The sequence below is a fragment of the Rhinolophus hipposideros genome (assembly GCF_964194185.1).
Source record: "Rhinolophus hipposideros genome assembly, chromosome: 21".
Lineage (NCBI taxonomy): Eukaryota > Metazoa > Chordata > Mammalia > Chiroptera > Rhinolophidae > Rhinolophus > Rhinolophus hipposideros.
The window spans coordinates 18,628,104-18,731,447 of record NC_138067.1 but is presented as its reverse complement, the minus strand read 5'-3'; the positions used below and the strand labels follow the sequence as shown (position 1 = coordinate 18,731,447).

The following is a 103,344-nucleotide window of genomic DNA, read 5'->3' as shown; positions in this document are numbered from 1 at the left end:
GACCTACCATTAGTTGCCTGAGATGAAGGCAAATTTTGTTAATTTATATAGAGGCTAAACAGTATAATTCTATAATCTTTTACTTACCCTCTTTCAAAGGACAATTCTAGTAATGTATCTTTTGTTAGTCTTATGCCAAAGGGAGTTGCAAACTTACGAAGTTGTTTCCTATGGTGATCAAAAAATGGAGCTATAAAAACCTTCCATTTTGTACAACCCCTCAGAATGCCCTTCTAGTTATTAGATAGGATGCTGCCTGATTCATGAATCACTTAATAAAGCCAATTAGATCAGAAAAGATGGAGAAAAGAAAGACTAAATGACAAAGGTGAAAGTTGAGACCTATTAAAATCATTTGTTTATGTGTTTTTGGCAATAGTGAAAAATGAAATTACAAAAAAGGGGGCACTATCATGGTAAAAAGGCACTTTTCTATAAAACATTTAATCTAGGTATAAAACATTAATTTAAAATTTTTCCTGAAAGTAGAGTAAAAAATAGAATTTTATTAATAAATGAAGCTAGAATGGCATGAAAATAAATGGGGGTTAAAGCAGTAATTAAGAGCCCTAGGACAATTCACAAATGATACTGTAGGTATTACTTTGATATTTACTACACTATGAACATTATCACCACAATTCAGCTCTAGTGACACAAATAAGCAAAGAACAAACCTCTTTTAATACGTTGTGAGATTCTACTAAACCACCTCCTAGGGCATATGCTCTGAGTTATTTTTCTAATAAAGCTGCTGAACTACAGAATCTCTCTTTCATGAAGTCCCTCCATATAACCAAAGATACGCAGATACAACATGGCTGCCTTGGTTAGAGATGACGCCTGGAAGCTGAGTAAAGCCAACAGGTCTCATGCAAATTTCAATTAATTGAAAAAATAAACTAGGAAACAGATATTAGAAGAGAAATGTTCACCACAAAGATGAAAAATTCTCAAATCACTCCTAGTGAATATTTATAAACTGCTGAATTTGAGACTTTGATTATTAAAGCATTTAATTCTATTCTTTAATTACTGATGCATCTAAACAGATTTCACTTTTCCAAAACAAGTGTCTATAATGGCTTAATCAAAAGGAATTATTACCTTAGTTCTAGAGGGACTCAGGTATAACTTCTTTCTCATTTCCTTGGACATTGTTTTTTCTAGGCAGATTAACTGAGTTTCTGATAGGCAAGAAATGCACTACAATGAAATTTCCAGCTATAGCATATACAATATTACAAAAACACAAAAGGAAAGGAGGAAAGAAAGAAGGAAGGTCCCTCATTACCACTGCTTCAATAACAAAGCCCTTTAAAAAGCTGTTCTATGGAGACAGGTGAAAACAGATTTGCACTGGCTAAATAACAACATGATACTCTAATTACAAAGGTAACATGACAAAGCTCAGAAGCAAAATATGACTCCTAAGTATCTTCTCTCATGTTGGTATGGATATATAATGGAATGACAATAAAGAATAAAACACATACACACATTCACACAGACACAGAGATAAGCTCCAAGCATTGTGAGTTGCTAAAAGTAAGAACAATTGAATGTAACAATATAAAGGAATAAAACATGTGGTTCATAATTTATTTAGGTCCTTCTGCCATAAATAAATTCAATAAATTGTGTTTCCGATGCCTTTGCCGGTTCAAGGAGTCTCTCCTATATGTAGCTATTAACTTGTAACAGTAACCTGGAAACTGCATTGTTAGCACAAGTATCAACCACTGATCACTGAGCTAACTCTTCAATAAGACGACAAATACATTTTTTAACCAAATTGTATATTCAGAATGCTGTACTTAACATTGACCTTTAGGGGTAAGAAACATTTAACAATGTTAAAAAGAAAACCAAAACATCATTACTGAGTAAGAATATGGTAGCATAGCACAGCCCTTGGGTAAATAACCACAAAATTTATGAAAATAAAAATTAAGTTTTCTGCCTCCATCCAATCAAACCATTACAGTTCAGGTGTATGTTCTGTTCTAAACTTAGATATAAAACAGAAAATTGGTCCCTGGTGACTTGGCATTGGCAATCCGCATTTTACAGTGATAAACCTCTTGCTAAACAACAGAAGTCAGCACACAGCCAGTCTTCTTGCCACCACTTCATCCACAGAGCAGTGTTAACATTCTAATTAGAACTCGGTGAATAAGACTGCCCAAGTCTTCCGTATAATCTCTTAAGAAAAAATTCAGAAAACTCAGAAATAAACTTACAGTATTTTATGTCTACTTATTTTTAGGCTTGCTGGGTAAGCTTTCGGACATTGGTCAACGCTCTGAATTTTACACTTTCAAACTGAAGCACTGGATTGTGTGGCTGGTCTTTCTCACAACCTGAACTATACTGGGTAATTTTTCCCAATGGGGTGGGGAGAGGAGAGATATACTGAAGAAAATGCTTTCAGTTCGGAGAATTTATAAAGTAGCTCTGGATATTACAAGATGGGGAAAATGTTATTAAAATTACAAACATGGTTTTCTTTTAGTGTCTTTATAAATAAAAGGCATAGAATACAGAAAGCCAATTAATAATAACAATAACAACAATAATAAAATATTAAATACATAGTGAGCAAAGACTGAATGGCTCATTCTTGTGAAACACCATTTGACACAACTGCCTAGATGGGTTTCCTTGCTCTAACATTTTGCTGAGTGAAAGATCCAGCAAACACACAGTAAGCTGCCTTTAGCCCACTAATAACATCAAGGAACTGCCTGATGGAATGGCCACAGATGAACAGGTCATTTGTTTCAAAAGATACTTAAATACTCAATAAAGACATAACAAACCCCCCCCTCACTGTTATCAGATGCCACGTTGTGGTAGAACATCAGACAAACTCACAAATTTACCACAAAAATGTGTGGCAAAAAAAGAATAGTTTATATATATGTATATATATAAATTTCTATATTTATGCCAATGTACTCACTCAGTACAAATAGCAAAATAGTATACCATTTCCTAAATACAAAATATAGCTTTCCAAAAAAATGAAACACACATTAGATATAAACCATCCAAAACTTGAACGATTGAAAACTGTATTCAAAATTAAATGACCCATAGTAGGTCTCTTTCTGAAAAGTTCCCTTCATATCGGCAAGAAGCCTGTACTACTGAAAACGTAATTCAATGCCTCTCAATCAGAGAGAGAAAGAAAGAAAGGTTGGGGATAGAGGGAAAGGTTGGGGATGGAGGGAAGAATATATGAGAACTAACAAGTCAGAAGAAGAGGACATTCAAAGAATCAAGGAAGATCATCCCGAAAAGGGGGGAAATCTGGCTGTATAAACAAAATCAACACCACAATTCCACTAAGTTCAACTAAATGTATAGGATAGAAAGAATAAAAATAAAAAACAAACAGAAAAGTAGCCTTTAACAAACAATTAACAGGCTATTTTTTGTACATTTAAAAAATAAATGAAACGGACAAGAATACCAAAACCTCTTATCTACATATAGAAGCCACACATAATTTGGCTTTAAACTGTATTAACAGCTTTCTACATGCCAAAAGGAAAATAAGACATAAGCATGTGTCCAGACAACAGGTTGTAGTGAGAAGCAGGCATCCCATGGGTGGTGAGAACACCCAAAACTGTATAACTAATGCTACAACTGCAAGTTCTGGAGTGTGTTATTTTGCTCTCTATAGATGTAACACAAGTTAATTCTTCATTTTAAGTCAATGATATGACCCTGTAAAGCCTAAGGCTTGTGGGAACCATCAGATAAGTGACCACGTCAAACTGTAAAGCACTGAGGTGACAAGTGAATTACAATCACTGCAGCTCAGGGAGAAGTGATGTTTCAAGAAATTTTACTTCGCCTTTTTTTAAAAATTAAAATATACAGTTTCCTATTGGAGGGAAAATTTTGAAGACTTCAGAACAGCACCGTTCATGGGGGGGGAAATGCATTGTTTCTTGTTTCTCAGGAATCAGCTCCCTCGTTCCCGAAAGGGTACACCCCCAACCTGTGCTGCGGGAGTTGTTGGGTTAGCCCAGATCAAAGTGGCCTTTTCCTTTAAGTTGCTACAGGGTCACAAAGCTAGGAGTATATTATCAATTATCTAAAATAAAGTGAAAAAAGAGGGGAAGAAAAATGTAGGTGAATATAAAAAGGGAACACTGACCCAAGACTGGGTTAAGAAGAAAACAGACTCAAATTACTGTCAGTTTAAACTACTATAGGAGGATATCAGAGCATAATTTACCATATATTATCCCCTTCATTTTTTATAAAGCAAGATAATTCTTTTTCTATGCACAGTTATGGCTAAACCCCTTAACAGAAAAAAGAGAATTAACAATTCTCTGAAAAATAAAATCAATAGCATTCCAGCTGTTCCCAGTTTGTGTGTTGTCTCCCTTTGAGATAAAAAAAGAAGCCTCGTATCTGTGTAGAGCTCTTAATACAGTTTACTTGTCAGAATGCAACCCTTTCAGGTTTTCCAAAAAAACAAAAAAGATTCCTTCGCTTTGGCCAGTAGCTGTGCTTTTAAGTTGAAAAAAATCACAGCCTTAATTATTATTTTCCTTTTTCAAAAGCTGTTACTTGACTAAAACAATGCAGGAAAGAAAATAATGAACAAAAGTAAACATGACAGTATGAATTATTTTCTAATAGCAATAATAACTGAGCAGTCCAGCTTTTAAATTTAACTGTACTTTTAAAGAAATGGAGCCTAGGAAAATAGCGAATTAATTCTGTCAGCTGGCAACGCAAATTGAGTCTCAGTCATCACTGTTATTAGGAATATAAACAATGAAGATGGTAACAATGGTGGCTGATCACCGCAACAGGCAGCATAGGTGTGCTCTTTTGCAGTCAGAGTAAAATCTACCCATTTACTCAATCACAGTTTTTCAGTTTGTTTTGTTTTTAAAGTAACAGTTCAATAATCCTCATGGAATCACAAGATCTCAGGACATCTTGGAATCAGGATTGTCTTCATGGAATTTCTAAAAAAAGAAAACGTTTAATATAACTCACTGCGGGGGAAAGCACTTACAGAGCTCCTGTTACCCTGAATGATCCCAAAATATATTTTAGTACTATAAATGTTACTTTATCATATTTATACTTCCACAGAGTTTTGTGACTCAATATTTATTTCCTGAAATGAAACAATTATATCCAATATACAATATATACATCAGATTTTCTCATTCCAACGCAAAGAAATTCAAAGCCAGAAGGAATGCCCAGTGTTAACAATACGACTATAAGCTATCACTCATTAATTTATTCAGATTTAAAAAATACCGCCTTGTGAGAAAGCCACATTTTAAAATATTAGAGTCTAAACGTATGATTACTTAACCTAAATCTGCTAAGAATATCAAAATTGATGCTTTTCAATAAGAAAGAAGCCAAAATGCAATACTTACATATCCAGTTAAAAGGAGCCAGTCAAGTTGTTCCCTTGGTTTTGCAATGAAACAAGCAAATCAATCTTTTCAATGTTCTGGTTGGTATTGATAGATGATGCCAGTGGAGAATTCTCTGGCATTTGCTGAGAAAGAAGTGTTGTCACAGATGACTGGCCCTCGTTTTGTGGTTGGCCTTGCTGACTTATGGCCATCAACTGATCTGGTAATGCAGCTGGTCCAGAGGTTAAAAGCTGATTACAGTCTGCAGAGACATTTAAAATAGAGAAGCTACCTGATTAGTTACTTTCTGTTAAGATTTGAAGATATTTATTAGTTGCTGGGAGAAAGTCATTACTGTGTTCACTCAGTATAGAACTAAAAGTGACACACCTGATAGCACCCCTCTCCCTCCCCAACCAAAAAGTTTTCACCAAACAATACTGATATTTATCTTTGGTTTTCTATAAGCTGTATAAAAATACAACTTTGCCTAGTTATCATTATAAGTCCTATATCATTTCCTTGGTATACAAAACATTAAAGATGAGTTTCTACCTCCTTGGAAACTACTTAACTGGCTAACGTATTTTCTGTCATTCTTTCTTCATTTTCCTTTTAAGTTTATAGAGCTTAAAGTGGCAAACACATACATTTACATACACTACCACATTAAATCCTCCCAATATCCTTGTCAAGTCTGTAGTTTTACCACCATTTCAGATGTGGCGACTGAGGCTCATGATGGTCAGAAAACACGTCTAAGACCTCTCAGGCTATACGTGGTATAGTTGGGACTTGAACTCAGTTCTAATTACAATCTTTATTCTTAAAACCACAGTGTTTTGTTTCCTTCTAATAATAATAATAATCTGACCATTTCAACCAATTAACATTGAAGAAATGAGAAATCAGAAAGAGTTTCTTACTATTCTGAATGCCAAATAAGAACATTCCTGAAGTCTGCTGAGATGCGCCAGGAGAATTCTGTAGTTGGCTCATGGTGCCTCCTGTAGTGTTGTGAAATAAAGTGGCCTGTGACTGAGGTGAAGATGTGGCTCCTTGGATTCCAGGAATGTTGTTCTGAGGAGAGTAAAGAGGAGACTGCTGCATGTCTTGTTGGTTTATACTGGTCTGCAATGCAGACATGGATGCTGGAGAGAGGAAGAGAGTTACTTGCTGCTCTTGAGAACTGGGTGACCCTTGGACCAGCTGGATCTGAGGAGAGCTATGGAACAAGGAGGTCTGTGGTGATTCGGACTGGGTAGGACCCGTGGGCTGGTTCTGAAATTGCATGGCCTGCTGCTCTTGATTCATGGGGGCCATGTTGTTTTGTTGGTGAAAGATTGACTGGTTCTGTTGCTCCTGATTAGCCATCGGATTCTGACTTGGGTTGAACATCATGTTTGGTGGTGGTTGCTTCTGAGACGCCATTGTAGCCATGGTGTTCTGATTGCTGAATAAAATGCTCTGCTGCTGCTGTTGCTGCTGCTGCTGCTGCTGCTGCTGCTGCTGCTGCTCCTGAGACGGAGAGCTACTCTGGATGGCAACTATTGAGTGCTGTGACTGGAAGATTGTTCCTTGCTGGTTCTGAGGCATTGGATTAGGAGGAAGGGAGCCCAGGGACACCTGAGGCTGAAACAGACCTTGCTGGGAGGGTTGTGCCTGTTCTTGGGAAAGTATAGGGGTCTGCATGTGTGATATTGGAGGCTGCTGCTGGAAAGCAGCTTGCTGCTCAGTGTTTGACGTTGACTGAAGTGGAGAAATTGAATTTTGAGCTGCAAAAAATGACATCTGTTCTTCTTGGGCCACTGTGTTAGTTTGAAGATTATTCATTGGACTCTGGGAAAGAAATATGTTGGCTGACGGCTGGTCTTGAGGAACAGAAGAGCCCTGTAGCACAGCCATGGTACTTTGAGAGTGAAACATTGGAGCCTGCATTTGTTCAGTGGAGGATGTAGAAGTCTGGCTGTGGACAATAGGACTTGGACTATGAAAAATAGAACCTTGAGTTTCCTGGGAAAGGTTCTGAGCATCAGCAATAGGATTTTGAGGATGAAAAAGTTGAGCCTGTGAATGAGAAGACTGCTGCAAGAAATTCCCAGATTGGAGTGACATCATCTCATTACCTTGCTGGAATAAACCATTACCTTGTTGCTGGCTGCCACTGCTTTGAACATTCATCATACTTTTTGTTGATGAAAAAAGGTTAACTTGAGGTTGACTGTCTCCACTATGTTGCATTTGGACCATGGTCTGAAAGACACTGTTCTGAATCTGTTTTGCTTGTGCTCCGGTTTCTTCTCCATCTCCTGAACTCGATGTCTGAAACATGGGAGTGCCAGGGGTTGCAACCTGCTGTGTGGTGGTTGTAGTAGTTTCATTCCCCGAAACTGCAGGAGGAGAAGAAAACAATTCACACTGCATTTGCATGTCCTCACTGGTAGATAATGCACTCATCATATGAGGGGTCTGCTGGTACACCGGAGACTGCTGCAGGTTTCCATTTGCTGAAGCAGAGGAAGGAAATAACTCGGACTGAATCTGGGCAGCTGCCTGGCACATACTCTGCTGCATCTCCATCACCATTGCAGCGGATGATTCCATCACTTGCTGTTGCTGCTGCTGCTGCTGTTGATTAGACAATGTGTTTTCGGTCTGTGGGTGAACACTTTCAGCTCTTCCACCTATTAAATTATCTGGTCTGGTATGAACTGCTGGCTCTGTTGAGGAAAACATTCCAGGGTTTACACTATTTTGAATTTGACTGACTTGTTGGAAAATGTCTGCACTAAGCTGTTCTTGAACATTCTCATTACCATCTGGAGTAGAAAATAAAACTGAAGATAACTGTTGCTGTGCCTCTAAAACTTGTTGGACCAAGTCAACATTTCCACTGCTGCCACTAGCAGAACTGCCCGTAAAACTTCCTGCTTGCAACTGCTGAATGGTATTCTGTAGCTGACTCACACTATTTGGTGACGGGAAAATATTTGATGAAATCTGCTGCTGTAAAGTCTGTGCTTGTTCTTGCAGTGGTGACTGCTGCTGCTGCTGCTGCTGCGACGCCTCAGTCAGGTGTGACAAATTAACCACTGTCCCATCTGACTGTAACACCTCTCTAGATGGAGTGTCTCTTGTTTGAAACTGTGTAGCCTGCTGCAGTAGTGCATCACTGTTGGGCAGCTGGCTAGAAGCAGAAACTGCTGGAAAGGTGCCAGGCTGTGAAATGTCCTGTGTCTGGATGGTTGTCAGGCTCTCTGGGTTGTATGCCTTGGGCTGAATCTGCTGCTGCTTTTCATTTTCCGAAGGTAAGTGGGAAGATGACGACGACGAAAAAGACCCATTTCCTGCTATGTTAGAGATATTTTCTAACGTTTGTTGAGTTGATCCAACTGTCTTTGTAGTCTAAAAAATAAAAATTCCCAAATAATATGTATATACAAACATTATCAGCTCACATGATACTTCAAAAATTATTATTCTAAAAACATATGCACATGCAGGACCAATTTCCCACTCTTTATTATTATCTAAAAAACAGGTATAAGATTACTATGACTCTCAGCGATAGTATGCCTGATTGTCAACAGGGTATTTTAAAAGTATTATAAGCGAAGATAGTCAAACAAAGAAGTAAAAGAATAATCAGCTATTGATATGCATAGGACAGTGAAAACACATTAATTCTGTGGTTAAAGAAGTAATAGAAAGTTAAAAAAAATTTCCATTTTGTGGATTACATTTTGTGGGTAACATAAGGGGAAAACAAGTGAAAAAGGGAAAGGAAGTTACAGGACAAGAGTGGGGCAAAAAAAAAATAATAAAAATGCCTCTAATTTTGAAAATGCCAAACCAACACTTTCATTAAAACCATACATCCCACAGGGTCTAGCTAACATATGAATTCTTCCCTTGTCAAAAACATACATTGAAAGTCACTTTGCAGGCTATTATATTGGAGTATAAAAGCATTTACTATGAGAAGCACAATTTATTAATGCTTCCAAAGAGAAACAAATGTGAAATAGGAAAAGTAAAAAGCATGAACATGAGGTGAAGAAATCAAACCACCCAAAATACAGCAATTTTTATATTTAGGTTAAGATGTGGGGCACTAGTCAATGCAGCTTACCTTAAAAATAGGGGAAGATCTTTTTTCTGCTGTTACTTCCATTGGAGTAACATCTTCACTCTTTATCATACTGCTTGATATGAGTGGAGTGATCAGAGCATTAGGAAGAATATTTACCTTATCTAAGTTACATCCAGTAGTTTTCATTGCTGTATACACACACAAAAACAGAAAGAAAAGTTTAAAATCATCAACTATTTTATTCTGTGTGTTGACTATACGTCATGATTTAAATGTCTGTTTTTCGATGCTATGATGGTAGCATGAGATACAAAACTGGTGTAACAAAATATGCCCTCCCTTTTTTGAAGTAGTGTTGGCTTGAGGACTCCTGGTATGACCCTGAGACAGTGGATTAAATATCAATAAGCTTAAGCAGTTCTATTATCATGCTATGCCCTCCAGGACCCTTCTCAGGTGCTTTGAATTACACTTCTCAACACAAACAGGATACATTATAGGATACAACTTAGAAATCTCCAGGTTAAAGCTACTCAGTTACAACTGTTAAACTCTCCTTTTAGCATATGGAAGCCTGGAAGCATAAAGTCAAAACTTTTTAAAGGCCATAAGATTATCTGAACACTTCTCTCAACAAACTCAAGCTTCTCATTAGAAAATGCCACAAGTAACCAAATAAATTTTACTTTCCTAAATTAATGTCTTAGAAAACTGAGAATTTATCCAACTGACACATGAACACATTTCTCTTCTAGACAGAACTTAAAATTTTTTTTCTTTTCAAAACAAATCTTTAAGGACTAATTTAGTTTAAATTAAATTTCCAAATCAAAACCAGTGTTTTTCACTTCCTTCCACTCCCATTTTCAGTGGTTAGAGATTTACACCAAGGAGAAGCAATATATAGCAGATAAGGTATGTTCTATTACTTCATTATATCTATTTTTCCCCCTTGATTCTTTTGCTTTCTTCTTTTTTGTGTATGTGAGTCTGCCACTGGCACTTAGTGGAATCTGTGGATATCATTGATGACAGTCTACTGAATTGAACACATACCCAAATTCTGATCTAAAAGTTTACCACTACTTTGAGACCCTGTGGAGAGAAATACAGACCTTCCAGAAGGCACAGCTGTTAAATTTCTTAATTTGATATCGAGAAGAAATCATGGCTACAAAGAGGAATTTTAAATGGTATGTGATATATGAGAACTGCTACCTTTGTAAATGTTTTGATTTAAAAATATTTGAAACTTTCTAGTCTTACTTCAACTTGTCTCACAACCAATTGACAGAAACATTTCTGGTGGAAATTGATTATATTGAGGGAGTGGAAAGTGCTCATTTAACTTTGGATATTCTATGCTTTAATCCTCTTGAGAAATGGATCATTTATTCATGAGTTCTCTGGACCTACTTTCACCTAGATTCTACCAGTACCAATATAATTCAACTCACAGTATAATTTTTACTGAGAGAAAACCAGATGATGCACAGGGAAAGCATTTAAAAATATTTGAGGCCCATATCACAGGACAATTTGAAAGACCATTAGTGTTGTCTTATGTTGATCCTGTAATGTTCAATTGCTAGTCTTGCTTTTGAGTTCTATTAGAATGTGAGCTCCATGAAGGCAGATTTTGTTGTTGCCTGATGCATAGTAGGTCATCAGTGAATTTTTATTGAATGAATGAATGACTCTACCTTTATCGTAGTCAATTTAGTTTGCTGTGGAGTGGTTAATCATACAGTGCAGTGTTGCATATTTTCATTAATAGTATTTCTGGTCTAAAAATTTTCAATATCTAAAGGCATGTTTATATTACAGTTCAATTAGAAACTGCATATCAATATTCACTGACAAATTAATGCATCACCTATAGTTACTGCTTAGTAGATCTATATATAATTTTCTCCAAAATTTATTTAGAGAAAAATTCTGAAAAATGAGGATAGAATAAGTTGAGCAAGAGTCTTTTATTCCTTCTAAGGAGACCACTGACAAATAGGTATGTCTACTGGCACAGATAAACAAGAAAAGGACATGTTGTCTAATGCCCATGCAAAGATACAAGTCTCTCTATGGCCATTGACAATTTAGTTTTTTGAGCCCTATTCTGGTTTACTTGCTATCCTAGACCTGCATGAAGCCCAGCTGGAATCCTGCTGGTGCTGCCTATAGGGGTAGAAGGTGCTTCCCGGGGCTGCCTGGTGTTGTTAGGTGGAGTGAGGGATGCTGGACCTGCAGGAGGGAAAGCGTTTCTCCTGGTATGTTCTCTGGTCTCCTGGTACTAATGGGCAGCTGGAGGGGCATGTGTGCTGCTGCCTGGTCTGGGCTGGAGGAGGATGGGTTGGTCCCCTGGTTTTTGCTGTTGCCATTCCTGCAGACAGACTGACCTGCTGCTGCTGGCATATGTGAGGCCCTCCTGAGTCCCACTGTTGGCAGATCGGGCCCACTGCTACTTGGCAGGTGTGGGTGGGGGATGGGTTACCCCCCAAAATCTGCTAGCGAGTCAACTGCTGTTACTACATATGAGTCATCCCACTTAGTCTCTGCAGGGCTTTCCCTTTCCTGTCTTTCTTGACAAAGAAAGCAGGCTTTTCATATTTATTTATTGATTTATTTTTTGCCTATCCCTGTTGCCAGTTCTGAGTTGCAGACCTCTCTGGTGTCCAAATCAGCTAAATAAGAGATAAAAAGAAAACCCAAGAAACTCACTTCATGCCATTCCCTAGCTAGTCCACTTTCTTCTCTATACACTTCAAGGTCCTTTTACGATTGTTGAATTATTTCCAAAGTAGATTTAGAAGGGAAAAACAGGGAAAAGCGAGTCTACACTACTTTGTCCCAGAACCCACAACTGTATCTTAATGGACCTGTAAACAATAATAATGGCTTGATAGATGTCACCCTATCTTTTCTTCCTACGTTTTCACTAGGTTTTTATTGAGCCCTTACAAAGTTCCAGGTACTGTTCTATGTTCTGAGGATTCAATGATGAATAAAACAGAGAAAGTCCTACTACCTGGAAATGTTCTACTTTTAGTGAAGGAGAAAAAAAATATAAACAAGTAAAATACAAACAACCTAGGGGTCAGGGGAGAACTTTTAAGCCAATTCAGAAAATCCAGACTATAAATAAGACAGACACATTTAACTATCCCAATGTCACTTTGAATTAGAATATTGGTATTGATATTTTATGCCAAACAACTTTTAAACAGTATTCTCTTCCATCCATATCAAATAACAACTTTTGAACTTTAGGATAATCTTTACTAAAAGTCTGTTGTCAGCAAGCAGCATTTAGGTCAGGTACAAATAAGTATGGTTAACATATGAATTAAGATTTATAAGGAAGGAGATAATGCAGTGACAAAATACAAGGTTTTAAGGGAAATATAAGTTGCAACCTCTGTCAGTTACTACTAGCTGTGTGACCCTGAGCAAATCATTTCACTTCTCTAAACTTTGGTTTAGAATCTCACCTGTAAAATGAGATTGAACTAGATTATCTCTATGGTTCCTCCACGCTCCTAAATATTTCCATAGTTGTAACCAGTTAGAGAAAAGTATACGCTCTCAATTATTTTTCACACTCATCCAAGTAACACTCCTTACAAAGGTGAAACTGAGAGAATGCACATCAATTATTTTATCCCTGGATCCTAAACCTGTGTCACAGTCTGAGCGATCTATCTGGTGTTTACACTCACATCTACCTAGAAAACTTTCTGGGAATATTCCCAAGAAAATGTTAACAATACTTTATCTTTCAGTTAATTTGTATTACTTTTGCATTAGGGATACACACCACACACACACACACACACACACACACACACACACACACACACCACACACACACTTGGGTAAAATTGAAAATGAATCATGATGTTTTGGCACTAGACTTAATATCTCACTGAGTAGTTGTGCAGCTACTCTCCTTAACTCTATCTGAGGAATTAGAAACTTACTTCAGAGAGAAAGCTTTCAATATCTGACAATATCATATTTGGGTATCAAGTTCTAAGTATTATTGTATTAGATTGGTGCAAAAGTAACTGCGGTTAAAAATTATTGCAAAAATCTCAATTACTTTTGCACCAACCTAATACTTGATGGCTATTTATAAGAATGTTATTTGGAGGATTATTGCTATAACACAAATTTAAAAGTCATTTATGTTGCTGTCTTCATCATTAAAGTATACCTAATTAAATCTCCCAGATGGTATCTTGGTATTATACTAAAGCTCTGACTTCAGGGAATCATAAAAATAAGCCATTTGTCAAGGAAAATCCCTGACTCTGAAAGCTATTTTTTTAATTGATCAGAAATCTCCAATTCATGATATTGTGTTTATAAAAACATGAAAATTTTAAATAAGACAGTTGAGTATTCAATTTAATAGCTTCTTAAAATTATTTTTATCATGATTTCAGTTGACAAAATTGTCAAAATAAGGAGGTCTGAATTTTGAAAAAATAATACGTGTTTGTTTCTTATCCATTTTTTAGCCTTGTAAGATTTTGGTCAAATGACTAAATAATTTTTTTATTAAAAATTAAACATAGTATTTAAAACCTTTCAACCTTCAATTCATAATCTTGTGTGAAAATTTTCACATTGGATTAGATTAGTGTTCTACTAGCTCCATACTCTGAAAGAAACATCAGGAATTTTTGTAGAAAAGCACTGATACTTCAAATGTTCATGAGTTTCTTTAATAATTAATTACAATATTATTTATGTAGTAAATATGGTTTGAATTATTTTTGCTTAGATGTGTTACTTTATACACTGAAGCTTAACCTATCCTTTTAAAAATTCTAGCTAATTGACCTTGGGCAAATTATTTAGCCCCTTTGGAATCTTGGTTTCCTCATCTCATTTCATATTCCTCATGAAATGAGAATAAGTTATCTACTTTATAGAGTTTGGAAATGAGAGAATGCCAGTAAACAGTGCGGCATATTGACTAGCACTGAATATATTATCGATGTACTTTAGCTATGGTTATCCATAGCACAGATTTGTTTCCTGTAGTTAAATCAGATAATCCTGGCAGTTTACTTACCAGTGCATAATTTCTCACTAATATACTCTGGTAGGTGTTTGTGGTCAGAAATGATGATGGCAAGTAATACTGAACACATTATATATGTGAATGCTAAATTTTACTACTGACAATAGAAAAAAAATCACTGTATTTAATAAAATGTATTAAGCATATTTTGCTCTTTATGAAGATAAGTATTTTCAATTTTTAAATTTAATTTGATTTAACTCACATGAATTTCATGGCAGAAAAATACAAGTAAAACCTAGATTATAGGAATAATTCAATGGCCATTAGGTAATGACACTTTCATACATAATGGCACAAAAGCATCATCGAGTATCATAACTATTAGAAATCTGCTAAGAAAAGAATCTACCACATTATAACATCTGAAGATATCTTCATTATCTCTTGGTATCAGCAGGGGAGTAAATAAAGGTATCAGAAGAAAGAACAATAACAAAAGAAACTAAAGCAACATTTTCAAATGCCTATAGTTCATATTCTGGTCTCTTCAGTCTCAATGTCAAGTAGCAATCAATCTTATTGGTAGCAAAGAGATTTACGAACTCTATTTTTAACATACATTATTGTACTTTATATACACTTTTGAGATGTTTAATATTGGGGAACGAAAAACAAAACAAAAATCTCCTCCATTCCAATATATGTTTTTAAACCGTTGTTTATATGGTGAACGAAGGAAAATACCAAGTTGGGAAACAAGTCTCTGCATTCAGTAGAGTTAAACAAAGATTTACTTTACAATATAGAAGATACCTCGTTAAGTGTTCCAAGCACATAAAAGAAAACAAAATAGTAAGGTTTGCTAGAGAAAATACACAGGATCACTTATTTATAATTTTTGAGAAGAATCAATTTGGTACCTTTCATGGCCTCTTCAAAAGAGCAAGGTCTTGCTGGACTAGATATTTCCTTCTTTACATTTACATTCAAAGCACCAGCTATTGCTATTAAAAAAAGAAAAGATTAATGTATTTATTTAAACTTATTCATCTTAACAGATGTGTATTTTAAAATTCATTAATTGGACTATTTTCTCACAAGGTACCATTAAATTATTTGTTTAGCAGAAATTCTAGGTTGAAATGAGTTTTTATAATCACTAGTCTATGCTCTAAAATTCACCAATCTCCAACTGGGCTGAAGCATATGCTCACTTATCAAAACAAACGAACAACAGAAAAAAACAACAGCAACTTTAAAAAAATCGTTCTTATAACAGTACACACATTGATATCTGATGAGTGATATAGGAGAGTGATGAGACTTTTTAAATTTATCAAATATACTGTGTAACACTAGCATGAAAAAATTCACCACTCACATAAATGATTTATTCAAAAATACAAATTCAGAAACATTAATTATTAATGTAGCTAATTTAGAAAAACTGATAAACATACAGAATCTATAGCATTATGGCTATGCTTTTTGTAAAATGTTGGGAGAAAGACTTTGTTATCATTAATGGAGAATTGCTGGACCATTATATCTAGTCATTATCAACTACATCTACTATGACCACTTTAAATTTAATGGGCCTAAGAACAGAGATCAGTTCTGAATGATAAAGTTAAATAAATTTCAAATAATAGGTTCTTTCTTAAAATGACTATATAATAATTTTATTTAAATAGATTTCTATTTTTCAATGTATTTATTTTATATTCCTTAACTTATTCAAAATGGGAATTGAGTTAGCCTATTGTCAATTCCTTACTCTTGACATGACAATGTAAAAGAATAGTTACAGACTACAGAGATAGTTAATTGTGAATAAAGAGATAAAATATATACACCTCCTAAGAATGAAGTTAAATAATTTATCTTAGCATGCTGCACAGGAGGTCCAACAAATGATACACAGGCAATTGAACAGAAAAGGAATCCACAGGCAATTTTTAAGTGTAACATTAATTCTAACAATCACAGATTTAAAAATAGAAACTAATCTTGAAAAAAAATTTAATTTCTAATTTTAAATCAAGTTTTAGTCATTTTATTTTAGAGCAACAAAAAATATGAGTATTATATCCCCCATTTCTTAATAAGACTCACCACTGCAGAGTCACTGCAAAAAATACCTAATGTGATTTCTTTCTGTGTGTTAATAGACCAAAGTGAAAAAAAAATCAAAGGTGCTTTAATGGTTAAGCAAAGCTTCAGTGACTAAGTGGCAATGAAACAAAGGTTTTATGACTCTGCAAAGTATTCAAGTGCCGGACAGCGCACATGCAATGTATTTTTGGCAGTATAGACCCAGAGGGCTTTAAAAGGGCTTATGACTTGCAGAGTTTGCAGACCCAGTTTATGTTCACGTGAGTCCTGCCCCGATTCTACTTTTAGACCATGTACCAAGTACCCAAGATCCCAAAATTTTCTGCACAACTATTCTAGACTATGTGTGCAGTCTTAGGCTTATAGGGTGGACAGAATTTGGAAGCACTGGCTGGGGCATCAAGGCCCTCCAGGTGTTGAAAGGAGCCAGGAGTAAGAAAAGGAGGTGGCTATATGGGGATCACCTTTCCTCATGTTGCCATATTCCAGCTTGAAACTCTAAGCAGTCTGAAAATCCTAAATTCAAGTCTGGTCTTCCAGGTAGTTATGAAGGTATCTCGGTCAAATTGGGAGGATAGAATATATTTTTAGTGGTTTGTTTGTTTTATATATAAATTTTAAGTATTTAGATAAATGGTGTAACAGTTGCCATTTCTACTCTGACTTACAAATATTAGGGTTGGCCTAGTTTTAGCTGTTACAATTGTACATCATTGAATATTTAAATGTTTAACCACAGTCCCCAGGTGAATCACAATAGCAATTAGTTTATTGTAATGAGAAAGTGCAAATTTTCTATAACCAAGGTTTCCTGAAACCATATTCTTTCTCATGTACACCTGAAAAGATGATCACATTCTATAAAATACAAAAAAGTGAAAACTATGATAAATTCTTTATAGCTATATCATAAAGGCAAAAACTGAACATTAGATCTTATTACAAAGTTTGCATGCAATGTATTTATTCAATTAAGAGTTTCTGAGAGCGATTGCTAAGGTATCTGTGATATACAAAATATGAGGGGGGAAGCTTGAAAGAATAAACATGTTAATAATTGCCTAAATGTGGCCAAACTTAGTTAATTAGTATAGGCTTTAAAGTAGAAGACTTAAAATCTGTTTTATTTGGCAATCTAACAAAGGGAAACTTCTAACAATCAGCACTTATTACTAAGAATTGAGGATTTTTTTTTTTTAAGAAATGAGGATTCTTAATGCTGAAGCTAAGCACTTTCAAAGTCCTGAAGTTCTTTACAACTAATCAATAAAAACAAATAACAACAAATCCTCAGTGTTTTCAGGATAGCAAAAAGTTTAAGGCTTTTCCCTGACATACACGTACACTTTCCTCTTCCCTTCCCACACAAATGATACAGAAGCTCATTAGAAAATAAGTTCTTTTGTATTAATTACACCGTCTTTCTCACAATTTTCCCACACAAGCAAAATCTTCCTCATGCAAAATATTAAACATCAATTATTTAATAACCAACAGTTACTAAAATGCTTTAACTACCATTAGTTTTAAATCAAACTTTCTTGGCTTTTTGAGGGGCCTTCCTAGAAAGGAAACAAAATATTTGGTCTTTGAGTATAATCTAATTTTCTCTTTCCTATTTTTATTGAAGCCAGTGTATTATTTCTAAACTTGGCCTTTTTCTGTCCGAAATTTCTACTTGTGATCTTCTATTCTGAAACAAATACTAAGAGAATTTAATCAGTGCTATACTGTCACAAGCTGGTAGAAAATAACCAATGTTGTGAAATTCAGACACGATTTTTTAAAAAAACGAAACATACATTAAGTGATAGAAAGTAATTTATCAATACCAGTTATAATTGTCATAGCTATTATTTCCATCACTTTTTTCACTTTGTACCTCACTGAATCCTGAACTATTTGGGAATAGCTTATAGACACAGAATCAATAAACTTACAGATATGGAAGAACTGTTAATTCTGAAGTATACCTGACACTAGAATGAACTGAACCAATGCTAAGCACGGCAGAAACCAAGCCTAGGTCAATGGAACATACGAAGTTTCCTTTTCTAAAATGTTCTCCCAACTTCTGCCAGGAAAAAGCTTCTCTTCTTCAGGCGCTAAATGAATGCAGGCAAACAACTCATAATATACTTTTTACCCAGAGACTTAAACTTGTAATATTTCAATTGCTCTTACTGCTCTGGTTTCTAAAGCATTTATTTAACCTAAATGCTTAAACTTACATTTAAAATATTTATCCACCAGCAGTCTTTGATAGATTTAACCACAGAAATTAGAAAATGTTACAGGCATATAACTCTGTGATTTTATCACATCACTCGAGCTTATCTCTCGTCTCTCCTAAAATGTATCCTATAAACCTGCCAAATTAAACTATTAGAAGTTTCCCAAAGTTGTCACTTTCACTAAGGGGTAGTGAAGTAAGAGGTACTCAATGAATGGTAATTCTTATTAAAGAGTAACCTGTATGATAACCCTAGAAAGTCTGACTTCAGAGCATTCCTAGCTTTTCTTTTATTATTAGAGCATAAGGCAAAAATGATTCCCTTAAACTTAAGAGAGCAAAAGCAGCATTTGGTGTCCATCTTAGGAAATAATTCCATCTCCAAAAAATACTAGTATCAATTCATCTTAGTATACAACTTTTGTTTTGTTCGGTTCATCTTCATACCCTTCCAAAGTCCTAGAAATTAATTATGCATTTTAATTTAGAATTTTTAATTTTGACATACCTGGGTCTGGAGTGTAAGTGAATGGCTGAACATCATGAGATCTTCCAGCATTGGTCACTACATATATTCCCACTGATACTGGCAAAGTTATATGCTGGTCATGATATGGGGGAACCTTCACAATAAGATGATTCTAATATGAAGAAAATTACAAGTCACAAAAGAAGCAATATTTAAATTGAAATTTTGAAATAAAAATTATAATTAAGTACATTTCATGTTAGCTATAATTTTAAAAGTCTGACTAGAAAAATAAATGTAATTTAAAGTTCAAGTTCACAGGCATCAGGACATTAATCTTAAAACTGCTTTTAAGGTAAAATCCAAATGTTTTACAATGGCTTACAAGGCTCCGGCCCTGTCAACTTTATTTCATTCCCATTCTCCCCAGCTTATTACACTCTAGCCAAACTGACCTTCTCAATCCATTCTTTTAACACACTAAAATCATTTTTACCTCAGAGCCTTTACAACTTACTGTTCTCTCTCACTGGAATATTCTTCCTTCACCTCTTCAAAGGGCTAGTTCCTTACCCATCTTCAGATCTTATTCAAATTATTACCTCCTTAGAGAAGCTTTCTCTGACCATCCTATTTAAAGTAGCACCCTCCCTGACCTGATCACATGATTTTGTTTATTTATAAAATATCAATTATCACCACCTGAAATTACTGTAATTATTTGCTTATGTTTTGTCTCTCTCCAACCTCAAGAATTTAAGTTCCACGAGAACTAGAATGTTTTGTTCTTCATTCTATCTCCACTTATACAAAATACAGGTAAATACATTTGTTGAATAAAAGAATAAATATTGAGAATAAAAATGTCCACCACGCACAATATCAGTCACCATATGTTTTGTACAACCTTAATTGAGATGTACTCGACAACGCAGTTCACTGCTTCCTAATCACTTTAATTCTCATTTAGGCAAATAAGGTTCAGTTTACCGAAACCCTAGGTCAGTCAGTTATTTTCTGTCAGAATAGTGGCAGAAGCCACCGTTCTTCCCTAGGACATTACAGTAATGGGAAGGAACATCAAAGGATAGTGATTACACTTCTGTACTGAGGCTATGATATGCAGGAGGCCAATGCTGACAGGTGAGGGAGAAGAGAGTCTGATGACATTTTTTATTTAGTTAAGACTATAGTTGGTTGATTCAGTTGAACAGAACATGTGACAAATAAGTCCGAGGTCAAGGTTTCAATTTCTGAATACTTAATTCATTTCTAAGCCATCTTAAAACACTCTCTGAAACAGTCACATTATAAATAAAAAATAGCTTCTGATTTATGACATTAACAGAATGTTAGCCATCCCCCCCACCCCCTCCCCCAAAATCACACTTTTAAGCTAAGTGGAAAAACACACATACATATGTGTATATCCACAGGGGGTAAAAATCTGAGAGCACATACTCAATTGCACATGAGGTTATCAAAAAATGTACCTGCACTAATCCAACTTCTAAGAAACAGAGTTTTAAAAACTTGTCTACCCTCATTTTCACTCTTTTGTTTAAACAAAGCAGTCCTACCTATAGTTTAAAAAGATGGTTGAATGGATGGACATGTGAAGTATCCTCCTAGTCTCCTAATAATTTGGCAAAATTATAATTGACATTATTCTTTTCAATAAAAACTTGTTTCTGATAATTAATGACAGAATTAGTATCTAAAAGTCACATTCATATTTAAGCAAATCTAATTTAAAATCTTTTAAAAACCAAATGATACTTTTTCTTATTAGTTTCAGGTGCACAAAACAATGTAATAGTTAGACATTTATCATTTATATCCCTCACACAGTGACAACCTCCGTCCCCTCATCCACTATCCCTCTGACATTGCACACAGCCGTTACATTTCCACTGTCTCTATTCCTAATGCTGTACTCTGCTTCTTGTAAATATATATAAAATTGTAGTTGACATTGATTATTGTTCAGCTTCAGGTGTACAGTGCAGTGATCAGGCACAAATGATATTATTTTGATATGAACTCTTTATACTTCCTTAGTCTGAATCTATAAATTCTATAAGTGCTTTGAATTAAAAACGAGGTAAATTGTGCATAGTGATAGAAAGTTGTTTTTAAATACTACTCTCACAAATTAAGAGCAGTTGACTACCACAAATTAAGAGCAGTTGACTACCACTGAGCTAGGAGTACAATACCGACAAAACATGCAAAGGGTTGGGAGGCCTTTGGAGCAGTACATTGTTCTCTGGGGTAAAAGGAGAAGAAAATTTGAATTTTAAATTCTTAGAAAAATCGTTTTTGATTCAAAATAACGATTTTCTTTGTCCCAGGAAATGCTCCTTTTCAGAACTTATAAGCAATGGTGCTAGATATTTTTCACTCTAAGAGATAATTTATCATTCCTAAAGAAAACCAGTTTTAAAACACCTAACTTCTAAACTCTTAAGCCTTTGTTTAGTCTAGTTGTTCACACAGATTCTGTGGATCTTTATGGCATTTCTTTCAAGACTTTCTTTCCATATTTATACTGAAATTCCACCTTCTTCAAAACTTCTCTATATATTTTTATACTCTAAAAAATTCAATAGAAAAAACCCAGAATACAAAGGTTGTGAAACAATAATCTATACAATTTTCTATTTTTGATACACTAATGCCTGTTTCACGTTTTGCAAAACAAGTTATTCTTAAATCCAATTGTATTCCTCTTCCTAGTTTCTAATGTTTTCAGCTTCTAGATCCTTTTTGAAATCACCTCCACATTTCAAACTGCTAAACTCTTTCAAAACTAACGTATTTTGTATATATAGTAAATATATACTTACATATAGATATCTTAAAATATATATTTAATAGGCAATTAAGATAAAGTCTTATAGAACTTTATCTCTGGTTGTAAAATGGGAGTAGATATAATGGCCATGTGCTTATCACATCTGGTATACATGAGAATGAAACATATTATGGCCTTGACTAGAAGGGGCAAATATTTAAACAAAGAAGTGTTTTCCTAGATTTCATTAATCTCAATTTTTACATAATAGAAAAAGTTTAATACCTAATGATTTGATTTTGGGCTTGCAAATGAATAGCTATCACAATTATTAATAATTTCAATTTGCAAAGTTATCTTTAAATGGTCTTTTCTACTATACCATCTTTGGGCATTTTTTAAGATTGTAGAGGCCCTTTCAATTTTTCTGCATAGGCCTGATATTTCTTTATTGACGACACAACAAGTTTCATTTCTTTTAACAGATTTTCTGATCACCCTTCCCTCTAAATGTTTAATTTTTGGGTTTTTTTCTTTCTTTCTTTCTTTAATATAATCTCTAGGATCAATTCTTTGTATCTCAGGTCTGATTCCACTCTAAAATATTTCCCAGAAAGCCCTTTAGGAGAAAAAAACCAGAAAATTCTCTCTGAAAAAGATAAAATTTTAAAACAAACAGAACCACAGAATGAATGAAAGATCACATTATAATTTAGTTTGTTTACTACTTGCTTGCAAAAACCCCAGGACCTCTAGATATAGCTACCAAATAAGGACATAATTCCTTTCCATTCCACCATGTCTTATTTTTATGGTAATTCTTCTAAGGAAGAAAGGAAGGCAGGGAGAGAGGCTCGAAGGAAAGGGAAAAAAGAATAAGAAAGGGGAAGGAAGAAGGAGCAGGAAACAATAAAGATTTCTTAATATTAAGTTCTTATGAAACAGCAAGATTATTTGTTGGGGCTATTTTATTATTATTTTGTATTATTTATAAGGCAAGTCTCTCAGTCTCTAGAACTAGTTTTCTTACCTCTAAAACTGCATCATAGGATAAAGTAAGGAAGAACAATGTAATAGAATATTACTAGCAAAGGAGTTTACATCAATCTATCCAACTCATCAAAAAAAAAGAAAGAAATGCAACATGTTCATGACACACAAAAATATTACAGGTGAGATCAGGTGCATTCAGGGTGGTATGGCCGTAGACTACACAAAAGTATTAAATGGATGAATTAAACTTCAGTCAGGCCCAGAACTATAGTCCTAGTTGAAATTAGGGTTTGAAATGTCCTCAAAAGGAAGAACAAGGGACCTCAGATCCCAGTCCTCTTTTTCTTTAATGTGAATAAAATGAACTAAGTTTTTCATGAGTATCTATTAAGTATTTAATATTATGAAGAACACAAAAGAGTCACAATAAATTGCCGTGACTCTAGGAGTCCTCCAGAGGAAGCCACTGTTGGTTCATGGGGAGTGGAAATGGTTTGAGCAACAAGTTATATAATTATAAAATGTCAGAGTTAGAAGGAACCTCAAATAATCTAGCAAAAGAGCTTATTTTACGGATTAGAAAACTAGGGCACAAAAGTAACTTGTCTTATTTAGAGGTAACAAATTATTAGTGACAAAGTAGGTACTAGAACTTGGTTAAGACCAGTCTGGCAGAGTGCCAATGATATATGTGACAAAGGAATGACTGTTGAGGTCCCACTATTGCTTTTGGACTTCATGTAGGAGAATAAGGCCAGAGGAAAACTTTCTACATAGCATGTGTCTAGTATATAGAAAGCTCCACTTTACATAATACTATGTAGTAAAGAATTAATTTCACCCAAAGTAAAGTCTAGCCATTGCCCTTGGCTACTAGGAGGTCCCTAGTAGATCTCTAGGCCCCATGTAATGCCCTATTTGACAGGAGTATTTTTATTTGTTTGATAGCTTTGGCCACTGGCAGTCTAATAATGAGATTTATGAAGGGGGCTTTGGAACATGTCATCTGACCTCTGGTGGAACTAGAGACTAAAGGTTAGCTGCATAGGCAGTATGTGATCAAACCTGAATAAAAACTCTGGACACCAATGGCTCAGGAGAGCTTCCGATTGGAAATACTCTGCATATTGTCAAATAGAGATGTGCTAAGAGGGAAAGGCATCCCTGAGGACGACAATTTCACCATCAGAACCCTTCCAGAGAGACTTTAATCTATGCATCTCTCCCTTCGGCTGGTTCTGATTTATGTCCTTTTGCTATAAGAAAACTAAAATAGTTAAACGTAGGACTTTCCTGAATTCTGTAAATTGTTCTAGCAAATATGAAGGGGGAGTGGGATCCCTTGAATTTGAAGCCAACTGTTCAAAAGTGAGAGTGGCCAGGAGGTCCCTGAACTTGTGCCTGGTATTTGAAATGAGGGCTGTCTTAGGAAGCACTATGCCCTTAGCTTTGAGTTCAGCAATATACTGATATAATATATTGGATACATGTTTTAAATTTTTATTAGGTTTTTCTAAAAACACAAAGGAATAAAAAATAAATTAAAAAAACACAAAGGAATTACAAACTTTTTTGATAAATTGGCTATTGATTCTCTAATTTTTACCTTTTCTATCTCTCTGCTTGCTTTCATGATCCCTTTTCTATTCCTACCAGCATTTTATGCTAAATTTTAGGCTTTGGGTATTTTACACATTAGTTTGTTCTTGCTTCTCTGTTCTCTATTATCTACACTTATACATACTACTATTGTGCATGTCTTCTATCCGATTTGCCCGTAAGTTTGTACAGGTACTTCTCTTCTGCTAGTTTTAACATCTATGAGTTTGGTCCTATTTGTTTTACACATTAATTCTTAAGTCAATTGTTTATTTTTGTTTCCAAGCTTTTTACTTGTTATATGAAAAACAACATATGGTGATGTCCTACAAATACACAGTCTTTAATATGAAGGTAACAAATTGTGCTTATAAATACAAAGAAGTAACTAACAAACAAAACACTGGCACATAGCAGGTACTCAATAGGTTTCTCTTTAATTAAATAGTAGGTTAAGATAATTCAAATCCCCAGAGCAAATAAATATTAGGAAAGAAATGCTTCATTTATTAACAATGATAATTTGCCACTGCTCCTAAACTTTTTAAAAGAGAATTGTAACTTTTAGTACCAGTGGAATAATTCTATTTCAGTTAAAGAAACTCAAGAAAGAAACTTTAAATTGTTTACATCAATCCCATGTAAAGAAGAAATTTAATCTGCTGACTCAGGAAAATTTCAGAATAAAATTGAATTTCTCAGAGAGTAAACAAACTATAAAAAGGCTTAAATTATACCTGATGAAATAATTCCATGTCGATTTCAGCTTCTGATTTCCAAGAGTTTTCATCTGATTGAAATAAAAACAGTGACTTACTGAATTTTTTTACTTTGTAGCTGTAACTATATCTTTATAACAAAGTGAAACATGCAACAATCTCTTTACCAGTATTATGCCTACTTACCAGAAACATTTTCTTGGAAAATCACTTTGGTTCCTTTCAGAAAGTTCTTGCCAATTAAAAATACTTCTTCCTCTCCTTTCACTGAGCAGCTATGCAAGCTTTTCTTTAATATTTCTGGCACTCCTGCTGGTTGAGCTGTGGGTATACATAAGCATTCCATAAAAAGAACGTCCAACACTTATTTCTTATCTAAAATCAATTACCCAGTTCTATAAGTTGTCTCTGAATTTGATTTCCTTTAGTCTACAACTTAACTTTTACCCTATCAGAGAAAAGAAAAAAACCCCAAAAAAGTCCGTATTAATTTTTAATAACTCTTGTAAGATTTTATAGGAATAGATTAATGTCTAAAACAAGGTTTTATTATGTCAGCTTTGCTTTCTGATTACATAAATTTAACGTTTTAAAATATGAACTTGATCATGTTTTTGCCTTAATAATACTTTTCAAAACTTTAATTGAAAAACATGCTTGTCCCACAATCCTAAGCTTAAAAATATCAGTTAAGTTATGCCATTACAAGACTTCTTGGGCAATGAAGGCCTCTGGTGGTATTGGGGCTTAAGAATGCAGACCAAGGACTCACACACAGGACCCACCCCAAAAGAACACCTGAACACAGACTGAATCCAATTCAGACTAATTCTTTCTACCAGGGGATCTCCCTGAAGTGGAATACCCTGAGGTTAAAAAATAAAATGCACTTGATTTTCAACTAGAAAGACTAACCACCACTAAAATTAACAAAGAGGTTGACAAGTACCGAAGAGCCAGATCTAATGAATAAGCTGTAATCACCCTACCAACTTCATGCTAGGATTTCCTTAAGAAAATTTAATAGGTATTGCTTAGCAAAACAGGTTCCTAGTCAAAGTAAATTAGGGAAATACTGGTTAAGCAAAGTTAGGTGAACAAAAAGATTTCTCTAGGCATTTTATATTTTGATGTACATTAAACATCCAAGAAATGGGTATAGTATAGTTTCCGCAATGTTTGACTCCAGAAACATTCTTTCTTATTGATACCTAATGACCAGTTTTCCACAAGAATACTTTCTAGGATATTAGTATATGCAAATAACTATTAATACATTTTAAAATACTCAAAGAAACCTATTCCCTTCAAGGTTAAGTACTTTGACACAGATTACACTATTTCTTGTTCTAATAAACAATAAATATAAAATATACACTGCAAAGGTAAACTTAAATATGGCTTATAACACATCAACTTCTAAATTAATGAGATATTCCACTAAACTTTAGAAGAAGGTTAAGTTTTTTCTCTTTAGACACTTAAATATTTAATAGTTAATTTTATCTTTACAAGAAAGTAATGAGGGACACTGTTTTCGTCCAAATATTCACTGACCCTCTTTCCCTAAGCCCTTCCTTGGGAAAAAGCTGTAATTCTCGCTCACTTGCATCAAGAGTAGCACATGTGACTTGCCCAGATGAAGAGTGGGAACTACAGTAATGTGCCAGTTCCTAGTAAAAGTTTTAAGAGCCTCACATGGTTCCATCTTCTCCTTTTTCCTCCACTACAAAAATGGTAATATCTCAGATAAGGACAGCTTCTTTAGCCTGGATCCCAGAGTGAAGAGAATGCACCTACTTCCAAACCGTGAGGGAGAAGTAAAATAGTCATTTTAAGCCACTGAAATTTTTTTGTTGTTGCTGTTTGTTACAACATCATCTATTCTCACTTATTGATACAAATATGTAAGTATTCTATTCTTCTTAAATATTTCAATGGCAAATATTTTCAGCAATGTGTGAAAATTTAAAAAATTGTGAATATATCAAATATGTGGTGATGGAAGGAGAACTGACTCTGGGTGGTGAACACACAATGGGATTTATAGATGATGTAATACAGAATTGTACACCTGAAATTATGTAATTTCATTAACAATTGTCACCCCAATAAATAAATTTTTAAAAAAAATTGTTAATATATATACACCGTCTAGAACCCACAGGGTTAATGTATGAACAGAATGGAAATAGTTAATGGTCATACAATGGCAATTATATATACCCTTTTTACATGGAAAAATTAACAACTAATTTATAATTTTTTGGAGTAACTTTGGAACTAAATATTTGCTTTTAAAGGATATTAAAAATATGGTAAATATTTTTATTAGAAAACAGTAAGAGGTACAAAATTATATGAATATATTGTATTAACAAAAATGGAAAGTCTATAACCTTTCCCCCCATTTTCAAATACTATGTGGAAATTCCACTTCACTGATGATTATCAAAACTTTTTTTCCTATCTCATTTTTTCCTTTTATGTATTAAAGGCATAAGATGGCCAAATAAGGCCTCTTTGAAGGTACAATGTGCATTTATCTTCTATATATTTGTATTTACATTACACAAAGAACTGTTTGTTACTGTTCAATATAATTTAACCTTACACTGTTGACTTTAAAAGGTTTTTCTTTTAAAAAAGTTTAATGGTTACCTAACAAGACAGACTTCATCCTAAAGAGAACTAAAATCAGGATTATTTAAGCATTAAATGTTTATCTCTAAGTAATCAGTAAGCTGACTCTTGAAAGTGATCACACTGCTTAAAAACTGTAACAAAAAAAGCCACCTTTCTTGTATTATAAAAACAATGCACTTTTTAGATGCTTGCAAATCGTGGTCTCAAAAACAAAGCTGAAAAAAATTAATGAATACTGAATACTGCAAAATAACAAAACAACCATTTCAATCTGTTAAAAGAATTAGTAAAGCTTTTTAATAATGCCTGTGAAGAGAAGGAAAGTTTACACAATGTTTTTTTACTAAAGTTGTGGGATAGACAGAAATAAGGGAAGTAGAAACTTACTAAATTCAGTCAGATTTAATACAATAAACATTATAAGATAAAATCTAACATATTATTGAAAAAAGCTATGATTTGCTGCATTAAGAAAAATTACAGGAAAGTGAATATTTAAAAAGTCTGAAAATTGATATGCTTAATTTGATATAACTAAATAATATAAATAATATATCAAAACAGGAAACATATATATCTTTATTGTCTGGTGAAATCTAAAGATGTCAAGGATGTAAAAGAGGATGATTCTTTCATCCCCTTAAAAACAAACAAAAAGACAGACAATGGATCTAGTGGCCATTGTTAAACCAAGAAGCAGGACTTTTTTCAAGGTCACAAGGCAAAACATGAATTCTGGCATTAGGCCTTCTTTCCATTGAGTGTCTCTAGATGGACTATCAAATATCTGTTTCCTCTCCTCCTTTCCACCTCTATCACCTTTTGGCCCCTCTTCCTTTTCTACCTCACTCTCATCTTCCTGTTTCTTTTTGCCTACCATTCCAATTTTAACCCTTCTTACTAACCTATTTCCATTTCACCTCTCCTTCTACTCCAACTGTTCAAATCTGCCATAAATTCTTTTTATTTTATTTATGGGCATAAATACAAATCAGAAACCTATAATGGAACATTCTTATTTTTAATTTTTTAAGCAAAAAGACTTTGGGGGTGCTTTGTCTCACTGTGTATCCTTTATCTATTTACTTTTCCTCTCCCCTTATACATCCCACTCCAAAGCCTAAATTCAAACTTCAGACTCCCTAAAGTGTTCAGGATAAAATTCAAATTCTTTAGCTCAACACACAGTCTCTTTAAGAAAGAGATCTTGCGTAGCTCTACTAGCCTCAAATCTTACCACTTCTTCATTAATAACATTTTGTTTCAATCACATCAAACTTTTTAATTCCTTTAAAAGATGCATACTCTTTCATGGAGTATATTTATACATTGTTCCCTCTACCCAGAATGACCTTCATCTAAAACCCATTCTGCTTGGTTTACTTCTGTTTTTAAGATACAACACAAATTTTACCATCTCCCAGCAGTCTGGATTAGATGCTCTTTTCTCTGAGTACGTTTCCACTGTATCCTACTCACGCATCTACTACAGCTTTTACATCATTTCATAATAGGGAGTTTATTTGTCTGTTTTTCCCGTAGTGGGCTAGATTTGTAAGTTCCTTACACTACCATGTCTTTATCTCCAGAGTTGGGCACATCGTAACTATCCACTAACTATGAAGCTTTCCCAAAACATTCCTAAGACCCACCTTTGGAGATTCTGCTTCAGTGGCAATGTTGTCATGCGGGGCGGCCTGCAGGGCCTCTGTTCCCGCTCCCCACATGAGAACACAGGATATGGCTAGGCCAAAAAGGAACACCCACGGAGCCATAGATAGGGGAGTCATACCACTATATTCTCGCTGGCTGTCTAGTGAGACACATGCTACTAGTAGTAGCCACATGATCCAGTCCGCCCTTCACTTCTCTGCCTGCCAACCAACCAACCAATCAACACAGCCCCACAGTTACATCAGCAGCCAATTGGCCAACTGGTTACAGCCGATGGCCAACCAATCACAGCCGATGGTCATTCACTACCCGAGCCAGCACCTGCCCACTTGAGGCGGAGCCTGGAAATTGCTCTCTGGGACTCTGTTCCCACAGGTCTTTTTCTTTTTTTTTAAAATGCACTACAAGAGTCCTTAACAGTCAGCCAGGATTGAGAAGCACCGCATTTATACTGAATAAATGACTGACTGAATGGCAATGAGACACTATTTTGTTAGAATATAGTACTGTTTCTATGAACTAAATTGTAGCCTCAATAAGCACAACTGTTTAAAAAACAACAACAAAAAAAACCACCATCTGAACAATTTTATGGCCTGCCAAAATTTGCTGACTCATCCCACGAATTGAAAAATTTTAGTAATATTATCACATTTTTGTTTAAAAATAGGTCAAATAAAATGGTTGAGGAACAGAGATAAGATGACCAAATTGAAAAAAGAAAAATGATATTAATACAGAGTAGAAATATAGAAAAATGGTGTTTTTTTAAACTGCACTTTGAGTCATAAGATGGATTTCATTTCTCTGAAAACATATGTCCACATAAAAACTGTACACAAATGTTCATAGCAACATTACTCACAGCAACTAGAAGGCGAAAAAAATACAAATGCCCATCAACAAATGAATGGATACACAAAATGTGGTACATCCAAAAAATGGAGAATCATTCAGCCGTACAAAGAAATTAAGTGCTGATACATGATATAATATTGATGGATCTTGAAAACATTATGCCATGTGAAAGCCAGAAAAAAAGGCCACATATTGCATGATTTCATTTATGTGAAATGTCCAGAATAGGCAAATCCATAAAGACAAAGTAGAATAGTGGTTGCCAAGGACGGGGTGACAGGAGAATGGAGAGTAACTGCTGATAGGTACAGGGCTTCTTTATGAGATAGTGATAGAAATGTTCTAAAATTAGATAATGGTGATCGTAGCACAACTTTGTGAATATAATAAAAACCACTTAATTTTACACTTTAAAAGGCTGTATATGGTATGCAAATTATATCTCAGTAAACTATTATAAAAGAAAAAAGAAACTTCGGGGGCAGGCCCAGTGGCTCAGCCGGTTGGAGCTCCGTGCTCCTAACTCCGAAGGCTACCGGTTTGATTCCCACATGGGCCAGTGGGCTCTCAACCACAAGGGTGCCAGTTCAACTCCTCGAGTCCTGCAAGGGATGGTGGGCTCCGCTCCCTGCAACTAAGATTGAACACGGCACCTTGAGCTGAGCTGCCGCTGAGATCCTGGATGGCTCAGTTGGTTGGAGTGCGTCCTCTCAACCACAGGTTGCCGGTATAACTCCCACAAGGGATGGTGGGCTGTGCCCCCTGCAACTAGCAATGGCAACCGGACCTGGAGCTGGGCTGCGCCCTCCACAACTAAGACTGAAAGGACAACAACTTGACTTGGAAAAAAGTCCTGGAAGTACACACTGTTCCCCGATAAAGTCCTGTTCCCCTTCCCCAATAAAATCTTTAAAAAAAAAAAAAAAAAAAGACAGAAAAAAGAAACTTCAATGGGACAGCAAGCATGAACTTGATTGTATGTAAATTTAAAATAATCAGTTAAATGCCTATATGCCAATACTGTGCCAAAAAATTATAAACTATACAATTTAAGAAGTATATCTACTTTTACAGTTGATCAAAATAAAAATCCTTCCTATATTCTGTAGTAGGTATCAGCTCAAAACAATGTACAAACAAAATCAGGTATCTCTTTCATCTGCCATATCCTACCTTGAACAAACAAGATTTCTTTCCTCTCCTGTTTTATAAAAAGTGAAACTAATTTCTAATCTATTAACATCACAGAGTTGTTCTCAGGATCAAATGGGACAAGCAGTATAATTATAGTGGGAAACTGCATTCAGAGCGATGCTCATTAGAAGGGAGGAATGATGTAACTGAGGAGTTAGAAGCGAGGCCTGGGCAAGATCATCCGTCTTCCTTCTGCCCTCTTCTGTGCCTGCCTGCACAAAGCACAGACTGCTCGCTGCCAGTTGGTAAGAAGTCTACGTTGTTGAGGGCGGCTCTGACTGGGTGGATAGATGTATGAAGAAGCCAGTCTTTTTTCTAACAGTTTTATCAGTAGTAAAGTTGGTATTTTCATCTCAATTTCTCTAATTCCTATGTGTCTGACTCCAATTACAGGAGGAACTTTTAACTTTAACTCAACATTAACTTAAGACCTCAACATACATGAAAGTACTTTATAAACCATGAAGTACAATATAGAGATATGGTATTACTATGAAAATATGTAAGTTAATACCTTTTCCTAGTCTAACATTCAAGCAAAAATCATTAAAATGTAATAAAACATTTTTAGTATTTCATTTTGTTGCTAGTTAAACAATAAAGCAAGATTGTCTGACCAACCTCTGGGTAGTACATTTAATGAAAACGTATGAAGATCAAATAAAATTACATTTTGAACGATGACATTCACTATATAGCATGATAGATTTTTTAAAAAACCACATCATTAACCCAGTAGGTAGAGTGTGCAGATCAAGAGGCTTAGACTCTTGCCTAAATGATGAAATCTAACTGATATTCATAGAAATTACTATTAGAAATATTTTAAGCTGTTTATACTGTTTTGAGAGAAAAATTAGTCTGCATGAAATTCTATGGAAATAGCAACATTAATAAGAAATATGAAAGCTCTTTATCATATAAATTTATTGCAAATTTATTATTATTCTAGCACTTTCTCGTCTTAAAAGAGGGTTGGGAAATATACTGTAAAGGTACCCCTTTCTTTTAAAGAAAGTATTGCCCATGTTTACCAAATCCAGTTTCTCTAAGCAGATAGCAAGGTAAGTGCCAAATAGTCAACTAAAGAAATAAAAATACATATCCTACACCTCCATAATAAATGACATCTACAAGAGGAAATAGAAGGGGTAATATAGGTATTCAAGTAAAATCACCTAATATAAATTAGATATACTTTCTAAATTCATAAAAATTGAAATACACAACATAAATCTCCTAGGTAGAGGAAACAGTTCTCTAACATAATTTCATACTGTAACGATAGTCCGAACCATTCAGAAGCTATGGCTACAAAGAAATGAACTGTTCAACCTTGGTTTTTCAGCACTGTGATTTAAGTGATCATGGTGGCAATACAGCACAGTGGCTAAAAGCAGAGGCTTTGAATCTTGGTCTTACTATTTACTAGTTATATGACCTTGAAGAGGTTATTTAATCTAAGTTTCAGTTCCATTGACTGTAGAATGAAATCCATTTATGTGATATAATGTCATGTTAAGTGATATAATGGGGTTAAGTGATATAATGCTTATAAAGTAGTTAACAAAATCCAGGGCATATAGACAGAGTTCAAAACATGGTAACTTTTTTAGCTATATATGTCATCAATTGAATGCTGCTGCTTCTTAGGGCTATCATATCTACCCCAGATACAGCCTCCCAAGGAGAGAAACTTTTTTGCAATATGGACATATATTATCATTAACGGTGATAAATTAACAAACAGTAGTAATAGTTACAGATGAAAAACTTCAGAAAATCATGTTTTCTATCTCTTTTATATTGTCTAGCACTTTTAGCCAGATATATTTAAACTTTAACAATACTTTAATGAAATAAGAAGAAATAAATGAACAAACTAATAAAAGCACGAGAAAATAAAGTTGGCAACTATTTTCCAGTCCCCGCTAAAGCAGTATGATCTGAATTATCTAGCATCTCCTAGCTCTGGCCTTCAGAGTGTAGCCATGGTCGTGCGCAAAGTATTAGATCATGTAAAAGAAAAACTGCATATGCAAGAAAAACTGCATATGCCCTGCTAAAATCAGAACACCTCCTAATAATGTTCAAGTTGTGACATACTATAAATTATAGTAAATTCAAAACTGTAGCACGCCAATTAGAAAAGCTTTAGAACTCAACAAATTATCTATAGATTATTTATTCTGTCCCTATCTGAATATGATAGAATGAATATGAAACCTATGATCTTTAAAAGCAGCCTACTTATAACTGAACATTATCCAGAAATAGCCCAAGGAAATACTAGTATCAAAACAAATTTTTCATAATAATGAAAAACAGAGAAATCCACTTGAGCTCTCTTGAGATCAGAAAGATATTTCAGTACTTTCTTTTTTAAATTAGGGTGTTTGCTAAGCTAAATTATGTCTATAATAATTTCTGAGATTAATTAAAAGGGAAAAATAAGATTTATAACAGAAAAATAATTTGACAAAACCAAGGTACAATTAAATAACAATGGCTCTGTAACTGTCCTAGGGATAGCAAGGTCATAATACCCATAACAACCCAACAGGAAATTCAGCGGAATGGAATGGATCTATTCTGCTCTTTTGAATTCAGTTATAAATTACAAGTAAGCAATTTTGAAGAAAATTACACTTGATGAAAATCTTAAGTGATATATAAAGGTAAAATTTTCTTATGTGTAATTTGTAATAATACTCATTAAAGGGAAACCAGAATATATGGTAAGGTGCATCCAACAACATGGTTGAATTTAAACACACACATCATTTACTTTCTATGCCAAGGTTATCATAAAAAACAATTCCATTTCCCATTTCCCTATACTATACTATATAATTTGTGATCAGAAATCCAACTGCTGTATATTTACAAAGGTCTGCTTACCACAGTTTCTTTTTTTAAAGTAAGTTGACATAAAATATTATATTAGTTTTATGTGTACAACATAGTGATTTGACATTTATATACTTTACAATATGCTCACCACAATAAGTAGTAACTATCTATTACCATACAAAGTTATTATGATATTATTGGCTACATTCCCTATGCTGTACTGTACATTATATCCCCGTGACTTACTCATTTTATAACTAGAAATTTGAACCTTATATCTTCACCTTTTCACTCATCTCCCTACTACCCTCCGCTCTGGCAACCATCATTTTGTTCTCTGTATCTATGAATCTTTTTCTGTTTTTTGGTTTGTTTGTTTTAGATTCCACATATAAGTAAAATCATACAGTATTTTGTTTTTCTTTCTGTGACTTACAGCATAATACCCTCTAGGTCCATCCATGTTGTCGTAAAAGGCAACATTTCATTGTTTTTTATTGCTGAGTAATATGTCATTGTACATACATACATTTTCTTTATCTATTCATCTGTTGATAGAAACCCAGGTTGCTTCCATGTCTTGGCTTTTGTAAATAATGCTGCAATGAACGTAGTGATGCATGTATCTTTTACCTTACTGTTTCTTATTTTCACAACACAAAACAGAGTTAGGATCACAGCAATTACACAATGAAGATGCTGGGAAAATCCTTTAGCTTTGCAATTTACTTCTGGTAAACTTTTTATATCAATATAGGACAACAGAAAACTACAAAATGCTCCACATCTTTTGAATTTTATTCAAAATTACCCACCTTTAGTTTAGTCTAGAAAATCTGACTATAGCTTTTAAATGTTTCAAATTTTGCATGATCACAAGCAAAATGTGAAACATCTGAAATTTAAAGATGTCTGAAAGATTATTACAAAATGAAAAAAACTTCATATATTTAATATCTCCATATATTCTTACTTACTACATAAAATTGGAGAAGAGGGTGTTTGCAGTGTCAAAGTGGAGCCATCTTTCCTTGCGATGTTAACTCGAAAAACCAATCTGGCACGAGTGCTTTTTTTCTTGGAACCAGCAATTCCTATTCTGGCTTCAACATCAGCATTCCTCAATTTCAATATCCCTACGCAGTCCACCCTAAAGCAGAAAAAATACATAAACTGATGTTTTCTGTTTACACAGAATACAATATTCTTAAACAAGTTTCTTTTTAAAAAAATTTTGCTTATTAATTTTTGAATATGTAACATAATCATAAGGTTTCAAATTCAAAAGATATATACAATGGTAAATTCTGAAACTTCATTAATTTCTAATGAAATTAATTTATAATCTTGTCAACTTTTCATTTATAATGGAAAACGAGTAAAACAAGTAAACACTATTCCAACATCTAAAAAAGTGTTTTTGAAAATAAATAAATTTAACCTTTCTTTTGGCAGTTAATTCAGATATAAAAATTGAGGAAATGGGTTTTACTTTTAAAAGTGTTAGTACCATCCCTAAAAGAATGGAATATTGTAGCCATTAAAACGTATGCTATAAAATAATATTTAATGTTATGGGAAAATGCTCATGATAAGTGAAAAGCAGGTTATGAAACAGTGGGTACAGTATTATCTCAATTTTATCAGAAAAAAAGATGGAAAGATAAATATCAAAATAGTGGTTACTTCTGGGAAGTTGGCTTTTGGAGGTATGTTTTAGCTTTTTATTATTTTTACTTATTACTTTTTAATATTCTACATTGTCAAGTTACAATGAATAAGTACTATTTTTATAATCAATTATTCCCTTTCTTCTACTATATACATTTTTTTATAATTTTCAAAATTAAAAAAATAAATCTTTACTGAATATTTTTCAAAATTTTCTTTTCCAATTAACCTCTTACTAAGCAGTCAAAATGATTTTCAAAAGGAAACTGAAAACCAAATAGAGAAAAATCTTTAGCTATATAATAAAAATAATTACAACAGGTCTACTCCATATCAATATATTTGCTGTTGTGATGGTTCAACTTTAGGATGAAAGGTCCTTAACAAAAGGGTTAAGGACAAAAATTTTCCCATTTAAATCGTTAATACTTCTTTTATTTTTCAGGCATTGAAAATGTAAAAGATGAAAAATTTACATTCCCAGACACAGTTTTTTGTATTGTAGGAAAATAAAAACAGAAGGTGAATTTAAACTAGCAATATGCTTTTTCACATCAAGATGGGTCAAGGCATTATGAATGTCTGTGTTAAACAGTTTTTAATACACACACTAAGAAAACAGATTTTAGGAGAGCAAATCAAATTGACTGTAATCTTTATTTTTAATATTAATATTATTAATCCCAACAAAGAAGTCTACATTATTTTCTGAAAAGCCAGCATTCCACCAGGCTTTTATTTCCCGGCCTTTCACCATAGGAATTCTCTAGCAAAGGGCAGAGTTAATTTTAACCCGTTACCATTCTGTAATAATCTAGTTTTTTTTGTAATGTTTAAAAATTTTAATAAAATACTCAACATCTTCTTTTAGACATAAGAAACTAAATTTTTTTTCCTGTCTACAAAATCTGTAATACATAATGAAAAAATTTTTACTAAGTACTTACGCTAGTGTCATGTTGTTGCTCGGATCAAGGCCAACTTCTATAACAGTAGTGCCTTCAATGTCCACTTCTTTGCAGGGAGTTGTATTTCGCCCAGTTACCCTGCAGGCCTGATAAAATCCATGTGGTTTCACTCGACCAGAGTCGTTACCCACAAACACTTGCAACACTACTGGCTCATTATGGCCTTCCAGCTGGAGTGAGATAACATGGAGCACAAACACTAATTAGCCTTTCAAATAATCTAATGTAAAATCAAACATTTAATGTCAAGTCTTATATTCATAACTGGATTACAATAAATAATTTAAATCCTCAAGAAAAACAGATAAAATATTTTCATAAAGGAGAGTTGGCTAAGTTTCTGCAAAAAACTGTTAAGTTTAAAATCTGCAACAATTTTAATTACAAGTTTAGATGTTCAATGATAAATTATCATTCATAATTAATTTGCACAAACACATGAAAACGAATACACAGTACTTTCGATATTTATAAATCTACGGACTGTCAAAAAAGCATGTATAATACTCAGGATTAGTACCACTACTAATGGAAAATACACAAAACTGTGTTAGTGGCATCATCATCATCATTAAATGAGAGCACATATACTAAATTTTTACTCTTTTAAAGCTATGTGAGTAGGGAAATTGAGCTCATTTTCATAAGCTAGATACATACAAACAACATAATGAAACCCTGGGCCAAAACATGGTCTGAAAAATTGCTACAGGAACCAGGGTCTATATGGGTCATTACAGGTCTCTAGCAAGCCTTCATAAATTAAATTATAATTTGTATGCTAAACAATAAATAAATATTTAAAATGTCATTTGGGAACCAATGTTTCCAACGTTGCTTCTTGATAAGGTTTATAGTTAAACATTGAAGCTGCTAATACAGAATGCATAAAATCATAAAGTAACTTGTACAATGTATATCAAAATGCTTTAAAAAATTCATACATCTTTTCTATCTCAGTATGTCTGTATTTCTGTGAAATTATATCATAAGGAGGCAAAGAAGCAATCCACCCAAACTGTTAGTCAGCAGTACATCGAATAGTGTCTGGCATATAGAGGGGTGCAATATTTGATGAATGAATGAATGAACTTTTAAGGTCAGTCAATTCACTCCCTATCACAGGCCATTATCTAACAACACTTTTGATCAGATAAATACTTAGATAAAGCAAAACTTAAAGCCAGAACAATTAGGTTAACTTTAAAAAAAAGCGTAACTTAAATTTTTCACTTGCTTGTTACTTGTTTTGCGTTTCAGGGACTGAGGATAGGTTGGTATGGTGAGTAGTAGAGGGGTACAAATGATACTGTAAATGTGACTATTAACCAACCTTATAAATGGTCATGAGTAAGTTTCCTAATCTCAAATTTCTACCATCATTTCATTCAGGTAAAAAATGAAAGGCAGTCCAACTAAATATTGTTCAACTAACACATTTATACAACCTGTATTTAACAAGAATCTACTGTGTGACTAGCCAAAATTCTTCCCCGTTTGGTATTTTGTAAGGTGTTGGAACACTTGTTAAACATGCCCAACTAACTTTTGGTTTGTCTTCAAAGAGAAATATTCTTTGTAATAAGGTATACCCGGTGCTGAAATTTAAGCCCATTTTTTTCTTTTCTAAATTCTGAAAAGATGAAGATTCAGTTGATACCCTATTTCTTAAAAACTTAACTTACCTATCAACCAATTCTTTTCTGAGTTGAATAGTCCTGATTACACTAGACATCTCAAAAACCTTATTTTCTAAGTCCATAATAATTTCTACAATATTTCTTTGAATTCACTTTAAAATTTCTCCTTAAAGAGAAAGCTTGGTAAGAATCGAATATGGCTGCTACCGATGTCAAATAAAAGGGGAAGATTATTCATGACTTCCAGATACTTCTGTTATTAGATAGCATTCTCATCTCTCCTTTCATTGAAAATAAATTCAAATGGTATCAAAGTAAAAATATTTGGCTTATGGTTCAAACTTTTACTTTAATTTCTATTATACATACCTAGCAATTCTACCCTCCTATTTTAGGCAGCTTTTGCTGGTTAAAAACAAAATAACTAGTAACTAAAACTGGAAAAAAATCTTCATAATTGCTAAATAAAATAAGTACCTTTACTGTAGGAAAGCCTTGCTGTGTTCTATCCTTTACTGAGCCACGGCTACCCTCAGTGAGGTACCGAGCTCGATGTTGGGTTTCAGGTTGTACAACTATCTTCAGCTCCTTTCCCTCACTTTTAACAGGATACTGTCCACACAACATAGGGCTTTTCTTTACTCCAGATCCTTTTTGGTTTTCCAATGTTCTGAGAAGTCAAAGCACAACATGGAAAAAGCATCAAAAAGTGTTTTCCACAAAAGTCATCTAAGATAAAGGAAGAAACAGAATAGCAATAACATTAAAAACAACTGATTATCTTTCTGACAAAATAAAATACAACCTAAGGAAAGATATATAAAATGCATATGTGTTGAAGGAGGAAAGATTGAATAAACCAGGAATAACAGGAAAGAATACAGCTAATATCACTATAACCTTTCATGTTGTACTTCAGTCAAAACAAAATTTTAAAATTACATATATATGTGCATGTATGTGTAAGAGTGTTATATGAAGCTACATGATTAACTATCATTATTTCCAAATCAGACTTGCAAAGCAAAAGAAAAGTGGGAGTAGCAAGAAGAAACAAAAAAGCAAAAGGCCTTAAAAAAACAACCGCAGGTACATGTAGAATATTCTTTTGGATATCTTTCTCAGGATATCAAACTGAGAAAATTATAATAAAAAAATCAGTGATTCAAGTTTTATTGGGAATTAATTAGCTTTACTCTAAACAATCTTTCCCAGAAGTGTAACTTTTCAGAGCATCTTTATTTGTGATTAAATAATTAAAGCCCTTAACATACAAAAATTTTAAAATCTAGGCTTTACAGACAGGCAACCTAACATTTTTTTAAAATTGTGTTTCTAATGTTAATTTTGTTTATCATTCATTTTCTATATGGACTATACATTCAAAGAAAAATATTTCAAATGGTAGTTAGGACTTCAGGTCAACACATGTAACCTGAAGCACCACAAATATATGCTGAAAATAAATAGAAAACAATATTGTTAAAAAAGATTGAAATTATCCATGTACATTTTATAATAGAGTCAGAACCTAAAATGCTTTCTGTGTGACTGTCTCAGTCCTAAGTTTACACTCACATTGAAGGTACAGAAGCCAAAAGATAACTGTGGATAAAATCTCTTCTAAAAGCAAACAGTTTGAAGGAGAAATATTATGACTTCAAACAGAGAAGCAATGGGGGCTAGCAGCCTTAAAACTGGCTCGAATGTTTATCCCTCCAGCTCTAACCAAACTGTTGCTTCAATTATCAATAACAAAGAGAGGAAAGGTTGTACTCTCAATGGAACCAGGTACTGGAGTGAAACCATGGCTAAGAAAGGGAGAATGGAGGAAGGAAAGGATGCAAAGAAATGGAGTAAGACTCTAATTGTACAACTGAAATCCATCTAACTTTACTACAATTGTCACCCCTATAAAAAAGAAAAAGAAATGGAGTAAGATTGACTGGATAAGAAGGAGAGTTCTGAGGGCAAGTACAGTGCTCAATTATCTTCATAATTTCCTGAACCTTGAACAATTCCTGAAACATCAGGTCCTGAGAAAAATATTTGTTGATGAAAGCAAACAGGAAGGAAAAAAGGCCAAAAAAAAAAAAAAAGAAAGAAAGAGTGAAAAAGGAGCTTCTATAATAGCAAAATGAGAAAGACTGGATCTTAATTGGCCAAGAAATGCCATTCATGTCTGACATAATTAAGCCAAAGATTACCTGTGTAAGTCATTTAAAAGGCCCTGGATGAATAAATTCTATGAAAAAGTACCCAGTTGAAGCTGAAACAATGGGCAATAAATCCTATTTTTTTTTCATCATTCTGGGTAGAAATTCAAACATTTGCTCTGAATGCAATGTGCAGTCCCTTATACATGAAATTCTATAATGATATTGTTTACTCATTTTAAAATCAAAGCAAAAATATTCACTTACTGAAACTATGTAAAAACATCTCCCAAATGTGCATCGAAAGGGACTAAAAGAAAATACAGCAAAATGCTAATAGCAGTTGTACTAAGTAACTAGATTATGGGTTATTTATTTTCTTCTATTTTTCTACATTTTTCAAATGTTTGTAATTAATATCTACTAATTTTATAATAGAAAGGGGAACACTTTTGTTTGACATAAGGAAAATTTAACATATCAATTAATTTGGCAAGATATGGCTTTTATATTCACTTATGATTGCCAAGCTAACATTTATGAGAATAAATAGTTGACAATGAGTTTTATTATTTCAGTAAAACAAAATACTTCATTTGGGTGAACACTGTTGAGTGAGTTGACAAAGTATACATGTTATGGCTTAAAAAAGAATAGCACATGTAATTAAACAATTTCTGAAATGATACTTTAAAAAGCCCTTAAAACTATCTTTATTCTCTAGGTTTAAATGTAAAAAAAGAATACATACACATGTAGATCTCTAGACATGTAAAACAATTGAAAACATCAACTAATTCTTAGAAAAGTAGTCATTCAAATTATTAATTTCGAAGGCATGATGGCTTAAGAAAAAACAAGAAAGCAGCAGTTTAGTTGCATGGGATTTTACTTCTAAATGACGTCTAAAAAGAAAATCCGCTGTCTTGGCATATTCTACTCAGATCATGAAATGACACTGTAATTCCTTTGTGCTGCATATCCTGTTGTCTATGTCACAAAAATAATTTTTACTACAAAATGCCTAAAATAGGTTTCATATCCAGATGACATCATATCTTAATTTCTAGAACTATCTAGAAGAGACATAGGGTACTGATTCTCAACATTTAGTTGATGAATTTAAGAATGATATGGCTAGGAATATTTAAATACTGAGTAGTTTGTTTTTAATGGTTTGTTTTTCTAATAAACTCTTTTATATAATATTTTAATTATACAAAAATGCTATTTCCATCTTGAAGATCAATAAACTGCTGTACACATAATTTCTTAATAATTTAGCATTATATAAATTGTACGTTTATGGAACATTAGATCTAAGGCTTTATACCTTATCTCTTAAAACTTTTCTAAATATCTTTCATGTTTTTAACATCTTTCTTGTTGAAGAATCTAGGACATTAGCTTGAGATCCTCTTAATAATTGTCTCCAAAGGCCTATTTTTCTATATATTTACATATGGTTTTATCCTTCCCTTGATATAGTTTTTAGTAATTCAAAATTTAAACTTCTTCCATCATTTCCATATGCTAGAGTCAAATATTTTTCCATTACCTAAGAAGCTGGACATTTCTTCTGCTGCTTGATGAGTTTCTGTTCCATGAATTATTTCATGAGAGATTTTGTCTTGACAAATGTTATTATACTTTCCCTGGGTAACCTCAAATCATTTCTAAGATATATCTATCATACAAAAGCAGAAGCAGAAAAGATGTAGGTCAAGATATCTCTTCAACAGCAACTGCAAATCATGTGCGTTGACTAATTCTAAGTCAAAATTTTATTTATTCTTCATTTGAAACTTTAACATTTATTTCAGTATAAAAATAAAAATCTCTCTTCTGGAACTTAAAAAAATCTTTATCCATTGAAGCCCACATACCTGTATTTAATGATAGGTATACCTAAGCCTTTTGGATCTGTGCTACTGTGTTTCAGATCATTATTCTATAGGTAATAGTTCCACAAATATGTTCTTGACTCTGCTAGTAGCAACATGTTAGAAAAGGGTATATACCTTGTTTTCTTTTAATTTCCTAATTTGGACTTTCTAAAAATAAAAAACATTTAAATGTGCATTTTCATTTAACTGCATCACCCCAAAGGAGTTTTAAATAAGAGTAGAAAAGCAAGTAGTATAGAATAATTATTGTTTAAATGGTAGATATTACTTTTAAAACGTAGAGAGAATATTTAAGGACAAGTTTAATATACATTAAAAATATTCTCTATACTACTCAATTAGATTTTTAATTTAAAAGATATCAATGATGTCATCAAGTAGTAAAACAACTGAAAGCTTCTCTATCACCTTTTCACAACCTAAAATTGTAGATCCTGGGTCAACTAAAGGATCACACCCTTTTTCCCAAAAAAAGTAATCTCTCAAAATCCAGTAAGTTAAAAATTTTATCAAACTGTGTTGAATATACTCTAAGAAAATCAATTTAAAAGTCTAGCAATTAGATATTAAGGAATTAAAAAATTAAAAATAAGTCATAGTATAGCAGTGAATATTGTATTATAAGCTATAGAAATATATTTAGTGAGTGCTGTGAACTGGCAAAATGAATAAAAACTCAAACATGTACTATGATCCTGTTCTATCACCTTTCAAATACATACCCAGAATCACAGAAATAAAAATTAGTGATAGTTTTTTTTTAAATCCCAAATCGGCACAATGTATCAAAGAAAAAGCTTAACATGAATGTAAATGATGAGAAACAAACCATCAATTGGTTTTTTTCTTACTTTTATCAAATAAAAGAAAAATAAAGTATGAAATCCTCGCAAAAATGGAAATGAATTGGATCACATAGGGAGATAATGTGAAAGAGAACACAAACTAGCCCTTTGCGAATGTTTTGAGTTACATTACATGCTATTTATTTCTATGAGTAAAAATATTCTTAAAAATCCTTTTAAAATATAAATCCATTTGAAATGTAAAAGTTATTTCAAAACAGATTATTTTCATTTTCTACTACTTAATCATACCCCTACTAAGATACCTTTGCTAAAAATCTATTGATATTTTATTTTTTCTCTAATGAAACTCGGTAATTTTAAGTTAAAATTCTCATGTATTTCAATGATAAAATTAGTATCTTTGGGTTATATGCAAACTTGAGCTGAACAGTGGGGAATGATTTTATTTTTTTTTGGTTTGTTTTGCATAATGGTGATAGAACTTAAAAAAATGTGAATACCAACCCATTTCCTGCTTTTGAGTTGCCTTTGTTGTCCGTGGTAAGCTGAGAAAGCACATAGTGAGGTGCTTTGGCACTGTCGGCATCAAATATATCCATATTAGATTCTTCACAATCTCGTCGTTTGACCCCCGGCCTCTGCTTTGGATTTCGTTTTCGTGATTTACGAGGTACCTCAGTGTTATCATTGTAGGAACTGGTGCTCATGTTACTGAAGTTGGAGGGGGAATCCTCCATCCACATACTGCAGCTCTGCTCAGATTCCAATCCACACCCCTCATCCTGGCAGGACATCCGACTGTTATCCAGCAAGTCCTCAGGTGGTGGTGAGATGTACAAGACTGTGTGCCTCTTCGGTGTTGATGGATGCTGCTGAACTGTGTTACTGGTTAACTGCTTTTCACTTACCCCTCTGTTACTTACCCCCAAGGCTGAGGAGCAGCTCTCCACTTGCATAGCCTTGCTGTCGGTGACTGAGGTAGAATAAATGGTAGGGCTGGAAGAGGTGGTAAAGGAGCTGCAAGCACCGCCCATGGAGGAAGAGGAGGGAGCTGAAGAAGCATCTGCAGTGTACAATTTAAGAGTAAATACACTATACATGTTTTCACCTACGCTGGCTAGCAGTCCCATTGAAAATGTGATTTGTGAACTGATTGTTTTTCCCCAAAATGAATAGTTGGAATTTGGTTAAGTTTTAGAATATAAATGCTTCAAGCAATACAAGGCCTAAGAAATGCATTTTTTAAAAATGCCCAAATAGCATTATTTTACTTGTATTATAATCGATAGATTTTTTAAAAATCTAATTTAATGTTTTAAGCTGTAAAGCAAGAATAAAGCTTTTATTGCCTCAGCTGGATGTTCTGCTGAATTTTAATCATTTAAAATAATAAAGAAAACCCCAATATAAAATATATGCTTGTGGTCCACATTCAATGCCAATTAAATAATTCATTATAGAATTTGAAAAGTGGGACTGTGCTTAGCCACAAAATATTAAAATAAGTTTCTAACCTATGAAGCAGAGAACTACAGGTCATTTTTAATGCAGACACTCCCTGCTTCAGAGGCAAATCCTGGAATAAAAATATGAGAAAATAAATGAGAAAAGAGCTGCTGATTATTCCAGATATCAATTATAAAATGAGAAATAAATAGAAAAAATATATAATCAACTGAATTGGAGGCAAAATGGAACTGGTACCGTCACTATGATTGTTGTAAAATCTAGAAGAATAAAAGTGAAAAAGGTTTGATTTGGAACATGCTGAGCTGCAGAAGACAAGCAAGTTAATCATTGAGGGTCTCCAGAAGTTGGAAGTGGCAGTTCAAAACCATGATCTCTAAAATAAACAAATCCATCCTAAATGGCAGAATGAAAAGCAGAGTAGGGACTGATTATTGGATGGATATCTCTTATAAAATACTTGATTACACACTAATCAATTGGTTACCACTGTCCATTTCCTCTCTTTAAAGGACCTGCTTGATTTTAAACTATTAAAGGAATTTCCTAATATGAGTAACAGTATATTTTATTGTCTGGATTGTAACAAAAGTTCAGCAGGAAGTATCTCTGGAGAGCACCAGAATTAGTTACTATAAAAAGGTATTTTATAAAACCATTTATCTATTATGCTTAGCCAAAAACGATTTAAATAGATCTTTTCAAAATGTGTGGCAACTAGCAGAACAGCTCATTGAAAAATACTACTACTTTAAATCCTTAACAGCATAACCTCAGAGGCACACTAATTATTAATGTTAAGGCTGGAAGCTGTCAGTCCTAAAATTTTAAAATACAATTTTATCTTGTATAGGACATGGAAAGGTTTATAATCACACACAAAAAAAATAAAAATAGGTAACATGACAGACAACTATGATGTTTAAATCTAAAATTAATTTTTCTCTATAGCCAAGAGTGCCACTGTTTTAAAGTGGTGTGATGAAACTTAAAACTGTGACGTGCAGTTATTGGAATTGTAACATTCATATCAATTATAATATAAAGACTGAAATGCAGGAATGCCAATGTTTAGGTAATCAAAAGCCAAGTGCCAAAGATCTATTTTTAAAGTGAAAACACGTACCAAAACACTTAAATCAGTTGAAAGAACTAAATTCACTCATAATTTTTCATTACTTTCAAGGCTAAAGAGCATAGTAATTAATATTAGCATCAATAATGTGATCTACATAATGCCACATGGAAAGATTTTCCCCAACTACCATAAGTCAAAGAACCTAGAGCAATTAGATGATACCAGTTCCATTTTCCAGTTTGTATCCTTGTCAAATTCAGTAGCTGAAATTGGAAAATTCAGTCACTTTAAACTGCATTCCAATTTAAAGAAAAATTTATCAATTTTGTATCATGCATTAATGCAATGTCTTCTTAGTAAATAAATATTTTAAAAGATTTGTAAAAACTAGAAAATCTAGATGCTAATGTCAGTGACAGTTTAGGAGCTGATTTGTAGCCACTTTGGGTTTAAATAAGTTTTTTCCTTGTTTTCTGAAAAATACAATAGAATTCATTTTAGAAAAATAGAAAAGGTGTTATGTCTAATATTCCTCCATCTGTTCCAACTATTGGCAAAAATGAAACCCAATTTTTCTGTGTGTATGAGCCTATAGTCTTCATTTTCAAAGAAATACAAGTATGCAGCATGCAATCTTTGCAGTGGAACACACAAAGCATGCAGCATGAATGCTGTGAACTTGTATTTCTATAAACACCTTTCCCCTACCCACCGCTTTTGAATCTAAGTACCATGCACATGAGAATGCAGAATATGAACATCTCAGGGATCCCTGTCCTTGACAGATGGAAAACACAGGCGGAATAGGAACCCAAAAGCAAGTTATGTGCTGTTTCTTAATTTAATATGCAAGCTATAACCTAGCATTGCTCTTTGATATATATATATATATATATATATATATATATATATATAAATTTATCTTGCAAATCTTATCAAAACAATCATGGTTATAAAACCCAATTGATAAAATCATATATAAATGTCTGTTCTGGGACAGGTATGCCAAACTGTGATCTCATACCCTACGTAAATTGAAATATTCTATACATTTTCTTTGGACAGCTAACACACAATTTTTATATTTTACCTGCAGTTTCCTGGATATAGTTATTAAATAAAAAAGTTCATTAGTAAAAAAATATGAAACTGAAAACATAAGTTCTGTCAGACGACAGCAGTAAGCATCCTCTATTTAAAAAACAGTATTACTTTTTAAAGCCTAGATACTAAATTGAAAAGACTGTACTCATTTTAAGACTGTAACAAATGAGACAATTTTTTTAAACTATAAAACTCTTACCATAGTATCATTGTTGCTCTGATGATGATAATATGTAATATTATAAAATCTTTCACATGAAGATGTTATATTCTGGTTAGCAAGACATCACCTAAGTGTATTAATAATGTTGAGGTGGTGAAGTGGAGGGTAAGAACTAGGAGCCCTTTGAGAGCATGGACAGTATCTTTTACATCTTAGACTATCCCCAACACCTAACATAGTGCCTTATGTGTCATTTGTTATTAAATTCATTCATGGGAAGCCATATTTGATATGTGTGCTCAGTTACATTAAAGTTAAATTGGCAAATAAATGTACCAATGTGTTCATAATGGACACGACACATCAGGTTTTTTAAAAAAGGATTTACTCCTCAAAGTACTTAGACTATATGATACTCTAATAGTACCACTTGATAATGGAGAAAGGTTCAGAAGAAGCTGAAGAGTTTAGAGGTAATTACATGCTGTTTCTACAGAGCGTGCTAATAACTTTCTTGAAACTATATATAAGCTAAATGACCTACTTATATATTAACCCATAAATTTACAAGAATAAAAACTCCTTAATATTATCTATTAAAAAATAAATTCACAAAAATAATATAAAATACATTTTAGATTTCTAAACACTAATTTTTCATTTCTAAGCATTCCCAGAAAGCACTAAAGAACAATCCTGGAAATACTGTAAATGTACTTAAAATATCTACAAAGACCTTTCCGCTGTATCATTAAATATAAATACAAAGACCTTTCCACTGTATCATTAAATATCACGAAAGAACTTAACTGACCTTCTATAGAACTAAAATACTAATGCAGTCCTGCCTCATCTATACATTCTTTTTCATTTATAAGTTCTTACAAAGAAAATATGCTATCTACCTATCCCTACTTTTTTTTTGTTTTCAGTCTCCATTTTTATCTATTAGGAATGCAGAGATTATGTTTAATTGCTGGATTTTAAAATTACAAAAACTCCAACATAAAAATGTTTTAGTAACGTTCTACTTTCTCATTGATCAGAACAGTCATGTGTTTCTATAACTTTTTAATCTTATTTCTTTAAATCCCTTACCAATCCCTCATAATGATGTTTTTCTTTAATTTTTTCTTAAATTTATTCTCACCTAAATAACGTGAATAAATTTTTATTGAGTTTTTTTCCTTTTATGAAAGTTATCTTTAAATCTAGAAGAATTTTATTCTTCCGCAGTATTTTCTGTGACCACAGAGAACACAGCAAACCAAAGGGAAAACAGACTATTTTTACAACTTACTAATGTAAATTTATAATCTCAAAAGAATAGATTACTTCTAAAATTTATAAGTAAAGGGAAGCATTACATCTAGAGTGTTCTAATAATTCTATTATTAGCAGTAGTCAATTACTAGACCAAATGCTAGTAATGATAGTGAACTTAAATTAGATATACGGATTCTTTTTTTAAGAATTAATGAAATCACTAAGGTTTACTATGAATATTCAAAGTAGTCAGGATAAAAAGAACAGCAGATATCTACGTGGATAACCCAGAATTTGTAATAACCCACTATTAACTTGATTAAAAAGATGAAAATGGATTTTTAAATGGTACCACATATAGAAACCCCTAGATTTTATATACTCCTTGCTTAAACTATATTTTAAAATTAATAATTATTAGTTCTAGACTTGTGAACTAGAAATTATTTTAATTACCATATCATTTTAGTGCTTAAAATACCATAAAAAGGAGATACTTTATATGGAACTAACTAAACTTTTTTTAGAAAGCTTTGAAATTAGAAACATTCTTTCAAGTTCTCAGAAGAAACAAGTATCTTTCACTGATTTAAAATGTATGACAGAAATTACATTTATTTAAGCTTCCAAGGTAAAAATGTTTTCCCTAGCATTTAAATAAGCACATATATTTATAACTTTTCAATATCAGTGTAAAATCAGTTGAGTTTCCTAAGAAAGCCATTAAAACAAAAGTCATAAAATTTTGCAAGTGTGATAAGTGAACCAATAGTGGAACGGAGAAGGAGTAAACTATTGACTGCTCAGAAAATAATCATAAAAACAACACAGGATGTTTGGAAACAATTTTCCGGTCTAAAACACTGTTTAACCTTAGTTATTCTTTTTAAGTATTTCATTTTTTCTTACCGGTAACAACGACTTCAGATCTAAACATCTTGTCTGATAAAAGTCACCAGATACAAGGATATATTTTCAGATCAAAGAAGAAAGATATTGAGAGAAAAAAATTATAAGGCCAACATTCATGTTGCCAAGGGATTGAAAAATCTGGAACACACAAAGTGGCTGCAAACCTGCTTTGTCAACACCTTACATGCCAACCTTCGTTTTCTACTTTTCTTTTTCTTCTTATAGTATTAATGTAAAGTTTAAAACTTTACAAAAAGTTTTAATTTCAATCAGTATCAATCCACTATTTAGAAACAAAAAAAAGAAAGGAAGGAAGGAAGAAAGAAAGAAAGAAAAAAGACTTATGAAGAAGTCTGAAAACCGACCTATACCCTGGGTGAGATTGGATGGGTTAAGTGTCTCTGGCACTATTTGTCTTCACTATTGACAGACACTGTCACACAACCCACCACACGATGCCTGTCTCTGAGTGGCGAAGCTAGAATGCAAGTTAAGTGTATTAATAGAAAAAACAACTAGCATCCCAGCATATAAAATAAGCAATCCAGATTACTTTACCAAAAAAAGAAAACAAAAACAAAAAACCCAAAAACAAAAAACAAAAATTGAAGGGTCAATCATTAAATTTATATGTCTAAAACAGTTTCAATTTCCCATTTGTACTTTTCCCACCCAACTTAAGTTTACATGCTACAATAAGCAATGTTTTAAAACAAACTTTAAAAAATTAAATTATTAACATCCAAATAAATGCAAGTGGGGAAATCCATTATCCAAAATTTTTGTTAACTCATATTCACCAATCTCTTCTCCTGTTTACCAATGCAATCTAATCCATAAGCCAGAACAGGTGTTTTCAGTCGGTACCCTTACCCAAATTCTCTTTAAGAGTGGAAAAAGATGTCTCTGACCAACACACTCAAGCAGTAAGAAATATTTATATTTAGCAGCAAAAGAATCTTTTTATTTTTCAGGCCAACTTCTATATACTTCCTCATCCCCCCCAAAAAGAAGTTACCAATTTACACTTTTAAATTAGATATACTACTGTGAATAAAATGTGTGAACCTAGAGGCTCTATTTTAAAAAATAATTAGCACTATAGCTAAAGCTGAAAAGTTTGTTACTGAATTATTGGAGACCATCTTTTTCTTTCCAGTCTATCAAACTGCCAGTCAGGGTTCTAATATTATACAATAATTACACTCCTCTTTTTAATCTGAATTCTAAATTAACTATTTTTACCTTGTCAAAGTACCATTAACGTATTCACAGCATATTTATTAAAGAATGTTTCCTGAAAAATGCTTACAAAGTTTTAAGAGTCCTGACACTTAGAGCAATGTTTTAAATGTCTTTTGTCCTATTTAACTCAAAAGTATCTAAGCATGATGTAAAATGTGTACAAGGCACACATTATATAACTTGGTTTTTAAATCCTTTCCTATTGGAAGAGAAAGATACTTTCTATTATCTAGTGATTTAGCATCAATGGACAACACTGGCTGAAAAAGACTAAAGCCCAGAAAGAATCCTCTATCTCAAATAATTTAAACACAAAAGAAAATAATTACACTAGCTGATAACTGCATTTATTACACTGTCAAAGACCAAAGGAAGTACAGGGGACAATTTGTATACTACTTGAAAGGTAATATTACAATAAAACAAAACAGAGATTATCACTATATTAGCTTAAATAAGAACTGGAGAGGAAAAGTTCTGAGGGATACTATTTGAAGGTCACATCAATGCTTTATCATATAATCCATTTAAAAAATTGTTTAGAGTAAGTAATAAAGGTATTCCTACCAACTCTAGTCCGTCTTCACATTTCTTATTTTTATACAGGTAACCAAAAAAGGAAAATAGTATCGATATTTTTTTCAATCATTTAATATTTATTTTATTTTTTTAGTTTGAGGTGCACAAAACAATGTAATAGTTAGACATTTATCATTTAGTATTAAAATTTTCTATTTTAATCAGGTTTTGCACCTGGATCTGGATTAGATTCAACTGTAGACAATATAAATTGCCTAGGCAAAAAACAGAAGATAAGTCATACATTTCTCAAAAAACAAGTTTTGATAACTCATCATGCATCTTTATTATTTCAGTAAAAAGAAAAGTGGGATGAGAATTCTAGGAAAAACTCTTAAGCAGTCAACTTTACAGAATCATCCCTTTAGGAACTATCTTTTCTACGGCTCATCATCCTCTGACAAAGTTCTTTTTATATGCAAGGGTTCCTACTGAGAGAGTATCAACTCTAAAGAATTAAGTCAGAAAGTAAATCACATGGCCCATGTGTGAGGCTGTATCTTGACTGATATGCAAAACTTCAAAATAAAGTCAAAAATAAACTGGGTGTGAACTGAAAGAGATAAGCAAAACAAGGTTTAGAAAAACTTACTTGTATAAAAATAAGATCTATTTTTAAAAATCTTACCAACAAAGAAAGGAGAAACACGTGGGAGGGAGATCAATGTTTATTGAATGATCACTAATTGTCAGGTAATGTTAAGTATTTTACATATTTATCTTCATAGTAACTTTAAGATAAAGTTGGTGTAATTGTCTCGTTACAGAGGTGATATTATTAGAAATTTATTTAACTTCCACAAGACTCCATCTACCTGATAGAAATGATATAACAGATTCAAATTAGGTCTTTATGATGTAAAGCCCATGCTTATTTTGTTATATTTCATATGTGGGAAAAATAAATAGAAATAAACCCATAATATGTGTGTATGTGTGTGCGTTTGATCTAGAGTGTCACTGTATGGGCCTGGCATGTTAAGGTGTTTTCTCATTCATTTTCTGATTTAGTTTAATTGACAGTAATACCTTGTGAAGGAGTGACATGAGAAGAATGAATTTTACCCCAGTGGGTTAAATAAATACTGCCAATAAATACATACTTATATTTATGGATGAAAAGTTAATGTACCCTTACTTACGCCAAAAATAATTCATCAAGTACCTAATATATGCAACATTTTTGTTACTTTTTAAGAGCATAGCTCATTAGGCATTTTGACTTATTTTAATCAACTGCCACCTGGTGTTTTTTAAATTATGAAATAATTTAAAAAGCTAAACACCCATGTACCCTCTGCTTATATTTAGCAAATGCTTACATTCTACTACGCATGATTTTATTTTTAAGAGAAAAAAAATGTCACAAAAACAAGTGAAGTCTTTTGTTGTATCCTTCCCTAATCCATTCCCCTCATTCTTGCCTCTGCTGGAGTGTTATTTATACAACTTTATTAATGTTATTTATACAACTAACTGTAATAAAGCAATCAGTTATGGCATCACATGTGCTTATAATATTATCAATCTTATCAGTGATACAAAAAGTCCACTTCCATGAAATCAGTAATGCAAAATTGTACAAAACACATAAAAACAGAAATTGCCTCAATTTTCCATATGTATTTGGCCTATGAATGGTTGAGAATCTGTGAACAGTTTTAAAATGCTATTCTAGACTCAGATAATATAAAAATATGCTTATTCTATCAGAAACTGAATAAATCTCAATCTTTATAAAAGTTATTGCTAAAAATTATTGAGAACAATAAAAAGGGAAACATAAGGAATAAATCAATAATAGGCCATGTGTACTTTTGGTCAACGATAATTCATAATATGGATAGTCTCCTAAATTGGTAGTTGTTTCTAAATTAACTGTTATGACCCAAGTTTGCTTATGCTTTTCATTCAAAAAATACAGACATTAGCATAAATCTATACATACATACATATCTATATGTACAGTGGATGTATTTAGGTTTACTATGTAGTATCAGTAAAAAGACAGAATGAGGAGTAGAGTTTTTAAACCTACTTGCAACACGTTTGTAACTAAGATCGGACTTCCTTCTGAAAAGTAGTCCAGTTTTCTACGAAAAGTAGGAATGGCCATATGGAATAACCAACATCAACTCATATTTTAGCTCACAACATCAATGCATAGGTTACACAGGTGAATTATGTTTCCTGTGAATGGGCTTTGGGTTTACCGTAATCTTAGGAACAGTATACTAACTACATAAATGGCCAAAATTCTGAAATATGTTAATCTAGTAACCCAGGAGAGGAATCAAGGCAAATTTACTCCCCAAATTTAGTCAACTCAAGAAAATCCAAATTACACAACTGTAAGTACTTTCTGACACTAGTAAATGTGTTATAATAAATTCAATGCACTATGTAATTCTGTTGCTGTGAATCAGTTCTATTGAAAATTAATATTCTTCTAGAAATCATATTTCCATTTTGCAGATCCTAAAACTTGCAGAGGAGGAATATGGCTTTTTCAGTTCAATATCCTATGACTGCCTTCTAGGATATTGTTTCCCTAATTGAAGTGACAGCACACAATGCTAACGAAATTCCCTAAAGAACAAGGGCAAGGAGAAAAGAACTTAGACCCCAGTAGGAAAGAAGAGCGGGATGCTGTGCTTGGAAGGACTGAGATATGATGATATGCAAATTGCCTAGCACAATTCCTATCACACAGTAGGAATTCAAAAATGACAAATTATATTTTCTTCAACTCAATTTTTGTTGTGATGGATGGTTTAGAAATTCCTGAAATTTTAATTTAGGTGATTAAGATGTCTGAAATAAATGAAAGCATAGCTGTTCTTTGATTATAGAACATTAAGTTAGTTCTTTAGTGTGTTCTCCTATAGTATAAATAGCACTCAATTAAGTTCATTCAGTATAGAAAATACCTTTTGATATTTGAGATTTATTAGTTGTTGTGGCATAGAATTCAAAGTACTGTTTATTAAATCTCTTCTAACGGAAATGTTTATTATATGGATCACTTCATAAAGAGTTGTTAATTTAAATTATAGCCTTAAAAACCTCCAGTCATCAAACTAGTGGAGATATTCAACAGAGATTTCTAATGTACATGCTGAATGAGTGTATATACCTATGTTAAAAACTGCTATAAAGTATTAGTGTACTGAGAATATATTACTTCTAAAAAGAGTACTAATGTGTAATTACTGAAAGTAAAATAACAAATTTTATGAAAACAAAAGAATTACTACCTAGTTATTCTTAAGATTCTCTCACTGAATTACAAAATGTATGGTTTGATTAACTCACTGTTTACTCAAAAAATTGAAATAAAAACTTTAAAGAAACTTGAAATAGTCACCTTAGCAAAATCATATTTTGATATAAACTAATAAAACATAATGTCATATATCAAAATGAAGACAAATAGAGGCTAGAATAGAATAAGAAAATAATTTGATTTCTTAAAATGATTAAAAGCTTATTGTCCACTTCTGTCAAAGACTTCCTATTTTTAATAAATTAAGTCAATCTAAGGATAAAACATATAAACATATAAGTAGATTTGAAAATGTATTTAATTGGTAAGTAAACTGTATTGCAATAAAGCTGTTATTTAAAGAAAACACCTGCCATTCTCCTTTCAGAAACCCCAAATTCTAATGTAACTTTTATTTCTCCTAACTACTTACATTTTAGTTCTTTATTACCTATACTATAGGAATCACACACACAAAAAAGAATCCTTTCACAATTTGCATTTCTTCTTGATCAACTCCTTATTTTGCCAAAAAATACCTTGAGTTCATTTGGATAACTTTTTTGCACTGGGAAAACAGCTCCTGTCTTAATGACTGAGAACCTACAACAGTACTGTTCAGAAAGTCTGTATTCCTAAAACTTTTCTTCACTCACACACTGAACTTCAAACTCTTAATTACCTTTCCAGTGGGACAAAAACAGAGGTCTTTAAAAAACGGGGGAGGAGTACAAATTTCAGAGTGGTGATTCTCAACTACACTTCCCAGGTTTTGACACTTGACCCCATGGAGAGGGGACGAGGTACGTAGACATAAGTCCTCTTTCCTCCACTCTCAAGCTGGGACTTACCGGATAAAAAGATGTTACTGATGGGAGTATGTAAAAGTGTAAATAGTGTAGAGGCAGAAAAAGATTTGAGAGACACTCTTCTACCCAATATTCTGGATTGTGGATTAGCAGCATCACGTTTATTCATTCTCCCGGTAATTTGTAAGGGAAAATATCTAGGTTGGTGAATCTGAGAAACATATTTTTAATAATTAAATAATAAAAAATGTACATGAATACCTACATGCCCAGCCTCTAAATTTTAAAACTTAAATTGATTTAGAACTTGTGAAACACAAACCTTTATGGCAGAACTAGAAGTCTGTTCCCACCAGGCCCTCATACCTGATAGCAGCCAATCCGGCTCCTTCAAAACTCTGAAGAATTAACTACATTAAGAGTCATCATTTTTATGCATTTCATACTTAAACAGCAAATGCTATAGATGAAAAAAAAAAACTCACAGAAGTCTAAATTAATGTTCCTTTCCTTAGACATCTAGTCTTTTTTCTGGGAAACATTGAATAACTGGTAATTTACTTTAAATCTCTCTCTCTGACAGTTATGAAGGATGAAGGATATTAATATGTCAAATAAAAAGCAACTCTCATGATATATACTAACTGATCTCTCTACAATTATAATGTAATTTAATCTCTCACCTATAATGTTATATGACAAAGATTCTATTCTACCAATGAGACATTAGAATCCCAGAATAAGACTATGTTGGTTACTAAAAGTAAATTTATGTCTAAAAAAATTACAGATGACTTGGTTTGAGATCACAGAAATTTTCTGTGTGTGAATATAAGAAAACTGTCAAGGTTACCTCCTTGCTCTCTTCACCATCATTACAAAGTCAACAACTTCTCAATCTTGTAAGAATTTATAACTTTAGAATATTTCCTGGGTTAATTATCTTATTTCCATGATTTTTCAACTAACAGCTTTCAATCTAATTTATCTGGAAAGGATTTTCTCAAATATATGAAGGGAGGGAGGGAGGGAGAGAGGATCAACATTCCATGAGTGACCCAAATCAAAGAACTTTTCAATATTTATATATAAAAACTTCTAAAATTCAATTAGGTATTATTTAAAAGGAAGTTTTGTTCTTTTCCCAAACCTAGCTAACACTTTTTCAGCTTTTAAAAGGAACTGGATCTACTGTCAACAGATGTTAAAAAGCACAGAAGAAACAGACTTTTAGTTCTATACAGATTCAAGATGTCTTTAAAAAACAATCTCAAAAGATACAAAAGAAATCAGTTAGTCAATTTCTACCTGTGGATTTAAAGTGAAACATTTCATTAGAAAATCTTTTTTTTTCCCATATTTTGTTGTCTGATACAAATTTTAAACTAGATTAAAAATTTAAATTCCAGGAAAACTATTCAGGGACATTTTAGAACCCAGTGGATATAAAGTGAAACCAGGTCATCTTACCAATTTTATTACTAAAAAGTTCACAATTAAATCCACAGAATCTGTTAGAAAATGTCTGGCAACACATGAACAGTGAGCAGGGCTGATAAGTTTCTTTGCCATGTTTTGTTTTCCTGCCGCCAACTAGGAAGGCAGCAAACACTGCAATATACACAGCTCAGGGGAAAGATTGGTACACAAGGTTAATGGTACATAGATTAACACATACAAGAAAAATATCCCAAGTTCTAACATAGTACCAATATCCTCATTTAAATAACAACTTTCTGTCTCATTGTTTTTTATGAAGTGAAAAGAATTTACTGAAAACTGTGCTTGGATGGACTTCAAGTACCATTTGCAAAGAGGTACTGTATTAGACAAGAAACCTCTAGTTAGTCAGACAGGTAAAACTGTAGAATATATATATGTACATATATATATATGGTTTTTTTCCCTTTTTTTAAACCAAATACACATAGCAGTCTATAAACCCAACTAAAAGAAGAACACAGTTGGGCAATCAAATATTTTTGAAAGCATTCTTATTAATTTATCACTAATCAAGACTTTTTTCTGTTAGCTTTTCTGTCAATCTTTTATTCTAATTAAATCAAAATTTGAACCAGTTTTATATAATTATAATTATATATTTATAAAGTGCATGATTTGAGAGCTGAGTAAAAGTAAAAGACAAATTTCAAACATTAGTTTTCATACTGTTTCACTGATATAAAAATGTCTATATAAATATCACATTCAAATCTTTCATTACTTTCAACTGAATGAAAAATAAGTATAGTCACATGTTTTTCAATGTAGGGAAAAAGTTATAGTAACATGCTACAAACAGAAAAGAGACTTGAGTGCTTGAGTCTTTTTTCAGAGTATACAAAGAAAATATTTTTTTCCTTTTTTTAAAGCATATTAAAAAAATAATTGTTAAATGTAATTTAATAGATATAATTTTCTATCCATAGCTTGGTATTTAACCTTCCTATGTGCAGTCAACAAAAGAGCTTTAATTTCACTCTCATGGTTAAAGACAAGGTCCATTCTAGGAGATGGCAGTAATAGAAGTGCCAAAGTGAAATTTTAATAAATAATAATTATATCAATAAAATTACATTGAAAAATTTTAATTTTAAAAGTATATATTTTAAAACCTCTTAAAACAAAGCCTCAAATCACACTCTTTTTGATATGGACTTTGCCAGCACTGTTCATGTTGGCCAGATAATAACTCTAGTTATCTTTAATAAAGTAAAATGATATGCATACCAGCAGCAACTACAGCTGGAGGAGGCGAGCCTGCCTCACCACCACTTGTCTGACTCATTGATGCTACAGATGTTTCTCTAGATGGAGGTAACTGTAACTCCTTTGGGAGAAGATCATAGACAGATTCTACGGAGGGAAAGGAGAAAAAATTTTGAAAAGAGCGTAAGTCAATAACCTAATATATGAGCATGAATATGTCTTTTCATTCACAAGAACTGTATTACACACACACACACACACACACACACACACACAAATACTCCATGTAATTAATGTAAAAAATTATTAGAAAATTTTTATCATATAATATTATTGAACAGAAGAATACATTTTCTATTAGTTCTGCCCCATGTTTTCTTCTTGGCTTTATTTATCCCTTATGCTTAAGATGGTCTCCAGAAAAAGTTACTAAATTTTAAAATTGGATAAAACTAGATAGAAGAATGTCAAACATTCCAAGATGTTCCAGTATCTCCCTTTGTAACAGTGATTGTAACTTATCATCTTTCACATATTGAGATAGCATATACTAGTATATATTAGCTTTAAATTGCCTTCTCTAATTAGACCACCAGTCTAGTCCTGCTCTGATATATACAGCACCTTTTAGTAAATATTTTAGTTTGTTCTCATAATTCATTTTTCCCTCCGAAAGCAGCTAAAAAAAAAAAATGTCATGGCTCAAGGAAATACTTCTTACTCTGAGAAATCTCCAACTCTAGAAAGGGATACTTTTAAATCAGAAAGCACTATTGCCTATCTTTGATTATGATTACTTGTTTCCCAGATTGAAGAATACTATATATCTTTTTAATGTATTTCATAATACTGTCCATAAAATTAAGTTTCTATCTACTGTTTAAAAAATTATGTTATTATCATATGGTCTTTGGACAGAAATAATTCTCAACATATCCTCTAAAGGTAGTAGAATCAACATTGGAAGAAACTTCAAAAGACCAGTTAGAATCATATGCTCATTTTCAAAAGAACCAAGGCACAGAGTTTAAGGGACTTGCCTCATATTGCAAGAAATACAACATTCCAACAATTAAAGAAGATTATTAATTATTTGCAGGAGTGATTAAAAAAAATGTAGGTAACCAGCCATATGCGATATTTTATCCTTGGTAACAAACAATACTTTTAGTTAACTGTTGATTACTAAATTCATAAATACTTTTATCCTCCCAGTTAATCATTAAAGCACATATCCTAACTTTGATGTGGATAGGGATAAGGAAGAATGTTGTGAAGGAAGGCTAAAATTAGAAGTTGTATTATTAAATGATCTTCATTCCTAGTAAAGAATCAACTTAAAAGTTTCTTTTGAAGAACGCTAACACTTGAAATTTTCATCTTCAAAGCATTTGGCAAATTGGACATCTGTCTCACTATCTAGTAAGCCTTGACTGAAAGTTTTCAGCCTGTTAAAATGTGCAGAGGTGGCAGGTTGGCTTAGTTGGTTAGAGCGTGGTGCTGATAACACCAAGGTTGCCAGTTTGATCCCCACATGGGCCACTGTGAGCTGCGCCCTCCTTAAAAAAAAAAAAAAAATGTTGCTAAAAGCCTTAAGAAATGACCTCCATCTTTCAAACAATACAGGGGGAAGATAGGGAGAACCTAATTAAAACAGAAATTCCATGGCATCAAATATTGATTTTAATACAATTATTATTCTCAAACCATGCTGAAAACAAGAATTCTTACACATAAAAGAGGAACACAGTTGAGTCCTTGTTTTTGTCCAAATAAAAAGAAAATTTGAAAATAAAAATTAGCTTAGATGAAAAGGGAAAGGATCTACCAAAATACATTTATGTCAAGGGAAAAACACTTATCCTACTAATATATCCCGCCCCATTACTAACAGCGTTTCATTGGTTGGGACTATTTCTCTATTTCTCTAATTATTAAAATTAATAAATCAAATCAAAACAAACCCTTGTGGATTGAAACATTCTCCATTTCCCTAAGAAGGGTATAGAGTTAAATCTACATTATATGTACAAAAGCATTGCTAATAAAAATACATTGGAAAGAAAAAAATACATGGGAAAGTAACTAAATACAGAACGTATCATATATCAGCCATCCCCATAGCCTGACCCTTAAAACAAATGAAATAACATGAAAGGTCAAGTGGAAGGTTTAAAAAGCATGGATTCATTTCTTCATCAAAAGTATTTTCTGTTTAACTGACTCAAGTGTTTGGAAACTGAAGAAGTCATTAGTTTTAACATATCTATCCAAAGGAAGCAGCAGTTAATATAGTCATTACCATCACAGGCTCTGATTTCAGACCAAACTGGGTTGGCTCTGCTACTTAAATAACCTCTCCAAGACTTTAAATTCTCATTTAAACTCTTTAACCCCATTATCGCAAAGATATTCCCTCTAAACTGTAACTGTATAACTCAACCACACATATATTCTAGCGTTACTCTTGTCTACTTCTCGTAAGACAGAAAAAGATTAAAAGAATATGTATTATGCTGTTAATACTATTGTCACTTAGTATTAAATTTAGTCCAAATTAAACACTTTCATAGTCTCCATTAGTGAAAAAGTCCTGAACAAGAGCATAGGTACTTTAAATCCATGAAAACGACAGTCCTAAATTAAGTGATAGCTACTGCATGTTAAGCTGCTATATCTATTTTTCTTGTTATTTGTTAAATCAGGTAGACAGATAAAGGAGGAATGAAATTCTAGGTTTATAAACATAGAATATGAAGAAAGAGAATGGAAAATCCATAATGGATTTCCTGAGGAGAGACTTCTTAGAAAACAAAAGTAAAATCACTTCTAGAATTTATTTTTAAAGGAGAATGGTTGCAAAGCTTCTTTTTGGGGTGGTAAAAATGTTCTAAAATTAGATTATGGTTACACAACTCTAAATATACTAACAACCACTGAGTATGTACACTTTAAATGGGCGAATTTTATGATACGTAAATTACACATCAGTAAAGCTGTTTTTAAAAAAGAGAGAGAGAAATAAAACAAGTACAAGCGAGCAATGCACAAGAGCAAGCTAGGTCTCTCAATGTTCCTAATAAACTTCATGGAAAAAAATCGCTCTTCATATAATGGCTGTTTGTGAAAAGTGAAATTATGAAGAAGGCCAAGCTGCCAACTAATCTAATTTGCTTTTTAAGGCTCTTCTAGAGGATCAGGAAAATGCTTCAAGCATAGTTATTCTAAATTTAGTAAAATGTCTGATGGAAATCATCCAAAGTTCTTATAAATAAGAAGAAATACAGACTTAATAAAATAGATGACTCTGAAAGACTGCACCCAAAATGTATGGGTTCAACGTGGAGAGAGGTGGTTAATAATCAACTTGAACAAAGATACTGAATTTGTGAAGGACAGGCTTAAATTAGAGGGACAGACTGTATGTCATACTCATCACAGATCATGAAAGGCTAGAATATTTGTCCAAATGAGTAAAGTGAAATTTAATAAGGACTAATGTAACAGCTGGTAAAAACTGCTCTTGTGCAATGTACTTAAAAGCCCTTACTCTCTTTTTAAAATTTAGTAATGATTTTACTTTTGTTTGGTAAGGAATTCTGTCATTGGTCTACCAGGATTGGGTGACTATTCGTGAACAGTGGGTTCACGGATGTCTTATATTTTTTCTATTAATGTTGCAAATAACTTGTGCAATAGTAATGTTTAATAAACTCACTTAATGGTTCATTATGAATTTTAGTTGACCAAAATCCAATATACCAGCTTAAGTATTCATGCAGTAGAATTAGGGCAGGTGGGCTACAATAAATAACTCTGTTAACATACATTATGAACATAAGCGTATGAAAAAAGAAATTAGGCAAAAAGGGGAACAAGCTCAGAAGAGCAAGAATTTGTCTAACCTTGGTGCAATAGTGCAGAGCAGAGCCTAGGACAACTAGGGGAAAGGAAGAAATGGAAGAATGAAATCATTTTCAGATATTGAAAGCAAACTAATGCTTCCCAATGTTGGGTGGGAAGGTGAACGGTGTAAAATGGGCTGACTGGCTTGTTTGCTTGGTCATCAGTAAACTCTAACTGATCCATTTATGTCACTGATTATTTCTGGGTCAATTTGGTCCTTTATTCTTCAACACTGACTACGAAGGGGAGAGAGTCTCACTACACTGCATCAAACTCAAAGTGGACAGAAATTCTACCCTGAGGGCACAAGGCAGTGAAAGAGAAAGGAAAAATTGGTAACTTAATAGTGTAGCTTTTTTTCTCCTTCTCATTTGGGAATTGTGTTCCCTAACTGCCGATCGCCCAAATCCCATTCTCTACTACTACCCTTTGCATGTTGCTCAGTTCCGGGAAACGATAAAAAGACTTGAAACCCCCATATTCCTTCCCTTTCCCCCAGAAGAACCCTGGGAGATAAAACAAAGAAAACAGCTAAGAAAAGCATGCTTTTCTTGTTCTCTCTCAGCAAAATAACAACATTAGTAATACAACTACAGCTACCATTCATTGAGCATTCGTCGGGGGAGGCACTGTGCAAAGCTCTTTATATACATATTCTGACATAATTTCACAACAATCCTGTGAGGTAGATTTTCCCAATAAAGAATTTGAGGCTTGTGTAATAGTGAAAAACGAAAAACATGATAAAACAAAAGAAGGGAGTGATAAATATAAGGTTTAGGACAGTGTTTTCCTTCGATGGGGAGTCAGAGAGAGGACAGAGAATATTTATTCAACCCATGGCCCTCGCTGTACGGCTAACAGCCAACATCACTGCCGGACACCTCCTAATTCACCTAATTGGCGGCGCCACTCTAGCTCTCCTAAGCATCAGCACAGCTACCGCCTTCGTTACATTCATTATTCTTATATGAAAGCAGAAATACATTAGACTGAACAGTGGGTTCATGGATGTTCTTAGCCTCACAGAGTAACTATAAGGCTTAAATAAAACAATCTGCTAAAAAGAACTCTGTAAATTATTTTTCCTTTTTGGAATTTTTATCCCCACCTCACCACTGTTGACCTGGTAGCTAGTACTCAACGTTCAACTGCTTTAGCGTCAGAAAGTAAAGACCAAAATTGTCAGAGAGCCCACGTACTTTATGACTCCTCGGAAAACTATCTCATTTACTTTCAGGTAACAGAAGTAAATAAAAGTTGTACACAATACTAGACTTAAGTGCATGTAGAAATGAACAATAAAAAAGGTGGGGGGAGCTCTGTAAATAAGATGTTTCTGTTCAATTGTCAAGCAAGCAGCTAAATGGAAATATCTGTGGTAAAAGGATGACACTTTGTGTTGGGAATACTTAAAAAATTTAACAGAAAGTGAACTAATGCTCAGTATGGATATTTGTTACTCAAATAATGAATGCTCCCTCACATCAGATGCAGATACTATAATACTGAAAAGTCCATTAAAAAATGTTTGTGTCTTGTTTTAAAAATAAGATTACTGTTTTGTTTTTTTGTTTTTTTACTTTAAATACTAAACCACTGTAGCACACAAAGAGTCTAAAAACTCTCAAAAAGTCCTTGCAAATGGTTTGGGAACTAATTGCGTTTCTCTTGCATCTCTCTATTAACTATCTCAGTAAGCTGGTGAATCCCGATGCTATGGTTTCACATCAGACATTCAAAAACAAAATGTCTAGCACCTCCACTGTTCTGCATTGAAAAGAGACAGCATTCACTCTGTTAAAAACACTTCAGCCTCAGTCATCATACTTGGCATCTCCACTGGAAAAATGTACTGGCTGCAGGTCTACTGGATATTTGGTTTCTAAAAGATTATTAAGTCCAAGAATAACTGGTAGGTGATGCTGTTTTAATAAAATGTTTTAAGTTCAAATCAATTTAGTAGTTTGCTGTCACATACTTACTTAATCATATCACTTCTTCCTGATCGTATTTTATTATAGAGCACAATCTAGTGTTCTAAGGTAATTTTAAATAATATACAGAGCATAAATTATATCAATTTGGGGAATAAGAAAAACGAGGTGCACAATCCTTTTAATGTAACACATTACGTATTTTTTCTAGTAGGTATTACTTTTCACTTAAAAACTTCATGATTATTTTCTAAATAACAACAGTGATAAAATACAGAATGGAATATAATATTGAACTAACCATTCTAATTAATTTTTATTATTTTCTGAAGAAATTACTTAAGTTTGTCCCAGAAAAAACAACTTTCAAAGTCATATCTACAACAAACTATTGAGTAAAAAAAATTATAATTTTCAAAGCTCTTACAAAAGTACGCTTACAATAGAGCTTTGAGAACTGCAGCGTTCAGAGTCCAAGAAAGATGAGGAGGACGCAGGGGTATAGGTCCAAGAGGGATGAGCAGAAGCCTAGTGGGGTATGGAGTGTGGAATGAGGTATTTATATATTTATGAGGTGTTTCAAAGTATAATTTCACAAATACCTATTAATTACAAAGGAGAAATAGGGTAACTTTAAAGTGAAGACGTTTGACAGACACCACCTTCAGAGCACCTTCAGTAATGACAAATCAAAATTGTATGCCCCTGAGAGGATGCAATAAGAATTGATCGTTACTCTGTGATGCACAGCTGGAATGCAATCATGAGGAAGACTGCAATCGCAAATTAAGAGACGTTCCACAAAATAACTGACTTCTAATCTTCAAAAGTATCACAATCATGAAAGTCCAGGAAAGACCAAGGAACTATTTCAGATTGAAGGAAACTAACAAAACATGACAACTAAATGGGCAAGTAATTCTAAACTGGATCCTTATGCTACAGGATATCACTGCAACAACTGGAGAAACCTGAATGGGGTCTAAAGATTAGATGGGTAAAAACATATTGATTTTTTTTTTAAATTTTGGTGGTTATATTGTAATTATGTTGGAGAATATCCTTGTTTGTTAGAAATACCTACTAAAGTATTTAGAGGTAATGGAGCAGCATGTCAGCAACTTCCTCTAAAATAATTCAGGAAAAAATAAAAACGTTCTTTGTGTACTCACAACTGTTTTATAAGTTTAAGATCATTCCAAAAGTACACAGATGCACGTGTGCAAGTTTCACTAAAAATTTAATAGTTAATTACTACACAGTCCAAAATTTAGCTCAGTAACTAGTAGTTTTACTTTTTTAAATCGAAACTTCCAAAGAAATGAATATATCAAGGGAAACAAGCTTATTTCATGTCTTCATTCGGATATCTGGCTATCAGAAACAATCTACATTGTCCTCCCTCTCATGTCTGTTACCATTTCTGTCTAAAATCATACAAACAAAACCAAATACTTTGGTAGTGCCGTGAGAATGGCAAACAGGATATGAATTTAAAGATGTTTAGGAAACAGATAGAGAGAAGCCTAGCAATTGATGATGCTGGGCACACAAACTGCTTTACTTTTGTTTTGTCTACAAAAATGTGCCTTAGAACTGGAATAGAAAATTATTCATTTATTTAAAGTATTGTTTTTAAAAACAGATACATGATAAAAATGAAACTTCTTCATGAACTCACCATCCAAAGATAACTATTAAAACACTAATACATTTATGTTTCCTTTCCATATTTTTCTATGCATATTTTTAAAAGTTGAATAATGCAACGTAAACTTAATATCAAACTTTTCATTGAACATTAGTTTCTCACATGTACTGTATCTTTGACACCTTCATATTGCTATGCGTCATCTTTATGTCTATTTTCTATCTCTCCAATTAGCTGAAAACGCTTCAAGGGCAGAAACTACGGCATGTCTTCTTTGAAGGACTAGAGTTTAGCAGTACCTACTTACAACAGGTATTCAAAGTTTAGTGAGGAGGTTATCAAATACTAAGGAAAGCTACTGGGTAATAATTCTAAGTTGTGAATTAAACTTTAGGAAAATGTCTAATTTTCATATTATTTTAGAAACACTTTTAATAAATAAAAGAAGTAATCGATAACATTATCAGTGGTAAGGTGACAACATTGTACTTGCTACAAAACAAATGACAGTTCAATAAATATCCTCATTCATTTATTCATGTATTCATTCATTCAACAAATATATACTGACTGCCTGATATATGTAAAGCACTGTCCTAGGTCCTGGAGATAGATCAGAAACAAAACAGACAAAAATCTGCTTCATGGACCTTCCATTTAATGGGCTTAAACTGTGGTGACTGATTGCTTGCTTGCTAAAGAGAGGAGGCTCCAGTCCTACAATTAAACTCACATTTAATTGTAGTACCACTAAAATAAGTTCATTTCTGGAACATAAACAGTAGAAAATTCTCAACATACATTTATTTTAAACATTTATAGTACACACTTAATATAATGAATACACACTTATAATTTAGCTGAATGTTTACAAAACCAATAAAGCTGTTTCATTGCTTAACACTTAATAGTTATTCCTTTTTAAACTAAAATAACAATGTACTTATAAATGTATGTAATACTCTATCAATGAAAATAAGCAGAATATTATTTTATGCATATTATTTTGTTTTTGATCTTGAAAGGACAGTTACTAAATGATGATTTGCTCATTCATTCATTAAGCACATTACTGAAGTGTCCATTGTGTGCCAGGCACGATATAATAAATAAAATAGACTGAGTTCCTAACTTCAAGGTAGCTAAGGAGTTTATTTTCTAAAAGAAGAAAAACCGAACTTTGTCACCACTAATCCACATTGTGTGCATAGGTGCAGACACGAAAGTAACTTGCGTCTGTTTTCAAGGGCGTACAGTCCAGTGTAGACTGCAAGTACATAAATCACCAATGGAAATAATACCAAGATATAGATTTTATATGTGGAAAAAAGGAGAGAATAAATATAATAAGATCAAGGCAAGAATGTTATGAATGGAATGAATATAGTTTTATGAGATTAATCTAAAATTCGTATAAAAAGCACAGAATTTTAGAGAAGTGGTGAAAAGTATTAAGCATAACCTCAGTTTCCACACAGAAGAAATTATGTTCCAATTAGGTTATGACTTGCTTCGCATAGCCAAGACAGGTTAAAGCTGGGTCCTGAGCAGGAGAATAGCTGGCTGAAAGATAAATTCTTTCCCCAGCATTCCTGCCTATGAAATTAGAAAGAACACGGAAGTTAGGAACTCCCTTTGTTTTACCTACTATATTATTATTGTGCCTGGCACATAATGGGCACTTTGATAATGTGCTTAATGAATAAAAATATGAATGAATGAGCAAATCATCTACCTTGATTCTACCCAAACAATTCTAAAACATTAATTCTTATTTTTATACCCATAATCTTAGTGAGGGAAAACAAAACAAACAAAAATCCATCTTGTTTTCGTTATTTCCAAAATGTCCTACCATCTCAATTAAAAGTATTATTCTATATTATTTTCTACCCTAGATACCCTATTCTCCCATATCTCATCTTCCACTTCTACCTTATCATCACATAAACCACCATTTTCATAATGAACAAACAAAATTACTTTTCATGCTTTAGGGTCTTCATTTCCATTCATTTTTAAAATTACTTCCTGTCAAATTTCTTCTTTTCTATTCATGTTAACATGGATTTTTTTCCTCCTTCAATACTGAAGAAATCAACAAGGCTCACTTTGTCTTTTCTACTCTACACTAGGATTATCAACAATAAACAGAAGAAATATGCAAACCCATACTTTTAGACATAAGCTGATTGTTTACGGAGATCAAAAAATATTTGTCTACCAGGAGTGACAATAAACAAAAGACCAAGTTCGTTACTTCTGCTCCTTAATTATAAAACATTGGTAATTAATAAGAATTATCAGAATGAAGATGCCAGGGATTCCATCACAGACCTAATGAATAAGGGTTTACAGTAAATAGCATCACAGATATATGTTTTTATAAAGCTCCATAGTTGATTCTGGCTAACAGCCATTACTTTAAAGCATGAAATTCAGCCTCAAATGTACTAGCCTGAGTTTATTACCTCTGTTAAGTATTGCTAATTTTTTTCTCTGAACAGTTGGAAAACAAAACAAAACAAAAAACACAACAAAGAGCTGAATCATGCTCTGCAGATTATCTAAATTTTCAAAACTTGAAACCAATTATATTCACATATCAAAGAGGAAATGAATGTTGTTTATCTCTCCCGACTAAAATGGCAATGGCTATTTCATATGGCAGTAGATAATTTTGGTTTTTTGACACTTAGATTTGATACATATAGACTTGAATAATACCTAAAATAATTGAACAAATTAGCACAATTATTATTATTTTGAGACTGAGAGAAGTTATCTAGAATGATCTTTTATGGGAAAAACCCAATGGCTGTCAGTGGGTAAAATTCCCCCACTGCTGGCACATGGTACCCCCTCCAGGTCATCTCCTGGCTATTCTCTAATACAAATAATATTATGAAACTTTGCTTCTTGCAAAAAAAGAATAGCTTGATTGTGATATATTAAGTAGATGTCACTTTACTGATCAACAAGGCCACTCTTTTTATTATTAATTCTGATAATGATTTTCAGTTGTCATTTGACAACAGCAAATGAAAGGGAAGCTTATGCAATTCTTTGTGCCACAACGTGGTCCAGAAACAGAAACAACTCAAGAAATTTGAAAATTGTTCTAAAAACAAATTATATCTGATAATTTTACAATTTAGAGTTTACAAAGTGCTATTATAATTATAATCCTAAGAATGATACATGTGAAAAGTGCTTTGGCTATGAAGTATATATACATGAAAATGGGTAATTATTACTAATCTTAGAGGTCATAATTTCAGAACAGATTTTTTTTAATAGTGTTTTGATTTTTTATTAAAACATAACATATACAGAGAGTGCCAAAAAAAAGTATACACATTTTAAGAAAGGAAAAACTGTATTAAAATTGTAATACTCAATATATACTGATAACAAAAGGTGAATACAAGTCATGTGTATACATTTTTTGGCACCCCCAGTATATAAAATAAAGTATACATATCTTAAGTCTTGAGTTTGACAAATGTAAATAAGTGCACACACCCATAACCACTACCCAGCTGATTAAGCATCTTTCATGCTTCTAAATATAGAAGCAACCAATCTTTAACTTCTATCACCACAGGTTGTAGTTTTACCTGTTTTTGAACTTTATATAAAGGAATCCTACAGGATATACTCTCTTGTGCTTAGCAGCTTTCACTCTTAGCAGCACTTAGCAGTATTGTCTGTTCAGTGTATCAATGCTGTTGCTTACAGTTCATTCTTTTGCACTGCTATATATTATTGTGTCGTATGAATATTCTACAGTTAATCTATTCTTCTGTTAAAGGACTGAGTTATTTCGTTTTTACCTATTACAAAAATACTGTTATGAACATTCTTCTTTATGCACATATGTACTTCCCTAGAGGTGAAACTGCTGGGGCACAATAGTCTGTGCCCTCAAAGAACTGAAAATCTAGTTGAAATAAGGCAATATATAGTAAACATTTGGAGAATAAGAATAGGTAATACATTGTTGACAATGATTATAATTAAAGACCAGAGTCAGGAGACCAAGGTCGTGAATAATCAATGAAGGAGTCTTTGAATCTTCTGAGTCAGATCTAGTAGTATAACCAGTACAAACCTATCATAACACCAGTCTGTAGCAATAAGCAATTATCATAGACTCAAGTATCTTACAAAACCTAATTTTGACTGTTCATTGCAGCAAGAGTGCTAACTAGGCTATTAAAATGTATAATTATGTGGCAGCATAGCTATAAAATAATACAACAGAGCACTAATTAAATATCTGTTGAATGAATATTTAAATGAGTACATACTTTGTGATCCTGCAGCCTTATCCGTCTCCATTCCTCTTTTCCTCCACACTCTCAAGATTTTTAATTCTTCAGTCACGTACTCCCTCACTTACCTTTATTTCTTTGCAAATTTTATGGTTTCCGCCTGAAACACTGACCTTCCCAAGCCCCCTACAATTACTACTTCTTTCCAAGAAGCATTTCCTGACCACTCCAGTCTTAGGTATCCTGCTATGTATTTCCTCTCTAACACACTGTTCCACAATGGCCAGCTTGTCTAACTGTATTGACTCTTAGACAACACAGATCATGAAGACAGTGGCTGTGTCAGTCTCATTCACCCTGTCTCTTCAGATATAGCACAGTGCGCAGCACAAACAGGCATTCATTTGATGAATGACCAAGAAAACAGAAGTTGTGGGAATACATAAGATTGCTGACAAAACATATAAAGAATGAAGAGGCAGAAGAGTCAGAATGAAAAAAGAAGCCAGGAAAGAAGCTAGAGTCAGAGGAGAGCCTGGTGAGTACAGTGTCAAAAAAAAGAAGTATCTGGGAGTGGACTGCCAAAAATGAAAATGCCTCATTTAGTTCAAATTAAGGAAAAACTTGAAAGAATGCATTTATCTGATGTGGCAAAAGGTACTTCTTGATACCTTTGCCCTAGAAGTATCAAGCTGGAGACAGAAGCTAGAATGCAGAGCTGAAGACCAAATAGAAGTGAGGAAGTAAATGTAGTGTAAGCAGAAATACAGGCTACTATTTCACAAAGTCCTTCCAAAGAGAAGGAAAAGGATACTTAAGGAGACGGCCAAATAAAGGGTTAATTTTATTTCATTGTGTGGAAGAAGAAATTGTGTATGCTTCACAGAATAAGGAAAATATCCAATCAGGAGGAAAAGCTTGAAGATCCAAGAGAGACTACACAGAATAAATTGAATTAAGAACAGCATCAGATTTGACAATTGTGAACTCACAACTATTGAATTTCCTAGAAAATGCTTACATGCTAATAAAGGCTTAAGTGAGAACTGGATGGTGAAAAGGTTGAAATTAGTATAGCAATGAATATAATGAAATAATTTTCTAGGGCATTGTTACAGGATTGTACTACTATAGGAATTCATTTTCTAACTTTCTTTTTAAGTAGAATTTCTTTTGAAATGATATTACATGCAAAGGTATCTCCACAGAAATTGTAGCGAAACACAATTTGACAACTACTACCATGAGGAAACAAAAACATGAAAGAAAATAAAAAAAGGAAAGTTAGAAAATATTTAGGCGAGGTAAAGGACGTTATGGAATCAAGTCCAGATCGTTCAGGATGCCTTAGGAAAAGACTGGGCATTTCTTCCAGTGACGTGAAAGAAAAAGAAAACAGAAAATGAGAAGACACAAAGTTTTGAGATGAAGAGGTAAAAAATTGAGGTACTTCAGTGGGATGGCTTCAAAGTGCTCTAGAAGAAAACTGAATTATTTCTATTTGCCTGTGACTGTGCTCTAGAAGCTGACACTTAGGAGGCATGTAAGAAACTCTTCTATACCTATGCACGTTTAAAGGGCCAATTATATCATACAGAAGAATTAAGGAATTAAGATTCAGGACAAAAGTTCTATTAGAGGATGTCAATATTATTATTAAACAAAAGCACATGAATTCTCATTTAGCTTGATCAGGAAGTCAAAATCATGAGACACTATATATAGCAGATGATTCATAGCCATTTCAAATATTACTGTAATCTTTTTTGCATGAAGGGGAATAAGGAAAGCCACCTTAGAGGTCGTTCTGAGAAATGTCTAAAAATTCCTTAGAAATGTCTACAACCACCATACAAACAATATGATCCTTGTGTCAAAATACCAATACTGTTTACAATAAATAAGAGGTAAGCAGCATGTCATAATAAAGGCGCAAAGGTAGTTACAACTGGGCTTTCATTGTAGTTCTATCACTTACTTTCTGTGTGAGTTTGGGCAACTTACAAATCACACTAAGCCTTGGTTGTCTCATTTATAATATAGTAATAATAATATCTATCTACCTTGTAGAGTTGTGAGTGCTAGCAAGAATATATACAACACGTCCTAGAACTCACTGTCCAGCATAGGCATATGATTATTATGCTGATGATTAATTCATTCATTCAAAAGTAATTTGCTGTGAGCCAAGGGTACAAAACTGAATAAGACAAAAACCATCCCTGTCCTTAAGGAGTTCCTCTGTAACGAGAAACAAAAACAAAAAAATAATTTTTTGCAACAACATGGATGGACCTAGAGGATATTATGCTAAGTGAATTAAGTCAGAGAGAAAGACAAATGCCATATGATCTCACTTATAGGTGGAATCTAAAGAACAAAACAAAACAGAAACAGACTCAAAGATATAGAGCACAAACTCATGGTTGCCAGATGGGAGGGGGTTGGGAGGCTGGCTGAAAATGGTGAAGAGATTAAGAAGTACAAATTGTCAGTCACAAAATAGGGGATATAAAGTACAGCACAGGGAATACAGTCAATAATATTGTTATAACTATGTATAGTGCCAGGTGGGTATTAGACTAATCGGGGGATCACTTCGTAAATTATATAAATGTCTAGCCACCATGATGTACACCTGAAACTAATATAAAACAATATTGAATGTCAACTGTAATTAAAAAATAAAAATCAATTTTTAAAAAACAGAAATAATTTTTAAAAATTCAGAGTAGGATAAATGCTATGAGAAAAAAACGAACAGGAATTTATAATGAAAAATAATGCGGGGAACACTTTAAGATACTCAGGGAAGGCCTCTCTGAGATGTTCCTAAGGATGAGAAAGAATCAGCAACTCAAAGAACAGAAAGAGAAGCAAGACAATCTGAGGAAATAATAACATATGCAAAACTCCTTAGGCATTGAAAGTCATTGTATGTTTCAGTAATTTAGCACAGGGTAGCTAATATAGTAATCAAAGGATTCCCCTTGCTAATGTAAGACAGGTTAGTGGGGATGGTAGAGAGCAGACCGTGCAGGGCCTTGGCTTCTTTGTTAAGGTCAAGATGTTTACTAGAACAAAGTTGGAGGTATCATGCTGATATTAAACTAGACTACAAGGCTACAGTAATCAAAATGGCATGGTACTGGCATAAAAACAGACTCATAGATAGATCAATGGAACAGGATAGAGCCCAGAAATAAAACTAAGCCTATATGGTCAATTACTCCATAACAAAGGAGGCAAGAATATACAATAAGGTAAAGACAGTCTATTCAATAAATTGTGTTGGGAACACTGGACAGATACATGAAAGAAAATGAAACTAGACCGCTTTCTTACACCATAGACAAGAATAAACTCAAAATGGACAAACGCTTAACTGTAAGACCCAAAACCATAAGACTCCTAGAAAAAAAACATAGTAAACTCAGACATTACCCTTAGTAACATTTTTACTCATATTTCTCCTTGGGCAAGGGAAATAAAAGAAAAAATAAACAAATGGGACCACTTCAAACTAAAAAGTTTTTGCACAGCAAAGGAAACCATGAACAAAATAAAAAGACAACCTACTGATTGGGAGAAGATATTCCCAAATGATACATCTGATAAGGGGTTAATATTCAAAAACTTACTAAGAACTCATACAACTTAACACCAAAAAATTCCTAAACCATCCAATTAAAATATGGACAGAGAACAGAAATAAACCCATGCCTAATGTGTATCCCCGAAAATAAGACCTAACCAGAAAATAAGCTCTAATGCATCTTTTGGAGCAAAAATTAATATAAGACCCAGTCTTATTTTCGGGGAAATACAGTACCTCCTGGGACGGCCAAGCTACCATTTTTCCCCAAAATAAGACCGGGTCTTGTATTAACTTTTGCTCCAAAAGACGCATTAGGGCTTAATTTCCAGTTAGGTCCTATTTGCAGGGAAACATGGTATATAGTCATTTAATCTATGATAAAGGAAGCAAGAATATACATTGGGGTAAAGAGTCTATTCAATAAATGGTGCTGAGAAAACTGGACAAATACATGCAAAAAAATGAAACTGGACCACGTTCCTACTCCATATACAAGAATAAACTCAAAATGGACAAAAGACTTAACTGTAAGACCCAAAACCGTAAAACTAGAAAAAAAACATAGTAAACTCAGACATTACCCTTAGTAATATTTTTACTGATGTATCTTCTCAGGCAAGGGAAACAAAAGAAAAAATAAACAAATGGGACCACATCAAATTAAAAAATTTTTGCACAGCGAATTAAACAATCAACAAATTGAAAAGACATCCTACTGAATGGGAGAAGATACTTGCCAATGATACATCTGATAAGAGGTTAACATCCAAAATTTATAAAAAAACTCACACACCACCAAAAAAACAATCCAATTAGTAAACGCGCAGAGGACGACATATCTCCAAAGAGGACATACAGACAGCCAACAGACATATGAAAAGATGCTCAACATCACTAATCATCAGAGAAATGCAAATTAAAACCACACCAATGTATCACCTCTCACCTGTCAGAATAGCTATCATCAATAAATCATCAAACAATAAGTGTTGGTGAAGATGTAGAGAAAAGGGAATCCTTGTGCATTGTTGGTGGGATTGTAAATTGGTGCAGCCACTATGGAAAACAGTATGGAGGTTCCTCAAAAAATTAAAAATAGAACTACCTTTTAACCCAGAAATTCCACTTCTGGGTATTTATCCAAAGAAATCTAAAACACTAGTTCGAAAAGATACATACATCCCTATGTTCACTGCAGCATTATATACAATACCAAGATACGGAAGCAACATAAGTGTCCATCAATAGATGACTGGATAAAGAAAATGTGGTATATACCTCGTATACAATGAATATTTCATATACAATGAAATATTACTCAGCCAGAAAAAAAGAATGAAATCTTACCATTTGAGACAACATGGATAGACCTAGAGGATATTACGCTAAGTGAAATAAGTCAGACATAGAAAGACAAACGCCAGATTATCTCACTTATATGTGGAATCTAAAGAACAAAATAAACAAAACAAACAAACTCATAAATAACAGAGCACAAACTGATGTTTGCCAGATGTGAGGGGATTTGGGGGACTGGATGGAAAAGGTGAAGGGATTAAGTAGTACAAATTGTATAAAATAGTCATGGAGATGTAAAGTACAGCACAGGGAATACAGTTAACAATATTGTTATAACTAGGTATAGTGCCAGGTGGGTACTAGACTAATCGGGGGATTACTTTTTAAATTATATAAATGTCTGATATGCTGTACACCTGAAACTAATATAAAATAATACTGAATGTCAACTGTAATTGAAAAAAGATAACGTTTATTGAATGAATGGATAGATGAATGGATGCATGAAACAGTTCATACAACAGGACTCAAAAGAGAATATCTAATGATGTGGCCAGCACCTTTAAAAAACAAAAACAATTAAGTTCTATTTATTCAAATTAGTTCACTTTTTAGGGAAGTGAACAAAGTGAAAAATACAGGAATAATTACTATTGTCCCAGGAAGGCTAAACTATAGATGTAAGGGTAAACAAGAGCTAAACACACATTAACAACATAGTACTAGAGCTACTCCTCCAACCTAAAATGTGCCAAAGGTTTACATGTAAACTGGTTATAATCTGCGATGGTCTCTACCATAAACCTATAAACTCTGTTTGGGATGGAGCCAATTTGTTTAAATTATATACATTCACGGACAGGTTACCAGGAACCACTATCTTTTGGATATATTTTTTGGAGCTACTAACATAAATAAAAGTCATAATTCCTGCCCTCAAAAGGTCATGCAGTGAGGAGGTGTTATTGAGGTATTCCCTTAGCATTATTTCTTTTATTCCAAACGCAATCAGGTGAATACCTCAGTCCCATTTCAAGATGCCTCTAATTTCACTTCCAAATACACAGCTTTTCTTTCTGCAGGTCTTGGCACTTTCTAAGTACATATCTAGACTGTAAAAGTGTTGTTTTGCCTGTAGTGTTACATTTTGAATTAGTAATCAACATTTAATAATGGGATTTTATATTAAAATCCAGATATCTGGCTCCTTTTGATGAATCACAAGCTCTGCCAACATTAAGTAAACATTCTCATAAGTAGAACCGGAGCTGTCTCTTTTAGTGTTCTTTCCAGTTACTGCAAGTCCCATTCAGCCAATTTCACGATTTACATTACACTGAGACCTGTAGGCACCTGAGTGTTCAATCTCTACACTAGAGATAGCAAGATTGAGGTCTTTTTATGAAGTGGGAGGAGGGAAAATCAAAAGATGAGTCTTTTCCTGCAGAAACTTTGCAAGAGCTTAAAGACTAAAACAGTGGCCTCGATTTTCTTGATCATAAAGATGATAACTTTCTAGATCCCTTTCCAAAGGCAAATTTAATGAGAAAGAAACTGCCTAGGATAGCCAAGGGCTGGTAGGTAACTGATCTTCCAGAGGGTGAAATAAAGATGCAGTACCAAAATACTTCCAATTAAAAAGAAGGCATAAACTTTCACAAAATTTAATCTGACTTTTAAAGAGTTTACTTATTATATTTCCTTATGTTATATAGAAAATATATTTATATAGTTCATAAATATAGAAACTATATCTATATGGGGCCAGAGATTAAGAATTTGCCCCAAATCAGATACTTGACAGCAAAATTAGACTGGAAAGCAGTTACTCAAAAACCAACAGTTTCATTTAATATTTACTAAGCATCTAACATTTGTAAGGCTCCATGTCAGATGATACAAATATGTACTGTTTACAATATACTGCTTTACCATTTTATTTTTTAATTACTATATTTATAGAATTTTAAAGAATCCAATACAGTCTACTTTTTAAAAAACCTACTTCCTATACTCATAAGAATTGAAAGTTGGTACTCAAATACATGTACATGCATGTTCATAGCAACTAGCAGCACTATTCACAATAGTCAAAAGATGGAAACCCAAATGTCCATCAGAAAATGAATGGATAAGCAATTGTGGTATCCATACAATGGAACAATATTCACTCTTTATGAAGTACTAACAGATGCTACAGGTGGATAAATTTTGAAAACATTATGCTAAGTAAAAGAAGCCAGACACACAAAGTCAGATTCCCTTTTATATGAAATATCCAGAGTAGAGACAGATTGGTGGTTTCCAGGGGCTTGGGAGAGAGGGAGATGGGGAGCGGTTGTTTAAAGGGCACAGGGTTTCCTTTTGGAGTGATGAAAATGTTTTCGAACTAGATGGATAGAGGTAGTAGTTGCACATAATACTGTGAATTGTTCACTTTAAAGGGGTTAATTTATATGAATTTCACCTCAATAAAGAAAATTTTAAGAACAATTCCTTATTTGATCAACAGGTGGAATGTCACTTTGAATTTAACCATTTACCAGGTACCAAATGCAGTGCTAGGTATTTTATATATAAATTATCTCAGCAAATATCACACAACAATCAGGAGAGATAAACTTATCATGGCGAGAAATGAGAGGTGGTTCTGGATATCAAATTGAGTACTATTTGAGTCTGTTTTGCTGTGTGAAACAGGAGTTATGATGTCATCTACATTTCATAGGGTTGTTCTGAGGATTAACTGTGATAATCCAAGAATCCAATGACCCAGGCTTTTAGAAAGAATTAAACAAATTTTAGCTAATATTAATTATATAAGTATCAGTAATATAGCTAATGTTATTAATATTAATGCTATTGGAAATTTTAAGTGGTAGGTCTCTCCATCATCAAAAGCTACTTGTATATGATTGCACTGACAAATTTTTTGTTCAAATCTTAAGAAGTTCTTCTATTTAGAATATAGACAAAGGAAATGATAATCCAGGGGATGAGGGAGTGGGGAATGACTGTTAATGTCAAGCAACCACTAACTTACTTTCAGTATCTATAGATTAGCTATTCATACCCTCTGACATTTGGTAATTATTTGTTTACTGTCTGTTTCCAACCATCAGAATATGAACTAGTAAGGGCAGGGACTTGGTTTTCCTTCTCTCTGTATCGCCAGCATCTAGACTAGTGCTTGGTGCATAGTAAATACTCACTACCCCACAAGCATCTTCATTTCAACATATCTAAAACTGAACTCATTGTCTTCTGCTGCCTTATTTTTAGCATGAAACAACTATTTTAAGGTAGCACTTTCCAAACTATGTTAAAATTGTGTGTCTGACTGCTCAATTAACAATGGTGAGCCTCTTTAAACTTTAGACACAAAATGTATTGAACAAATTGCCACCTTCCCAAATATCTTAATATTCTATGTATTAATGATTTAAATTTGTGCTTAAAAATTAAGTTAACTAAATACCATTATTCACCCTTCCATCCTTACTTTCTTCCTGGCTTTTCCCTAACACCTTTTTTAGACAACAGATGTTAAGATCTAGCAAGGGTAAGCCTCACTTATATATCCTTTATTAACTTTAGGTCCAAGACCTACTTTAGAATACCTTGGAGGAAGATTAACCTAGACATATCAGAGTAATTCCCCACAGGCTAAAAATAGTACCAAAAGAATCTGATAGTCAAAGCTGATCGCCAGGATTCACTGTGATGAAAAGTACAGTGATCTGTTTTCAACTATTAGGATTATGTGTGCTTTACTGCACAAAGAAAACATAAGACATGTAGTAACTGTATAAAATATCATTTGTTGACTGCAGATAATATCTCTATGTCTATCACATTTATTTCGCTTTTTGTGATACTTGAGGTCTTCTTCTCTCCATTCCCTACTGTTATGAATTCAGGCTCTTCTCATATCCAGCCTTGGTTTACCACATCTTTCACAGCTATACCTTTTACCTTCCTTACTTACCCTCACCTTCCCCAGTCTCTCGCTCTATGATCCAGCCATACTGAATTCCTTTCAATTCTCCCACATACTAAGCTCTTGCTCATCTCCAAATCTTCCAGCATAATATTCTTCCCTCTGCCTCAAACATTCTTCCTTTAACACAGCCCCTTCACCTTTACCTGACTAACTTTTATGATTTCAGGACTGAGTTGAAATGTCACCTTTTATCAAAAGCCCTCCCTGATTCCCTGGCACATTGTCACCTTTCCTTGTCCCACCTCATCAATCTGTACTTCCCTTTTCAGAGCACTTAGCATACCATTTTTAGTTGATTATTTACTAGTCTGTCTTCCCAACTAGAAGGTAAGCTCAGTCAAGGTAGGAATCACATTTTTATCTTTTACCATTTTATCTGCAGTCAATAAATAAATAATCTTGGCTGAGGTTACAGAAAAAGGAATGCTTAGAAGTCAGAATATGTACTTAAACAAAATCCTAGCTCTTCTATTGATTAATAGTGTCAACTCAGGCAAGCCTCTTAATCATTTGGGGTTTTGTTTTACTATCTGTAAGATGAGGATGGTAACTACACCTCCCAGGTGTCAAAAGGATTAAATAAAATACTCTATATCAAAGTATTTTACTAAGTTGTATGCAAAGTATAATACAACACTAGTGTAAGCTATGTACTTGCCCAGTCTTTTATAATATAAAAAATCCTACTTGCTGTTTATCATAACAGGTTAAGTCAGTCTATTAAAGTTATTAAAGTTCATTTTCTCAAAATGAAATCAAATTTGGAAGATATACTAGAAGCAGAATAGTTCTAATTCCAATTCTTAGCAGTTTCAACCATCAAGTAGTAGATTTTCCTGAAACGATGAAAATAGTCAAGTGCTAATAGAGTAATGAACAACTAGGAAAACTAGGATAAATTCAGCCCATTAACAGCTAAGGCTGAAAATGGCATCTGGAAAAAAAGTTCTAACCTGAAAACAGGTTAAAATATAAGTTTTTATATTTAAGAAATTCTCAAAGTTTATATTCTTATACTGTACCAAAAAATTGGCATAATTTCTTGTAATAATAAACTCAAAAATTCAATTTACCATTTTTCTACTTTCATTTGCTCTCTTTTCCTCACCCTATTCTATACACCCACAAGTTTTAGAATTGCACCCTTTTTACCTGTATTCTCAAAATTTGTTAAAAATGTAACTGCTGCAATACTAGAGATGAATTAAAGTTGCTCTAATGGCAAATGACATTCCACTTTCCTTCTTAGATATTTCACTATAACATCTTCTAGAAAGAGAAGGAGATAAAGGAACTTAGTAAAATCACTTTTTAACTTGACCAGTTAAAATAAAATTCTAAGATTTTGTTGTTTAATTAATTTATTCATATTTAGTAAGAATATGTACATATCTATACTATTCAAAGCACACTGGAAACCTAAAACCAGTTCATTCATTTTTGGCACTAAAAGAAATGTAGTTAAACTTGGTATTTTCATGATTCTTCAAAAAAAATAAAATTGCCATTAATTTTGAATTTTAAAAAGGATTACATTCCTAAATTACCCAGGCAGAAAATGGATGTGAATTCATTCTTACATCCATGCCTCTCTACCCAGTTTCCAACTCCCAAGTATAAACACTACTATTCCAAAAGTAAATTACTCCACTTAAAAATTTCAGAGACTAACCTAAATGAATATTAGAAAGAAATCAACAACTGAATAGTACACTTAGATCAGTACAGTTACTTCAGCTTTAGGGTTTACACTAATTCATCACATACCACACTGAAATTATGACACACAGTATTGTTGAGGAGATAATTAATATTTTACCACGAGTAACCTCAGTTTATCTCTGAAAGAGCAAATACCTAACACTGAGACTGACAAAGAGGTAATCTATCACAATTAGGAAATCATTGACAACTAAAAGAAAATTCACTTCTATCAATGATATATACCTTTAAAAAGATAGAAGCATTTAATTTCAAGAATTCCAAGTAATTAAACTTTAGTAATATCTCAAAAGCTAAAGAATTTCAGATTTTATAATGTATCAAATATATTATTTGCTTTAAAGGATATAATATCTACAGTCCTTATACACTGAACAAAGAATCAATATACTGTTATTATTAATAAGCATTTTGTTACCTTTTTAACTACAATGCATTTTTTAAAAGGATGAATTGAGGAGAGTGATTAAAAGATGATAAAACTGTCAGTTTCCTAAGTATTAATACCCTTTAAAACTTTAAGCTATTAACATTATGAGGAACCAAAAGAATTACAATTTAATCTTAATCCTGTAAAGCACATGGAAACTACTCAAGATCTGTGGCTCTTTGGAGTTTAAAATGATTATAAGCTTATAGATACTATAATTTTTGATAGAAGAACATCAGTGACAACTAAGTACTATGTATAATCCATAAGAAAATAATCATCATTTCCCTCTTTAGGGAACTTTTAAATCAATTAGGAGGAAAACGAACATCCCAACATAAAGCTTAGCAAAGGATAAGAATAGACAATTCAAAAAGATATAAAAACGGCCAATATATACATGAAACATATCCAATAATAATGGCTAATTAAAAGAATAAAAGAGCATAGCATATAAAACTGTAATAATTTTTTAAAGATAATACTTGGTGCTGGCAAAAGTTCAGGGAATTGGTATCGCTAATGGATATAAATTGGTAAAAATTTTTTGGAGGCAACAGATATCAAAATCCTTTAAAATGTGTATATGCTTTTTCCCAGTAATTATACTTCTTTAAATTTAAGGAAATTTTTAAGGAAAAAAACAGTTAAGTATGCAAAGATGTATATATATGAGAATGCTCTCTACAGCACTGTTTATAAAAACAAAACTAGAAACATCCTAAATGTCATTAACAGGAGGGTGATTAAACTTATAATGGCGATGACTGTACATCCATATTATGAAATACAATGCAGCCATTAAAAAAACAGACATAGATCTATTTGGATCATAGAAAATATATTGTTGGATGAAGGAAGCAGGCTATAGTATAAAATCATGTAAAAATAATCCCATTTATGTAAAACGTATATGCATAGAAATTATAATGGTTATCCATGAGATGGGCTTTTTTGTGATTTTTACTTTAGTCTTTATATTTTTTATATTATTTGAAATTTTTATAATAAAAAACAAAGCTAAGTTATGCCCATTTTATTAACCTATAGTGTGTTCAAAATATGCTAAGAGAAAAAGCAGATTACAAAATTCATAATATGATCCTATTTTGAAAAAAATTAATAAATATGAAATGTCCAATATGCACAGAAAAAAAAGTACAGAATGACATACTTACTGTAAGTCAAAATGAGAAGAGTGGCTATCTCTGTGTGATAGGATTACATATTATTTCCCTTTTCTACTTTATGTGTTTTATACTTTTCACAATGGCCCAACTTTTTGTAATAAGCACACAAAAATACAACTTTATTATCTGAAAAAAGTAAGCTTTCAATATTTGAAAATTTTGTATTAAAAGTATCTTAAACACCCAAAAAGAAAGACTTGTCCTGAAAATTAACTTTCTTTCCTTAAAATACATATTCAATTTATTCTCAAAATATCCAGAGCAAATTGGAAATTCACATTCCAATAAAGCACTAGCATAATAAAAAGCATTATTTCATGTCAACTTCATAAAAACCTTGCTAAAGAGGAAAGGAAGATAAAAGGATAAAAAGAAATACGATTCCCAAAACATAACACCGGTATTTAAATATGTTTCTTGACTACAAATTCTGTCAATTTTTCCCACCACACAGGTCCCTCTTGATTAACTGAATTGCTAATAAGATACAATAGGAAGTAATTTTTCCATGGTGGCCAGCCTAGACTCAACTATCTAAAGCTTTTCCCCTTCATTTTATCCACCTAGAATAAGAAAACTGAGCCTCAAAAACCGAACATCCTGCATAGTACGATCATTAGTAAAGAAAAGATGGCTGGCCGCATTAGTTGCTCTTGTACTAGCACAAATTCTTCTTTTTACACCCAAGGAAACTTTGGTACTATTATTCCTACATCAGATAAATCAAGATACCACCCAAAGGAAAATGGCCACAAACACAGAATGCCAAAAAGACTAATACTGATGTTTATTCTGATTTAAAATGTGATGTTTTCCATTTTTTTCTTTGGCACTAATAATCGTAGAATAAAAGTTTTTCAAACTTTTCAAAAAAAATTGAGAAACTATAATAATAGCAACTTATGTAGCTTATGCTAGACACCATTCTAAGCACTTTGCTTATATTAACTCATTTAATTCTCACAACCCTATGATGTAATAAGCTCTATTATCAACAGCATTTTACAAATGAAGAATCTGAAGTACAAAGAAGTCAATTAACTTCTCCATGCTGCCACACAGGTAGTGAACAATATAACCAGAACACGAACTCAGGCAGTCTTGCTTCAAGACCCCATGAAGTGGGATATTAAATGTTCCTATATACCATATTTCCCTGAAAGTAAGACTTATATTAATTTTTGCTACAAAAGACACATTAGGGCTTATTTTCAGGGGATGTCTTATTTTTTCACGTACAACAACCTACATTTATTCATGTACAACAATCTACATTTATTCAAATGCAGTCATGTCATCTTCTGGAACATCATCATAACTCTCCAAACCTCGAATTCCGGCTTGAATTTCTTGCGACCCCATCTCCTGTAGAACCATTGGCCCCAATTCTAATGTCCAGCAATCGGGCTCTCCTTAAATGAGAGCACTTCTTGTCCATGTAGCCTGCTCATAGCGCATTGGCAACACAGCTGTCAGTGATTTTATCCCATGAATTCTTCACCCAAGTCCCGACCTCTTGCAGGCCAGGCTTCACAAAGTTTCCACGCTGATTTCTCTCCATTCTATTTTCAATGTAGTCATTGATTTCCATGTGCAAATGGTCCTTGAATGGCTTGTTTGTTGCAATATCAAGAGTCTGGAGATAGGCAGTCATTCCTGCAGGAATCATTATTTGATCTATTCTTCTCTCTGCAAGGAAGTTCTTCATGTCTTTAGCACGGTGAATGCTGGCTGAATCCCAGACCCAGCAGACCTCTTTAGCCACTTCGCAAAAAAAGTGGCAGCATTAAATCGACCCACCTTCTTATAACTGCTTGTGTGCACCAGGCTTTTTCGGTTTCAAGAACATAAATGCCTGAAACACATTCAACCTCATCTTTCTTGCCCTTAGTGATGATTTGAGGTGGGGCTTTCTTTCCATCCAGATGAATTGCCAAAATACAGGTAACACGTGCACTTGCGTAACCAATGGAGGGAATGTAGATTGGTGAGCCCCGCCCCCCTCTGATCAATTGTTATTTGAGATCCTTGGCCCATAAATACTAGTTTCATCCACAGCAATCATGTTGGAGAGTTAGTATTTAGAAAAGACGATGCCATCAACAAAGGACGTGAATGCAAGTGTACGTTTAATAACTTCAGTATCTTCCAGCTTAAACAGTGTTGTCGATCTTAGAGACAGTTCATATAGCTGAAGGAAGCCATCCAACCAGTATTGTGATACTTTGACTCCTTCTGGGGATATTTCTAACTGTGGTGCCATTGCAAGGGCAAATGCTTGAATATCAGCTCTGCGCACAACCAAAGCCTTTGCTCTCCTGTCAGCAATCTGTTCACAAATGATGTCTTCCAGCTCAGGAAATAATGGTTGTCAACCTGATCCACACTTGCACTTCTTAGCGTTTCCCTCATCCACCTGTTAACTGAGGTTATCGTACTCTGTTCGCTATTTTAGACCATTTGGAGATCCAACTTCTCTTTGCAGAAAACCGTAAGAGTCTTTCCCCGGGACTCCTCCACGAGTTCTTTCTTGTACTCAACGGAATAGCTCTTTCTTTTGCACTCATCTTGTCTGGGGTCAAAATACTATTCCATTTAAATCTACCATTAAATCAAGTATTAACTGAAGACTTACGAGATAGGAGTGGCAACAAAAATGATGCCAGTTAAGAATGATGGTCCACACAAACGCAATGAAAAGTTGCAGGCACCAAAATTCAGAAAGCGTTTATTTATTTCACACAAGTTCATTAAGTACGTCCGTTACGACACACAACGTATTGAATTATGAAGATTCATATTAGACACAACCAAGTCCATTTGTTACCAAGCGCACATGTTATTTGTGCGTTGTGTCTGTACTCTGATTGGTCATTCGGCAATAAGTCTCAAGTTCATCTGTTTACATAGGCGTTTACCTCTCATCCAAAAGTGCCTGCTTGGGTATTTACAAATACATAATTAGAATTTATATTATCAATTATTTAAAGTATTAATGTCAATAATATTATTTATTTATATTTAATTATATATAAATATTATAATTCAATACATCCATCATGTGTTGCAACAAACGTACTAAATGTTCCATCTGCCTGACAATCTTAATTGGGGCTTATTTTGGGGGTAGGTCTTATATTACCAGCATCCTGAGAAATCATGCTAGGGCTTATTTTCTGGTTAGATCTTATTTTCGGGGAAATACGGTAGTTGGGCATTAGACCTTGGAATTGCATCTGCTGTAAAACAGAGAATAGGGTCCCACAACATAACATCTTAGTGACCCTATTTCAATAAAGAAATTGTGTGAGGCAATAAGAGAGCAATTACCAGTGGGCTGTTAGAAAACAACTCACCTTTGAGACAATTAGAGACTCAATGTCTTCTTACCGTTGGCCCCAAGTTAGCCATTAAAAAATTATGTTTAAAAATCTCATAGACACAGACAATAGTTTAGTGGTTACCAGAGGGTAAGGTGGGTGGAGGGAGGGAGATGAGGGTAAGGGGGATCAAATATATGGTGATGGAAGGAGAACTGACTCTGGGTGGTGAACACACAACGGGATTTATGGATGATATAATACAGAATTGTACACCTGAAATTATGTAATTTCATTAACAATTGTCACCCCAATAAATAAATTTTAAAAAAATTATGTTTAGAAAACCGAAAAATAATTATGAGGGACAAACCTTATTTTGTCAGGCTAAGGGATGGGGAAAGCCAGAAAAAGCTATACTGTGTTTCCCGGAAAATAAGACCTAGCCAGACAAGCAGCTCTAATGTATCTTTTGGAGCAAAAATTAATATGAGACTTCATCTTATTTTACCATCTGTAAGACCATCTGTAAGACTGGTCTTTATAATATAATATAATATAGCATAATATAATATAATATAATATAATACCAGGTCTTATATTAATTTTTTGCTCCAAAAGACACATTAGAGCTGCTTGTCTGGCTAGGTCTTATTTTCGGGGAAACACGGTAGAATACAACTTGAAAACTTAAAATAAACCACTTTAGAATTTATTTTCTCCTTTTATAATCTTCTAACCTGAGACAAAGTAACTGTGAATGACAATTTTCCAATATTTACAAATTGAAATTCAACTGAGTTTTATTTTAACAATATAAAGAAGAAATAGTACTGTTCTGTATTGTGAAACAACTCTCCCTGAAAAATCCTTAACTTTGACTAGTTTTTTAAATAAATGCTCAAAACTAAAATGATTAGGAAACCATGATTAGGAAACCACTTTGTTGTATACCATAGCATTTCCAAATGGACAGGGTTCTCTCTTCTGGACTATATTACAGGGTCCGACCTAAAATGATTTTTCTAGAAGAACTTACTTCTCAGTTCACTTTTTCTGTTTCATTTTCCTCATACAATAAAGGAGTGCTAAATTTCACTCCTAAATCTATTTGATTTGGGAGATTCCAAAATATAATTTGCTTCTATGCTGGTTGACAGTGTTGTTTCTGAAAAGGTCTAGCGAGTTAAGAATACTTCTTGGTATAGATATATAAGAGAACAAAACACATCTAAATTTAAGGGTAAATGCATCTTTGGGTTTACACAAACAAGTATGGTGAGAACACAATTACTCAATAGCTATCTTTCAGCTCTAGGTTACCTTTGTATTTTTAGAACTAGGCCCCACCTACCTCTCCCCTTCTGAAGCTTGCCATCTCAAGCAGCCCATTCTAATTCCACCAAACGAGTGAGTATAGGCAACCCTGACTACAGAACTAGTCCCAAGTATTCTTAGGAGTAAGTCGGTTTCTATAATTACGGTTAATATTAAAAGCTTCCAGGCCAGTCAGAGTATTCATCAGAAAATTATTACTTGGTAAAAGCACTAGTCGTTTTACAAAAATTATTGTAAATTACCAAAGTGCCAATTTACACACGAAACATTATTTATTCACAAAATCTACTTGTGCAAAGATTAATGTGCACTTACCAGTAAACATACAAGTACTGGTCAAGATTAATTTAACTTTACTAAATTGAATTCTGTTCATATTCTCTCATTTATTCTCAAACTTAAAACTTGAGCTGTGGCAATAATCTAAGAAAACATCCTTTAAATAGAAAGTATGTTAGTTAGTAATAAATCAAATTAAAGAAAAATAAATTAAGTACTTTATTGTTCACACAAAACAAAAACTTACCCAGGCCCTTTGATGCCTCTTACCCAGGTCCTCTGATGAATACAATTATACCTATATTTAGTCTAAGCAGTTATCCAGGGTCCTCATTAACTACTACTAATGTCTAATTAATAATACAAATACAAAGAGAATACCTTTTTGCGACTTAGTAGGGTTTATAGTTTCCATAGCTACAGAAGTTTGTCTCCCTTCACTAATGCAGCTTTTCTTCTTCCTGGCTCACCGCCACAATTCTGTGACATTTATCAGAAAACTGCAATCCTCTTGCTACTACTAAATACTATAAACATTTGCTTTCCAGAAATCAACAAAATGAATCAACCATGCATATTAATAGTCAAAAAATTTCCCAATATAAATGAGGTTAATGTGTCTACTTCATGAATTTTTCACAGTCACCTATACTCTAGTCTGGCACATCAAAATTTTGTTTTTGATGTAGCACACTCAATCTCCCATTTACATTTAAAGCTAAAGATTTGGGGTCCCATGTAGAAAGCAAGAGAAATTCACACTTTATAAAAATTGAATAAAACCATGATTTACACTACTAAAATATACTTTATTAAATGGGAAAATGAAATATTCTACTTTCCAGGTGCCACCCCACATTTACTTGTCTCATTAACTTTACAAAAACACTTAGTGTATCTTAGACTCTTAAAATTACTTTCTTTTGTCTTTTAATATATATTTTTGTGGTAAAATATACCTAACATACAACTTAACCACTGTATCCATTTTTCAAAGTATACAAGTCAATGGCACTAAATTCATTCATAATGTTGTACAACCATTACCACCATCCATTTCCAGAACTTCATTATCTCAAATGTAAACTCTGCACCCATTAAATAATAAACCCCCATTGTCCTCTCCTCATACTCCCTGTTGACCACTATTCTACTTTCTGTCTCTATTCTAGATACCTCGTGGAATCACAGAATCATTCAATATTTGTCCCTTTGTGTCTGGCTTATTTCACTTAGCAAGTGTTTTCAAGGTTCATCCATGTTGTAAGATGTTTCAGAATTTCATTCCTTTTTAAGGGTGAATAATATTCTATTATAAGTATACACCACATTGTATTTATACATTTATCTGTTGATGGACACTTGGCTCGGTTGCACCGAGTTGTGCAACCATCACAATAATCAATTTTAGAACATTTTTAACACCTCCCCACAAAAAACCCAAACTCTTTAACTATCATCCCTCTAACTCCCCAACCCCCACCCAACCCCCAGGAACCAGTAATCTACTTTCTGCCTCTACAGATTTGCCTATTCTGTACATTTCATGTAAGTGGAATCATACAATATGGTCTCCTGTGATTGGCTTCCTTCACTTAGCATGTTTTCAAGGTTCAACCATGTTGTAGTGTATATCAGTAATTCATTCCTTTTTATGGCTGAATATTATTCAATTAAATGGATATATCATATAATGAAGTAAGTCAGACAGAGAAAGACAAATAGTGTATGATCTCACTTATGTGTGTAATCTAAAAAACCAGAAAACTGAAGTCACAGAGAACAGATTGGTGGTTGCCAGAAGCCAGAAGGTGGGGGACGGGACAGATGGAGTGGAAAAAATGGGTGAAGGTGGACAATGGTACAAACTTCCAGTTATAACATAAATAAATTCTGGGGTTGTAACGTACAGCATGGTGACTATAATTATCAATATCATATTGTATATTTGAAAAATGCTAGGAGAGTAAATGTTAAAAAGTTCTCATCACAAGAAAATATTGTAATTATGTGGTAATGGATGTTAACTAAAGTTATTGTGGTAATCACGCTCAATATATACATTTATCAAATCATTATGTGATATATCTAAAACTAATATAATGTCGTATGTCACCTATATCTCAAAAAATGTTTTAATTTAAAAAAATGTCAATCATAGGAATAAAATGACCAAAAAACCCCAAACAAAAAAAACCAACTCTTCTGGACTTAAAAATCTCATAATTCAAAGCCTAATTCCTAGCAGAAAAAAAAGTTCAAAAACTATTCTTAACTCTTAACACAATTATTCCAAAAGTTGTAGTATTATACCAATGAAATCAATATTACAAGTATGGTAGTGCCAAATTACTGTTTTAGATGCTATACTGCTTGTAGAACCCTGCAGAAATTAAAAGCTAAAAAATTCCTATTCAGTGTTTCTGCACATGAAATAAAAAATTTAAAATCTACCTATAAATAATATTGCTAAGTCTGATTCCCCATTGACTTATGTTTTTAAAGTGAAGTTCCTGGAATGTGACAGCTAAAAATTACAAGATTAATTTAGTTGTTGTTAGGGGGATGGGATTTAACAGGAGTGACCCTCACATGTACCCACACACATACCCCACTGAAGTCCCAGAGAAAGTATGCCACGTAAGAGGTGAGAAATCTAGTTATGTAGAGATGATGTTACGATGTTCAGCAAAAAGGTCTATTTCCAGTTCCACAATCACCTCATATTAACTGGTTATTCTGTTATGTGGGGCACAGATTTTTGAAAACATTTTTATTAAGACCCACCTCCCCAAAAATAATCCTCCCAAACATAGAGGGGGAAAAGAAAGTCCTGTTAGGAAATAGTATTATATTTTCTGATAAAGGCACCAGACATCTTCTATGCTATAAAACTAAGGTCATACCTCTAGCTTTCTCAATTATCCATGGTGTTCCTATTATCTACTAATTTAACTAACCATTCTAGATTCTTTTTTCCCCCAGTCTATCAAATGTAAAAGTTTCCTTAAGAAAACTTCTGCTCACTATATTACATAGCCATGCATTTTGCCCTAAGCTGTCCTTTTCAAGCTTCAAGAAAACTTTCTTATTCAAATATTAGTGAGCAAATCCAACTCCATTTTCATCTTAATTATGAAAATCTTTGTCTTCAATGATTAAATAGCTACAGTTCTTTAAAGGCCTAAGTTTCCACCTGCAGCAATTATTATTTAACCTGAAGCTTTCTACAGGGTTGTATATAACTAGAGCACAATCCTCTCAGATCTCCAACACCATGTCTTTTCTGGTTGCAGTAGTCATTCACGTATTCATTTGTTCAATAAACATCAAGCACCTTTCAGATACAAAGCACTTGTGCCACATGCTATGAGACTGCAAGAAAATTACCTTAAAATTACCATCTAGTATAACTTTTTAAACAAAACTGGACTTCACTAAATGTTTTTTATGGTTTACTCTAGCTTTATTTCGGTGGCTTTTTCTGATATTCTGATTATCATGGTTTGTGTCTCTTTTCCTGAACACATGCATCATCTAGGATTTCAATATTAAAGCTCTCCTAAGTTTTGAGAGCCCTTATTTCCATAATTTTATTAAAAATTTCACATACTGATTCAGTACAATCCCTATTAAAATCACAGCTCATTTTGCAGATTAAGAAGCTGATCCTAAATTCAAATGGAAATTCAAGGGACCCTGAATAGCTAAAACAATCATGTAAAAGAAGCAAAAGTTGGAAGATTCATCTTTCCCAATCGCAAAACTTATTTCAAAGCTCCAAAAATCAAGACAGTATAGTACTGCCATTAGGATGGACATATAGATGAATGGAAAAGAATTCAGAGTCCAGAAATAAACCCATACATCTCTGGCCAATTGATTTTCAAAGATGGTGCAAAGACTATTCAATGAGAAACAATAGTCTTTTCAACAAATAGTGTTAGGGCAACTGGATGCCCAAACGCAAAGAATGAAGTTGGACCCCTATCACACACCATAAACAAAAATTAATTCTAAATGGATCAAATGTTAAGAGCCAAGACTATAAAATAACTCTTAGAAGAAAATGTACATGTAAATCTTCATGATCATGGATTAGGCAATGCTTTCTTAAATATGACACAAAGCATGAGCAACAACAAAAATAGATAATGTGGACTTTAACAAAATTAAAAACATTTGTGCATCAAAAAACACTGCTAAGAAAGTAAAAAGACAATCCACAGTTTTGGAGAAAACTTCTGCAAATAATGTATTTGATAAGGGATTCGTATACAGAATATAAAAAGAAATCGTACAACTCAACAATAAAAAGACAAAAAACTCAACTTAAAAATGGGCAAAAGCCTTAAATAGACATTTGGCTACACTACAAACATAGGAATATATGAGAATTAAGACATCTTATGACCTTTATGTCCCTTAAAAAAAAGCTTTCCCTTTTAGAAGGTTATGGAACTTGAACAATGGAAATTAAAGAGAATTTACACTGTATAAATCCATTTATATGAAATTCTTTAAAAGGCAAAACTAATCTATGGTAAGGAAAAACAGATCAGCAGTTGCCTGAAGGGCTGGAGTAGGGAGAATTGACTACAAAAAAAAGCAAGAAATAGCTTTATGGGGTGACTAAAATGTTCTGTATCTCGTCTGTGGTGATTACACAAACTTATTAAAAACTCATGGATCATTTAAAATGGTTTCTATCTGCATCTCTATAAAGACTGTTTGTTTTAAGAGAAAAAAGGGAAAAAGATACAAGAACTAACAGCAGAACCAACAAGCAAAATGTTGAGGGTACCATGAGAAAATGGAGATATGGGTAGAAGGGGAAGATTAAAAACGGGGGTGGGGAGTAGGGGTTAAAAAGAAGAACCAAAGCAAATTAATAAGGCCCTATGCAAAATATCAATATTCATAGAGCATTTCATAGTCTTCAAAGTCCTCTAACATTTCAGCTGTCGTTCTTCAAAACTCTTAAGTAAGCAAGGCTAATAATGTCTCCGCTGAAGAAAAGAAATGCTTATACGATTTTCCACAAAGTCTCAAGGTCAAACTAGAATTAAAATTCAAATTTTTTAATGCCTAACAGAATTTTCAGGAAGTTTAGAAGCAAACACCAACCATATCAAGAAACAGTACCAACTCTTGAGGCTCTATTAGTACTGTTTTTTCTGTTGCTCATCTCTTTCCAACTTCATTAGGCTCAGAAATATACCAGCAGAAATAGGGTAGAATAATTTCTATGCTTCCATGAAACAATTGCCAAAGAAATCAAGAACCTCACAGCACCCTCCATTTCTAAAGCAATTCTCCTTAGGTGGTGGCTTGCTTACTCTCCCCTACTTTTCACTTTTGAGCACCATCATCAGTCAAGACAGGTGGTTCAACCAGTGATGTGCTTCACCTAAATCTTAAGACACTCACCAAAGCCAGGCAATAATTTGCTTATTTTGAGTGTTAAAATATTCCCCAAAAGGGCCATAATCATAGTCTTTTTTTCAAATACTTTTTTTTAACTTTTTTATTTATTGTTTATTTTTTTTATTTAAGTGTGTTTTTCCAGGACCCATCAGCTCCAAGTCTGTTTCAATGTAGCTGTGGAGGGCACAGTTCACAGTGACCCATGTGGGGATCGAACCGGAACCTTAGTGTTAAGAGCACCGCGCTCTAACCAACTGAGCTAACCAGCTGCCCATCATCATCTTCTTTATTGATTTTTATGTGTGGCTTATAGAATTTCTCTTATTACTTTAAGGATGCTGTTTAGCTAAAGAATCCTATACAAAGTACTCTTTTTACACCATCTGAACAGTGATGAAATCTTATTAGGGCCCAAAATGTAAATGCCAATTATCAAATGTTTGTCCTATAAGAAAGTCATGATAAGCTCAAAATTCTGAGGTAAAATTGTCAGGTTTCAAATTCCAGCCTCCTCCACTAGCTATGTAACTTTGGGAAAATTAGTGAATCTCTGTGCACCTCAGTTTGTTCATTTATGAAGTAAGGATACTATCACACAGGATTTTTCTGGGGATTAAATGTGAAAAATAGGTATAATATGCTGATATACATAAATTGCTCAAAAAATATTTTCAATTATACTAACACTGAAATTAATATTCTTTCTTCTCTTTAACTACCAACACTGTTTCTTTTAACATGTCCTTTAACAAAGATTGCTTTAAGTAGATTTTTTAAAACTAAAGCTAAAGTTATAAAGGTAAGAATAATCAACAACTTAGCTCACTGTTAGAAACTTTTCTGTTCTTTTCTCACCTTCAAATACAAGTACCAAATTTACTAAAGGACTAATCAAAGCATTTCTGAATGGGAAAAACCTGATAAACATTCATGGCTGGCCAGTTGTAATAATCGTCACCTACAAGTAAAGACAGTATTCCCCCCTTATCCATGGTGGATACATTCCAAGACCCACAATGGATGCCTGACACCTCAGATAGTACCAAACACATACATACTAAGTGTTTTCCTATACACTCATTCCTATGATAAAGTTTAATTTATAAATTAGGCACAGTAAGAGACTAACAACAACTAAAAATAAAATAGAACAATTACAACAATATATTGTAATAAAAGTTGTGGTAATGTGAATTTGGTCTTTCTCTCTCTCTCAAAATATCTTTTGAATTGTTTATTTCGGGAATTTTCCATTTAATATTTTCAGACCATGGTTGCCTACAGATAACTGAAACCACAGAAAGCTAAACCGTGGATAAGAGGGGACTATACATTGAAAATAAAAGCAAGAGGAAAAACATCTATTTTTCAATAGTTATTATAAATAAGAATAACTGAAAAATCTCATATAGCACAAAGTCAGTGGCTTTTTTATGTACTGACTACAATAAGAAACATTTTTCTGTACTACCACTTGCAAGTTTTAGGAGACTCCTGGAATAATTATAGTCAAGAGTCAATTAAGAGCAGGCCAAGAAGCAAGCTTCCTAGAAGCAAGAAGTTGGGATAAACTAGGTACGATTTTTGTCGTATATTTGAACTTCATTTCCATAATGATATTTTTCGTTTACTAGATAGGAATCAATAAGAGATTAACAGATACTAAACAACAAAGGAATCTGACAGATTGTTTTAATGTTAAATATTTTCAACAAATCCTTTCCAATAAGATATCATCATATATTTCTTCACGTAAGAGTCAATGGCCTAACTACCTTACTAATACAGACCCGAGGAAGAGAAACAAATTAGGACTAATGGCAATTCAGAAATATATTATAAAGTCAGTTAAGACACTGCTGATTTTGTAGGTGTCAGATGGGCACTTGTCTCATTAGGGAAACCACTTCATGGACGGTGTAGATGCCTGACCACTGCAGTATATACCTGAAGCTGAAGCTGAATAATACTGAATGCAAATATAATTTTATATATATAGACATACGTATATACGTATACATATATATACGTATACATACGTATATATACGTATATATAAGTATACGTATGTATATGTATATACGTATATATAGGTATATGTATATATGTATATATATACGTGTGTGTATGTGTGTGTGTGTGTGTATACATATATATATATATATATATATATGGTCACAGGATGTGGAATAGAGCATAGAGAATAGAGTCAATGGCATTTTAACAGCTATATACATGTTAGAGGGGTAGTAGATTGGGAAAGGGGCTTACCACATTGTGAGGGGTGTAAATGTCTATTTGTTTTGTACATCTGAAATTTAAAAAAAAGACACTGCTACTATTTTTTAGGATTTTCATTTATGAACTATAAAGTATAAGTATGCATGATACCATATCAAATAGATTGACACTAGTAAAAAAAAGTTTATTTTCCTCTAATTGTAATATTTCATATTTTCTTTTTAAAATCTTTCAGTCTTAAATGTTTAATTCACACCAGGAATGCATCATATTGGTGTTTAGTTCTTATTTAACCAGCTCTTTAATTTGATCCATCCATCATATAATCTCTTAACTCATGCTTTTAAAAGGACTTAAAATTTGTAATCAATTCTTTTTATTACTGTATTTTTCCAATTTATTTTTCCTGTTTTATGATTTTCTATCATCTTATCTTACAGCTCTATATTTCTAGAATGACCGTTTAATCTTATTTGTATACTTTTAGTTTAACTTTTTATCTGTTTTTTTACAAGGCAAACAATATAGGCCATAATTAATATTTTTCATTACAGAAAGTGTAAGACATGGTATCTTTTTCTCTGTAGTTGACCTTTTTCTCTAGGCACTGCAAAGAATCCTCGCCTTCAAATCTGAAAACCCTAACTGCAAACCGTCTCATCTTTAAAAATATACACAAACTGATTTCTTTAAAGAAGGTAGGGAAAACGCAAAAATAGAATCAAAAAAGTAAAAACTTGAGTATATATTTTTTTCCAGGATTCATTTGCAAGTTATTTTAAAAATAATTGCCACAACAGGTCTTTTATTTACTTATTTTATTAAACATTTCACATGTAATTATGGGTTTATCAGAAACATTATTTTAATGGCTACGTACTATTGTGTTAAATAGGTAAGACCCTTTTCCCATTGTCAGGCAATCACCACATTAAGTTTAAAAAGTAGTAGCAGAACTATGTACGGTGACCTAGTTAATTAGACTTATTGTGGTGATCAGTTCCCGATATATACAAATATTGAATCATTACATTGTACACCCGAAACTAATACAATGTTGTATGTGTTAACTATACCTCAATAAAAGAAACTAATTTCCTATCTTAAAAAAGAAAATAGTAACAGCAGGAAGGACCAGCATTGCTATGTAGGATAAATGCAAACTTAATTAAATGAGATTTTGAATATATTTTTAAAGTTTAATAACACCCAATAGCAGGTTTTCCAACCTTATTTGCCTAAATTTGTGAAACGTAATGCTATATAAAAAATGTAACAAGTTTTATAATAATTAAATTCCCCTCACTCTAGGCTGAGTTTTTAATTATTAGATGGAATCTAGACTACTGATATAAAGCATACATACATCTTTACTAGGCAATACTTCACATTATTATATAACATATGTCAGTATAACATAGTACTAGTTAAGAGCAGACTCTAAAGTGAGACTACTTGAGTTGGAATCTTCCCAGCCTATGGTAAGATTCTGTGACTCCCTATGCCTTGCATCCTCATCTGTAAAATGGGATAATAATAACCATCTCAAATAGTTGATATGAGATTCAGTGAGTTCATATTGGTAATGTTCCTGGCACATAGTAAGCACTACATAGATTGCTGGTGTTTAAAAAAACATAATTTAGCTACCATTTATTGAGCACTGACTATGCGCTAGGTAAAATGCTTTTCAAAAATTTGCCTCACAACCATGATGAAGATACTACTATTGTTGTCCCCATTTAAAGATGAGAAAATTGAAGCATAAAAAGATTAAATGACCAAGCCGAGACCACACACAAATGTCAGAAGAAGGATTTGAACCCAAATCTGACTACAATTTCAACAAAAATTATCAACTATACTATTCACTAGAAACAGCAGCCTCCTGCTACATTGTAGCTTGAAAAGGGGATGGGGGAGACATGAGAGACTGTTGAAATAAACTAGAATATGTATTTCCTGGAATAAAATAGAGTATTTTAAAAATTAATATAAGATATGTCATTATAATACAGAAGTATTTATGTATGAAATGATATGTCTGATATTTGTTTTAAAATAATACAGTTGGGGAAGGGGAGAAGATAACAGGAAAGATTAGACATCCATTAATAATTGTTAAAGCTTGGTGATGGGTGCACGGGGGTTCGTTATTATCTCTACTTTTGTGTATTCTTTAAAATATCCATAATAAAAGGTTAAAAACAGAAATAAGGTGCATAGATGAAATACTTTCATTACACAAGCAAACAACTTTCTCATGACACCATGTATCAAAGATATAAAAGGCCATGGCATACTTGGTATTTATATACTTTCTGTAAACAGGTGGTCTTACTTCAAATATTTAAGCATCCTCTCAACCAAAATGAAAAATTAATGCACGTATTCAGGCACAAACATGTAAACATACATACTAAATGACTGTCTACATTGCCACCAACTTGTTAAAAATATTTGCTTAAATAATTAACACTTTTTTCGTATCTTTTTCCTGCCTAATAATCTCTTTGATTATGACACTCTGGTTTGTTGCCCAGAAAATAGATGGGTTTGTACAGATAAATATGATTCCACAATATGGTCACAAATTGAACAATATGAATAAAAACCAGAAATCTGCTTCACTAAGAAACACTTCTAATAATTCCTCATCTAAAATTGTAGTTGATAGTTGATTTTCATACTGATACATATCTATGGGCTTCTTATAAGTGTAAATGTAATCAATAGTTTGAGAACCTTTTATATGTTCTATTACAGTTAAAACAATTTAGCTGATACTAAAGGAGAAAGAAAAAACACATTTATTAAGCCAGACACTATATATACTACATATTTTGATACAGGTTCGCTCACTAAATTTAAGAGGTTATATACATTTTCATAGAAAAAACATTCAAGTCTAGAGAGAGGTAAAATCACTTGCCCAAGGTCATAGAGCTAAAAAGTAGCTAAATAAGTATCTAAATTAAAGCTCAATTAATTACAAAACCCATTTGTTCCTCCACTATACCATACCACTACATAGGAAGCAAAACCTATACTCAACTCAAACTTAAATATAGGGCCTTTTTTAAGTGGAGCACAAAATGTTTATGTTACCGGTTACATATATATTTTACAGTGGCAGCTTGGCTTTGGGTAAAGAACTCCAACTAAAACACAAAAAGCATTCTTTCTGCTACTGTGTGACCTTTTTCCCCCCACATCTCTTAATCTCAGCCTCAGGTTACTCATCTCTATAATGGGGAAATTAACATCCTTGCTGTCCAATTCCAGGATTATAAAATTCAAAGATAATATATGTAAAATCACTTCAAAGACTGGAACAACACAAATATAAACTTTTTTATCTTTAAATGCTAAAAGCACAAAATAAAGTGTTCTGAAATAACTCAGTTGTTTAAATTATTGTACAGTCTATTAACATTTCTAGAACTTTCTAAAATTCTTTTTTCTAGGCATAGTTCAATCATCATCTCTATTACTTGGCTTTACTCATCCTTAAAAACAATGCAATAGTAATGGCATCAATGCTTTTGTAATAAATAATTAATATATCATTTTGAAATACTCAGCATATAAATTCTGAATTTTCAAACTAAGTATGTGTTTGATGTCACTCTTTCAGTTATATTCATGATCTTGTTTGAGCTTTTTCATATTCAGTTTGTTTGTAAAAAGCTGGAATTCTAAGATAAAACACCCAACACATAATTTTTAATGATTTTGTGGGTTTTTTCCCAAGGTTTCTCAAAGCAGATACAATAGCAAACAAGCACATCAAACACAGCAACAAAATCCACCAAAAAAACATTCAGCTGCTCTAAAAGAAGGATCAGTCTCTTTAAAAGAAAACTACATTGTGTGAGTTTGCAAAGTTTCACACTTTCTCATTTAAACTCCATTTCAGAGAAAGCCTTTGCATACTCACACAATATGCTTTAAAATGGCACTCTGCTGACCTTCCAATAGTCCAGCTCTATGAAAATTCTGTGATGGGTGTAACTTCAGAGAATCTGAAAAACACAAAAAGCATTAAGTACTTTTTATGCTGAATGAATTTTTTTTTTAAAGCCAAGGATAACATAAATCTCTTATATAACTAGCATGTATTTTTAAGCGCTAAAGCCCATATTTGTGAACATATTCTCTAGGAAAGGCTGAATTGCCTCTACAGTGGTCTCTTTGCTAAACTTAGACTTTCATAAAGCATTTGTTTCATGGAAAATTATCAGATGATTGCTGCATAAATGGTGTTAATGTCTTGACTATTTTTAGCACCCAACTGTACCACATTTGCCCTCCTCTAAGAACCATCTCTTGTTATAGCCTTCTGACACTCAAAACTACATTATTACCAAACTACTTTAGGTAACATTGCCCGAAAAACATCTTACAGGATGGTGGTGACTGCCAACTAAAGTCATCACAGCAATAGACAATGGCTACAGTTACTAAGTAGGACTCTGTGTACAAACTCAATCGTCAGTCTATAAAGCCCAGTACCTTCCAAAGTAATCCATCTCACTCCAACTCACACACACAGTTTGAACACACGAATGTGAAGCTGAAGTCCCCCTTTTTGGAGCGGGTGAAATCAGCGGACGCATACATCAAACCAAAAACTGAAAAACACGCAGATTTCTAGGGAAGAGGTCCATAATGGCACTGTTTTTTTTTTTTTAATATGGTGAAATGAATAACTAATAACCCAGTAATGTCTTTTGCCCCCTCCCAGGGGTTTAAAAAGTGTTGACGAGTGCAGTGGGAGCATTTTGGTTTGATGCCCCTTGCACAGGGAACCTGTTCTAACACATTCTCGTGGTGTCCAGTATAGGAATTTAACCCCAGTAGAGATCAGCGCAAGTGTGAAAATTTTAGATCCAGGGAATCCCCTTCAGGCTTGAGCCAAGAGTTTTAAAAATGGGAATCTCTGGCCCTTGCTCCCCTCCCTGCAACGAACCCTAGAACCGCAACGAAATAAAATTCTCAAAGGACCGCGTCGGTGCCTGCGCTGACACCCCTGGGACAGGAGAGGAATAAAACTAACAGAGCACCCCGTATCTTAGTAAAAGAGAGAGAGAAGTAAGTAATTAGAATGCCACGGGGGTGTAAAGAGAAAAGATAGGAAATTGGGGCCCTTCCCAGCAATAAGATGACGAGGAAAGGCGTCCAGAACGCCGGGTCGAGGGGGGCCGTCCCAACAAGGGGAGGGAGGGGACTAGGCCGGAGGGAGCGGGGGTAGAACGACGACGCGCAAACAACCCGGAGGGGTAGAAAAATGGTGACCCTGCGCCCAGAACCGGCTCCAGGCCACGCCGCCCGTTTGGGGGCAACTTTGCTGGGGAGGATGGTCCTGGTAAGAGGAGCCGCGGCCCCACGCATCGCGGCGGCCCCAGCGCGGGGCCCACTCCCAGGCGATCCCCGAGCGGGGGAGGCCGGGGTCGGCCGCGCGAGGAGTGTGGCGGGGCCAGACCGGCCGAGGCACGCTCAGAGCGACTGGTGCCGCAGAGACCCGGAGGCCGACGGCATTTGGGCCCCGGGCGGCCGGCGGCTCCGCGGGGGAGGGGCCGCCACTCCTCCCCGGCCCCTTCCACCATCACCCAACCCCATCGGCCTCTCCCCGTCGGCCTCTCCCCACCCCCCAGGACACGCCATCCCGGCCCGGGCTCGGCAGTCGCCCACGCCGGGGACCCTCCGACTCGCGCGGGGCCCTGCCTCCCCGCCCCCACGCCCCAGCCCCCAGCCTGACTCACCTCGCGAGTACAGGGACTTGGGCGATTCCAGGTCTAGGTCCGCGCTGAGCAATGAGATGAAGTCCGAGGGCATCGCAGCTCGACCCAGCCCGGCCCGAGGGCAGCGGGTGGGGGGGAGCGGCGGTGGCGGCGGCACCTCCTCTCCGGGACCGCGGGCACCGAACCGGGGGCGGCGAGGCGAGGGCGGCTGCCGCTGCCTCCTCGAGGGCAGTGACTTCCACCCGTCCGAGGACCGAGGAAACGGTGGCGGAGTGGAGGGGAAACTCCGCAGGGACTAAATCCCGGAGAGCCAGGAGGGGGGTTCAGGGCGGGGAAAGGGAGTGGGGAGAGCCAACCGGTCCGTTTCGTGCTTCTCCTCAGCGAAAACTGACGGTCGCCACCACCGCCGCCGCCGCTGACAGAAATCTGAGCCCCGCCCCCCGTGGGGCAATGCGCAGGCGCGGAGGGGGCGCCCCAAAGCGGGGAAGAGCGGGGGCGGCCGCCGGAGGGCGGGGAGGCGCGCCGTGGAACAGCATCAACAAGGGCTTCGCTTCCTGCCGCCGCAGCTGGGGTTGCTGTTCCCCAGCCGGGAAAGGGCCCCGCCGGCTGGGAGGGAGGGAGGCTGGGTGGTGTCTGCGCCTGGGGCCCCGGGGAAGGAAAAGGTATTTGCACCGACCTAGTGGCGACGAGCCTAACGCGGCCGGCGCAGCGCCGAGCTGAGCGCAAGAGACAGACCCGGGGAGCCGAGGTGTCTGAGCGAAGAGGGAAAGGACCCCAGAGCCGGGCGTGGCCGGGGCGGGTGGCTTGGGGTCTCGCTGTAGAATGGAGTTTCTCCTGGACAGCCACCAGCCCAATCTCTAAATTGAGTTGGCCAAAGGACTGTCAAACTCATATCTTAATTAAGAAATGGCAGACCATATTCTAAAAACCTCGAGTTATTGGTTGTTTAAAGTACCTAATCTGCCTTGCCGTTGCCCCCTCTCCACCAAACGTCCTTTAGAGGCTGAAAATTAAAAAAAAAAAAAAAAAAGTCCAGATTGTGCTCCGGTGGCCCGGTTTATTCGGAGTGGGAGATAGAAGACAGTTTTAAAAATTGGATCATATGAATCCACCTGGCTGTTCTAGAGGAAAAAAAGAAAAAAACAAAACAAAACATAAACACAACTCTTCCAAGCAGTTCTTCATTTTTTACCATTGGACTAGGCAAGGACGGAGGAAGAACACATTTAATTGCGTTTTTGCTATTCTGTTCATGGGGCCAAAAGTTTCCGTTGCAAAAACTGAAAATCCTCACCTACACCGCAGACCGTTTCCTGACTCTAATAGACTTCTGAGAAATTTTTAATCAAGTTATTAAAATATCAATTGGAGTGCAGGGTATGCACGTTGGAAATAATTTTAATCTCATGTAGAATACTGATGCCATCAGCCACCTGGGCAACATTTTTAAACTGTTTGAGTTGGTTTCGTTTTTGTTACTTTATCTACAAAGATAGTTACAAATCATAAAAAATAGTCTGTTGTATTACACACACACACAACTTATAAACCTTTTTCCCCAGGAATTCAGGCATATCACCTGGACTTGGAGTGCTGGGAACAGAAATAAATTCTCAACAAAGGAGGCCCCGGTGCAGGTGTCTCTGGCGGTGAGGCTCTTTGTAAAGCTTTACGTGCAGACTTAGAATTTAAACTTGTGTCAAGTTTACCTATGTTTCTATTTGAACATGTAATTCAGATTGCCCAACCATCTTCACTGCATTCTGTGTAGTAATTAACCCCGTCAACATTTTCTTCCTGTCAGAAGTCAGAAAACTTTTTAGGGCCACGCCAAGATGGCAAAGCAGAACATAAAGCTACCTTCAAATATCCATCACCACTGTATACTGTTGTAACAAGTCCCAAAGGAAGACCCTTCATAACTGGTCAGAGCCCCACTCATTTGAGAGAGGAAGACTCAAACCCCACATTGCTCAACAGCTCAAGGCCTAAGCCAAAGCTTTTGAATCCAAGAAGGAGTAAACACCTGTTGTAGACTTACCCCCTCCATTAGTCAACACATAATGCCAGAAGAGGAAATTGCAACGCGCCAGGCAGAACCCCAATACTAAAAAAAGTTGGGTGAATCACTCTGAGCATATCCCTTTTCCCCAGACCTATGTAATCATTCAACAAACTTAGAGTATAGGAAATCCCCAGTTACTGTTCTGACCCTAATTAAGAAGTCAAGAACTGACGAGTCCTCTTCCTCTTTTTCCCCCCAAGTACAAGTGCTTCATTGTATATGTTAATCAGATTTCCCATGATTAGATAACAGAAAAATGAAAATGGGTCCCCCAAAGTGTGATGACCTAGACTGAATTCTCCTAAACTAGGATTCTTTGGACTCAGGCCCCACCCCATCAGGCCTTGCAACAAACAGTGATTATATCTTAATGGATATTTGAAAATTCAGTGGTTTCCCCCATCATGTCCTTTTACAGAGACACATTTTTGAAAAACTTAAATGCCATGTTTTGCAGCAATAACGTAGAGACGTAGAATT

General features: G+C 33.8%; 1 protein-coding gene across 7 annotated transcripts; it reads right to left on the bottom strand.

Moving 5' to 3' along the window:
- Window positions 1-2,513: 2,513 nt before the first annotated feature.
- On the bottom strand, window positions 2,514-101,232 carry NFAT5 (nuclear factor of activated T cells 5). Of its 7 annotated transcripts, XM_081031041.1 has the most exons (15): window positions 100,821-101,219; window positions 99,027-99,080; window positions 58,459-58,584; window positions 44,345-44,903; window positions 39,446-39,638; window positions 37,308-37,498; window positions 35,667-35,839; window positions 25,651-25,785; window positions 25,483-25,535; window positions 19,396-19,528; window positions 15,460-15,543; window positions 9,547-9,695; window positions 6,341-8,819; window positions 5,433-5,676; window positions 2,514-5,003 (listed from the first exon to the last, which is right to left on the bottom strand). In XM_081031041.1, exons 1-14 carry the CDS (start codon window positions 100,891-100,893, stop codon window positions 5,441-5,443), a joined length of 4,638 nt encoding a protein of 1,545 aa, XP_080887167.1. In that variant the 5' UTR covers window positions 100,894-101,219; the 3' UTR covers window positions 2,514-5,003; window positions 5,433-5,440. The 7 variants fall into 7 exon arrangements, with proteins under 7 accessions (XP_080887167.1, XP_080887168.1, XP_080887172.1 ...); XM_081031042.1 differs by lacking the exon at window positions 99,027-99,080 and having other exon boundaries at window positions 100,821-101,232; XM_081031046.1 differs by lacking the exon at window positions 99,027-99,080 and having other exon boundaries at window positions 44,764-44,903; window positions 100,821-100,830.
- Window positions 101,233-103,344: the final 2,112 nt, after the last annotated feature.

Coding starts and splice junctions, on each gene's coding strand:
- NFAT5 (XM_081031041.1), bottom strand. CDS start 100,893: ATGCCCTCGGACTTCATCTCATTGCTCAGCGCGGACCTAGACCTGGAA. Junction 58,585..99,026: donor TAGAGCTGGACTATTGGAAG/GTCAGCAGAGTG, acceptor TTCCCTCCGTAG/AATCTGTCTATGATCTTCTC. Junction 25,786..35,666: donor CTCTTCTCCAATTTTATGTA/GTAAGTAAGAAT, acceptor GTATACCCACAG/CTCAACCAGCAGGAGTGCCA.